A 144,179-nucleotide genomic window follows, 5' to 3' on the forward strand; every position below is an offset into this window, starting at 1 on the left:
TTATTTGTAATTCTGAATTTTCTTATATGTCATGTATGCCATTCTCTATCTTGTTTCTTCTGAACTAAACAAACAAGAGTGTAAGTAGAATCCACTGAAATTTCAATGCTCTACTTGAAGTTTGCTTTAGTTTCTTGATGTTTTCAGCTGTTTGGGGAGGATCCATGGTTTCTATTGTGCAATTCAACACATCACCTGTCTATTCATTCCATATCATTCAATTTTAAGTGCCAAAAACAATTACCTACCTTGCCCCATTGAGATCTCTGGAGGACTGAGCCTCAATCTTGACACCCAAAATCTACCTTTCCATCTGAGCCAACAAAACATTATTTTATTCAATCAAATTCTCTTGCACATATACCTTGTCTAAAATCAGTATTTGTATCAGTAATATCAAGCCCTCATCGATCATAATTTGCTGAGATTGACCCGGGGAGAGCCCTCTTCTGACCTAGTAGGGCTAGCTACTAGGCTGAGCACGGTTTTATGTTGGCCTTGGATCCTACCTTTTCATCCTGAGGTAAATCTAGGCAATAACACATCTTAAACACTTGATTTCTAAGTTCATGTTGTATGCAATAATCTTTATATGTTTCCAAAAATACTATTTTCATATCAGCCCATTTCCTTATAGAATTTGTTCCTAAATTCATGAACTAATTAAGAGCTCTATCCTTGAATGTTTCCTGAAACAAATTAAATTTTTGAATGTGTAATGAGCAGCCATAATAACTGCAAATTATTTAAAATTCAAAACGAAAGGTTTCCGGATCTTCGAATCTCATACCTTTGAAGTTAGGAAGTACAAATGGAGGGATGTTCTTCATATGGTAATTGACATCAGTTTCTTGAATGGGAAATCCAAAAGGATCTTCCTCATTGTCATCATCTCCATCAATTTCTTCAAACTCTTTTGTCACCTCTTCTTCTACCTGCAAAAATAAGAATTCATGATGTCGATGTGTGGCTCTTAGTGCACCACGTGATATAGTGGGGGTGGTAGGTGATTGAAGTTTTTTTTTATTATTAAATAAATCTATCTCTAGGATGTACTAAAATGAGATTAGTCTTACGCAACTAAATGGATGAAACTAAGAATGAGATTAAACTGAAAGCTAGCACATATGTATACCTCCCTAGCAACAATGCCAAAATGTTGGGTAATTTAATTGATTGTTGAATTACTTTCATTTTTATGTCAATCTGGGTACATGAGCTTGTGAAGTACACTACACCATATGTGCTAGGAGATTAACTTTCAATAGTTATGCATAACGGAAATAAACTAGAAACTTCAAAAGGAAATTAGATTCTTTAATATAAATTATGAAAGTATTAAGTTTTGGGAAAAGAAAATAATGTTAAACTAGAAAAGAAAACATAAATATTATTGATCTAAGAAACCAGGCAATTTACCCTATGAAAGCATGGATTTTTTTTCTAAAACTTACAAACATTAATCTATGGAATCATGAATATTTTAATCTAAGAAAGCATAACATTTAATTTATATAAATCATCAATTTTTAATCTATGATAAGAATAAAAAAATAATCTACGTAAAACAAACCATTCATGAGAACATGTAAGAAATGGAAAGCATCTATACTATTCTCACAGATCTTTAAGGCAACTTCTTGAGGACTGGAAGGTGTTAAAAATTAGATCAAGAGAAGAGATTAAAATCACTAATTTGATGCAGAGTTGCACCATATTAAAAAAATTACATTCAATGAAAAGGAAATAGAGTTATTCTCCTTCAATAAGAAGAAAAAAATTACAAATTAAGATCATCCTTGACATCTATGATCATAGAGAATGCAATTTATAGAATTTTGAGATAGTTAACGAAATCAGAATTTTATTGCTTGATTTTTGGTCATGAGATCAAATAAAATAAAATTTCAGGGATTTTTCGATCAAATATTAGCCTAGATCTGATAAACTGTATCTCTATGCCACGAATTTGCTAAATAAGAGCTCGTTGAGGCCTTTTGGTTGATTGTCCATTAAATGAAAAAAAATGAAAAATTGTATATCCATGTAATCTAAAAAATAAGGCTCCAAAGAACTTCGAAAATATCTCAAATGGTAACGAATTTGAGAAAATACTCATTGACAACCTAATTGGGCCTGTCCAGAACAAAAACCATGTTTTTGTTTTCTAAAATTTTCTTTCTGTTTGGATGGGGTCCCTTGGGTTAGTTTTGGGCTAAGATAACCCATGTTTGATACATTTTTGTAATTAATTTAAAGTCTCTATGATTTGTGGATGCAGAGCGCGTAGAAGATTAGGAGTCAAAGGTGGTTAGCCCCTTTTTTATGTCAAGTATGAGTCACCTTTGAGATCCACACATGGTTTGTGGACTAGGGAATTGTATGTAAAAGGCTATAAATAGGTGTGTCTCAAAGATTATAAGGCAAAGATGTTTTTGAGATAGATTAAGGTAATGGGTCGATAATGAAGAGAAGTGGTTCAGATAGGGGAAGAAAGGCTCTGCAGCTAAGTGTGCACAGTATTTTTGAGTTTATATATTTGAATTGAAGATCAGTAAAGACAGTTTCCAAAGAATTATTATGTATTTTTGTTTATTGTTGTTAATATTATATGTTGTCAATGAAGGATGTGTTTTATGAAATATTGGTTGAATGTTCTGTCATTATACTGAATAAGTGTTTAATGATGTACGCAATGCATGTTTATTTTTTTTCTTTAAGACTCTGATACATTCTCTGAACCCTAATTTAGGATTTCTTTCTGATGCACATAACTAGATAGATTGAGTAATAAAGGTCTACAAAGACTAATCGTAGACCTTCGCGAAGGTCTAAAGTCCATCTAGATAGAGTTTCAATAGGTAGCCCTAAGAGTGTATAGATCTACGTGAAGGCAGATCTAAGGTGCTAAAAGACATCACACTAGTCTTTGAATGCAGAAGCTTGGTTCTAGTATCCCCCCATACTGCTTTCGGTGAGACGACAACCTACGCTACGTGGGTCATTTCTGAATGGGCTAGTAGTATAGGGATTTGTTGGTTGGCGCAACTAACTCTGAACCTGGGTCAGGACCCCTAAGCCAACAAAATGTTCTATTGCTAGGACCGAGATCTGCTTGAAAGTGATGTGTGATGTCGCATCACTAGAATCCAACCAAGAAAGAAATTGAGACGTGGTTGGATCAGAAGATTCACAAGTTCATGACACGAGAAAATAGGAATCGTGCCTATCGAAGGAAGAGTGGTTGAATAGGTATCTATATACAGAGATACACGAGATCTTCTTCTACACTTTTCCCATTGAACTGTACGAGTGGTTAGCTAAATTGACAGACAACCAAGGAAGGTGGAAGCTTGATAATCCTATAGTGTGGACTCCTGACTTACTGCGATGATTAGAAGCCTCTGAAAACTAGATTGTGAGGGCTATTGATCATTGGCTCGATCAGACTCTGGGAGGATTTGTTACAGATTTCACAGTTGATACCTCAGTCAGCTACAGTGAAGCGAAGCGATGCTTTTTCAAAGGACTATGAGGTAAGTATTTAAGATCTCTGAATACCTGGATTAAAATTTTGTTATGTGAAAAAATGGGTTATGCCATTACCTTGATATTTGGAGCTACACGAAGTGGAAAAATCTTTAGATATCGAGAGAGATCAGGTCTAGAATATAGCTCGTTGATCGGACCTCCTTCGAGTGATGACGAGGGAGTAGTACAGGCCTCACCACAGATTGTTGTCCAGTTGATAACAAAATGTTTTCTGCAAACACATCATCTGGCCACTCCGCCTCCACCTCCACCACATACACCTTCACCCACACCTCCACCTCCACCACCTCCATTCAACATCATGGCAAATATGATGAAGTTGTCAATTTTCAAAAGTATAGGGAGTGAAGATAGATAGTAGTTTTAGTTTGTTGTGAATGTTGTGTGGATAGTGCAACAAATTACTGACGACAATATAAAGAAGGCACAATTGGTTACCGCTCTGCAGGATTGCATGCTGACTTGGTATATTAAGTTTTTTTCTGATAATCCTCTTGCATCACTAGCAGAAGGTAAGGTGACTTTAAACAAGGAATATAGTAGGCCTAAGTCTGACACACAGTCAGTAGTTGGATTTAAATAAATCATCATGAGGGTAAATGAGACGCTGTGGGAATTAGATCAAAGGTTGAAGTGTCAAATTTGAGAAGCTAACATGCAGCTCTCAGATATTCAGCATTGGGAATGCTTTATAGCTACGCTTCTACCCCACCTGTTAGTCCTTACAATCTCCTAGGCTGAAAAGGAAATCGATAAGGGTAACCTCAAACACTTCAGCTTAGTAGCTATCCCTACTGAGCATGAGAGGGATCTCTCTACGTCTCTTATCAATGATATGACTTTAAAGAAAATGAATCATATGCTAGATATATATATTTGTTTGTGAAAAATGGTCTTTCAAAGGGTTTGTTGAACATAGGGTTTGGAGCCACAAGTAGGTCTAGGCTGTAGGAATACAGGAGAAAGCATAAAAATGAGATGATGTCAAAATCCATGGTGTAATTGGAGTATTCTGTCATTGCAGTATTGAGGATATAGAAAGGAAGAAACTAATGAGCATTAAAAGATGATTTCATTAGCTTAGGAAGATAAAACATGTAACCATGAAACCTAGATAACAGAGCTTGATAATACAAGAATTTTGAGTATTCTATCATAAGGTATTCATAAAGAGAATAAATATAATGTATGAAAATATGTTTTAGACCATGATAAAACAAAATAGTGGAGCACAAACACCATGAACTCACTGTGCTAGAGTTCCTTGAAAATAGTTGCAACCTGTATCTGTATTAGCTAAAAGATGATTACAATGCAAGCCTTCCTTTACAAAAAGTTCAACCCTCTTCTCCTAAGGTGAAATAGTATTTATAGACTCTCCTGACATCTTTCCCAACTTTAGGAGTCGAGCTCCTTGGTGGAGGAACTGACTCCAATATTCTCTCAACTAACAGGTGAGTGTCAGAAGGTGTAACTCAAACACCTCATGAAGAGTTTGATTAGCAGTTCTCTTCTTTTATGGAGTATAATGAACATAAAAAAAAAACCTATGATATGCATTTATTCATTCCTACATCACCTAGCCTTGTAACGTGTGCCAATACAAAGAGAATCTTGACTTTGACCAAGTTTGACTAGAAATTCAAAAATTTACATAGTGAAATTTTACAAATAAAAACACAGAAAATGCAGAAGCGCAGTTCCAACTTTGAGCTGATTTGTAGGTACCTTCCAAGGGTCAAAATGAAAATTTGAGAGAATGGTCAACTATCCCTTCAAGTCTAGTTTCCATAACAGTTTGAATTTTTTAATTTGGAGCACAAGAAGACTTTCAAAAGTCCATTCTCCAAGGTCACTCCAGAAGCGCAACGCCTATCAAAAACTGGTCCAAAATGCTAGCTTTTTCCACTATTTTGCTTTTTTCTCCCAAACTAAGCCACCTCTGTGAAATCTGGGCGAATGGGTTTTTAGAGGATACCAAGAGCTTTCCAAAAATATAAACTTTTCTTCAAATGGATGCCTGAGGAAAAAGTGCAGTGCCTTGTGGACAGGCCAATTTTCTGAATTTAGACCAAAAATTCTCAAAAAACACGAAATGCTCAGAATTGGCTCAGAATTTGAGGGAAGGTGTAAAAATGATTTTTTTAAAGCTTAATGGATGATAAAGCAAGCATCTCCAAGTTTCCATCATCCTTTTTCTCTTTTCTGGTCTCCTTGAGCTTGTTTCTGAGCTGTTTCACTTTGGCATTGGTGAACACGTGTTGAGATTGATAATGACATGCCATGTGTCTGAGCATTTGATTATCTCCATTTGCCTTCTCCAGGAGCTTTTCCAAATTTTCATTCACCCTGTTGAGCCAATATTCTTTATCTTGATTTACTTCAAGGGAAATCATCTCTTCTATGTCAAGGTCTTCGTTTAGCAATATTTGCTTTTGTTCCTCTTGTAGAGATTCTTTGATACCTCTGGTTCTTGGTCTTTTCCTCTTTCCTATACCCTTTGATCCTTTAGGCTCGCTTTATTCTATGATCTCTTTACCTTTTCCAATCTGCTACAATAACTTGGCTTTTTCCTTTTCCAAAATAAACTCTTTTTCCTTGAGTTGATTGTTTTCTTGTTCTAGGAATAATATAATGAAATTATCTCTTTCCATGTTTATTTCCAGCTCATTGATTTGGCATTCCTTGTCCCTGATGGTCTGTTTCATGATTGAAATCTCATCTTGCTCTTCTAGATCAATGATACCAAATTCCTGCTCAACTGTCTCTTACCCTTTGTTGCTGATCCCTGATTTTTTGATGAAGAAGGCTTGGACCCTTTCTCTTTGTGAGAATAAAACACAAGCCTATTCCCTTTCTTATACACTTTTTTCACCTCAGGTTTGGATACTTGATTCTTCTCCATTGATTTTCTAGAGGACCCCACCTCCATTTGAATGAAAAATAAATTGTGAGGTATGAATGAAAATGAAGTGATGTGAACGTGGATTTTGACAAAATGGTAGAGGAGGTTTGAAAAAGGTGGATATGAACTTTGGAAGCTGATGAAAATGAGTGAATAAATAGTGGAAGAGTGATCTACTTGCAGGTGGAAACAAGAGGGTTTATGATGAAATTTTCCAAAAAACCTCTAGGAATGAGCTAGGGTTTTGCTTTTTGAGTGTTTAAACTTTGTAATGAGGTGAATTGAATGGTTAAAATGGTTTATTAAACATGTATGAAGGTGTAGGAAACCATTTTACATGTTTTAGAAACCAAAAATAAAGATGACCATTTTCACTCTATCATTTCCCATGCAAATTTCACTACAAACCCTAACTTGAAGAATCATTGACATGAGATGAATTTGGAAAAGCAGAAGAGGGATAATGATGGTTTACTTACTTATCCCATGGATTATAAGTCAATAAAATAAACCTTGCAAGTGAAAAATTGAGATTTGGGAGAGTTTTGAAGGATTTCTGGGCACTTTGTCCTGTGCATAGCGCAGTGTTCCTACGCGCAGCGCAGTTCACAGAAGTGCAGTGCCATCTTCCAAACCACGTTTGAAGGCCTTAAACTACACCAAATTGAGAGATTGATAGCTCGTTGGAAATCTCTTGAAGTCTATATATGATGGTCACCTCAAGCATGTAATTTGGACACTCCATGAGGGAGAAAAATTTATTTTCCCAAGGTCACTCCAAAACCTCAGGGTTTCCCTGACATAAGAGAAGCTCCAACTCCATAGCACTTTTGGATGCCTTTCACTAATCCAAATCATGATATGAAGGTACCATTGGAAAGCTTAGTATGTTTACTACACAATTGAGTCCTCGAGAACTGCCAACACCTACTCCAATCCCTTTCAAAACTATCTTAAAGTCAAGCTCTCTAGAAGTGCAACAACTCTCCTGTAGCAAGTGTATTTTGGGCATTTCTTTCGAATCATAATAGTTGTGCATAAAATGAAGGAGGTTTTGTTCCTTGGACTATAATGGAGAAAACTGTATTTCACTTTTTTAAAATTATTCTCCATTTGGTCATAAACATATTTTGGATCAAACATGTCCCTATGAGGAATGATGAGGCAACGTAGTGTACTGCAACATTGTCTTATTTGAAATAAAACATTACTGTTACCTTTATTTTTCTTTCCCTAATTTTCTACTCCCTTTACCCACTTAATCACATGATGGACATACTTTTGGCAACATATGGTATCATGATGACACTTGAAGTGAAACCCTAGAGCATGACCTAAAATGAATAATTTAACCATTTCATGACACAAGACATTTAAATGAAGATATGATACCTCGAAGAATACAATGACCATGATGAGTGATGAAGACCATGAGTAAGTGAAGGGAGAAGTAGTGACCTAGACACAACAACCAATGACGAAATTTTTATTTGAAGATTCACTGAAATGACAAAAATTTGACTTGACACCCTAACAACACCTTGTAAGAGCATATGTGATCACTGGTGACAGGCTGAACTAACTGACACTAACATTGGCTCAAACTGGGGATGGCAGCTCCTTGGAGGTGTCAAGAAAACTGTAGACCAAGTAGCCTTATCCATTGGGCAATGGAGTCAAAATGCAAATACTAAACTCAAACTGAAAACTGACTGACTTGACTATAGAAAAACATATTGACTGAACTTACTTATGGCAGCAAACCATCGGGATCTTAGGGCCTTCACCTTAGGCTTCAAATCCTGATGATAACCACCCTCCTACTGAAGATGTATATACAATCATGTGTAATGATCCCTCCAGTGTAACCAATCCAGCAAATGGCTACTTACTTGAATTTTTTTGTACTTTCCTTGTGTAGGTAGAACAAACAAAAGCAAGGGAACTCCGAGTGTCCACTGAATATGTGCTCATGATTCATTAATACAATAAAATTCATCTTTCCAGATGGCTGTAACAAATTGGAAATAGGGTCTATAATAATATGGAACATTAGCATATCTTGAAAGTCAGAAGAAATACAAGCACACTCTTCGTTTTCTGAATCTAGAGGAAGATCATCATGTGCAAGTGGCTCTACAACAACCTCTTCTTTATCACTGCTCTCCTCTTCATAATTTGCTTGTAATGTTTGATGATTATTCTCTGCCATAATTTCATTGTCCAAAACCTTCACACATGCCAATTTAAAATTATGATTTGCATGAACATGCCCTTGAAATAGTGCTTCAGAAAATGGATGAGCTAGAGAGACATATGAATGGTGAGTGTCTAGAGATCCTCGTTCATACATTTCATCTAAAACCCCATCTTGGTCTTCACAAACCTGAACTTGAAATAAAACCTCAGATAAGGAACAATGTGAAAGAACAAGTGAACGCCTATCTTCATACCTCTCACCCAAAAGATAGGGTTTTGGATGCTCATGGAAAACTTTAAATGTAGCAACCACTTCAAGTATATTTGATTCCTCATGTGCTTCAATAGGAAGAATATCAATTTGACTACCACAAGAATCAAGGGAAACAACTTCTTGTTCACCATTTCCTTGCAAAAGTAGATGATCATTTTCATTAGATGGTTCACTGCTTAAGTTTTATGTACATGAAATTTCAGAATTCTCACTTGGACCAATTTCTTCTTGACTGTAAGGATGCAAATCTATTTCATATTCAAGCAAATAAGGAGTTGATGTGTGTTTTGAATGATATTTTGTATCAAAGCAGCTAACCTATGTTACTTTTTGTTGGGAAGAATATTCATAAAAGGCCTCTATGATCTCATCATCTAGGCATTCTTCATCACCAAAATTTTCTTCAAGGTATTGAATGAAGTTTTCACATGATTCAAAACAATATTCGAACAACAAGAATGAATGATGATATTTTCTATAAAACTCAAATAATGTTGTGTGGAATTCTTTAAGAGTTACATGGCTTCAATCCTTCATACCATGATCTTACGTTTCCTTCTAGGGTAGCCATAAACATTTTCATCAAACAATCCTCATGAAACTTAATCCTGAGCTTATGTATATGCCAATGAAATTTGATTAGATGGAGAATAGCCTCATCCTTATTTCCATCTATGAATTTGGGAAAATTAGTTTTCCAGTCTATGCAAGGAATTCAATTCAGAAAACCAGGAATATGAGCTCGATTCATAGGAGCATACCTTCGAGAAGTTGAATCCATCTTGAAAACAATTAAGACACCAAGAAGTTCTTCAAACTACCAGTTTTTTAATAGTGGAGTCGCCATGAAAATTTTAAACCTTTGGATTCTTCAACACTAGTGTCACCAAGTTAAAGTTGCACAACCCTTCTTGTGTTTGATCACTGTTCACCATCAACAATCAAATCTGATCCTTGTTGTTCTTTCCCAGGGAAGATATGATCTTTCATTCCCTGGCAATGGCGCCAAAAATGTTAGTCCTTACAATCTCCTAGGCTGAAAAGGAAATCGACAAGGGTAACCTCAAACCACTTCAGCTCAATAGCTAGCCCTATTAAGCATGAGAGGGATCTTTCTAAGTCTCTTATCAATGATATGACTTTAAATCAAGTGAATCTTAGGCTAGATATATATATATTTGTTTGTGGAAAATTGGTTTTTTAAACAATTTGTTGAACTTAGGGTTTGGAGCCACAAGTAGGTCTAGGTTGTGGGAATACAGGATCAAGCATAAAAAGGAGCTAGATGTCAGAAGCCATGGTGTAATTGGAGTATTCTATCTGTGTAGTATTGAGGATATAGAAAGGAAGAAACTAATGAGCATTAAAATATGATTTCATTAGCTTAAGAGGATAAAACATATAACCATGAAACATAGATAACAGAGCTTGATAATACAAGAATTATGAGTATTTTATCACAAGGTATTTATAAAGAGAAGAAACATAATGTATGAAAACATGTTTTAGACCATGATAAAACAAAAAAGTGGAGCACAAACACCATGAAACTTATTGTGCTAGAGTTCCTTCAAAATAGTTGCAACCTATATCTGTATTAGCTGAAATATGATTACAATGCAAGCCTTCCTTTACAAAAAGTTCAACCCTCTTCTCCTGAGGTGAAATAGTATTTATAGACTCTCCTGATCTCTTTCCAACCTTCAGGAGTCAAACTCCTTGGTGGAGGAACTGACTCCAATATTCTCTCAACTAACAGGTGAGATTGAGAAGGTGTAACTCAAACACCTCATGAAGAATTTGATTAAGAGTTTTCTTCTTTTATGAGGCCTAATGAACATAAAAAAGAACCTATGATATGCATTTATTCATGCCTACATAACCTAGCCTCGTAACTTGTGCCATCATAAAGAGAATATTGACTTTGACCAAGTTTGACTAGAAACTAGAAAATTTACATAGTGAAATTTTACAAATAAAAACACGGAAAATGCAGAAGGGTAATGACAAATTTGAGCTGATTTACAGGTGCCTTCTAGGGGTCAAAATGAGAATCTGAGAGAACAGTCAACTAGCTCCTCAAGTCTAGCTTCTAGAACAGTTTGAATTTTTGAATTTGGAGCAAGGGAAGACCTTCAAATATCCATTCTCCCAAGGTTACTCCAGAAGCGCAACGCTTGTCAAAAAATGGTCCAGAATGATAGTTTTTTGCCACTATTTTGCCTTTTTCTCCCAAACTAAGCCACCTCTGCAAAATCTTGGCAAATGGGTTTTTATAGGATGCCAAGACTTTTCCAAAAATATAAACTTTTCTTCAAATGGATGCCTGAGGGAAAAGCGCAGCGCCACAGGTCAATTTTATGAATTTAGACCAAAAAATCTCAAAAAACATGAAATGCTTAGAATTGGCTCAAAATTGGAGGGAAGGCATAAAAATGAGCTTTTTAAAGCTTCATGGATGCATCAACAAGAATCTCCAAGTTTCCCGCATCCTTTTGCTCTTTTTTGGTCTCGTTGAGATTGTTTTTGAGCTGTTTCACTTTGACATTGGCAATCATGTGTTGAGCTTGATAATGATGTGCCATGTGTCTGAGCATTTGATTATCTCTATTTTCCTTCTCCAAGAGATTTTCCAAATGTTCATTCACCCTGTTGAGCCAATATTATTTATGTTGATGTACTTCAAGGGAAATTCTCTCTTCTAGGTCAAGGTCTTCATTTAGCAATATTTATTTTTGCTCCTCTTGCAAAGCTTCTTTGAGACCTCTAGCTCTTGGTATTTTCCTCTTTCCTATACCCTTTGATCCTTCAGGCTCACTTGATTCTATGATCTCTTTACCTTTTCCAATCTGCTCCAATAATTTAGCTTTTTCCTTTTCCGATATCAACTCTTTTGCCTTGAGTTGACTGTTTTCTTGTCCTAGGAATGATATAATGAAATTAGCTCTTTCCATGTTTATTTCCCACTCATTGATTTGGTAGTCCTTGTCCCTGATAGTCTATTTCATGATTGAAATCTCATCTTCCTCTTCTAGATCAATGATCTCAAATTCCTGCTCAACTGTCTTCTTACCCTTTGCTGCTGACACCTGTTTTTCCGATGATGAAGGCTTGGCCCCTTTCTCTTTGTGAGAAGCAAACATAAGCCTATGCCCTTTCTTATACACTTTGGTAACCTGAGGTTTAGATAGCTGATTATTCTCCATTAATTTTCTAGAGGACCCCACCTCCATTTTAGTGAAAAATAAACTATGAGGTATGAATGAAAATGAAGTGATGTGAATGTGGATTCTGACAAAATGGTAGAGGATGTTTGAAAATGGTGGATATGAAATTTGGAAGCTGTTGAAAATGAGTGAATAAATAGTGGAAGAGTGATCTGCTTGTAGGTGGAAACAATAGGGTTTAAGATGAAATTTGTCAAAACCTTTAGGAATGAGTGAGGGTTTTGCTTTTTGAGTGTTTAAACTTTGTTTTTAGGTGAATTGAATGGTTAAAATGGTTTATTAAACATATATTCAGGTGTAGGAAACCATTTTACATGTTTTTGAAACCAAAAATAAAGATGGCCATTTTCACCCTATCATTTCCCATGAAAATTTCACTACAAACCCTAACTTGGAGAATCATTGACATGAGATGAATTTGGAAAATCAAAAGAGGGATTATGATGGTGTACTTACTTGTACGTTTGCTTAGAAGTCAATAAAAGCAAGATTGCAAGTGAAAAATTGAGATTTGGGAGAGTTTTGAAGGAATTCTCGGCACTCTATCCTTCCAGCAACATCTTCCAAACCACTTTTGGAGGCCTTAAGAAGCTCCAAATTGAGATATTGATAGATATTTGGAAATATTTTGACGTCTAATATATGATGGAAACCTCAATCATGTAATTTCGACATTCCATGAGGGAGAAAAATTGATTTTCCCAAGGTCACTCCAAAACCTCAGGGTTACTCTGACAAAAGGGAAGCTCCAACTTGCAGAGCACTTTTGCATGCCTTTCGTTAATCCAAATCATGATATGAAGGTACCATTGGAAATATTAGGATGTCTACTACATAATAGAAGCCTTGAGAACTACAAATACCTACTCCAAACCCCTGCAATACTGTCTTAAAGTCAAGCTGTCTAGAAGTGCAACAACTCTCCCATAGCAAGTGTATTTTGGGCATTTGTTTAAAATCATAATATCTGTGCATAAAATGAAGGAGGGTTTTGTTACTTGGACTATAATGGACAAAAACCCATTTCAATTTTGTAAAATTATTCTCCATTTGGTCGGAAACATATTTTGAATCAAACATGTCCCTATGAGGAATGATGAGGCGAGCTAATGTACTGCAACATTGTCTTATTTGAAATAAAACATTACCGTTACCTTTATTTTTCTTTCCTCAATCTGCTAATCCCTTTACCCACTTAATCACCTGATGGAATTACTTTTGGAAACATATGGTATCGTGATGACACATGAAATGAAAACCTAGAGCATGACCTAAAATGAGGAATTTAACCATTTCATGATCCAATACATTTAAATGAACATATGATACCTTGAAGAAGACAATGACCATGATGAGTGATGAAGACCATGAGTAAGTGAAGGGAGAAGGGGTGACCTAGACACAAAAACCAATGACCAAATTTTTATTTGAAGATTCACCGAAATGATAAAAATTTGACTGGACACCCTAACAACACCTTGTAAGAGCATATTTGATCACTGGTGACAGGCTGAATTGACTCACACTAACACCACCTAAGAATTGCTCTGTTGCAATAGAAGATAGGAACTCAGGAAGAAGAATCACGATGAGGTTATGTGCAATTCCTATTAAGAATGCGACTTAGGCGTTCATTAGATCCACTCTCAGTTACAGAGCCTATTCTTAGAATTGCAGAGCTTGAAGAAAGAAAAGGAGACTAAACCATAGGTGCACACAGAAGTCTAGTGTCTGAATTGCAAGAGTTAGGGGCACGATAAAGACCACTATCATGTATACTCAAATTATATTACAGGATGGGGACCAATTCCCTCGAATCTGGAAGCCCCAGTAGGGCCGAGAATGGGGGCTACGTTATGGTGCTATTTGCTAGGTTGTTGGACAACATGCAATGGACAATTATCATTTAATTCAAAAGTTTGTCTAGACACCCCAAAAATTGTTCTATAACTTCTACAAATCTTTGGACCATGATGAGCGCCACTATCGAAGATATGAGTTGATGATGGAAATAACACCTACATACTGGATGCAAGTAGAAACTCAACCTCCAAAGCGGGGCACTAGAGGAGCACGTGGAGGATATCAGGGACGAGGATGAGGTCGGGGTGTGGGAGGGCCTGGTAGAGGTCGAGGTCAGGTTATCTGTTACAATTGCGGAACACCATAGCATTATACACGAGAGTGACAAAATTAGACACGCTTGTCATGTCAATATTGCAACCATTTTGACCATACCATAGAAGAATGCCTCGTGCTAATAGCTAAAATTCAAGAGAATAAAGAACATACTAACTAGCCTACACAAAACGTACAAATGATGAGAGTTGAGCCTTGTGAGGAAGATCAAAGTGTGAATATAGTGCTAAAAAGTGGAAACATGATTGACAATGATAAAGGTAAACAACATGAAGAGGATGGATGTGTCTAGAAGGCCCCAGAAAAGCAAGTGGTTTTTTATTTAAATCACATGAATGAAACATTTATGGAGGCCAAGAAAAGCTTTATTGAGGCGTACACCTCAGGAAGTTAGGAAAAGGTGCAAGAAACCAGCACCCCTACAAAGGTTTATCCCTATATGCTTACTATGTTTTTGGAGACCTACATAAAACTGCTATGCGATACCAAATCTATGCAAGGCTAGTAGGAGTTAATAAATAAATGTACCACCAAGGAGAAGGTCCCTAATGGACATCGAGTGGTCAGAAAAATTTGCAAGCATAAGGCATGAATACGGCGTGAGATGAGGCTCACTCCGCATATAGGTGATTATGAGATGGATCAGGTCATCTTGGATCTGGGATCTGATGTGAACATTTTACTGAAACGAACATGGGAAATGATGGGGATACCTGCACTTCAATGGTGAACAATCTAGCTTAGAATGGCGAACCAGCAGAAAATCATCCCCATGGGATGATTATATGGAGTAATAGTTGATATAGAAGGTGCGAACATGATGGCCAACTTTGAGGTGATAGAGATCGTTGATGACAGTAATCCATACCCCACGCTCCTAGGGATTGACTAGGTGATTGACTTGAATAGGGTCATCAATATCGAAAAGAGAACAATTTCATTTAAAAGGAAATGGCTTCGAGTTGTAGTAATGTTGGACCCTGCAGAAGGGGCACGCTACACTGAACCAGTTTGTGATTATGAAGAAAGTGAGGATGAACTAGATCAAATCTACAAAATAACAGAGTGGGACTAGGACTAGATCAATCTGACGATAGATGGTTGGATTGCATGGGAATCAGAGAGTTCCTGCACTTCTAATTCAAATGAAGAGTTGGAGCATTGGCAGAATCACTTGCATGAAGTATGAACGTTGTGATGTAATATGATGACAAATTCGCTACACTGTGTTTCATCAAAAGTAAGGAAACTGACCTATTATGATGGATTGACTGACGTAGATAAGTTTTTGGATGCATTTGGGCATGAAGTCCTATAGGATCACCACTTCCAAGCCTTAGATTTGGCACTACATGCTACACCGACACTATGGTGGGGTAAGCATAAATATAGTTTTGAGGGGTGGCAAGATTACAAAAGAATGATGAGGTTACAATTTGGGTGTCCTAACACTATATTGATTAATAAACATAGCGGGAAGGATGATCCACATGATCACTTAGAAAAATTGATCAAAGCATGGCAGATAGAACCACAACAGAGTGGGTGCACATATTTTTCCATACTTTGGATACAATTCCCGTGAACTGGTATCTAGAAATGGAGCTCCGCCATGGCACCACTGAGTGGAAGATATTGAGTGAAGGGTTTTTATTGACCTTCATATTTGAATATGGCTTTTCCAACATCGAGGAAGCTTTAGAAGAGATTAAGGTAGCTATCTTCAGAACATTTCAAGAACCTATCGAATGGATCCAACCAGACTTGAGCACCCAGCTGTGCCATGCACTGGAATGCTATAATGTGACCACCGAGGAAGAGGATGAAGATCCACGAAACAATAATATTCCAGAGGTAGAAAGGCATCGTGAAGTCGAGGGTCCACAAATATACAACCTAGACATCACCGTGCCATTGAAGAAAAAGTAAGCAAACATTGGTACTCAAGCAGAACCAAATTTGTAAAGATTGGATATTATTGGGATACTGTGGATAAAGTTGCTGAGTTACTCCATGAATACCAGGATCTATTGCCTACCAAGTTTTCGGATTTGAAAGGGATAGTGGGAGATTTAGGCATTTTGAAGATTACTCTAAAATTGGATTCAAAGCCTATTAAACAGAGGTCATATCGACTTAATCCTAAATAGAAGGAAAAAGTTCGCCTAGAGTTGGATAAGATGTTGGAAGCAAAAATAATAGAACTAGTCGAAGAATCTCATTGGGTGAGCCCAATGGTGGTTCATGAGAAGAAAAAAAGGGTGAGATATGAATTTGCGTAGACCTACGGAAGCTTAATGATGCGTTTGTCCATGGCCCATTCCCAATTCCATTTATTGTTGAAGTAGTAGATAGCGTTGGAGGGTAGGAGGCATATTCATTCACTGACGGGTTCTCGAAGTATATTCAAATTAATATTGCGCCAGAGGATAGGAGCAAAACGACCTTCGTGATGGAGTGGGGTTGTTTTCAATACACTGTGATGTTGTTTGGACTCAAGAATGCACTTGCGATATTTTCTCACATAATCATCATAGCGTTCAAGGAGTTCATTCATAAATTCCTAGAAGTATACTTTCATGAGTGGACATTATTCATATTGGTAAAGAGTTGTGTAGCAAGACTGTGCATGACGCTGGATACGTGTCACAGATACCAGATCACACTAAATTTGAAGAAATGCATCTTCTATGTTCCCTTTTGAATCTTGCTAGGTCACGTGGTGTGCAAGCAAGTGTTGATGGTGGACCCTGCAAAGATTCCAGAAATTGTGAATTTGGAGGCCCCAAGGAACGTTAAGTAGCTACGAGCGGTGCTGGGAAATATAGGATATTATAGAAAATTTATCAAAGCATATAGTCAAATTACAGTGCTCATGGACAAACTGTTGAAGAAGGACACACCACTCTATTGGGACGAAGAATGTTAGTTCATCTTAGATGTATTGAAACAAAATATGGTCACTGCGCTGGTCTTGGTATTCCCTCATTGGAAGAAGGAATTTCACGTACATGTGGATGCCTCTTGCATTGCGTTGGGTGCAGTGTTAACGCGGGACGGTGAAGGAGAAATGGACCATCCTATAGCCTTTGCGAGTAGCAAATTATCGAAGGCTAAGAAGAATTATTCAACAACTACGTGCGAAGGATTTCTCATGGTGTACGCGCTACAGAAATTGAGGCACTATCTATTAGGAGGACATTTCAAAATGTACACAAATCATTCTACCTTAAAATTCCTGGTCAATAAGCCTGTGCTGGGGGGTAAGATCTGCAGATGGCTACTACTATTTCAAGAGTATGATTTTGAAGTCATTGTGAAACCATGGAGGTTAAATGCAGGACCTGATCATCTGTCACGGATCGAAACAGGAGACGGGCCCAATAATCTGGAGGAAGGGTGTTATAGACATATTTGGGCACTGCAACCGTTATCACATATGTCCATAAACTAAGGGCTTCTAAGTCCCTAAAAGTGTTGTTTCATACCCTAAAGGAGAAAGGTCACCTAATTACATCATCTCCCAGAAGTTCTCCATGAAAAGCTACTCAGAACTGGTCAAAGTAGGACCATACAGACTGCCCAATGCTAAAGGTGCGATGCATCTCAACTACCACATGAAAAAGGTGCGATGCATACTGGAAAGCCCTTCTATAGGGTGCGATGAGTGGGAGCAGACAAATGGCACAAGTAGTTTGCTAGGTGGAAACCCAAAGAATCTTCTAGAAACTGCTCATCTGACACTTGCCTCTCTGAGTTCACCCAGGGATGAGTAAGAGATCTAAATATCCATGTGGAACTAAGAACTATCAGAGAAATGACACTAATCAAAATCCTAGAAGTTGACTCACCCCCTGCAAATATCTATAAATGGATCCCTCATCCGAGAGATCCAAAGGTTGGAATTGGGTAATTTGCAAAGAGGTGCTGCTGGTTTCTCTTTGAAGACATTGTTGGGTGATCTTTCTTTGTGTGAGGTGAAGAGGGCTTTCAAGCTGGGAGGATGGCGCTGGGTCAGACCAAGTGGTTGTAATCCACTTCACCTCATTAAGTGGTTGTAATCCACTTCACCTCATTAAGTGGTTCTAACACAGCATTAGGGAAGATTGACTGCCGTATCGTAAAAAGTATTCTACATTTTTGTGATTGGTTTGTTAATCCCTCTGTCTAGATTTCCAGAGCAGTCCCTTTTGTTCCTTTTCAGACTCCTTAAAGGAAAAGGTCCATCTGAGCACTTGTCACTTCAGGCTCATTAAAAATCAAAGGCGACTAGAGTCATCTTTAGCTTTTTCTCGACTCTTAAAAATTGAAAAAGCAAGTTGTGTCAAAGCGTCTAAAATTTATTTTAATCGAAATAACGTCACTATTCCCTCATTGGTCTTAGGATGAGAAAATGGAGTCCACCAACCAACGATTTCTCCTTGGGGGAAGTCCTAGTCCTTTCCCCAATTGGGGAGATGTTGGTGCAACTCATATGGCCACATTGTCCCTTCAATGGCTGACAATTGGCCTGCCGATATGGCTTTTCTCGACCTCTGTCGTTCAAAACACCGTGATTCCTGAACAATTGAATTAGCAACTAGATGATACCATAGTTCCCCCCCAACCTTCTACTTCGTTTGTCTCTCCCTCTCCTTCTTCCTCTTTTCTTGGTAAAGATAGTAAAACTAAAAACCAAGTAACTGAGAAGAAGAAGAATGGGAAGGAGAAAAAGAAGAAGGAGCCAATGGAAAAAAGGGGCAACCGTACATCGTCTAGTGAAAATCCACACACTACACCGTCCAAACCTAAATCTCCATGTGTCATCTACAAAGGTGACCAATATCACCGAGATTGTCCTTGCATCCCATGGATCCTAAGGGACTGGTCTCCCCGCTTGCAAAATCCAATGTCGTCAACCTCTGACGATCATGTTGACAGTACATCGTCAACTAATGAAGCGAAGTCACCAGACAGAAAGGGAAATATAAATTTCCCTGTAGACTGTGTGAAGGTGATCATGCCCTCCACCATTGTCCCTTCCTGGATGAAGCTAAAAGAGTTTTGGATAATCGTCCTATATCACCACAGCGACTCCCTCCTAGGTACAAGAAACTCTTGCCGAATCCATTGCTAGTTGAAAATCCGACTGACCCACCTTTGGAGTCATTCGAAGCACTTATCATTGAAGATAAACCCTCTGAGTCCACATCGGACCAAAGTCAACAGGTCAAGATGGCAGTTGACCCCATCTTGACTTCAGAAGATTTACCTTCAGATGATATAGTCACCGAAGAGAATGAGAACGACACCGTTAAAATTATTTTCGTAAACACAGACTCTGAGGAACATGGGGGAAATCTACCCATTCCTTTACTGCAGGAAGGAAATTCTTCAGAGTTGTATCCGGCTGTTTATTCGGTCCTGTTATCACTCAAGTTGTCCCTTGGCTCCTTAAGGGATACGGCCGAGGTAACCACAAACCAATCTTTGGACTGCAGGTCCTAGCCTACTAGTAGTCAGAGAGGGCTCTCTCTTTAGGATTTATCTTTGTTTAGGGGGTTATTTTAGGCTAGATATGGGTGCATGAGTTTGATTTACGTTTGGTGGGATCGTTGATGTTTCAGATAGAGTTGGCCTGCAAAGGATGAGAAGTTCAGACCATTGGGCATGGAGTCAATGAATGTGAATTGAAGGGTGTGTTTTCTTTGGCAGAAAGAGGGGAATACAGAGCAGGATAGCTACACATGGCACAATGTTAAATGCTGGAACAAGGATGAAATGGAGGTTAGGGAATGAGAGGCAATTAAGGATCTCTCATCCAACTGAAGAGGGAAAGTGGATGAAGGCTAAATAGGAGCAATGAAGGGTTCCTAAATAGCATTTAGAAATGAGATAACTAGCTTAAACATGATCAATAAAGTATTCATATCCATTGCTAATTCAGATGAAAAAATAAAGAAATGACAAGAATTGAGTATAGAGTGCTGATAAGGAAATTCTAAGCTATTCTTCTTTCCTGCTATTTAGATGGTGAAACCAGGGTGGCATAAACACATATAAATTGAAAACAGAGACAAGAAGGACTTATTGAGTCATGTAGAAACACTAGAAATCTGTAGCATACTCTTTAAGCCATCAAATCCACAACCAGCAGTTTAGAAACAAGCATTCCAGCATCTTTAATTATAGAAACTTTCAGGCTAACAGCGCAAGTCTAGAATGAGAAAAACAAACAACCAACCAACCCTTTCTACATTAGTGAGGGCGGTATATATAGAGAAAATATCTACAAACAATAGATCTAAGACAGATCTCATGAAATAAGTGTCTTAACCTAACCTATCTGCTGAAACAAATGCTAAAAATATCTATATGAGCTGCGATGGAGACAGCAGCACCAAAACTGAGTTAATATGGGTCCTTTGAGCCATGAGCTGGCCATCCTGCCATAACTGCGCCTTGGGACTTACAACACCACTCCTATCTGTCTTTGTACACTGTCTCTGCAAAATCTGGGCCTTAAATCTCCTATCTGCTCCCTTTAGGCGGTTCTGCTACTATTAAGTGGCATTGGAGCGCATTAATTATGATCTGAGAGCCTTAAATGGCTTCACCGCTTTCTTTGACTTTGCTTTGGGAGATCTTTATTGTTCATCCGCTTCGGGCTGCTGATATTTTGATCTGATACTCTTTGTCGCTTCACTGATACACTTTGACACTAAATCGGGCCACCTTCTCTTCCCTGATAAACTTTAAACTGTCAAATCGCCCCTTTTCTGCCCTTTCAAGGCAAAAAATAACTGTTGCAATGATTTTCGTGGCCTCTGGAATGATATCGGCACTGGATGATCAAAGATAGTACTAAAAATGATGATAAACAACCAAACTGATGGAAGACTGCATAATAGAAGAGGTCTGCGCAAATGGAGACTGTGCCGAGGGCCTTAAACCTGCTGTCTGGAGCCCCCATGGGCCGAGGCGATCAAGAAGGAATGAAGAAATCATGCTGGTTGTTTTTCCTTTGAAGCATGCGGGCGCAATGCATGAAAACATAAGGAAAAACCCTTTTTCCCTTTATAAGGCAAAAAATCCTTTTAAACGTAAAAAACCATCAAAATTTGGGCATAGGCGGAACACTGTTCATAAGATCAGATCCTGGCTATTGGATCCGGCGCGGGCCGATCCAACAGCCAAGATTAAATTGACATATCACTGTCGGGAGGACCATCGGGCGTAGGCGTAACATATATGTGCGGAGCGAAATGGTAAGGCACGACATGATCAGGGCCGTTGATCCGAGGGCTCGATCCGACGGTGGAGATCTAGTCGGCATGTCACTTATCGGCAGGGCGGAGCACCACATACATATGAGATTGCGATGGTCCGATTGCCGATATCACATTGGTGATCGGCCATCGGGAGGAGCAGTGGCTTTGAACATATGCGACGGGCGATATTAGAATGGTAGCGATGGATTGTGGACCGTCGATGTAGTTGCGTGATCGGACGGTCACGATTAACTCGACGTATCGGCGATCGGGGGGCGATATATATAATCGATATGATATTTATATGTGATGCGATATCGCATCGGCTAGGGGCCAAAAACATGGACTATGGGCATAAAATATTTGCGATAGCCGACCGCCGAAATCGCATCGGCGACATCACAATCGGGGCATGCATAAAACAAAGGGCAACTCTTTTCGCTGCGACCTCCTACAGTGATATCACGTCGGAGGGAGGGGTATGTGGATCGGGGCATGTTTTCAATGTTTTTGAGGGATTTTTAATGATTTTGAAGGGTTTCTAATGCTTTAGAAGGGGTCTGAAAGCATGAAAAGAAGGAATTATGCCTTGGAAAATGTAAAACAAGGCAAAAAGATGGATTTTATACGTTTGGAGGGGGATTTTATGCCTTAGGAAGGGGTCTAAAAGCATTTCGAAGGTGTTTTGAGAGGCGAATGAGGGTTCTTGCTAAGTTTTAGGCAAACTTAGCAATTCCCAAACATACTTATGGTTATCTTTCAACCAGAGGGAGGGGATAGGTACATAGGGGAGCTATTTAGCATATTTTTAGTAGGGGAAGGGGAAATAGATAGGGATTTACATAATAATGTTAGGAATTAACATGAAATGTGAAGAAAGCGCTAAGTATGGAGATCTTAGGTTATAAAGGGGAAATAGAACCGTAGAGGATTTATGAACACTCCTTAAGTAAAGCAGATCTTTACTAAGGCAAATGATATGAAAACGATGGAATTAAGAGATATCAAGCAGATCTTGAATTCTTTTTAGGGGAATTAGTGAGTGATTGGGAAAGAGAAAGAAGGGGAAGTTAGACATGCCTCGCTTGAGCTGCTCCAAGGGAAAATTGCCTCATACTTGTGATCTAAATGGATATAACACTTGAAAACATGAAATGGATCACAATTCTTTATTGTGAAATCATTCAAAAATGGAACTTTTGCAGCATGGAAAAGATGAAAATTTTTGGCACTTCCACTGTCAATCATGAAATATGAACACCTATTGCAATAGGAGGCTAATAGTGGCTCCACTTGGGGATGTCTTTTCCTTGTGAAAAGTCAAGAACAGTAGGTCAGATTGCCTTAATCTTCAATTGTTGCTGTATTCTGAAAACTTCCCTTTGCTCGCTGCTTTATTTATATATATGACAGCAGACTTGAAGAGCTTAGGGCCTTCACTTCGGGCTTCAACTGCAACAAGCTGCTATCCAAATAGAAAACTGAAATCCTACCTACCTACTCTAATCAGTACTTACTTTGCTGGTTAGGTGAAATGAAACAGCCAATGTAGCCACTTAAGTATTAAAAACATCAATGAGCTTTGCTGCTTGTGCTTGCTGGTGCTTGAAATGGAGATCTTGCTATCTGATATAGCTTTGTTAACCTTTGAGAAGAAAAGGGAATTGCTGATCTCCTTTGCTGAATCTAAACACTGTACAAAAGGGTTCTGCAACATATATACATTATTGCTGAGCTGAAATAAACAATTGTACAAAAGTTTAGGATCGCTATCATGTCTTGGAATCTGGAAATCACAAGCATATTGATTTTGAGCCTTACAACCTACTAATGGAGAAGAGCACTGAGTTATTTCAACACTCAGCCTACCATCTAATGGATTGCACAAAACTTGGAATGATGCCAGTAATTCATTATAAAGAGGCTCAGATGGCGCTTGACAGATTTGGACAAGCTGCTCCTCCCCTTCTTTAAATATTTCAACTGATTCCAGATAGAGCGGCAGGGAAATAGGTGGGACTTCTTGATCACATGCTACTGCTTCCAAGACTCCTTCTGAAATCTAAAATTTAGTGGCATTTTGGGGCTGCAAGACTAGAGGTAATGCATCATAAGCAGGGATTTGACTCTCCTCTAGATGGTCAGTATCAAAGCACGTTGACACTTGATTATTAACTGCATGATAATTATTCTTAATAAAATGAAAAGACTCAAGACAAAATGGCAAAGCTCCTTCACTGGCTTCAAATTTTTCTGCATTTTCCTCCTCCTCTTCATAGCTGAAATGAGCAAGCTGATCACTGGGTTCAGGCTGTTGAACCTGAACTTTGATTTCTGCCAAAATAGCTTATGATTCCTCTATAAGGCTGATTTGGCTTTGAGGCTCATAATCTTCATCATATTGATGATATTTGGGAAGACAACTGAATGAAGAAAAGCAATTATATTCATACCATAGATTGGGAGTTTCATCCATATATTGCTCAGAAACTGAAGTTTCATGTTTGCAAGTAGTTCTTCTCTCAGCTCTTGCTCTGTGTCGCTTGGCAATCAGATTTTCCTCCACACTAACAGCTACATCCTGCATGTCTGCTAAGGTTTGAGGGGCTCTCTCCCTCAATTGATATGCCATGTCGGCATCAAAACCATCTGGGAATTTATACAAAGCAATATCAGGTGGAGGCCTGAGGTTCTATGGGATTGCATTATAAACATTGTTAAATCTTGCACAATAGTCTAAGATAGCCTCTTGAGGGCCTCTTTTGATAGTATCATATTCTGATAATATGTGCAGGGGATCCTTCTTTTTCTCCCATCTGTTAAGGAATGTTTGGTAAAGAGCCTATGGATCAGCTATGGAATTTGTAGGAAGAGCTCTAAACCAGGGCCTTACATCTCCATTTAAACTTTGGACAAAAAATTTCATTCTTATAGCATCATCATCTATTTCATAAATCTCAAAATAGTCCTGCATTTTTTTGGTATGTTGCAGGGCTGTGCAAGAACTAGTACCATCAAAATATGTGATTTTGGTTTGATAATCCTAAGGCATAGCCCCTAGATTTGCAGGTAACTATAAAGGTGCATAACGATTCGCCATATTTACCGCGATAAATGGAACAGTAGGAAGAAACAGAATAGCTGGGATGGAAGAGGAAATAATAGGAGTTGGAATATGGCTTTGCTAAACTGTTTCAGAGGAAACTTAAAGATTTTCTCTATCAGTTTCATTCCTCCAGTGGAGTCTTGATTGAAAATGATGTGGAGTGGCCAGGTGGATGACTTAACTTTGAAGTGCCCGATCTTTGTCCACCATCAAAGATCAGAACTAGACATGAAAAATTTCTGAAGCAAAGGAGAACCTTCTCCAGAAAACGATATTTCCTCTTTGGAGCCAGCTTTTGGCCTGATTTTTGGAATTTTCTGAATATTTCCCCAGTGGAGTCGCCATTGTGTTATCACTCAAGTTTTCCCTTGGCTCCTTAATGGATACGGCCAAGGTAACCACAAACCAATCTTTGGAATGCAGGTCCTAGCCTACCAGCAGTCAGAGAGGGCTCTCTCCTTGGGATTTAGCTTTGTTTAGGGGTGATTTTAGGCTAGATATGGGTGCATGAGTTTGATTTAAGTTTGGTGGGATGGTTGATGCTTCAGACAGAGTTGACCTGCAAAGGATGAGAAGTTCAGACCATTAGGCATGGAGTCAATGAATGTGAATTGAAGGGTGTGTATTCTTTGGCAGAAAGAGGGGAATACAGAGCAGGATAGCTACACATGGCACAATGTTAAATGCTGGAACAAGGATGAAATTGAGGTTAGGGAATGAGAGGCAATTAAGGATCTCTCATCCAACCAAAGAGGGAAAGTGGATGAAGGCTAAATAGGAGCAATGAAGGGTTCCTAAACAACATTTAGAAATGAGAGAACTAGCTTAAACATGATCAATAAAGTATTCATATCTATTACTAATTCAGAGGAAAACATAAAGAAATGATAGGAATTGAGCATAGAGTGCTGATAAGCAAATTCTAAGCTATTATTTTTTCCTGCTATTTATGGTGAAACCAAGGTGGCATAAACACATATAAACTGAAAACAGAGACAAGAAGGACTTATTGAGTCATGTAGACACACCAGAAATCTGTAGCATACTCTTTAAGCAATCAAATCCACAAACAACAGTTTAGAAACAAGCATTCCAACATCTTTGATTATAGAAACTTTCAGGCTTACAGCGCAAGTCTAGAATGAGAAAAACAAACAACCAACCAACCCTTTCTACATCAGTGAGGGCGGTATATATAGAGAAAATATCTACAAACAACAGATCTAAGACAGATCTCATGAAATAAGTGTCTTAACCTAACCTATCTGCTGAAATAAATGCTAAAAATATCTATATGAGCTGCGCTGGAGGCAGCAGCAGCAAAACTGAGTTAATATGGGTCCTTTGAGCCATGCGCTGGCCATCTTTCCATAACTGTGCCTTGGGACTTACAGCACCACTCCTATGTGTCTTTGTACACTGTCTCTGCAAAATTTGGGCCTTAAATCTCCTATCTGCTCCCTTTACGCGGTTCTCCTGCTGTTAAGTGGCATTGGAGTGCATTAACTGTGATGTGAGAGCCTTAAATGGCTTCACCGCTTTCTTTGACTTTGCTTGGGGGCCTCTTTATTGTTCATCTACTTCGGGCTGCTAATATTTTGATTTCATACTCTTTGCCGCTTCACTGATACACTTTGACACTGAATCAGGCCACTTTCTCTTCCCTGATAAACTTTAAACTGTCAAATCAGCCCTTTTCTACCCTTTCAAGGTAAAAAATAACTGCTACAATGATTTCTGTGGCCTCTGGAATGCTATCGGCACTGGCCGATCAAAAATTTTACTAAAAATGATGATAAACAGCCAAACTGGCAAAAGACTGCATAATAGAAGAGGTCTGCGCAAATGGAGACTGTGCCGAGGGCCTTAAACCTGTTGTCTGGAGCCCCCATGGGTTGAGGCGATCAAGAAGGAATGAAGAAATCATGCTGGTTGTTTTTCCTTTGAAGCGCGTGGGCGCGATGCAAGAAAACATAAGGAAAAACCCTTTTTCCCTTTATAAGGCAAAAAATTCTTTTAAATGTAAAAAACCATCAAAATTTGGGTGCAGGTGGAACACTGTTCATAATATTAGATCCTAGCCATTGGATCCAGTGCTGGCCAATCCAACAGCCAAGATTAAATCGACATATCGTTGTCGAGAGGACCATCGGGTGTAGGTGTAACATATATGGGCAGAGCGAAATGGTAAGGCACGACATGATCAGGGTCATTGATCCGAGGGCCCGATCCGACAGCGGAGATCTAGTTGGCATGTCGCTTATCGGCGGGGCGGAGCACCACATACATATGAGATTGCGATGGGCCGATTGCCTATATCGCATCGGCGATCGGCCATCAGGAGGAGTAGTGGCTTTGAACATATGCGACGGGTGATATTAGAATGGGAGCAATGGATTGTGGACCATCGATGCGGTTGCGCGATCAGACGGTCGCGATTAGCTCGGCGCATCGGCGATCGGGGGGCGATATATATAAGCGATATGATATTTATATGTGATGCGATATCGCATTGGCCGGGGGCCAAAAACATGGACTATGGGCATAAATATTTGCGACAGCCGACCGCCGAAATCACATCAGCGACATCACAATCGGGACATGCATAAAACAAAGGGCAACTCTTTTCGCTGCGACCTCCGATAGCGATATCGTGTCGGAGGGAGGGGTATGTGTATCAGAGGCATGTTTCCAATGTTTTTGAGGGATTTTTAATGATTTTGAAGGGTTTCTAATGCTTCGGAAGGGGTCCGAAAGCATGAAAAGAAGGACTTATGCCTTGGAAAAGGTAAAACAAGGCAAAAAGATGGATTTTATACATTTGGAGGGGGATTTTATGCCTTAGGAAGGGGTCCAAAAGCATTTCTAAGGTGGTTTGAGAGGCAAATGAGGGTTGTTGCTATGTTTCAGGCGAACTTAGCAATTCCCAAGTATACTAATGGTTATCTTTCAACCAGAGGGAGGGGATAGGTACATAGGGGAGCTATTTATCATATTTTTAGTATGGGGAGGGGAAATAGATAGGGATTTACATAATAATGTTAGGAATTAACATGAAATGTGAAGAAAGTGCTAAGTATGGAGATCTTAGGCTATGAACGGGAAATAGAACTTCGTAGAGGAAATATGAACACTCCTTAAGTAAAGCAGATCCTTACTAAGGCAAATGATATGAAAATGATGAAATTAAGAGATATCAAGTAGATCTTGATCTCTTTTTAGGGGAATTAGTGAGTGATTGGGAAAGAGAAAGAAGGGGAAGTTAGACATGCCTCGCTTGAGCTACTCCAAGGGAAAATTGCCTCATACTTGTGATCTAAATGGATATAATACTTGAAAACATGAAATGGATCACAATTCTTTATTGTGAAATCCTTCAAAAATGGAACTTTTGCAGCATGGAAAAGATGAACATTTTTGGCACTTCCAATGTCAATCATGAAATATGAACACCTATTGCAATAGGAGGCTAACATCCAACGACCAAGATTAAATCGGCATATCACTGTCAAGAGGACCATCGGGCGTAGTGTTGACGAGAAAAGTGTCTACTCAGAATGCCCCTATCCCACTAAGGTGTGACAGTACCTTAGCAACAAACAAGGAAAACTATTTTCGTATTCTTCTTTATGAACTGTAAACGAAGAGGAATAGGATGAACTAACCTGTGTCTTGCACTAGTCCTTTGATCCAATCTCTCTCCTCTTTGACAGCTTCCAGCTACCTGCTCCCTTACTTGCCCAGCTTCACCAAGTTCCTGCAAGATCACAGAAGAAGAAAACTACACAAAGACATGGATTTACATTCATAAATAGCTTAGGATCAGATTTAAGCTAAACATGCAAATATAACAAAACATCATTGATACACAAGCATGTAGGAGAAACTCAAATAGTTTTATTGATATAACAAGAAGGTCCAGGAGGAGTTACAACCGATGATTCCTGATCCAGCATCAACCCCCCAGCAAAGGAATCCCCTCTTCACCTCCAACAAAGCATAAATCACCCAATGCACTGATCTCTATCTCAAAACCAACAACAATTCTCTACAAAGTACAAAATTCCAGCCTCTGGATCTCTGGGATGAGGGATCCATATATAGATGTATGCAAAGAGGATGAGTCATCTTATGATTTGACTATTGGCCTCTCTCTATCAGTTCTTGCTTCCACTTGGAGACTTAGAGCCTCTTACTCATCCTTGGTCGAACTTAGTGAGGCAAGTGTCATTGAGGAAGATTCTGGAAGCTTCCATTGTCTATCCACCTCGCGGAATGACACTGCCATTTGTCATTTCCCGCTCAGCGCACCCTGGTAGTGCATTTAGGTGCGTTGCAACACACCTAGCTAGTATACTATGGTGCTATGCAACGCAGTTAGCTAGTGGAGCAGCTGAAATGATCCTGATTTGACTGTTTCTGAGCAGTTTCTGGTGGAGAACTTCTGGGAGAAGCTGTAGTTTGTTGACCTTGTTCCTTTAGGGGCAGGAACAACACTTTTAGGGAATTAGGATCCCTTGGTTTATGGACATTTCATGCTTAGAGCTGTAAGGCACAAAAATGTCTATAACATTTGCCCCCTAAAGTATGAGGCCATTTATCGGGTGAAATGCTTTATTAGGAGGATCCGAAGTTCTTTCAATGCTGGGAGGAGACCTGTAATATGATACAATACAATACATTATCTTCATACTACTTTCATGATCTAGCTGAGGTAGGAATTCCCATGCTCAGCTTTATAAATTCATTTTTGTGTACACAGGACAGACAATCGTCTGATGGTAGACTGATGATTTTGATGAAGTCATCATCCTTTTGGTAGGATGATTATCTATGCTGCAATGCTGTACATGTCAATGTTTTTATTTTTCCTGAATACATATCGCAACCTGGATGGATGAAACTAGATCCGGGGTCTTCAATCTCGTCTGATCTTCACTCGAAGTACAAGTCGATCCATGTGAGAAATGTTTTGAAGTCGAACATGGAAATACATCGCTTGATTACCAGTCAATGATGTAAACTGTTAACAAGCGCGAGAGGAATCACCGAAAATGATGATGACCCTCAAGGCACTGCAGTACAATTCACGTGGTGTGAATAAAGGACTTGGCATCGAACACCACGCAAAATCTTTCAGTCGAAGGTCATTGATGTATACCTGTCGCCGGAAGTGAGAAACTTGCCATTGAGGCATGCAAGCTTTAAAGTACTGAATGGGGTGTTCCTAGATCAACTTCTTGGATAATGAGCTGATGTCGACAAGAAGTGATCCGTCAAAGGAGGGCCTTGATGAATACCACATCAATGACACGGAACGGAGCAAATGATTTTGATGGAGGTGAAAACGATTTGATGATATATGGTTCAGGATGGCGGTCATGAAGGAATGAAGAATAATGTATGGTAGTGGATGGGACACGGATGACTTCTCTGGATGAATTCTCTTGAACATGTCGGCGACACTTATGTGATGGATTGGCAGCATTTACCCCAAATGTGGATGGTATGGCGTGACCATGGTGATGTGACCAGTGAATGAAACAACCCAACCCGACTTAGGCATGGAGTGGAAGTGTCATGTTCAAGAGCGACTTGCTACCAATAAAGATTCTTTGAGTTTCTTCCCAATTTTTCCGCATTCATTGCTAACCAGTACCTCTTTATTTTTGTCAAGCTTGAGGAGGATAACATATGCTTGTTCTATAATTTTCCCTTCGGGCAAACCCATCGCTATGTTTTAACGAGCCTAGCGATAGTGAAACTCGTTCTCGTCTAAATACAATTTTGTCGCTATTAATCTTTTTAACGACAAAGATAACTCAGTCCTTTTCTTTTTTTAGAGAGTCTGAAAAGGTACGTAAAGGTAACTACAAAATTCCTTTTTCGTCATCTAATCCCTTAAGTCCGAAAAAGTATAAAACAATACAGAAGGGATGAATTTTTGATAGTTTTAACGAGCCGAACAAAACAAGCGCTCGATCTTTTTGTGCAATAATCCCTCAGGTCCAAAAAGATTAAAATCTAGAGGAGGGATAGCACTTCCGATCGCTTTAACGAGCTGGAAGGCCAGAACTCGGCAATATTTTCATATTTTATGAGTCAGTTGAAAAGAGCTTAAAGAAGACTCGTCTTTTGAGGAACGAGTGATAAAAAGGGTAGCAACTGATGACAGGTAAGGGTTGGAATTTTCCAATCACGGCAGTGTCACAAGGATGGCTAGTGAAATCACTCTTCGCAGCTGTTCCTCAAAATGGGTAAACAATCAAATGGAGGTGAATGATCGGCCAATGGAAAAGTGGAGGTGACGGTGCAAACACGACCAAGGCTTTAATGGCTGAAATGCTTCATTCACGGTGGTTATTTACCGGGGAATAGTTCATTTTTTAACGAGCTTAAACGCAGGTGGAAACACTTGCTCATGTCTTATGTTTATTTTTTAACGAGCTTGAACTATGTGCTAAAACTGCTCAATTAATCCAGTCATATGATAAGAATGTCTCATATAAAACGACAACTTTTAGATTTTTGCCCCACATCCTTTCTTTATGCAAGTTAGGAAACGATTAATCCAAAAAACAGATAAATAATCGCTCTTTGCTTGCACTCCAAAAGGTTTGCATGCCCCCAGGTATAAAATATGGTTTCAAGGCTACCCCTTAATTTGCAGACAAAACATTTGTTCTATCGGGAAAGACCTACCTCTTACAGGTTACCCAAAGATTGTTCTATTCGCGATGCAAACAAAACACTTCTTCGGCGGTGTCTACCGAGATAAACAAAGGTGAGTGACTCAGTTCTGTCAACTCACATAACTTTGACAAGAGAATCTTATTCTAAAATAACCCCTCTTCCACCGACGGATGGGGTATAGACTAGTCATATTCTCCCGCGGAAACCTACCCTATACCCGAAGTTTTCCTGCCGAAGCAGACCAGGATGCATGCCCCCTGGGCTTCAGTTATATCCCTCCGAATTACTCGCGCTCATCGGGAGGACGGACTGGAGATTGAGACATTTCTTGCGTGAAGAGACCATTTAGGGATGGTATATGACTATTTGCTATGCGTGATCCAGGAAATGAAAGCTGGTCCATGAGCTTGACCACTCTTCCTTCGTGCGGAAAACAAATTACTCTAAAGAGTGAGGAGACGATGGCTCCCATGCAATAAATATAGTCTCGTCCAAGGAGTAGGTTATAATCCAAGGGTCCTTGAACTACCATTACATTCATTTGAACTGTCTTCCCTCTCAATGTTATGGGTACATTGGGAAGGATCCCTAAAGGTCGACTGGTTCCTTTATCAAAGCCTGTCAGATTTCTCATCTCAGGCAACAGCGATGGCGAACCAAGCACTTTCCAAGCAATAGAGGAAAGGATACTCACAGAAGCCCCCTCATCTATGATGGTACTAGCCATGACCATTATATATATTTGAACGATAATTCAGAATGGTATGCTTGCTAGTAAACGGGGTCTGCCTAGTTGATTCCAGTCGAAGGAGACAACTAGGTTGCTTGGAGGTGGGACCGAGTAGACGGCCGGGTATGGCTCTGTCGAACTTCCCTCCTGCGGTAAGGGAATGGGTAGATTTCCCCCATGTTAGTCGGAGTCTGTGTTGATGAAGAGAATTTGGACAGTGTCATCTTTGTTCTCTTCAGTGACTGTATCATCCGAAGATAAAACCTCTGAAGGCAAGAACGGGTCAACCGCCGCCTCGACCTTTTGACTTTCATCTTGTATGGATTCAGATGGTTTATCTTTGATGATAGGTGCTTCAGCCAACCACTTGAGCGGGCCAGCTAGATTCTCAACCAGCGACGGACTCGGCAAGAGTTCTTTATATCCAGGAGGAAGTCGTAACGGTGAAACCGGACGATCATCCAAAACTCTTTTCGTTTCGTCTAAGAAGGGACAACGGTGGATGGCATGATTGCCTTCGCACAGTTTACAGGGAAATCTAGCTTTCCCTTTTTGTCCTGGGGCTTCACTTTCGCTAGTTGACGATGTGCTTTCAACATGATCATCAGAGGTTGATGACACCGGATTGTGCAAACGAGGAGACCAGTCCCTTAGTATCCAAGGGATGCAAGGACAATCTCTGTGAAAGTGGTCTCCTCTGCAAATGACACATGGCGATTTAGGCCTGGTCGGTGCAGTGTGTGGATTTTCGTTAGACGACACTCGTTTTCCCCCATTCTCCTTTGGCTCCTTCTTCTTATTCTCTTTCTTCTTCTTCTCCTTCTTCTCTTTAGGAACTTGACTTTTGGCTTTGCCAGCCCCATCAAGCAAAGAGGAAGGGGGAGAGGAAGAATTAGAGGAAGTGGAAGGTTGGTGGGCAACTCTAGACTCGTCTAATTGTTGATTCGATTGTTCAGGAATAGTGGTGTTCTGAACGACATTGGTTGAGAAGAGCCAGACTGGCAAGCCAATTGTCAGTCCTGGAAGCGACAACGTGGCCATATGGGGTGCACCAACATCTCCCCAAGAGGAGAAGGGACTAGGATTTCCACCAAGGGGAATTCCTTGGTTGGTAGACTCCATTTTCTCAACCTAATATCAACGTAGGAAAAGGGTATGAATATTCCGTTTAAAATAAATTTTAAGACGCTTTGACACAACTTCTTTTTTCAATTTTAAAGAGTCGAGAAAAAACAAAAGATGACTCTAGTCTCCTTCAATTTTTAATGAGCCTGAAGTGACAAGTGCTCAGATGGACCTTTTCCGTTAAGGAGTCTGAAAAGGAATGAAAGGGACTGCTCTAGAGATCTAGGTAGAGGGAGTACCAAACCAATCGCAAAACTGCAGAATACTTTTTACGGTACGGCAGTCAATCTTCCCGAATGCTCTATTCGGTGCATTGCGATCAGTAGGGCGGCCGACACGACTTCCTATGGATAAAAGGTTTTAAGCCTATAGGGGTCTCCCAATATATACTCGACGGTATGTGGGAGCACAAGTCCGTACTGGCACTTATTGTCTCACAGTGGAGGAATCACCCAACCATCAGTGAGGACAACAGTTACCAGGCTTTACGACGCCATAATACATCTCCAGCCAAGACCTCTAAATGTTGTGCGTTAAGTTCCAAAGCATTGTTAGATTCATTTAATTTATTTTAAGTTGATCTTTCTTAGAAGTTTGCCTTTTGGGATCACCATGAGATGTAGATGTAATTCCTAAAATGCAATCTAAAGATGATAAGAAAGCTTTTATCTCTTTTCAGCAATGAAAATCCTAGCTACAAGGGGAAAAGAAAGACACAATCTTTTCTCAAAGAGCAAAGAGCACACTGTAGATGCACTTTTCCTAAATCAAGCCAAACAAACTATCAATATGCAAATGCACATATGCATGTATTTGTTTTCACTTTCTTAATATTGATGCCTAAAAAGAAAGTTTATGTACAAATCTGAATTTGCTTTCAAGTGACAAACACAAACAAGCTTCTTTTCAAAATCAAAAAGGTAGAGAAGATTATGACACTTTATGATTTTGAAATAAACACTCGTTTCGACACTAGAAAGTGACAAATTCAAACCAAAGGTAAAAGTGAAAGCATAATCGACTGTCAACAGCAAATAAACTTTCTCCTAAGATCAAAATCGACACTTACGACAGATCTAAATCCAAGGACGACAGTATGACTATTCTACTTTTTCAATGGAAAATTGTAAATGATGTAACAAACACACAAAGAACATCTACAGTCTTTTTGTACAAAGGAGGAAAAATTAAGGCAAAGAAAAGGGGTTTTTAAACAGACACACACTGACCATAGGCTGCAAAATCAGAGACAAAAGTAAAAAAATGAAGTAAAGAACCTCAGTTGCACAGGGCTAGGCTGATCAGCGCACCTGTTACACAGAGAAACTGGATTGCAGCGCAGGTAGCCCTCTCGGGAACTGCGTTGAAATGCAGAATCTCTTCACAGTGCCTGCGTTGGGGCAGAAATGAGACTTCTATCCGGGTTCTGGGTCACGGTTTGCAGTTTAATCTATGGAGTTTGGCCGAGTAAAAGAAATCAGTAATGCACAATCAGAGGGTGTATTTAAAGGAGGTCTAAGAGCTATCACAAAGGGTAATCAGATCGCTTGTGAATTAGCTTCTCAAATCATAAACAAATCCAGTGAATGGATTGAAGTAGCAGGTGTCTACTTTGCATTTGATAATGGCAAATGCAGTTCGATTGCTACTTCTGTGTTTATGAAACAAACAACAAGAGAAACACAAACAAACTAACTAGACACGATTCCCCAGCGGAGTCGCCATTTTGTTGATGGGAAAAGTGTCTACTCAGAACGCCCCTATCCCACTAAGGTGTGACAGTACCTTAGCATCAAAAAAGGAAAACTATTTTCGTATTCTTCTTTATGAACTGTAAACGAAGAGGAATAGGATGAACCAACCTGTGTCTTGCGCTACTCCTTTGATCCAATCTCTCTCCTCTTTGACAGCTTCCAGCTACCTGCTCCCTTACTTGCCCAGCTTCACCAAGTTCCTGCAAGATCACAGAAGAAGAAAACTACACAAAGACATGGATTTACATTCATAAATAGCTTAGGATCAGATTTAAGCTAAACATGCAAATATAACAAAACATCATTGATACACAAGCATGTAGGAGAAACTCAAATAGTTTTATTGATATAACAAGAAGGTCCAGGAGGAGTTACAACTGATGATTCATGATCCAGCATCAACCCCCCAGAAAAGGAATCACCTCTTCACCTCCAACAAAGCATAAATCACCCAATGCACTGATCTCTATTTGAAAACCAATAGCAATTCTCTGCAAAGTACAAAATTCCAGCCTCTGGATCTCTGGGATGAGGGATCCATATATAGATGTATGCAAAGAGGATGAGTCAGCTTATGATTTGACTAGTGGCGTCTCTCTGTCTGTTCTTGCTTCCACTTGGAGACTGAGAGCCTCTTACTCATCCTTGGTCGAACTTAGTGAGACAAGTGTCATTGAGGAAGATTCTGGAAGATTCCATTGTCTGTCCACCTCGCGGAATGACACTGCCATTTGTCATTTCCCGCTCAGCGCACCCTCGTAGTGCATTTAGGTGCGTTGCAATGCACCTAGCTAGTGTACTGTGGTGCTATGCAACGCAGTTAGCTAGTGGAGCAGCTGAAATGATCCTGATTTGACTGTTTCTGAGCAGTTTCTGGTGGAGAACTTCTGGGAGAAGCTGTAGTTTGTTGACCTTGTTCCTTTAGGGGCAGGAACAAAACTTTTAGGGACTTAGGATCCCTTGGTTTATGGACATTTCATGCTTAGAGCTGTAAGACACAAAAATGTGTATAACACGTAGGCGTAATATATATGGGTGGAGCGAAATGGTAAGGCGCAACATGATCAGGGCCGTTGATCCGAGGGCCTGATCGGACGGCGGAGATCTAGTCGGCATGTCGCTTATCGGCAGGGCGGAGCACCACATAGATATGAGATTGTGATGGGTTAATTGCCGATATTGCATCGGCGATCGACCATCGGGAGGAGCAGTGGCTTTGAACATATGCGACGGGCGATATTAGAATGGGAGCGATGGATTGTGGACCGTCGATGCGGTTGCACGATCGGACGGCCACGATTGAATCGGTGCATCGATGATCAGGGGGTGATATATATAAGCGATATGATATTTATATGCGATGCGATATCGCATCAGCCGGGGGCCAAAAACATGGACTATGGGCATAAAATATTTGCGATAGCCGACCGCCAAAATCGCATCGGCGACATCGCAATCGGGGCATGCATAAAACAAAGGGAAACTCTTTTCGCTGCAACCTCCAACAATGATATCGTGTCGGAGGGAGGGTTATGTGGATCATAGGCATGTTTTCAATGTTTTTGAGGGATTTTTAGTGATTTTGAAGGGTTTCTAATGCTTCGGAAGGGGTCCGAAAGCATGAAAAGGACTTATGCCTTGGAAAAGGTAAAACAAGGCAAAAAGATGGATTTTATACATTTGGAGGGGGATTTTATGCCTTAGGAAGGGGTCCAAAAGCATTTTGAAGGTGGTTTGAGAGGCGAATGAGGGTTCTTGCTTAGTTTCAGGCAAACTTAGCAATTTCCAAGCATACTTATGGTTATCTTTCAACCAAAGTGAGGGGATAGGTACATAGGGGAGCTATTTAGCATATTTTTAGTAGGGGAAGGGGAAATAGATAGGGATTTACATAATAATGTTAGGAATTAACATGAAATGTGAAGAAAGTGCTAAGTATGGAGATCTTAGGCTATAAAGGGGAAATAGAACTTCGTAGAGGAAATATGAACACTCCTTAAGTAAAGCAGATCTTTACTAAGGCAAATGATATGAAAATGATGAAATTAAGAGATATCAAGTAGATCTTGATCTCTTTTTAGGGGAATTAGTGAGTTATTGGGAAAGAGGAAGAAGGGGAAGTTAGGCATGCCTCACTTGAGCTGCTCCAAGGGAAAATTGCCTCATACTTATGATCTAAATGGATATAACACTTGAAAACATGAAATGGATCACAATTCTGTATTGTGAAATCCTTTAAAAATGGAACTTTTGCAGCATGGAAAAGATGAACATTTTTGGCACTTCCATTGTCAATCATGAAATATGAACACCTATTGCAATAGGAGGCTAACAGGTCCCACCTCCAAGCAACCTAGTTGTTTCCTTCGATTGGAATCTACTAGGCAGACCCTGTTTACCATCTATTGTACCATTTCGAATCATAGTGCAAACTTACAAAATGGTCATGGTTGGTACCATCATAGATGAAGGGGATTTTGTGAGTATCCTTTCCTCAATTGCTTGGAAAGTTCTTTGTTTGCCATCGCTTTTCCCTGAGATGCGATATCTGACAGGTTTCGATAAAGGAACTAGTCGGTCGTTAGGGATCCTTCCATGTTTTCCTATAACTTTGAGAACGAAAACCGTTTATCTGAACGTGATGGTAGTCCTATGACCTTTAGATTACAATCTGCTCCTTGGGCGTGACTACATTTAGAGCATGGGAGCCATCGTCTCCTCACTCTTTCGAGTAATGTGTTTTCTAAATGAAGGTAGAGTGGTCCAACTCGTAGACCAGATTTCATTCCCCGGCTCACACATAGCTAAAAATCAAATGCCATCCCTAACGCATCTTTTTGCACAAGGAATGTCTCATCAATCTCCAGTTCGTCGACCTGATGAGTGCGAGTGATTCGGTGGTTGTGACTGAAACCCAAGGGGCATGCACCCTGGTCTGCTTAGGCAGAGAAACTTCAGGTATAGGGTAGGTTTTCGTAGAGGATATGTGACTGGTCTGACACACCTATCCGTTTAGGAAAATGGGATTGGACCAGAATAAGGTACCACTGTAGAAGGTAGGCCTTTCCTAATAGAACAAATTTTTTGTCTGCAAATTGAAGGGTAACCTAGAAAGGTAGGCCTTTCCCGATAAAACGAGCATTTTATCTGCAAATTGAGGGGTAACCTGGGAAACTCTACTTCGCTATACTTGGGGGCATGCAAACTTTTTGCATGAAAGTGAAAAGTGACCATTTATTTTCTTAGTTTGTAGGTTCTTAATCCTTTAAACTTGTAGGATTGGTCATTCCTAGCTTACATAATGAAAGGAGTCGAAGCATAATTTCGAATGGTGCAAGCTCCCTAAAAAATGAACCTATCGATGAGACATCCTTATTATACGACTGGCACGAGCAGTGTTACGCGAAGTTCAAGCTTGTTAAAAATTAAACCTGGCAATGAGCATATGTTCCACCAGAGTTTAAGCTCATTAAGAAATGAAACCACTTCCAGTAAATAACCATCGTGAATGCCTTATCATCAACTTTTGAGCCTTGGTCGTGTTCTTACCATCACCTTCACTCTATTGTTGCCAATCATTCACCTCCATTTGATTGTTTACCCCTTTTGAAGAATAGCTATGACGAGTGATCCTATTAGCCACCCTTTTACACTGTCATGATTAGAAAGTTCCAAACCTTACTTGGAACCAGCTGCGATCTGAAAACATCACTCATTCCTCAAAAAACAAGTCTCCTTTAAGCTCTTTCCATCTGAATCGTAAAATATGAAAAGATTGCCGAGCGATTGGCCTCTCTAGCTCGTTAAAATGATTGGAAGTGCTATCCATCCTCTAGATTTTAATCTTTTTGGACCTGAGGGATTATTACACAAAAAGATCGAGTGTTTGTCTTGTTTGGCTCGTTAAAAATATTGAAAAGTCATCCCTTTCGCATTGTTTTATAGTTTTTTGGACTTAAGGGATTATGTTACGAAAAAGGAATATTGGAGTTTTCTTTCCGTCTCTTTTGAGACTCTCTTAAATTGAAAAGGACTGAGTTATCCTTGTCGTTAAACTCATTAAGACAATGGCAATAAACTTCTCCATTCAGAAAAGGGTGAGTTTCAATATTGATAGGCTCGTTAAAACATAGCGATGGGTTTTCCCGAAGGGAAAATTATAGAACAAGCATATGTTATCTTCCTCAAGCTTGAAAAAAATAAAGAGGTACTGGTCAGAAATGACTGGGGAAAATTGGGAAGAAAACTTGAAGAAACTTTATTGGTAGTAGGTCACTCTTGAACATGACACTTTCACTCCATCACCATGATTGAGTCGGGTTGGGTTATTCCATTCACTATTCATATCACCATTGGTCCACCATACCATCCACTTTTGGGGTTGACGCTACCAATCCATTTCAGTGTCGCCGATATGTTCAAGAGAAGTTGCTTAGAGAATTCACCTACCTAGCTTGTGTCTCATCTGCTACAATACCTTCACGCTTCATTCTTTCATGATTGCCACCATGAACCTTGTATCACCAGATTGCTTTCATCTCCACAAAATCATTTGCTCCGTTCTGTGTCATAGATGTGGGATCCATTTATGCCTTCCTATGATGGGTCACTTCTCGTTGACATCAGCTCATTATCCAAGAAGTCGACCTAGGGAAAACCCTTCTAGTACATTGAAGCTTGCATGCCTCAATGGCAAGTTTCTCACTTCTGGCGACAGGTTTACACTAATGGCCTTCAACCAAAAGACTTTGTGTGGTGTTCGACATCAACTCATGTACTCACACCACGTGAATTTTACTACAGTGCCTTGAGGGTCATCATCATCATCGGTGATTTCTCTTGCACCTGTTAACAGTTTACATCTGACTGGTAATCAAGTGATGTCTTTCCATGTTCGGCTTCAGAGAACCTTTTCACATGGATCGACTTGTACTTTGGGCAAATATTGAATGAGTTTTGAAGACCCCGGATCTAGTTTCATCCATCCAGGCTATGATATAATCAGGAAAATAACGACATCAAATGTACATCATTGCTACACAGATAATCATCCAAACTAAGGCATGAGGGCTCTACCAAAGTCATCAGTCTGCACACAGACGATTGTCTGTCCTATGTACATGAAAATGAATTTATCAAACTGAGCATGGGAATTCCCGCCTCAGCTAGATCATGAAAATATTATGAAGATAATGTATTTTATTGTATCTTATTACAGGTCACCTTCCAGTGCAAAAAACCTCGGATCCTCATTATAAAGCATTTCACCCGACATCAAAAGATTTACAACCTCATGCTTTAGGGGGCAACTGTTATAGACATATTTGGGCACTACAACCCCTATCACATATGTCCATAAACCAAGGGCTTCTAAGTCCCTAAAACTATTGTTTCATACCCTAAAGGAGCAAGGTCAGCTGATTACATCATCTCCCAAAAGTTGTTCATGAAAGGCTACTTAGAACTGGTCAAAGCAGGACCATACAGACTTCCCAGTGCTAAAGGTACGATGCATCTCACTTGGCACATGCAAAAAGTGTGATGCATATTGGAAAGCCCTTCTATAGGGTGCGATGAGCGAGAGCAAACAAATGGCACAAGTAGTTTGCTAGGTAGAAACCCAGAGAATATTCTAGAAACTGCTCATTTGACACTTGCCTCTCTGAGTTTTCCTAGGGATGAGTAAGAGATCTAAAATCTCCATGTGGAACTAAGAACTATTAGAGAGATGACACTAATCAAAATCCTAGAAGATGACTCATCCCCTGCAAATATCTATAAATGGATCCCTCATCCGAGAGATCCAAAGGTTGGAATTGGGTAATTGGCAAAGAGGTGCTACTGGTTTCTATTTGAAGACATTGTTGGGTGATCTTGCTTTGTGTGAGGTGAAGAGGGCTTTCAAGCTGGGAGGATGGCACTGGGTCAGACCAAGTGGTTGTAATCCTCTCTTCTATGACTTTTACTAATAAAGCTATTTGAGTTTTCCTCCATATTCTTGTGTATCTCTAGATATTGTGTTTCTATATGCATTTATATGGTCAATATATATCTGATCCTATATTGTTTACAGTGAAAGATCTCTATGCTTTGATGGTATTATGCTGTTGTGAATCTATAGGTGCTCTTTGAAGCTGGACAAGCAAGGAAGAAGTGGCGAGATTCTGTCAAAGGGGAAAGGAAACAAGCAAGGAGCCAAGCGGAAGACTAAGGTTGGTACTCTCTACTTCTTTCCCACTCTCTCTCGTAAAGGAAAAACATGTAACTTTAATCTGTTTGTTTCTAAGATAGCTACCCGTCTTAGTGGGACTAGTAGCTCTGCATAGACAATAGATTTCTCGGTAACAAAGGGTTGCCAAATGTGCAGCTCTTTGTGATGCGTGTAAAGGATAATCATTTTGTAGATATTATTCACTTCTTGACTACAAGGATGGCATCAAAAGGGTATACGAGTCAGAAAAATAAGGAATTAGTAGTCTGCACAATAGATTTTTCAGTTATTGCAAGACATTTGTATAAGATGGTTGTTGATTAAATATTGCGAAGGTATGTGCCGGATTTTGAGAGGAATAGTATTCTCGCCGAAGCTCATGGAGGAGCTAGAGGAGGTCATCATGCAGGAAAGACGATTGCGTAGAAGATTTTGCATGCAAGTCTATGGTGGCCAACGCTGCAAAAGGATTCCAAGGCTTATTTCAAGGCATGTGATGCATGTTAGAGAATGGGTATACCATCGTGAAGGGATGGATTTCCATTACAACCACAAGTATCTTTACAACCCTTTGAGAAATGGGCGATTGATTTCATTGAGCCAATTCAACTCCTAGGAAATAAAATTGGTGTGCATTATATCATCATTGTGATATAATATCTCACCAGATGGGAGGAAGCACAACCAGTTAAGGATTGTATAAGGGCTAAGATAACAAAGTTTTTGTTTGAATATGTCATAACAAGGTTCGGCTATCTAAAAGTGTTGATGAGTGATAGGGGTACACACTTTCTGAACGAGATGATTAGCACCCTAACTGACGAATTCCAGGTATACCATTAGAAGAGTACATTGTATCACCCATAGGCAAATGGAACTATTGAAGCCTTCAACAAGATTTTGGAGAACGCATTGATGAAGATCTGCAAGATGTAGTGAAATTACTGGGATGTGTGCATACCTACAGTTCTATGGGCTTATAGGACTACTTGCAAGAGGCTGACAGGGAAAATGTCATTCAGATTGGTATATGGTGTAGAAGTTGTAATGCCGATGGAGTATATTGTGCATTGCTTGTGCATAGCCTCTCTCATAGGTATGGAAGATCATGAAACCTTTGAGGAACAGCTCGTGAAACTAATGAAGCTTGAAGAGGATTAGTTTTTGGTAGGATTTCATCAACAAGTACAGAAGGAACGAGAAAAATCATGGCAAGATTGCCACATCAAGCTTCACACGTTCAAGGTAAACAATCTTGTCTTGTTATATGACAGTAAATTCACCAAATTTCTAGGTAAATTCCAGATGCATTGGCTAGGCCCAAACATTATCAAAGAAATTATAGATGGAGGCACAGTTCAGCTTGCAAAGCTTAATGGGGAACCTTTTTCGAGAAGAGTAAATGGGAGTAGATTGAAATTGTATACAGCGGATCTTGTGCAATGACAATATGGTGGCAGGATACTCTTAGTGCTCGAGGAAGTTGCAAGGGAGTGTGGGACTCAAAACTACATTACCTAATTCGAAGGAAAACGCAGTGAGCAGGCTACGTGGAAAGTGATGAAGTTGCAACCTATGAAGCTACGCGTAGGAAGCTAAGCCATGGAGTGAAGTACCGCGCTACACAGCAGGAAAGTAACCGTTGGAGTCATTGTTCATGACTTGACAACCAAAAGATGGTTAAGGGGAGCGGGAAGGGGACATTTAAGGAAAAAAATATTTGAAGATCTACCAACCAAAAAAAAATATTATAATAAATTAGGGGGAACGATCAGATTTGAATTCAAAAATCCCTCTAAATTAAGTGTGTCGGTCCAACAGAGAACACTTTGCACTCTCATAGCTTCTAGTGAGATTTGTTGTTTGTCGCCTATGAACAATCGTATTTGGAGGATTTAGTTGCGAGCCTTACGTTTTCTAAGTTGTCTAAGCTAAATCCAATTTTCATTCTAGATAAAATACTTGGAACAAGCCCTGCAAAAACCGTGAGTACTAGTGGCGATGTGGCCTTTTAAGGAGCTACCCCAGAAGTTGTAAGTATGGGAGCTCTGGCTCCTATGTCTATGATGCTGATTCGAAGCCTATGCCTACGCCTACCAGAGAAACCCAAAAAACCAAACCAAATAAAGTCAGAAGAAAAATCTAGTACCGGTGCATGAATCACCAAGTAAGCATTGTGCAACACAAGCAAAACAAAAGAAAGACAAGCAGCTGGAGAAAGTCATGGACCTGGAGGCCGAAGAAGGCTAGCGAACAGAAGATATTGACGCTGAAAGAGCCGAACCTATAACAAAGCTACCCGAGTATATCCCTCCGCAAAAGGGAAAGTCAAAGGTCTCCAAGGATCCAGATTCTAAGAAGTTCACCATTTCCATGCCCTTGCTACTAGAAAATGTCCCTTTCGAAGGTCTGCAGCTCTTGCGGATCTCACTATTGAAAATGGAGGATTCAGACCTTGCAGCGCATGCTAGGTTTCCACACTTAGTGAAAAATAAGTACACGAGGCATGTAAACTATGAGAATTTAGGTGTGGCAACATTAGAGATGGAGCAATGGGTCAACATGTCAAGAACTCATGGTCACTTAATCTGCTGTGGGTGACCCATCATCACCACACCCCCATTAACACAATTTGTGTGTGCCAGCTACTCACATTGGTGTGCAATGGGTGTCTATGGCTAGGAGGGCCTATACTCATTAGACATGATTATCCACATAATCACACACTTACCGTACGAAGGCCTGAACCTGGCCAAGGAGTTTAGTGGCAAGATGGGGGAAAAGGACGTCGCAAAAAGAGTGAAGAGATATCACACACTCGTGAAGAAGTCGTGAGGGTATTCAATCTTCTCTATCATAGATCTGGCAGTTCAATTGGCCATTGAGATATTAGAAGGGAAGGTGATGAGGAAATGTTGCATGGATGAAGTTCTGGCGCCTATAATTTCTCTGCCTACCCAATTCATGAAGGGCGTACAATTCAATTGGTCCAAATACCTCTGTCAAGAGTTCCTCGCGAACTGACGAGAGGCCTAAGACGAAACCAAGTCATTTCACTACACATGGTTATTGTTGTCCATTGTGCTTGTCACATGGGAATATCTGGAGGACAACCAATTTCCATCGCTTGAGGAAGGATTACCATAGGTAGCATAATTTGCTTCCTTATGGGCTACAAAGGACCCTACATGGATCATAGAGATGAAAATATTTTTGGTTCTTATGGAAGCGAGTCTCCGCATGGATGTTAACTAGCGTCTGAGGTTATCCCCAACCTTGTACACACAGATGTCAGCCTACTCAACCTTCAAGGCTGACTTCCACAGACTGTACATTAAAGCAAGGAAGGATCTAGTGTAGAAGTGGCATGACTTGTCATATTTGGTAACAGAAATGAATGTATAGGAGGTGGTAGCAAGATAGCCTACAAAGTGGCGTGCCCCATCAGATCTAGCTATTGGACCAAGCACGGGCATGGAGATTTCCACCGCACAGAAAGCGAAGGAGGAAGCTAACTAGGCCGTGCATAACTTCACCACACAGAAAAAGAAGGAAGCCATAGAGAAGGCTCAAGTGGAGCAAGAGCATGTTGCCAAGGAGTAGCATAATAGGAGTTGCGTGATTTAGAAGAAGGTTACAAGTCACCTTCACCGGCAATAGAGGAGAAGGAATTTTCAGAGCAAGGCAGTAGAGGGGATGAGGGGAAGAGCACCCCATTCATTCTGAAGAAACGTGACAAGGAGAAATAGGAAGGTAAAAGGAAGGAGTATAAATCAGACAAGTTGCACGAAGATCCCATGGTCTTGACGAAGGGCAATCTCGATGAAATCAGGGATAAAATCTAGGATGCCACCACCACACTGTTTCAGTAGTTGGAGCAACAATATATGCAGATGTTGGGGAGTGTCCAAAAGGATTTTCATGAGTTGCAGATCCAGGAAAGCAAAATACAATTGGGAACTGTACAAGCAAGCATGGAACAAGGGAGCCTGGCACCTCAGACAAGCCAAGAAACCGAGTTCATAAGGACCCTAGACCTTAAGACTATTGCATTGCCAAATGGGTCCCTTCATGTGGAGTCAGCCAATGATCACATTATCCTGAGAACAATCAAGAACATCAGGCTGAATATAGCGGTGCTCTCCAATGAGACCCTCCATGTGCTGCATGTAGGGATGGGAGATGAGTTAAGAGCCCGGGAGAAGCATTCCCTCAACCTAATCAGTGAATATAGAGTGAAAAATGAGCAGATGTTTTTTAAAAAGACATAGGTTTTGAAGTAGAAGGAGACGCTAGAGGTCCAGAGTTCATGATTGGAGTCAAAAGTAGCGGAGGCATGCAAGTTGGTGCTTGAACTTCACATCCTGGAGGATGCACAGCTAGAAACAAAGATCAGAAAACTAGCCGCTAGGGAATGCAAAGATAAAGAAGAGGTTGGATGAGTTTAGTTTTAAATCAACATGAAGTTCACAAAGCTGCAGTTAAAATTGCCGCCCACAACTCTGCCTGAGGTCTGGGAGAAACGCAGAGCCACGATAAAAGAAGGAATGGCCACCCTAGATGCCATAGTCATTGATTGTACAACATTTTTCAAGCAAGCAATGGAGTTAGTGATGAATCTGCAGGAGGATCTGAACCTGCAGACATTGAACACTGAGGCCAGGGAGCTGCAGTGACAATACGATGAAGTCAGAGCAACTGCATGCTCCATAACACTAATGCAGTGCTTTTATAAACTATAGGACAGAAAGAAACTCCTAGTACCGATGGAGGAAGCATAGAGAAAGGAGGCCTTACTGAAGGCCAGGCTGCATCCATGGTTGGAAGAGGCTTATCAAGTCATGACAACCATCCAGGATAAGCTTAAATGGTTGCAGCAGACACAACAAATGATGAGGCTGGCCGCAGAAGGACCAACTACAGATAAATTAGTTGAGGAAGTCAAGGAGGCAATAACTTAGAGTGTTGCTGAAGTTGCAGTGATCTAGGTGGAGCTGAGGGATCTTCATCGTAAGATTGCATTGCTAGTTGATTGACTCGAGGGTGAGTCACGATCTTTATGTTGGGGCCCTGTTGGGATGGGGTCCCCTGGGTCAGTTTTGGGGTTAAGATAAACCAAGTTTGATACATTTTTGTAATTAATGTAAATTATCCATGATTTTTTGATGCGGAACATGTAGAGTATTAGGAGTCAAAGGGATTTAGCCCGTTGTTTTATGTAAAGTATGAGTCAGCTTTCAGATCCACCCATGGCCTATAGATGATGGCATTGTATGTAAAAGGCTATAGAGATTTTTTGAGATAGATTGAAGTAATTGGCTGATAGTGAAGAGAAGTGGGTCAGATTGGGGAAGAATGACTCTTTAGCTGAGTGCGTAGAGGCCTATGTAGAGTTTGTAGCTAAGTGTGTGGAACCCTGCAGCTGAGTGCGTAGGGTAATTTTGAGTCTGTATATGTGAATTGAAGAACAATAAAGATAGTTTCCAAAGAATTATTGCGTATTTCTGTTTATTGTTGTTAATATTATGGGCTGTCAATGAAGGGTGTGTTTTATGAAATATTGGTTGAATGTTGCACGATTATATTGAATAAGTGTTAATGATGTTTGCAATGCATGTTTATGTGTTTTCGCGAAGACTCTGATGCATTCTCTTATGTTAACGAATAACTTCAATAAATATGCGCAAACCCTAATTTAGGATTCCTTTCTGATGCGCGTAATGGATATATTGATTAGTAAAGGTCTGCAAGACCAATCGTAGAGCTTCATGAAGGTCTAAAGACCATCTGGATAGAGTTGCAGTAGTGAGCCTTAAGAGTGTACAGATCTGCGTGAAGGCAGATCTGAGGTGCTAAAAGAAATCACACTAGTCTTTGGATGCAAAAGCTTGGTTCTAGCATCCCCCCATACTACTTCAAGTGAGATTGCATCCTGTGATACACAGGTTGTTTCCGAAAGGGCTATTAGTGTAGGGATTTTTTGGTTAGCACAACTAACTCTGAACCTGGGTCGAGACCCCCTAAGCCAACACTTTCGCGTTCTCAAAAAAAGTGTTTGAAGTTGACTAGTCAAAACTAATGTTCTTTTCACTTGATTTGATGTTGCGTGTCCAAACGTGTGAGCTGGGTGGAATTTTACCAATACAAATCCATATTGGAGCTTCTACAAACCAAGTCCAATTGTCATATTTCCTTCTAGAGTGATGCTACTACATCAACCATGGAGATAGCTACAAAAACGTGACAAACCTGCAACAACTTGAAGTTGCTAAACTGTCATTAGTAAGACCGTGCAAAATTCTTCTTAGTTCATTAAAAATAATGGAAATTATAATAACAAACGATGTAAACATGTATGCGGGAATTTAGTGCATTTATGAATAAATTTGGTTAAAAATGATGACAATGAGTGAATGGAATGATGCGAAAATTGATGGTTTCATCAAGAAAATCATGACAAGTTGGAGGCCCAACATTCCCCTACACAAGAGATTTTACATGTCCTCATGCAAAAAAAGAATTGAAAAGTTTCATAATCCTGCCGGTTCCTTGTGTTCCTTTATTCTGTCATTTCAAGTAAAAACTTGACCAAAGCTCCAAGAGAGCAATATTGACCCTCTATCTCAATAACATGCACTTTTCTCTCTCTATTTTTCAATATTACTAATCTCGTAGCCTAACATTTTGTTTATGAACTTACGTGTTATGTCATTAGAGTAAGAAAGAAGAGTTACCCATCCTCCTTTGAAAGTCAAACAACTTGAAGCCTTCACATACTAGGCTTCTCATGGATGCTATAAATGTAGAAGTGATGCATGTTGATTTGTTATTATCTAATAAGACAAACATACCTGCATTACTTATTAGCCCCTTGCACATTCTCATATACAACTTGTGTGAAGGGCTAGGGTGCTCAGTAGCACATCCAAGTACTTTTTCGTTGTCGTCAAAGCCTTTGAAAATTTATGATGTTTTTTTAAATATAGCTCTTTCAATAACTTGGAAACTATTTATGAGGTTCTTGTCACTACTTAATTATGCACAATTTGTTCAATCCTTGGTAGAAATCCATATTGTGAAGAAAACATCAATACTTTTACTCCATCTATATAATGTGTTTTCCATCCTTATGAAGTTCAACCCATTAGTATGGCTAAAAATGGTCATAGATTGCAGTCCAAAATGATTTTCTTCTTGTCATCCAAGCATAGAAACCAAACTTATTTTAAAAATATCATCAAATAGTCTCTTCAAGAATCCACAAACTAATCAATGAAGAAGACTTTCCAATGAGAAGCTTTGAGAAGATGAGTCGCACATAACACAAAGACTAAAATATGCTTCCAAGTGATTTCAATAGTGTGTGAACAAAGCCATGTTGCAATCCTTTTCTTCTTGTGGCTTTGTTCTCATCATTTCATGGCTTACATTAAAAATTTGAAGATGAACAATATGACACATAATTTAAGTGCTCCATGTACCTTTTTATCATGTGCTACAAGAATGTACCATGAAGCCAAGTTTTTCTATTTGTAAAATAATTATTTTTCTCAAGAACATCATGTTGATGGACCATTAAGGAAAGAATGGATTAACAAGAAGAGAAAGTTTAAACAGGAGAGTGGTGAAAACATATAAGCACACATTATGACCATGGAAAACAATGACATGATTGCATATATGGCAAGACTTTGTTGCTAAGAATCAATCATAGCTTGTGGGATTGGTTGTTAAAGGGTATGACAAAACATATTGGGAGATAAATTGGAACTACATGTTTATAATAGCGTTTCATCAAAATTTATAGAATTTTTAACAAATTAAAAAGTTTAAGGATTGTTTTACCTCAACTTTGTCCTTTGGAATTGGATAAGAGAACATAATATAATAGCTGATTTGGTGTTGACTTGGCTTAGGTACTCTGTTCCATGATGCGTTGACCACCATTTTGACCTTGCTTCACAAAATGTATCTTTTTCATGTAGAAAACTTGTTTTTCCAATTTATCTCAAATCGTAAATCAGATTCTCCTGAAATTTTCTAAGGTTGTTACTACTAACATTATGCATATTTCCACAAAATATCTTGGGCAATGGGTGAACGGATCTTGCGAAAACTGAGAAATTGTTGTAGGTGAAAGCATCAAATTTATTGAAACATACATACTAGAATTTCTTGAAATTTTGTGTATTAATTTACCCTACCTCAATGTATTTACCATAAAAATTTCAGGACTAACAGACACACAATTCGCAAGATATGGTCAAATCGATTTCTTCCTTGTTTCACCTTTCATGCTGCCTAATGTTGTAACAAAAACATATGCCACGAACTCATTATAAGGTCAAATTGAGTGTTTCAAAAGGGAAACATTATATTTTTAACATTTTTACTGCTACATGCCTTCAGAATCCACTTTTGATGATGGAAAGGAGTTGTTGCGTAAAAATACCAAATTTTGTCCTAATTTGTGCACAATGATAAAAATTGAAAATTTTCCTTTAAAACATGCACAAACGTCCTAGAAAATTGCATTTTTTTTTTAATTTTTCATACGTCTTACTCAATTTACCATAATCTAAGAAAACCCAAAAACTCGAAATATTTTATTTCTGCTCCAATATCATAGTATTTGTGCCAAAACTGCCTCTACAACAAGATACTATATTAAAACAAAAGGTTGTTACAACAATAGCTGCAAAAACTACAACTTTTCATAGTTGTTGCAAAAAATGTCAATTTTGGTAGAAAGTTGTTTTCTCCAAGTTTGAACTGTTAATTTGGATTGTGTACTGCATGCTGAAGTAGAAGCCATGAAACATAATGCATATGGACTTAAATAAACCCATTTTTTTTGTTTTTCTTGAAAATGAAATGAATGAAAAAGAGTTGTAGTGGTTCCATCATGTTGTTGTTGAATGAAAACAAGATGAACATGTTGCTACAAGAAACCAATAAAATATACTGCTCCAATTTATTGTTGATTCCATAAAACCATATAGTCTTCATCAAAACCAAAATTCATTGTACAATTCTTACCATGCGAATGAATGTGCTGACGTCGAGCATGGAAATAAATAATTGGATTACTAATCAATGACGAAAATCATTAACCAAAATGATACAACTCACCGATAATGTAAATGAGTGCCAAGGTACATGAGTTCATTTTGATAGGGACGAATGAATCTGTTGAAGTTAAGTCACCTACAAGATCTGACAATTAAGAGACATTGTTGTATTTTGATTGTTTTCAATCAGAAGGTTTGCCATTTATGTATGCAAGTTCCAAGGCACTCTAAATAATCTCTGATCTTGATCCAAAATAAGGTGTTGAGGTCGATGGGACAAGATCTATTGGAAGGTTTGCCTTAACGAATCCCACGTCCTCCAACTAAAGCATAGAACCAAAAATGATTTGAAGAACCATCATAAAATTTTGGAACTTACTGTGAACTTTTCTCGCTAGTTGCTTGTTTTTCAAGCAAAGCTCATGTCCAATTTCCCCAACAAGTTGGTTTTCACAATAGGACTTATTTTCCTCTTTACTTTTTTATTTTTTATTTTTTCTCTACTTGAAAACAAAATCACATTCAAGTATATGAATACTTTCAATGGAACAATGTGTGTAACAATATGATAGATAAACTCATATTCAGGTTGAAATATAATCTTTGATATATACCAACATATGAGAGACAAACTAACTTGATCGAGATGATGTTCGAAGATACTGAAGAATGGAGTACTAGGATCCAATCATTGTCTTGAACCAAGATTCATTGTAATATTTTCTTCCTTGACTTCCTACTATCATGCCATGCAAGTCTTCAAAGATGTGATCTCCATTCATAGAATATGGTGATAGGCATGCATGAAGCATTTCAATCTCAGGTTCCAACAAATGCTCTTTATTGACAGACATCCATGATTCTTAGACCTTATATGAATCTTCTTCTTATGGTTTTTTTTCTTATACGACAACTAGAGAATCATTTTGCAATACCTCAAAATTGTAAGTGGATTGAGGTTTTTTATTGTTGGGGATTCAAAATGGTTGTGCACGTAAAGGAGTGGGAATGGATCTTTGGGGTGTTTGTGTGGTTGGTAATGAGAAAGGCTAGATTGAGGTCAACTGACGGTGAAACTGGTGTTGTGGTGGAGGTGAATGGTATGGATAAAATTGATAAAGGTATTGAGGATAGTGAGGGAAAGATTGAGGATACGGTGGATTTCCTCTGTAAGGTCCTTACCAAACTTGTTGCCAAAATTGGTTTTGAGATTTGGATTAAGATGGAAAAGGTTGCCAATGCAAGGTTTTTTTCCAATTACTTTGTGATTGTTTTGCATAATGTGAATTAAGATCTTTCATTATACCAGATTTATGAGTCTACCATGGTCTTCTTGGAGCTACATAATAGGATTTTTCTAGTGTTTCATTTGCTCCTTGGTAAACTTCCTTTAACCCTGGTAATGATAGACAATCTTTAGTAGTATGTGATCCAGCACATATTTCACAAATTTTAATGTTATCAAGTAGGAATTCATGCAAAGCATGTTTCCTTCTACATTTAGAGAAAAATATAAATGAAGCAACATTCTCAACTATTTTCTTGTTTTGCATTCTTAGCATATCAATTTGTTCATTTAAATTGCAAAGAATGTCTAGCAAATTGTTAACTTCAGTTTGACCTACCAATCCTGATGTTCATTTACTTACTCTTGCCATAAATGGATCTTGAGGGGATCTTACATACTTTGCTTTTCCTCCTAATATGTTCTTCCACAATTGACAAATATCTTGAAATGAAAAATGAGAGACATCTCCTTTTCCCACCAGGTTAATAAGATCATGTCATTCATCCTTTATAGCATTTAGTGTGAGATATTATAATCTGCCTTTTCCTAAATTATGCAATATAGATCCTTTGAAATTATAAGTAAATCTCTTCACTAAACATTCTAGGTTTTCATCCTCTTTTTGTTTCATCTTAAACACTTGATTTCTAAGGTCATGGTGTACGCAATAATCTTTATATTTTTCAAAAAATACTCTTTTCATATTAGCCCATGTCCTTATAGAATTTTTTCCTAAAGTTATCAACCATTTAAGATTTGTATCCTTCAATGTTTCTGGAAACAAATTCATTTTTTGAATGTGTAATGAGTAGACATAAGATCTACAAATTATTTAAAATTCAAAAAGATAGGTTTCCGGGTCTACTGATCTCATACCTTTGAAGTTAGGAAGTACATATGGAGTGATGTTCTTCATATGAGCATTGACATTAGTTTCTTGAATGGGAAATCCAAAAGGATCTTCCTCATAGTAATCATATCCATCCATTTCTTCAACCTCTTTTGTCACCTGTTCTTCTACCTGCAAAAATAAGAATTGATGATGTGGATTTGTGGCTCTTACTGTACCACATGATATAGTGGGGGTGGTAGGTGATTGAAGATTTATTTAGTTATTATTAAATGAATCTACCTTTAGGATGTACTAAAATGAGATTAGTCTAATGCAACTAAGTGGATGCAACTAAGAATGTGATGAAGTTTAAATCTAACACATATTTATACTTCATCGACAATGAAGGTAAAATGTTGGTCAATTTAATTGACTATTAAATTACTTGCATTTATATGTCAATATGGGTTTGTCAGCTTTCGAAGTACACTATATCGTATGTCCTAGGAGATTAGATTTCAATATTTATGCATAATTGAAATGAATTTGAAACTTCAAAAGGAAATTAGATTCTTTATTATAAATTATGAAAGTACTAATATTTTGGTAAGGAAATTAACGTTAAACTAGAAAAGAAAACATACAGTTATTGATCTAATAAAACATGAGATTTTACCCTATGAAAGCATGGAGATTTGTTCTAAAAATTACAAACTTTAATCTATGGAATCATGAACATTTTAATCTAAGAAAGCACAAACAATTAATCTATGTAAAACAAACCATTCATGAGAATATGAAAGAAATGGAAAGCATCTATACTATTCTCATAGATCCTATTCTCATAGATCTCTAGGGCGGTCTCTTGAGGACTAGAAGGTGTTGAAAACTCAGATCAAGAGAAGTGATTTAAATCATTAATTTCATTAAGAGCTGCACCATATTAAAAAAATTACATTCAGTGAAAAAAATAGAGTTATTCTCCTTCAATAAGAAGCAACAATTACAAATTAACATCATCCTTGACATGTTTGATCATCCTTGACATCTCTGATCATAAAGACTACAATTTATAGAATTTTTATACAATTAACAAACTCATAATTTTCTTACTTGAGTTTTGGTCATGAGATCAAATCAAATAAAATTTCATGGATTTTTGGATCAAAGATCAACCCAGATCTGATCAAACTTATCTCTATGCCATGAATTTTCTAAAGAACAACTCGTTCAAGCCTTTTTGTTGACTATGCATTAAATGAAAAATTGGAAAATCATATATCCACGTAATCTACAAAATATCGTTCTAAAGAACTTCGAAACTCTCTCAAATGGTAACTAATTTGAGAATAATTCCCATTGATAACCTAATTGGGCCCGTGCTGAACAAAATCCATGTTTTGTTCTTCCAAAATTTGCTTTCATTTGTTCAGAAAACGTGTTTCAAGTTGACTGACCAAAACTGTTGCACTTTTCCCTTGATTTGATGTTGGAGGTCCACACATGTGAGATGGGTGGAATTTGAACAATAAAAATGCATATTGGAGCTTCCATAAACCTAGTCCAATTGTTGGATTTCCTTCTAGAGTGGTGCTACTACCTCAACCATTGACATAGCTATGAAAAATTCCAAAATTGCAGCAACTTGAACTTTCTAAACTGTCATTACTAAAACCATGCAAAATTCTACTTAATTCATTATAAATAATGAAAATTATAGTAATAAAACATGTAAACATGTATGCGGGAATTTGATGTGTTTATGAATAAATGTGGTTAAAAATGATGTCAATGGGTGAATGGAATGATACGAAAATGGATGGTTTCATCAAAAAAATCATGACAAGTTGGAGGCTCAACATCATGTTTGCAAATATCCTATAATAGGAATCAATTTCTTCCTCATCCAAAGTGACCTCGAGGTCCAAATCAACATTAACCTCATATATTTCCTCTCCTTCTTCCTCCTCTGACAAGGTGGAATAGTAGTTTTCTTGAAACCTCAAAGATTCTTTTAAATTTTTCTCTGATTAATCTTCAATATAAAAGGTATGTTTCACTTGATCCTACTGGTTCTTTTTCTACCTCTGCAAAATTTTCAGAGGACATCTCCTAAATTGAGGATTGAAATTTATTTTTGGTGCTTGCTTAATATGTCTGGGTGAGTTCTTGTTCTCCAACTCCAATTTTACCAATTTATTTCATAAATTTCTTATGACCTTAGTCACCTCATCCAATTTTTTCTCCTGTGTATCTTTCTGTTGTGATGAAGATACAACCTCCTCCTTTCCTTTCCTCCTATAAACATGGTGAGTTTTATATTTAAATTTTATAGTTGTTGATAAAGTAGCCTTTATCTCCAGAGCATATGTTTGAATATGATACAAAGTGGGGATCCTCTTTCTCTCAAAGTAAAACAAGAGTTGGATTCAAAGGCCCCTACGAAAACCACCCTAGTAGTTGTGGGTTGGGGTTTAATATCTACTAGAAAGCTACTATACAATTTATTAAATCTCTTTATGAACTCTGGAGCTCATATAATTACCTTTATTTTAATATTACTAAATTCAATCATAAATATGCATGGCCCTTCTTTTCTCCCCATATCTATATGAAATTATCTTCTAACTCTTCTCGTGTGTTAATTGAATTAGCAAGGAGGGTCTTGAACCATTTTCTGGCTTCTCCATCTAGAGACTACATAAATTGTCTCATAATAACATCCAAATATTCCACATTAAAACTCTCTGCAAAAGGAAAAAATGTATCCACATATTTCTCTGATGTTATTCCATCTTCCCCTGTAAATCGAGGTAATAATTTTAAATAATCCAATGGCATAGTATTCATAGGTTGAGGCATATTTAAAGGAGAAATTCTATAGAGTAGAAACCCTAGAATCACTATGTTTTGATTTGGAGGTGGAGGGAGATTCATTATTTGAGATGCAGATGAGGCTGGAGGAAGTACATAAATTGGAAGGGGTTTTGAAATTGTCATAATAGCCTTAGATGTGGTTGGAGTATCAACATTATTTATTTCTTTAACTTCAGACAAGATAGGGAAAGAAAAGGAAAATAACTCAAAATATTTTCATTCAAGAGTAGGTTATGGAAAAGGAAATTAGGGCGAGGAAATTCCCCTTCTGAAAAATCCAATTTTTAAAAAGTATTTCAGAGATATTAGCTTCGGTATTCTAATAAAAGGAACTCAAAGCCCTAGATAAAGACAAGGTAGGACTTGGGGTTTCTTCGAGATTTTTTTTCTCCAAAGTCTTCTTGAAATGAGCTTTCTTGGATCAGAAAGGATTGGGGTTTTTGTTGGGAGGTATCAGATCAAGTATGTGGTATTTTTGGAGCTAGGATTGCTGATAATAACTTGCTCTTATTGAGTGAATTCACTCAAAACACATTCTTTTCTCACAAGACAATGAGATGTTTTTGTTCAAAACATAGGGAAAAATCACTTCATTCTTCATTCCATGCCAACAAAACAAAAATATGTTGTAACCCTAGGGACAACCTCTAGCTGAAAGGATACCAATGCCTAGGAAATCTATTCAAAACAAGTAAAAATATTTTATTTTGTAACTGTAAACACTATTTCCTAGAGAGACTTCTTTAAAATGTAATTCAATTTCTACTCTTGGAGAAATGACAAAACCCTTCAATATGGAAAAGATGTCTATGAGTATAACTTACTGAAGTTTTAGTATGGGAGGAAAGAATGCTGAGAAAAAAATTCAATGCAGAGGGATGAAAATAGAATCCTTTATACAGAACCTTAGTTGAAATTACGAAATGTAAGAAAATAAAGTGATGAAAAAAGTGGAGTGCAGTTTAAGGTTACTTTTAATGAAATCTATATGTACTTTTTATTATTCTCAGAGAATTAGTAAATTTGTTAATAAAAAATAACCAAAAACTTCATTACACATTTATCCATGGAAGAAAAACATATAAATGACTTACAAAGTTAGAATAACGTATTATAATCAAAACATATGGAATCATCTAGAATATTTTATTTCTTCTCCAAGTAAATTTCCACATTACGCAACAAAATTTTGTCTCCAGGCCAAAAATCAGAACCCCAAAACTAGTCCCTTGGTCGTCTTTTAAAGAAAATTTTATATTGAGGGGAATTTATGAAAATGATTAACTACCATAACTAACTTTTAAACTATTTGGTTCTAGTAAAATATTTAAAAGACTAAACTATTTCTGAATTTTTATAAATTGAAAAATACAACATTATTCAAACTTCCTAAAATAAACTATTTTGATATTTGGGACTCTTACGCTCTTGATACTTTAGAATCACTTGATGAAGCTCCAGGTTGATTAGATTCTGGAATTTCTTCTAGAGTGCTAAATCTAGGACTAGGAACTGAAGCATTCTACTTTATGCTATCCTCGCATTTTTCAACTTGGTGTAGTTGGGTTTATCAGTGAATAAAGTCTTGAATAACCATAGTAGCTAAAATTCCTCTACAAGTAGTTGAAAATTGTTGACCATTTTAATATTGTTGTTTTCTCATGCAAGTAGTTGATTTCACTCTTTTCTTCAACCAACAATGTTTCATATTGTTCCCAGGACAAAAGGTTCCCTTGTTTATCCCAAAATGTTGGCATCCATTCTCTAATTCGTTTGTCAATATTAGAATTGAAATATGTCACAAAATATTTGACTTCGTCTAATTTGATTTCTTCCTGATTTCCATATATGTCTCTCTTAGTCATTTTATCTATTTCTAAGACCATTGATGTCTTGTTTTCAATGTCTACTGCTTTGAGTCCCTTTAGGACTTAGCATTTAAGTATTTTCTAATTATTTTTTCCAGTTATGCTCCTTCTTGTACTTAACCCTTATTTGTATGAATAATCACTTTAGAGGCTTTCATCACAATTTTTTCTTCAGCTATGACAATCATATGATCCTAGACAACTCTAATTTGCTAAATTATATCTCCACATATAATTCATCTTGCTTGAATTAATGACATTTTTCCTTTATTTTTTCTTTCAATTCATTGATATCATCATATGTTGACTGGTACTTGGCATTATTATGATTTACAGACTCCTTTTCTATGTTCAACTATCTGTATTTGTATTTCAGCTGCTCCATAGAGTCATCCAATTTTTTTTTCAATTTCTTCAATTCACTTTCAAATATTTTTAGCTCTGTCATGACCCTCGTGACCTTATCAATTGGGTCCTCTAAATTAGGCTGCACCACAATTGTAAACACATGTTTTCCTATCTTCTGCAACAACTCTGCATTTTTCTCCTTAAGAGTTGCAACTTCCTCATTTCTTTCCAACAATTCATTTATCAGGATCTCTTTTTTTTTTTCTACATGAGATAGCTTTGGTGTTTTTATATGTTCTGATGTAGCTAATTTCAAATCGATCCTTAAATATTGGATCTTATATTATGCACCCTGAATTAAAGCTTGAACAATTGCTTTGTGTTATGGATTCACCCCAAGTTTAGTAATTAAATTCTTATACCCTTCATTTTGAGTATGAAGAGCTCTGGGATTTTCCTTTCTGGATTCAACTAATTTATTGATTTTCCCAGAAGTGCTTCTACCTTATTTTATACTAAACAATTTTTGTTGAGGTCACTATAAATTAGCTCCATTTTTTCCCATGCAATTTTATTTTATCTGAAAATGGAATTTTCTTTGGTATTGATAGTTCTGAAATCCATAGCAAAAGGAATATACTGGGAGACTAGATGAGTGAAATATAATTTAAACTAGTTCCTCTCAAGATCCATGGCTGATCGGAGCCTAGTTTGATAGTCCGAAATTGACTTAGGTTCCAATTATGTCATGACATTAGTCCTCACCTTAACATTATTCTCTTCAATTTTTTAAAACTCCTCATTCAAAACATTCAAGGAAGACTAATCCTCTTCATTATCAATTAGATATGAAGGTGCACTCTTCATTCCTCCTAATTGTAGTTGGAATCCAACCTCATTTGATGGTTTCTCTGTCAGTTTTGAAATTTATTTTTTATCCTTCTTTAGTTTTTTCTTATTTTTTTTTTGCTTTAAGATATTTTCCCATCAAGGTTTGTGATTTATGAAATATTTCGCTTCAATCCCTTCTCTATAGGTAGAGGGGTTTCCATATCCACACCTTTTTGTGTCTCCTCCATATCATAATTTGATAATCCCGCAATTTGTAGTCTTGATCCATGAATATAAGGAGCGAATGATATTTCTAACCTCCTTTTAGAAATATATTGGTGTGGATCATAGTGCCATTTCTCTCCCTATTGAAAGTTCATTGCCTGCAACATTTTCTCAATCTCTTCCATGACTTGCTTCTTGTTAATAATGAAGGGCAGTATAGTTCTTGGAAATTTAAATAAAAACCCCTTTTTGGTTGGGATAAAGTGGATTTGATCCACATTCAATATTTTCCTAGTGAACTCTAATGCAAAAATCCTTAGAGCCACAAAAATGGGAAGCTTGTATGGTGGGACCTATGCACCATACAACCTTATCTCTAAATTTTCTTCAAAAAAATACCAGTCACCAACCTTCAAGTCTTTTCTCAATTGTAATAGAGATTGAGCCTCTAGTAGAATTCTAGGAGAAGCTGGGTTGATTATAATTATGTAGATTATTGACATAAAAGAAACATTCAAGTAAGAGAAACCTTTGTTATGTTCTTTGCACTTGACCATGTCAATCCAATTCAACCCTATTTGTTTTTTCCTATTTGTCTCAACAATGCTTAGCCCTAGATCCATAGACTGGTCTACATGTGCATCTAGACAAAGGTAATTCTTCAATGAAGGGAACCTAAAAAATCCAAAAATGCTGAAATTAAGGAATTGAGAGTTAGTAAACTACTCCCAATAAGTAGGAATGTCCAACACAACACTAGGTTGCATCATCAAATGGAAAAACCCTAAGGTTTTTTAATCAATAGTTGAGGTATCATTCCTTCCCAAAACATCCATAATCAAAGACATTATTGATTGGACATTCTCCAAAAAATGAGAAATAGGTTACTCTATATATTCCGGTGATAGCACAAACACTAGTAGAAAATGATTAAATTAGTCACTAGGTGACTAAAAACGTTAGTCACTGTAGTTTTTCCATGTGAAATACTACCAAAAATTAGCAATATTATGTGATGCAACTAAAAATGACTAACATAAAAAACCAATTTAGTCCAAAATATATGACTAGATAACTTAGTAATACAACTAAAAGTGACTAATGTGAATGACTAATTTAGTTTAGGAACAAAAATATGACTATATAAAAAGTACTACAATAACATGAATTAGCTGTTTATGTTATTCATTTTAATTGTCTCACTTCAACAATCTAAACTTGCAAGTGATACATGATTCAAAGGTTGTTATGGATTGCTTGAAAGGTTATAATTCCTTAAACACTTCCTTATCATATCAATCGATGATTAGAGTTATGGAGTTGATTAGAATCTTCAAGGTTATATCCTTCAATCACATTCATATGGAATTAAATTTAAAGGCTAGCATATTATCCAAAATGGGAGTGGGCTTACAACTGGGTCAAGGAAATTATTAAGAATACCAGCAAGGAGAAGTGTTGATTAAATATTAATTTTTTTAAAATAAAATCATTATATTCTTAGTGAAAATGTACCAAATATTTTATAACCTAATATTTATATATTAATTTAATATTAATTATTTTCAATTTTATTTGACTTTCTCCAACATTTACTTTTGGAACATGTTGCATCTCAATTATTTAAACTCATTGATAAACCTGATTTTCATATTTTTCCTGAGGATGAACCACAATAGTTGGTTCAAAACAATGACAAAATACATTGATGTGTAATTAATCCAGAAATACTATCAAAAAATAAAAATGTATCATAAAAAATTAAAATCATAAATGAGTATATGTCAAATGACGTGAATTACAATTATCTCTCACATCTAAAAGACCTTTTGTCTCCTTTACTCATTTATGTTTGTTCATCAATTTAGTGCTAAAATTATTGTTTTTGAATTTATATTCATTTTATTCAAATTACAATAATCTCTCTCATCTCGGATACCTTTCATATCCTTTTCTCCTTTATGTCTGTTCATCAATCTAGTGCTAAAAATATTATTTTTGAAATGATATTCATTTTCTTCAAATTTAAGTGTTCATAATTTTAGAACTAACTAATATTTTAGTGGCACCCAAAATTATAAACCTATAATTGTTGGCTTGTGGTGGCCTGACCCAAGTTCAACGTTAGTTAGATAAACAAATCCCTACACTACTGGCCCTTTTAGCATCAACCCATGGAGCACAGACCGAAGTCTCACCCGAAGCAGTATCGGGGGATGCTGGAACCAAGTTTCTGCACCCTGAGATGGTTGTGATGTCAGTTTATTCATTCTATTCTTTCCTTCACGTAGGTCGCTTACTTCTAGGGCTTGCCATATTAGCCCTTTATTTGGACCTTCAATACCTCCGTGAAAGGGCAAAATTGACCTTCGTGCAGCCCTAACCTGCATCTCAGGTACTTTTGTGCTACTATGACATCATACCGTGCAGATTCCAAAACTAGTCTAAGTGTCTTCCTTATTGTACTAAACAATCATAGTTAGCACTGTGCAAATAAATGTTCTTACTTGCGTTCACTTAACTAACGTAATTGCATACATTTGGACATCATATAAGCATTATAAATGAAATTCATACATAATATGTAAAGATGCATTAAAAGGAACAATGACATAAAATTTGCAAAATACTTCTCATTATTGACATCTTTCAAGTGATTACAAACTCTATCTACCTTGCACACACAGCTGCAGGGCCCATGCACTTAACTACGGAATTCCATGCTAGGCCTCTGCACACTCAGTTGTAGAGCCTCTACTTATGCTACAACCCAAAACTTAGACCTCTTACTTTAGAGCTATAACTCTCTTCTTGATGACATGGCTCTAAAACTACTTAGAGCTTAGCTCTTTTTATACAATCCCATGGTCCACGGACCATGGGTAGATCTTTTATAGCTGAATTTACTTTACAAAACTAAGGGCAGACAATGCTTTATGACACATGACACCTTCGTGCTCCGTGACCACAAAATGTGGAGTCTTTACAAGTTTATTACAAAATTTGACCCAAAACAGGGGCTTTTAGCCCCAAAACTATCCTTAGGGGATCACGTTTACAAAAGGCCCCCAACATAAAGATCGTGAATCGCCCTCGATTCACTAGATAGGCATGGAGATCTTAGTGCAAATCCTTTCCAGCTTGACCCATAAGACTGCAACCTCTACTATGCGTTGTGCAGCCGCCTCCTTCACCTCTTCCACCATCTGCTCGATCACTGCTCCTGAACTATAGGCTTGGAGATTTTGTGAGCCTTTTGCAAAGTCACAAGCTTTCCTTCAATAGGTCCTATCACTACGTAAGCCTCATATATCCAGGGCTTCAGTCTTTCCTTCAACACTGCTTCCTTGTGCAGCGCTGCATCCACATGTTCCTTCAGCTACTTGGCCTCCTGCAGCTTGGCTAGTCTTTCTGTCAGTGCAACAGTTCATGCTGTGCCCTTAACCTCATCATATTGCTACTATAGCTCATGCGCTTCTGTCTCTAGTCATTGGACATTGGGATCCTCCTGCAAGCTTGTCAGGACCTCAAATGACTGCTCAAAAATTTGCATGTAGTCTACTACTGCAGTATCCACTGCCACTACTTCTTTTGTGACAGCAGTCGCCCACTGCTCCTTCAGTTCTGGCGGAGTTGAAGGTTGAGCCTTCAACTGTAATTCTATGATTTGCAGGTTCAACTCCAACTGAACCTGTGCCATCTCAGTATGAGTGTCACACACCCATGTGTCTAGCTTGTGAATGTGGACCTCGACTGGCTCCTCCTCCGGAATGGCCAATTTTGGGACCATTCAGCATGCCTCCTCGATTACCTGCATAATGCACTTTCTCTGATTGGTTGCCTACATCTCAACAGTGCTGGAAGAATATTGTTGTAATGCCATCTTCTCGTTGTTGATCCATTGTTCACTAATCACCTGGAGGGCACGATGCTCGCGAGCCCTCAGTTCCGCAAGCACTCCATCCTACAAGAGGTGGAGCGCTTCACATAGGAGCACTACCAGGTTCAGCCCTACTCCCTTTAGGAAGCTGATAGTGGGCTTGTTAGCATCATTCTCTGTGGTGAGTGCTCTATCAGGTAGCACTATCGCACTAGAGGTCTTTCTGTGCAACATCTCGGCAGCTTCTGAAGTTCTGATAGCCAGTCTGGTAGACACCGTGCCAGCCTGTGATGCATTTGTCTACAACTCCTGCAACCCTATCTAGATAGCCCCCAAGATGATCTATTGTTTCTACTCAAATTGTTGCAGGACCTCCGCGGTGACATCTCTCACTGTGTGACCGATATCATGCAAGTCGACCTCCGTTAGCTTGATAGGGTCCAGTGATGTCTTGTTAGCCTTTGATTTCTTTCTGGACCCTCCCTTCTCCATCTCCCTTGGGTGCTTGATGCAGGCAGATGTCTCCTGTGGGTCTATGTCGTGTTGCTCGTCTGTCTATTCCTCTGTCTCAGGTTAAGGTGATCTAGCGCTTTTGTCAAAGCCTCACTCTATCCCACCTATCTATTGCATGGCCTCGCACTCTACCTGGGCCCTATCAATGACCTCATTTTTTCTCTTTTTGGCCAGCTGCATCATCTTAAGCTTGGCCTCCTTCTTTTTCTAGATGGTAGACTTGCACCCTCCCACCGCAAGTCTATTATAGATCGCCACTCTACCGGCCATTAATAAAGTACTGCATCAATGGCATCATCTGTTGCCAGATAAGGCAAGTCGTACCATTTATGCGCAGGGTCCTTCCATGCCCTGATGGATACATGATGAAAGTCACTTTAAATTCTACGTAGCCCTGCAGGTTGGCATACATTGTAGGTGACAATCACGGTTTGAAATTGATAACCCTGTGAATGTTCATCTCCATCAAGATCTAGAAATTCTTTTTGTCCTTAACTCGTTCCATATCCTTGGTTGCCCATAGCAAAGCATACTTCACTACTTCTGGGAGGTCTGGCGTGACCGAAGGGAATTGGCTATCCTCTGGCAGCTTCCACACTACCAACACAATTGACAGCAAGATCCACATGTAGTGTAACTTCTTGCTAAGCTCTTTTTCTTCGTGGCAGTTCATGAGGAACTCTCTTTGAAGGTAGTCCAACCAGTTGAACTGGACTCCTTCAGCGCACTAGGCTGCTAGCACGATGATAGGTGCCAACACCTCATCGACACAACACTTCCTCATCACCTTCCCTACTAATATCTATGTGGCTACCTTCATAGTAGGGTCATAGATGCTATCATCCGGTAGTAGAGGGGTTTTCAATGGGGTCTTTCTTTCATCGATGTCTTTCGGCACCTTGGTCTTAGGCTTGCACGGAGGGACATACTCAGGAAATTGAGTAATAAGGTCTGCACCCTGGGCTTCAACCTCCTCCACTTCAACTCCCACATCCTCATCGTCCATAGGCATGTCTTCAATGTATTCCTCCTCCAGCTCCAAATTTATGGCCTTGCCTTTCTCCTGTGTGGTGGGTTTTGGTGGGTTTCTCCTTGGTGATGTGCGCGCCGGTATGGCAGGCTGCTTTCCATTTTTATCCTTGGTGGTCTCCTTGGTTGGGGTCAGTTTTGGTCTCAGTGTCCTCGGTGATTTTGGGACTTCAGTTAGTACTTCGACAACATCTGGAGTAGCTAATTTTGCCTCCATCTCTGTTTCTAGCACTAACTCTTCTACTTTGGTATCTCTAGCTTCTGTGGGTGCTGACATAACACTTTCTAACAGTGCTCGCGACATCTCTAGAAAGTTTGCAAATGCTGGAGTCTCTTTCAAAGCCTTAAATAATTGTCGATTCATGGGTGCCTGAGAGCTCAACAACTTAATTCTCAAAATTCCAAGTGCTTTTCATTAGACATCCACTTGTAATTTATAGCGCATTTTGAATTCAAATCCGACCGTTCCCCCAAAATTCGGTTCATTAATGTTGGATTGGCGGAAAATTTTCAAGGATCCGAGCCATAAATTTCATCTTAAATGTCAACCACCCACTCCATTTGGCTGTAATTTTACCGCCACATCATGAACAATGACTTTAATGGTCACTTTCCGGCTGACTTGCGCGATTTCTCCATGGGTAGTGCAGATCCCTTCACACTGTTGTGAGCCCTATAACACTTCCTTACTTCGTGCAATCATCCAATCACGCAGCTCCCCAAACTGGGAAGTGTAGTTTATATTCCCATGCTTCCTTTCAGCTACCTAGAGCACAGAGACTGTGTTGTCTACATCTAGTCACATGGCAGGACCACCAGTGTATGGCTTCAACTGAATGCCATTAACCTTTCCTGGGAAGGGATCTCCATTCAATTTGACCAATTGTACCGTTCCTCCATCGGTAATTTCCTTAATGAAATAGGGCCCTAACCAGTGCATTCTGAATTTCCTTGGAAATTTATCAAACTTACTATCATCTAATAAAACCAGGTCATTTACCTTAAAAGTTTGCAGCTTAATGTGTTGATCATGCCATGCTTTTTTGCGCTGCTTTTGGAACTATTGTTGAAATCCAGCTAGAAATCTCTCTTCCTCAATCTCATCTAGTTGTGAGAGCCTTTCCTCCAGGGCTCTGTGATTCGTCATACCTGTGAGTGCCACTATGCGTAGAATAGGCACAATATATTCCATAGGCATTACTGCTTCAACACCATAGACAAGCCTAAAGGGGGTTTGTTGAATCAGCTTCTTGCATTTCATTAGATAAGCCCATAGTACTGCAGGTATGCATAGGTCCCAATCACTTTGTTGAGTATTGAAAACCTTGGTCAATGCATTCTCCAACACTTTATTGAATGCTTCCACCATCCTATTAGCTTTCGGGTGATAAGGTGTGCTCTTCTAGTGATATACTAGAAATTCCTCTGTTAGCGCGCTCATTGTCTCATTCAAAAAGTGCGTATCATGATCACTCATCAAGATCTTTGGCCAACCAAATTGCATTAGTACATGCTCAAAGAGGAACTTTGTAGTAGTTGTGCCTATGTAATCCTTCACAGGGTGTGCTTTGCCCAACGAGTCAAATAATCTTTCGTGGTGATAATGTACCTCACTCCCGTCTTTCCTTGGGGCTGAATAGGTCCCACAAAATCTATCACCCACTTCTCGAAGGGTTGTAATGTCATCTGTGGATTCAGATAGATCTCATCCCTACGCGATGGCCTACCAGTCCTTTGATATACATCACACGCCTTGAAGTATGCTTTTGAATCCTGATGGAGGGTTGGCCACCACAACCCTATGCATAGAATATTTTTTGCAGTCACTCTCCCTGCATAATGTCCTCCTGCAGTGCCCCCATGAGCATCTGTGAGGATTCTTCTTCTTTCAAACTAGGGTACATATCATCACACTATCTCATCAGATCCCATTTTGTACAGATGCTTAGTAATGACAGAAAGTCTATTGCGCGCACCACTAACTCCTTCTTCTGCTGGACAGTGTATCTTTCTGGGGCAGTTCTTGTCATCAAGAAGTGTATTATATCCTCAAAATGACCATCTGCAATGCACACTAGAAACAGTTGTGTGTCAGGCAATCCTTCTTCCAAATCAGTGGGCTCTTCACCTGTTTTGATGCATGACAGATGGTCTGGTTCATCGTTCAGTCGTCCAAGCTTCACAATCACTTCAAAATCATAATCTTGGAACAATAAAAGCCACTTGCAGATTCTCCCCCCCAATACAGGCTTATTGACCAGGTACTTCAGTGTGGAATGATCTGTATACATCTTAAAATGGCCTCCCAACAAGTAGTGTCTAAACTTCTAGAGTGCGTATACCATGGCTAACTCTTCGCGCTCGGTTGTGGAATAGTTCTTTTCTACCTCAGATAACATTTTTCTTGCAAATGCTATAGGATGGTCCAAGTCTTCTCCACTAGCCTATGTAAGTACTACTCCCAGCACTATAGATGATGCACCAACGTGTACATGAAACTCCTACTTCTAATTCGGGAAGACTAAAATCACTGCGGTGACCATATTTACTTTTAATACATCTACGTTCTTCTTATAGTCCTCATTCTAGCAAAACGTGACATCTTTCTTTAACAACTTTTCCATAGGTGTAGTGATCTAGGCATAGCCTTTGATAAAATTTTTGTAATATCCTATATGTCCTAGGGTAGCACGTAGTTGTTTCACACTCCTTAGCACTTCCAAGTTCAGTATCACCGCGATATTCATGGGATCTACCATCAATCCTTGTCTACAAACCACATGACACAGTAGGGTCCCAAAAGGAACACAGAACAGGCATTTCTTCAGATTGAGCACAATCTGGTATCCTTGACAGGTATCTAGCATTCGGCACAAACTTTCTACATGGAATTTCACCATCCCAAACATAGTCCAATCATCAAAGTATACTTCCATGAACTTATGAATAAACTCCTTGAATGCAGCAACGACTACGCGCGAGAAAATCGTAGGCACATTCTTCAACCTAAACAGCATTACAGTATACTAGAAACAACACCACTCAGTTGCGAAGGTTGTCTTGCTCCTATCCTCCAATGCAATTTTGATCTAGTGGTACCCCGAGAACCCATCAGTAAAGGAATATGCTTCTTGGCCACCTACATTGTGCAACACTTCATCAGTGAATAGAGTTGGGAAAGGATCATGTACACAAGTGTCATTCAACTTTCTGAGATCCACGCATATCCTTATTTCATCCTTCTGCTTCTTCTCCTGTACCACCATTGGGCTTACATAGTCAAATTCTTCCATGGGCTCAATGATGCTTACCGGGAGCATCTTGTCTAGCTCTAAGCGGACCTTCTCCTTATACTTTAGATTGAGACGATAAGTTCTTTTCTTAACCGGCTTTGCGTCAGGATTCAATGTGATCTTCGTAACACCCAGGTCCCCAATTATTCCCTTCGGATCCATAAACTTGTTAGGGAATAAATCCTATTATTTGTGGAGAAATTTAATGACCTTATCCACCATCACATCATTCCAGTAATCTCCAATATTCGTGAATTTGGGTTCTGCCTCTGTACCAATGTTTACTTGTTTCATTTTCAATGGCACGGTTATATCTGCGGTCCTTCAACCTTGTGGTGGCCTTCTATTTTAGGGATGTTAACCCTTTATGGAACCTCATCCTCCTATAGCATTCCAGCACACGACTCAAGCTGAATCAAGTCAAAAGATCTGAAAGATTACTGCTTTCACTTCTTGTAGCACCTCATCAATACAGTCAAACCTGTATTCAAAACTGAATGTCATTATGAATCCTTCGCATAAACTATCCCATTCACCTGTACCATGGCGAAGCTCTATTTCTACGTACCAATTCATCGGGACAATGTCCAGGGCGTTATAGAACAAGTGCACCCATTTAGGTTGGGGCTTCTCTCCATAAGCCTGAGCCCATCTAGCCAAGTGTGTGCGCAGATCATCCTACCCATCATACTTGTCTATCATTCACAACTTCGGATTCCCAAAGCATGTTCTCATCATTCTCCTACATTCGCGTCAATCATCAAAGCTTCCCTTGTGCATACTCCACCACCTTGCAGGCGTAGCGCAGTGCTCAGTCCAATTCCTGGAAGCGCTGCTTTTATGGTACCTCCCTTTCAAATGCATCCAAAAAGATATCTACATCATCCAGGCCATCATAAGTGGGAATATTCCTTACCTCCAATGACACATAGGTCAGTGACCGGGTCATCATGTTACAGCTCAGTGTAGTTACTTCATGTAACCAATTCTGCCAACACTCTAAATCTTCATCAGAGTCCAAGGTACATGAACTCTCGTGATCCATGTAATTCGTCCATCCAAAGTTGGATTCACCCAATCTTGGCATCACGTTTTTATCTTATAGATATAGTCCAAATCGTCATCACTTTCATAATCGCGGACTGGTTCAGTATAATGCGATCCTTCAGCAAGATCTAGGGGTACTATTATGTGGAGCGATTTCTTCTCAAAGACAATCTTTCGCTTCTTTAGGTTGATTACCACATTCATATTAGTAGCCCAATCAATTCCAAGGAGTGTAGGATAGGGGTTGTTGTCATCCACAATTTCTATTACCTCAAAGTCAGCCAGTGTGTTCACACCTTCAATATCTATAGTCACCCCCTGTAGCGGCCCCACGGGGATGATCTTTTGCTAGTTCGCCATGCTTAGCTTAATCAGAGACCATTGTAGCATAGGTATCCCCATCTATTCCCAAGTCTGCTTCAATAGGACATTCCCATTTGACCCCAAGTCCAAAATAAACTGATCCATTTCATGTTCTCCTATCTATGCGGTCAGTCTCATCTCCCGTCCCATCCTTGTTTTATGCTTTCCAATCCTTTGTACTATGCGCAGCTCAGTCGGAGTGTTTCCGACGCATCTGTTCATAAGCTCTTGTGGCCCCTTCACATCCTAATTATCATGTAGTAACTTCATGCAGGTCTCCAGGAAGGTTGTAAGAATAGTGGGGTCCATCTCTTGATCAGGTTTATCCTTGCTCCCTGAGGTGGAGGCCTCAACGAAGCTCTTCTCGCCTCCATGAATGTTTCAAATGTGCACTCCAAATCGAACTCCATCTCCTTCGTTGGAGCTTTCCAAACCCATTTGTTGTCCTCAGGCTATTTCTGCTTAACATCTCCTGTTGTAATTCTACTTCGGAGCACTATATTTATGTTCAAATCCTCTTTGCACAGCTTAGACCTCATCATTTGTCAGTTCTAAGTCAGCTGAGGGAGTAGTGCCCCTTTGTCACGTATCCTTGCTATCAGCATAGGACAGTCTTCCATTTCATGATCAAATAGAGTGCAATACTTGCACGACGGATGCATAGGGTTAGTGCAATCGTAGGCATAGTGTCCTGGTCCTTCGCAATTGTAGCAGATCAATTGTCCCCGACCTCTTCTAGGTCCTCTCCCTCCTCGACCTCATTTGCATCCTTGAAAACCTGTTCGCACCATCCACATTCTCTGGTTAGGGGGCTGCATTTATACCTAAAACCTATAGGAACGAGTTCTATCCATCATCAATTCATAGCTTCTATAATTACGCTCATCATGTCCTACCTATCTACAAAAGTTGTAGATATACAAACTTCTGCAGCAAATGACAGTTATCTGTGGCATGTTCTCCTGCAACCTGACATATAGCGCACCAAAATGCAGGCTCCACACTCAGTCCTTCTTGAGATTTTGGCCTCAAACGAATCAGTCCTCCTCCTACAATATAGTTCGCAAAGACCAGGAAATGGTCTTTGTCATGGCCCTAACCCTTGCATTTCAAGCACCATACCTCTTCGCACACCTCTAGTCAAACTTTTTTGTCCTGCTTCAAACTTTACATCTCAAGGCAAAGATTTTTCAACTACACATGGATCTACTAAACCCCAAGATTTGTATCTTGCATCGGCAATTCATGCAGTCGCATTTCATTCTCCAAGGCCTCTGCTTGAGTCGTTATTTTTTGTTGTGACAACGCAACCCTTAAGTGTGGTAGGAGAGAAGACACAAACCACTCGCGATGCTGTTAGTTTATTAAATTCATATTAGCTTCACGGATATTACACTTCAACCTCTAATTGAATTCCCAAGGTGTCTCGCCTAGTTGCATCATGATTTCCTTGAACCCCATAAAAAAATTTGCTTCAGATTTAGGCCTACTAAATTCTTTGTTCACCGCGGTCTGGATGTATGCCACTCCAGCATTTGGATTATCACTAGAGTACTTGATACACTAGGTTAGTGCATGATCCTGTAGAGCACTATCCAATGTCGCCTTCTTCATTTGATTATCTATAACACCTTGAGCTTCCCATACAACTTTGACAATGAGCCAAAACTAATTCGAGTCCTCATTTCCCAAGACTTTGAACAAAGGAAACTTTACTAAGTTTGCCATACTGAACTACGGTGGAGGTGAAGGTGGTATAGGTGAAGTTGCTGGTGATGGTGGTGAGGTTGGAGGCGGTGTGGGTGGAGGTGCAGTCGCGGGAATCCTTGTCTTATTAACTGAATAACACTTCGTGGAGAAGCCTATGTTACTCCTTCTTCGTCACCTCGCAGAGGTCAAATCAATGGACTATATTCATGACCCTTTTTCTCTTTGTTCCTATAAGTTTTTCCACTTTGTGTGGCCCCGAACATCAAGGTAGCTGCATAACCTGCTTCTCGCACAGTAACATTTTAATCCTGGTATTCAAAGATTTCATGTACTTACCTCGCAGACCATTGAAAAAGAATCGCTCCATCTCACTATAACTGATTGAGGTGTCAATCACGAATTCAATTACCAATCATCCTATGACATGATCGAGCTAATGATCGAGAGCATGGGTGATCTTATCCTTAGATGCTTCGAGTATTGGCACTAGCTCCGGAGCCTAAACAATAGAACCGTCAATTTTCCACCTTCGTTGGCTATATGCTAGCTTCGTGATCCACTCGTATAGCTCAACCGGAAAGGAACAGAAGAAGATGTCCTAGATCTTTGTAGATAGGTACCTCTCTAGCCACTGTTTCTTTTTTAGCCGTGGGTTTCCATTCTCCCGTGCCATGAATTCGTGGATCTTCCTATCCAACCAATCTCTGATCTCTTTCTTAGTTGGATTCCAGTGATACAACATCACACATCTCTTAGGAAAATTCCAGTTCTGGCAATGGAACCATTTGTTGGCTTGTGGAAGCCCGACCCAGGTTCAATGTTAGTTAGCCAAACAAATCCCTACACTACTAGCCCTTTCGACATCAACCCATGAAGCGCGGATTGAAGTGTCACCCAAATCAGTATGGGGGGATGCTGGAGCCAAGTTTCTGCACCCTCAGATGGTTGTGATGTTGGTTTATTCTTTTTATTCTTGCCTTTGTGCAGGTCGCTTAGTTCTAGGGCTTGCTAGATTAGCCCTTTATTTGGACCTTCAATACCTCCGCGAAAGGGTACGATTGACCTTCACGCAGCCCTAAATTGTAGCTCAGGTACTTTTGCATTGCTGTGGCAGCGTACCATGAAGATTCCCAAACTAGTCTAAGTGTCTTATTTATTGTATTAAATAATCATAGTTAGCATCAAGTAGATAGATTTTCTTACTTGCGTTCACTTAACCAACATAATTACATACATTCACGCATCATGTAAGCATTATAACTGAAATTCATACATAACATGTCAAGATGCATTAACAGGAACATCGACACAAAATTTGCAGAATACTTCTCTTTATTGATATCTTTCAAGTGATTATAGACTCTATCTACCCTGCGTACACAGCTGCACGGGTCTGCGCACTTAGTTGCGGACTTCCACCCTAGGCCTTTTCACGCTCAGCTGCAGAGCCTCTACCTACAACAATGTAAACTTTGAAACGAGAACTATAAACACAAAATGGGAACTCTGGCCAAAAAACCTTGAAACATCATGAAAAATAGTGCTAAAAATGAAAAATGTGTATACTGGAACGATGGTTTTTAATTTTAGGGTCAATTTTGAACATGTTTTAAAAATGGTAGTGAAAACAAATTTTTTGTGCAAAAATTTTGCAAAAAACACCCTGAAAATGAAACGTGTCGATACTGGAACGATGGCTTATTTTTGGGCTCAATTTTCAACATTTTAAAAAAATGCTAGTAAAACTGAATTTTTATGTGCAAAAATTGTGCAGAAAACACCCTCAAAATGAAAAGTGTTCACGGTGGAATAACACTTTTTTTTCTAGGGTAAATTCTCAACATGTTTTAAACATAGCAGTGAAAACCAAAATTTTTGTGCAAAATTTGTGCAAAAAACACCCTCAAAATGAAAAATGTTGATGCTGGAATAACATTTTTTTTTGTAGGGTGTAAAAGATTTTATCATGACTCCAAAAAACATTAAAATTTCAAAAGAATAATGAAAACATAAAATAAAAAATTAAAACAATGAAAAAAAACAAAAAAAAAAGTTAATAAGAAAAGCAAAACGTAAATAAAAATATTTATTAAAAAAAATTAAAATTACAAAAAGAGACAAAAAAACAAACATAAATAGAAAATTTAACACAAAAAAATAACAATCATAAAAATGTTAAAAAAAAAAAAAACAAAATTAACCTATAAAAGATAAAATTTAAAAACTAAAAAAATTAATATAAAGAAATAAATAATAAGAAAAACATATTTTAAAAAAAATTACATTTCTTATAAAAAAATTTGGAAAAAAAAACTATAAAAGTAAGTAAAAATAGAAAAAAATTTAAAAGCATATAGAAAAAAAAATAAAAAATTAAAACAAACTAGATTATATAAAAATAGAAAATTAACATAAAAAATTAAAGATAAAAAAGACAAAAAGAAACATTAAAAATGTAAAAAAAAAAAAACAAAATTATCTCGTAAACCATAGAAAAATTTGAAAAAAAAAATATAAAATTAAATAACTAAAAATAGAAAATTTTTAAAAAGCATTAACAAAAAACTAAAAAAATTAAAATTAAATTTAAAAAGAAAGTAGATTAAAAAAGAATAGAAAATTAATAAACAAAACCAATAAAAATCTAAAAAACTATTAAATTAAGATTAAAAACATTAAAAAAAAATCTAGAAAAACAAAAATATAGTCAAATTAAAAAGAAAAAAGAAAAAAAAACCAAAAAACAATTAAAATTTAGAATATATATATATATATATATATATATATATATATATATATATATATATATAGATAGATATATATATACATTGGATTAAAAAAAAACATATATTTTCAATTAAAAAAAAAAAAAAAACATTTAAAATTTTAGAAAACATATGTTTATGATTTGAAAAACATTTAAAAATTTAAAACCTACATTTTTAATAAAAAAAAAAAATTATTTCAAATTAAAAGTAAAACATATATTTTTTCACTCCAAAAGAAAAAAAATATATTCTATGATGACAATCCATTGAAGAATATATATAATTTTAAGGTTCGCATTAAGCCAAACACCAAATTGGTGTATGAGACCCTTTGTTTATTGATGTATGAGATCTCTTGTTTATGAGATAAGAGACCTACTTTTGAGCAACTATTTAACTTCTAAACTTTAAAGAAAAGCATATATACTCTATCACCCAATAAATTTGAACCTATAACCTACTCCTAAACATTAAACCCACTTAACTATTTTATTTATAAATTAATAATATTTTTATATAAATTAATTATATTAACTTATTAAGAAACAAATGCCATTTATTAATATATTTCAATTTCCTATAATTAATTTCAAATTTAAGATAAAATATCTTTTAAATCTTCCAAAATTATAACTTGACATGAGATCCTTTCAAATACATCACCCTCAATAGTTTTATAGTTCGTCGTACTTTCCACAAAATTGATTGTTTACTTTCATATCTGTCACATATTTCATTGTTTATTTTCACAGGTCTCACCGATTTTATTGTTTAATTGTAATCGCAAAAATGAAAACAACAAACCCTTCACATTTAGGTTTACAATTAGGTCTATGGCATTTTTCATGAATGCAAAACATCTTCAAAGATAAGACAACAATGGTAGGCAGACCTAGGGTTCGAAAATGGAAAGGAACAGGGTCAGAGTGGCAGAACTTTTCAGTAGGGGAGAGATCTTGACCCGACAGATGGTAACGAGGGGTCCATAGGGACCCCTACTTACAAACAGATAATCATGCACAAACAAACAGCACAAGAAGGTGTGCAAATTGCAGGGTATGAAAGGTCACAAAACGAGGATGGGACTAGCAAGGGAAGGAGAAGATATGAGGGCAAGGAGGAACACGACACTCAAAAACTGAAAGGAAAGGAGAGTGATGATAGAACAGACAGTAGGAGCAAGGAGAACGTAGCACAGGCACATCCCGCACATGAGAATAAACAAGAGAAGGAGCAAGAAGACGGTGAAAAGGGAGCCCCGGAAAAAGAGAGCGAGGAGAAGGGGAACAAACTAGAAAACCTCAATGGCAAAACGACTCAAGGCCCATGCAAGTCTAAAACAACAAAAGCCCTAAGGGTGGTGATAACGGACCCAGAGATTCAAGCCTACAGGGAACATATGATTGAACATGCAGTGATTTGCAATTTCATGGGACTCTGGCCAACGGAAAGGGTGTTGTGTCAATGGATAAAGCATCAATGGAAACCCAAAGGTGACGTTAGACTACAGTTAGGAGCCAAAGGTTTTTTCACTCTCATTTTTTCGAATCTGGAGGACAAGGATAGAATATTTGATGGTGGACCTTATTTCTTCACTTCAGCGGGCCCATATATGAGACCTTCGAAACCCAACTTCGTGCCAGAAAAAGAAACCTTCAAGCAGGTGCCAGTTTGGATTCACCTCTTCGCACTACCTATAGACTCTTGGGGACATTCAGCTTTGAAACAGATAGGTGACAATTTAGGGACTTTTATCAAAGCTTCAGAAGCCACTCTGCAGATGAAATATAAGTCCTGTGCTCGAATCTGTGTGGAGTTGGATGTATCGGGGGCATTGCATGAAGGACTATGGTTGGAATATAGGGATGAGGACTATTTCCAAGCCATTGACTATGAGAAAATTCCATTTCGCTGCAGGAAGTGTCATGAGCATGGACATTTAATCAGAGAATGTCCATTAAACAAAACAATGGAAGAACTCAGGGGAGATTAGGAAGAAAAGAATAGGGACACCTTCATTCGGCCAAGAGCAAGACAAAGAGCAAACAGGAAATGCCCAATCAGAACAAGCGCAACACAAGGTAATACTAGTAACGCTTTTGAAGTACTGGAGACTGAAACCAAATCAGAGGACCAAAATAAGAAACAAAATACCTCTGAAGCAAACAAAACTACAACAAAGTATGTAACCAAAGCAATGGAGGAAAATATTCAAAACATTACAGCACAGACTCAGGAAGGAACAGAAGGGGCAGATGCAGATTCAGAAATGCTCATAAGACATAGGAAGTGAGGAAATGGAGCTTAATGAGGTATTAGACCATGAAGGAGTTAACCTACCAGACATGGTGGAAGACTGGAAAAAGAAGGGGATGGAAAACATATCAAAAGAGGAAGTTAGGAAAATTAATGAGATATTCATAGCAAAATAGAAAGCAGAGATTAATAGGCAAAACAAGAATCTGGGCGTAGCAAAAGGAATGGGACTCTGAACGAAAAGCCTACTTCAAACATCCACTAGCTCCAAACAAAATAAGAAGAGAGGGCGCAGATCTAATAATGAGGCACTGCAAGAACTGGGACAAATGCTTTTAAACTCTGGTAAGATGAAAGCTCTAGAAGTTTTTTCTCTTAGCTTCTAATTTTTTGTGTTATAGTGAAAGTCATCTCTTGGAATGCTAGAGGGCTCAATATCCAAATAAAACAGAGACTCTTAAAGAGGAAGGTACAAAAGGAAAAACCCGACATTATATTTCTGCAAGAAACCAAATGCACAAGTAATACTATTTATAATGCAAGCAAAAATCTAGGTAGACAAATGCAATACCTGGAAACCGCTAGTCATGGATGGGAGGGAGGTTTAGTTACCCTGTGGAATCCGCATCTAGTCAAAATCCTCTCCTCTGAAGCTACCAGGTCCTTTATAGCCATAGAAGTTCAAGTGATAGGCAATTCAGAAACCTATTTGTGCACCAATGTGTACGGGCCTCATAAGTTAGAAGAGAAATACATTTTTCTTAGAACTTTATTGAATCTGAAGCTCAGATATCCCAATGTGAAGGCAATCATAGGAGGGGATTTCAATATGATAACCACACTATTGGAGAAGAAAGGAGGGATCAGGAAACTCAACAAATATTCTGAAGCATTCTTAGATTTCATCAACACAGCTAAATTAGTGGATGTCCACCCTAAGAGTGGGGCTTTCACTTGGAATAACAGAAGGGGAGGTGAAAGACAAATCACCTCTCATCTTGAGAGATTTCTAATATCTGAAAGTATTCTGTTGGAGGGAGTAATAGTAGAATCAGACATCCTACCTAGTGGAGGGTTAGATCATTGGCCCATTTCTCTGATTGCTGCTATCCAGGGTATTCCTAGAAATAAGCCATTTCAATTTGAGAAATTTTGGCTTAATCATCCGGACTTTACTCAACTTGTTGAGAAGTGGTGGCATGAACCGATGGATATCAAAGGCACCAAAATGTACAAAATATAGGGTAAATTGAGATACATCAAAAATAAAATCAAAACATGGAATATAACAGTTTTTGGGAACATATTCAAAGAAAAAGCCAAAATAGAAGAGTAGCTAGAGCAAATTCACAAAGGCTGGATAACTGGAGATAGCAACCTAGAAACTGCAAACAAAGAAAAAATTTTGATGCAACAATGGTAGCTTCGTTGCCAACAGGAAGAGACCCTTTGGAAACAAAAGTCCCAGATTCAGTGGCTCAAGGAAGGGGAACAGAATACCAAATTCTTTCACAAATCAGCACTAGACTATAGAGGTGCCAATAAAATCCTCAGTCTCAAAAGCGAACAGGGGACATTATCCAGAATCATCAAGGAATTTCTACCTTGCTCACTACGCATTTTAGCAGCATAGCTCAGGAGCCAGAGGTAGATAGAACAGAAGCAATTGCTGAACTCATCAAATCCATTTCCAAACAATCACTAATGAGAAAAACCTTGCACTAACTAGAGAAATCTCTTTGGAAGACGTGGAAGAAGCAGTGAAGAATATGCCAAATGACAAAGCGCCTGGGCCTAATGTATTTACCATCAATTTTTACAAGGCTTGCTGGGAAATTGTTAAAACTGAGGTCTGGGAAGTGGTGGAGGACTCTCGGCATTATGCCTCAATTCTCAAATCTCTAAATTCAACTTTCCTGGCCCTGATTCCAAAAGAAGAGGAGGCCAACACCCCAGCAAAATTTTGGCCTATTGCCTTGTGCAATGTCATTTATAAGATTATCTCTAAAGGCATTGCCAACAGATTGAAAGCTATTCTCCCGGGCCTTATCTCAGAATAACAGTTAGGATATGTTGAGGGAAGACAGATTTTGGACAATATTTTACTAGCACAGGAAATGATTCATACACTTCACTCCAGGAAAATCGCAGGCATGATGATGCAACTTGACTTGTCAAAAGCTTATGACAAAGTCAACTGGAATTACCTAGAAGCAATATTAAAAGCTTTCGGTTTTGCCAATCAATGGATAAAGTGGATTTTAGCTCTGATCAAATCTACTAAATTTTATATATTGATAAATGGTGCCTGTTAACACTCAGGTTGTTCCCTTCGACTCCAAAGGGAATACGGCCGAGGTAGCCACTAACCAATCTTTTAGCCACAGGTCCTAGCCTACCTGCAACCAGAGAGGGCTCTCTCTTTCTGATTTAGCTTTGTTTTGGTGTAATTTTAGGCTAGTTATGATGCACAGGATTTTGTTTTGAATTTGTTGGGATGATGATTTTAGTCAGAACTAGTATGTTTTTTCAGAATAATCTAGGCCATTGGGCATGGAGTCGATGATGGTGTACTGCTGGAAATGTTTCTTGAGAAAAAAGGTTATGCTACAGAGCCAGACAGGCATCCATGGAACAATTCTTCAAATCTGTAATATGATGGCATGAAATCAGGGAGTGAAAGGCAGCTAAGGATCTTTCACTATACTGATAGAGGGAAAAAGTGGGAACATTATCTAGGAGCATTTAAGAATTCCTGAATAACATCCATAATGATAGAATGAATACAAACATGAGCAGTTAAGAATTCGTGTTTATGATTAATTATGAAGAAAACACAGTTAACAACAGAGATTGAGCAGAGGGTGCATTCAAACAAGTCCTCAGCTATTCTTTTTCTCTTTTGCTAAGTTAATGAAACATATATTTGAATTAAGCAAACATAGAAAGACAAAACATGGTTTATAATAACTTATTGCTTCATCAAACAACACAGGAATTCTGTAGCAGAACGCAGATCATCACTTTGACATCAAACAGTGCAAAGATCATGAACTTTCCCAGCCATTTGTATTAGATAGTCTGAAAATTTACAAGACAGTGTCAAAGAGAGAAAATCACCAACCCCAAATACGTTCTGTAGGGAGGTATATATACAAAAATAAGATACAAAATATCTAGCTGATGAGTTAATAGCTCATAACTTCTATGCCAACTCTTGAGAATTATAGCTGAAAGAGTAAATGCTGTAGTAAATATTTAATGCATTAGCTGTCCATTTGTCAGAGAGTTTTGACTTTTGTGACCAACTGAGTCAGTTGGGGCTGCGCTGTCTAAAATATGCGTTTTTTCCTTTTTGGGCTTGCTGTCCCAGTGTTTTGCTGAGTCACTATTCTCACCTGCTATGCCTGTTGTCTCCATGTTGTATTCAATCCCGTTGACCTGAGGCTGACCAAAGGAGACAGAACCGAGATTATTTTGGCAAAAATTTCAACATTGCTTGCCACCAGTCTTATTTAGGCAGTTGGTGTGTTTGTATTTTTATTAAAGTCTCATCTGCCTCTGTGTATCTGTAAAAATTGGGTGGGACCTCAAACAAGTGACTAATTTCATGTTCAATGTAAAATAAAATTTCCAGCTTATGATAGAGGCTCTGCCCTGATGGAGGTCTTGCTTCTTCTGAGGTACTTGTGGATGCTATGATCTAATTTGAAATGAAATTCATCATCCTGGTGGCATACTGCTCATGGTTCAGCAGTCTTCCAGTGCTGGTCAATAGGCTGGGCAATCCTTTACCTTGCAATGCTCCCATCCTCAGCTTGTAATCATCTACCTCTGCCTACATTTCCTAACATTTTCTCTCCAAAATTTGCACAAAATTTCTAAGGATCAACACCCTTTTTGATGTTAAAATAGTCTCTGTTCTGTTACTGATGTCTAAGGCTGCCAACTCCTCTTTAGTGTGAGTGTTCAGGAAGTGTATCATCCTGCTAGCCTGCTCAGGCATATTTCCTAGTGCTTCTCTGGCCTTTTGGCTTTTAATTTGGGCTTGGCCTATTAATTCGACCTTCTCATGCACAGTTTGGATTGATTTCCACTGTCTAGTGATAGAGTGGTCAATCCTGGTCCACAAAATCTTCTTTATTTCAGCCATAGTCTTTTCTAAATTCATCTCCTTCTCCAAGGCCTTTATTCTATACTTCAGGGCCTTAATTTCTCTGGTTTGTTCAGCCACTGTCATTTTGGATTTATCATATTTTGCTTCTGACTCAGCTAATTTTTCTTTGGCATGTTTAATCTCTGTTGCCTGAAGCTCTAGCTCCTTGACAGATTTTGTCAATTCACCCATGCTTATGCTAGACTCAGGAGCTTTTGTTGTTGCCGTTGTAGTATCTGTAGTTGTTGTAGTAATAGGAGGGGTCACTGCTGCTTGTGTAGCTGCAGCAGTAGTTGGGGCAGTTTGAGGTGGCTGGGAGGTCGACTCTCCCTGCTTGTCTTGTAGTTCTCTCTCCAATTCTCCCTCCATTTGAACTATTCTCTTGTTCATTTGCATTAGCAGGTCCAATGTATCCTCAGCTTCTTTCTCTTTCACCAGCTCTCTCGTTTGTGGGTGCATAGTTGAGGAGAGCCTCATTTGTTTTTTCAGAGCAGAAATATCATCCTCCTTTTTCTTCATTAGGGCCTTGATAGCTTTGGGATTCTTAGGATCATGACCCAGGTCCACAATAATGTCCTCCAATGTTTTAATTATGTTGTCTTTGGCTATGGAGGACATTCTTTCTAAATCAAGCTAAGTATTTGTGTTTCTCAATGATTCCTTTAACTCATGGGCCAGTGTGGCCTTGTCTACAAGTGTGGCATAGACCATTTCCCCTGTCTGCTTATGTAATTCTATTTGATCCATGGGGTGAATGTCCTTTGCCATAACCTCTAACTTTGTCCTCACATAATCTACAACTGACTGAGGCTGCTGAACCTTGGATTTAAAATGGTTGAGAATCATTTTTTCTATTTTGATGTCATATGCTGCCATCAACCTTTCCTACTTGGTAGGTGTTTCTTTAAGAAATTGGTCATATAACTATACTCTTAACAGTTCATTTTGTGCCTTAATTTCTTTAAAGGTGGCCTTGATGCTAGCTGGCCTCTTGCTTTGCTGTGAGGAGGAGGACACCTCCATGCCATGCTGTCTATCTTGCTCTTGTTGGAAAGAGCTTGTATCTGTTTGTTGAATGTCTTCTCTATCTTTCCTTGGACTTCCAAGGATTTCTTCACTGACTTCCTCCACAATTGGAGAGTCAACCTTCTGCCTCTTGGCTTCGGGCTGCTGAGTGGACCCACTAGCAGGTGTGGAGTCATCTCGGTCTCATTTTCTGCCTCTTTCCTCATAGGTAGGAGTCTGTAAGGCAGGCACTGTTGGTGCTTCTGTTTTTTGTAGAGGAGCGTGTACTTTAGGTTGCTCCATTGAAGAGGCAGGTTGTTCTATAATCACTTCTTTCTCTGCATCCATTATCTCCTTTCCTTTTGTCGTACCTGTTGCTGATGTAGATGGTCCCTGGGCGGCTTGTGTGGCTGCAGCAGCGGATGTGCCTTCTCCAATTTGATGTGGCAATTTGAATGTTACCTACTGCAAAGAATCCAAGTCAAGAGTTTTTTCTAAATCCTTGACATTTTTCTCCATTATTTCCTCTTGAGTCAATTCCTCAACTAATGTGCCTTGCAACCACTCATCTTGGTTGGCATATTGTTCGATTTGTGGATATTTACAATGGTCATAACCTAGCAGCCTGTATTTAACTCTTCTGGCACTAATAAAACTTTCCGGGTCATAAGGGACCCACTAGAAGCTCCTCTTTAACTTATATTTGTCCCTGAGAATTTGATCAGCATCTTGCCAACCTTCTTTCTTATTCATAATGAAGAGGCCTAGATGGTCTTTGAATTTGAGGTGAGCTTTCTTTTTGGCACTATGAAAATGGGTAAGATCAGAACTAATGAGTTGCCTATAGTATTCCAAGGCAAACATTCTCATTGGTACATACCTTGGAAGCCTGTAAGGATAGAGCTCACAGCCATAGATTCTAATGACAATGTGATTTTGATATAGGTACCAATCACCTATTTTAGAACTCTTGGACAGCTGCAAGGTCTTCTGTATCTCAAATGACAATCTGGGAGGAGGGGATCTCATTAGGAGGCAAGAGACTGGGTATACAAATTGGTCAATAAACTCACAGTAAGAAAATGGAGAGTTTTGAACTTCATGGAAAACTGACGACAAAAAAATGACAGACCTCTTTTCACCCCTAGAATCCAATTTCTTGATGGGGCATTGGAAGCTTTTAGACTGGTAATACATGAATAAGTGGTAGATATCTGAGGAATATTTGAATACTCCCTCCCTATCCACTTTCAATAGCTGATCATGTATTTTATTGGCTATGAACTTGGCATAGTTATACTTGTAAGCAGGGGGTTGTCCTGGACTATATGCAGCCAATAACACCAACACTGTTTCATCAATGTGCTCACTTGTTTTAAAACCTAGCACATAAGAGATCATATCAACTAGTAGTTTGCCCACCTCATTGAAATGGACATATAAGAAAGGAGGTGGCCCTGTAGGCTGGCAGTCTGCCCTCATGAATGTCTTGGTAATTTTTTCAATTTCAGAACTAGAGAGTTTGGAGCCTGCATCCAGCAAATAGTTCATGGAAAAGGGAAACAACAGTTGAGTCTGCTTGAAGTTGATCATTTGGTTGATGGAGTTAGGAGTAATGTGGAAAAGTATGCTCCTAGATGGAGACTTAATAGCTCTCTGAGTTGGCTCATAGTTCTCGGCACATAAGCGGACGATCTCAGGAAAAATATTGACAGATGGGAGGAAATAATAAGGCAAATTGGACTCCCATATACCATACATGTCACAGTTGCTTTGATAGTTGTTTCTTAACTGGAAGAAGGTTTGCAAGTGATTTCTGTCACCAACTAGATATTGAATAAGGTAATCTCTATCAGCAAGAGGCATGGCTTCAAGCTCTTCGTTTGGTGGATTCATAGGAGTGACACTAAGAGCTGATGGAGTAGCCATTATATAACTTTTCAGATGTTATCTTTAGAGTGAAGTTTTTGAATATAAACAGACTGAGGATAACTTCTTGTGAGGATTTGTAGAGGGGTGGCAGAATGAGTTCAGCTGAACCAAATGTCTTCAATATTTGTGGCTATGGTGAAAAGAACAAACTTTGCAGAGTTTTATTTAAGCTTTGGTTTCTTTTTAGCAAATTCTCTAAATTTAGAGACTTTGAGGGCCAAATGCAGAGGGGAAAGGGATTACATAGCTCAATGCACTGAGGTTTTGTAGTGAAACGCGGCGAAAGGGAACAATGCCAAGCAGGTATAAAATTATATCGGGAATTCAAGCTCGAAAATGGATTTTGGCACAGTGAAATCGTGAATGGACCATGGTTCTCTTAAATAGGGCATGTATAAGTGAATTTAGTCCAAATATATGAGGGAAAGAACCATTAACTTAGGACGTTAACCCCTAGCGTGTTGTGGGCTGAAAACACCTGCCCACCGTTGGATCTGGCGCAGCAGGGAACGGACGGCTAGCGGGGCGTTTTGGAGTGGCGTGCAGCTATGGAGCGGGTCCCTCCCGTATATTAAATAATATTGCGTTGCAGTCGATTGAAACTTTGGTTTAGGTGGGTTTGTGGGTTGGGTTAGTGCGGGGTAATATAGCTTAATGTTTTAATTTAAAACATTTTAACATTAAACATTGGGATTTGACTGCGAGGGAAAAATTGCAAGGTTTAGATGGGTGGGGGTTTAGGCATAGGTTATTAATCCTAACCAGAGGTTAGATTAATTCTGGGGTTAGGACGCGGAAGGGTTGATAATAGGCCCAAATGGACTAATATCTCCCATAACTATGTTACCTAGCTATAATGCTAGGGGGTGGGATAGTTAATATGTGTTTTGGGAATTTTATATAGTTTTTTGTAGAAAATAGGGGTGGGGATGTAACTAGGGAGCTATATAATAGAGTTAGGAGTTAATATGGGTATGTGAGGTGAATTTTGAGGGAGAGGTTAAGCTTGTGAACTAAAAACTTAGATACAAGTAATGGATGAAATATGAAATGAGGGTTTTACACAAGAAATGTGGCTTCTTTTTATTGAAGAAGGTCAAAACTTGACATGATTTTCTCCGAGGGGAAGTGCAACTGGTTAGGCAGATCCTAAAGTCCTCAAGGGGATATTAGTAAGAAAATTTTTAAGGGGAGTGAGGGGAGTTAGACATGCTTTGATAGTTCTGCCATTTAGACCATTGCTTTGACCCTTCTCTTATTGATGAGATAAGATATGATTTCCAATATATCAGGTGGTCAGACCTTGCTTTTTCAACCTCAAACTACCTACCCAGCCTAATACACCTAGCATTTTTTCTTCTCTTGAATGGGTGCACTTAACCTTGCAAACCCTGATAATCCTCTTTTCTTTTGACTGCCCTCCTATCTAAATCTACCCTTATGTCTTCCAAGGACCCAGATTAAGCAGTTGGGCTCCTTCATTTCTCTATCTAGCTACTCATCTGCCAAGTTTGAACTATTTGGATAGATATTCATTCTCTAGTCTAGAAAAAGCAATTTAAAACATGGCATGGTCCAGTTTGAACTGTTGGGCCATCCAGCAAGCTAGCAGTGGCATTTTGGTTAGCCACTTTACTGGTCTTTCTTTGGGGTTCATTTCAATTATTTTTTCTGACCAATTCATTTTTTTGACTTTTGATCATTCTTTTAAGGCATACCCTCTTTACATTTTTTAACTCTCTTTTCTTTTCACAAAATATGGAACCTTTGTAGCATCAAAGATGAACATTTTTGGCACTTCCACTGTCAATCATGAAAAATGAAACCTATTGGTATAGGAGACTAATAGTGGCTCCACTTGGGGATGGCTTTTCTAGATGAAAAGCCAAGAACATCAGGTTAGATCGCCTTATTTTTCCATTATTGCTGCAGTATGAATTTTCCTTCTGTTAGAGACCATTGATCTGAATCCTTGTAACTTGTATGAAGTACCCTTTGAGCTGATTTGTTGTGAAATTACAGTTCTATTTTTACTGGTTTCTCTGAGTATTCATCACCACCTTCATAGCTCCCAAGTGTTTTCTCTTGCTTTCCAATGATAGAATCAAAACATATATAAAAAAAGGTGCAGTACCCTGATTTTCCTTAAAATCTGCTTCACTTGGTCCCTTATCTAACCATTGTAAATGAAAATGCTGGAAAATATAAATATTTATGTACAATATATAGCTGCGTTGTGTTTCATCAAAGGGGGTCAAAATAATGTTTGAGCATCCTCCCATTGATTGGGCCTTCCTCAGTATTTGAGCCATCCAAACTCTTTAGAAAATAGGTGTTATTACCTTGTACATCATAAATGACATAAGGTCCCTTCCACAAGAAATCGAACTTGCCATGTTTTCCTTTGTCCTCTCTCCTAGAATCCCACCTCAGCACTTTGCTCCCTATGAAGAAGTCTTCAGCTTTGGTTATTTTGTCAAACATTCTTTTGAGCTTCTCTTGCAGTACTTGGGTTCTATGATACACTTCCTCTCTTGTTTGTTGTAAGTGAATTGTTTGATTGATCCTTCTTTGAATATTATTAGGCTCAGCTTGTATTTCCTGCAGCAACTTGATTACAGGGATTCCTAGAGATGAAGGGAATCTTGCCTCGATTCCATAAACTAGTTCATATGGGCTTGTGCCAATGGATCTTTTGGTGGTCAATCTGTCTGCCCATAGTGCATTTACCAATTTTTTATGCCAATTCTTTTTGTTCTCCTCCAAGACCTTTTTGATGATGTTGATGAGGCTTTTGTTGGAAGACTCAGCTAGGCCATTGCCTTGAGGATAATAGGTTGTGGAATGGCCCAAGCTCATGTGGTATTTATGGCAAAAGTTGATCATTTTTTTGGATTTGAAAGCAATAGCATTGTCTGTAATAATTTTACCTGGACAAGATGTTGGTTTCTAAAAATTGCATAATAATGGAGTCATTGGCTTGCCTACAAGGGATGGCTTCTATCCATTTGGTAAAGTAATCTGTAGCAGTCAAAATCCACCTATGCTGGCCAGAGGAAGAAGGGTGGATTTCACCAATGAAGTCTAAACCCCATTGCTGGAATGGTCTCTCACTTGAAACAGGTTTGAGTGGTAAAGGTAACCGCTTTCTCTTGCCTTCGAAAATTTGGCACTTGTGACAAGACATTACAAAATGTTTCACATTAGTAAACAAGGAAGGCCAATAAAATCTGGGCCTTAGGATTTTATCAGCTGTGGATTTCTAGTATAAGTGTCCTCCATAGTCACCTGCATGAAATTCCTTGAGGACATTGTCATTTTCATCCAATGTTAGGAAATTAAGTAAAATTCCTTCATGATTTCTCCAAAACAAAACATTGTCTATGATACAAAACTTTGATGCTTTCATTTTCAAGAACCTTTTCTTAGTTCTGGACAACCCTGGAGGAGCTTGCAGGTTTAACAATACAAAACATATATCAGCATACCAGGGAGATTGCAAAAAGGCTTGATCGATCTGTGGAGTCGCCATCTCCTCTTCGTTGTCCAGTTCATTAATATCAAGGGCTTGGAAATTGGTTTCAGTCATTAGCTTGGCTAGCCCTTGTCCTTTTATCAGTTTGGTAGGCTTGATTTCAATGTCATATTCTAAGATATTGGCAATCCATTTGCCCCTTTTGCCTTCAATTCCTTCTTGGGTTAAAATGTCCTTAACTACTGCATTTGGGACATAAGCAATCACATGAGAGTATAAAATATAGATTTTGAAGTCTTGATGGCCTTTACCAAGGCATAGGCTTGCTTTTCCATAATCTGATATTTTAAGGGAGCATCTCTAAGGGCTTTGCTAAAAAGTGCAATGGGTTTTTCACACCCTTGGTCATCTTTTTGTAATAGGACAACAGTAATTGTATGCTCAGATGCGAAAGAAAAAATGAGGAAATCCTTATCAAACCTAGGATTTGTGAGGACCGTTGTGTTTGTCAATGCTCTTTTGATATCCTTAAAGGCTTGTTTAGCTTCCATGGTCCATTTGACCTTAGAATCCTTCTTCAACATATTGTTTAACAGTCTTATGAGCTCAGCCAAATTAGGAATGAATCTTCTCAAGAAGTTGATCTTTCCTAAGAAGCCTTGTAGTTCTTTGATGTTTCTCGGATGAGGCACTTGAAGGATAGCTTGAATTCTGTCCGGATCAATCCTAATACCATATTTTGAGATTATATGACCTAGGAGCTTACCTTCCTCTAGGCCAAAGAGTGATTTCTTTGGATTCAAAGATATGCCATATTTTCTGCAAATTAGGAAAACCTGCCTCAAATGTTCTAAGTGCTCTTGATCTGATTTTGAAAAGGCAGTAAGATCATCAAGGTAGACTACTAGGAAATCATGGATTTCTTTGGAAAAGGCTATGTCCATTGCTCTTTGGAAAGTGGCCCCTGCATTCTTAAGCCCAAAAGGCATTTTGACATATTTAAAAGTTCCCCAAGGTGTTGTAAAGGCAGTTTTGTCTTGATCATCCGGGTGTACTAAAATCTGATTGAATCCAGAGAATCCATCTAATAATGATATCCTAGAGGCTCCCACTACCCTTTGTAGGATATGATCCATTTTTGGTAAGGGGTAATGGTCTTTGAGAGAGACTTTGTTCAAATTCCTTAAGTCAACACATAGTCTAATCTCTCCCGTCTTCTTCCTAGTAGGCACTAGGTTTGAAATCCACTCCGAGAACCTGATTGGAGCAATGGTTCCTGCTTCATACATACGTTTAACTTCTTTTTCAATGAGGGGAAGGAGGACAGGATTCACTCTCCTAAGATTTTTTTTAAAAGGTTTTTGGTTCTCTTTCAAAGGTATAGTGTGTTGGATGACTGAGGTATCATAGGACTTGAGGTCCTCATAACTCCAGGCAAAGATATCTTGGAACTCTTTGAACAATTCAATGTATTTCAACTTCTGATCAGCTGGTAATGCCTTGGATAATTTTACCATTTTGGGATTTTCTGTGGTTCCAATGTTACAGTCTTAAATTTCAGCATTTAGTGGTTGCATTTTTGGTTTCCTTGAGATATCATTTGAATCAAATAAATCCTCCAAAGGGGTTAAACCTATGGGAAGAAAATTGTCTTTTAGATCAATTACTTCGGCTTCTGTGTCAGTTATTTCCTCAAAATCTGTTTGCTTCAGCTCCTGTACATTTTCATTATTAAAGGTAGTAGGATGCAAAACCAGATTCACTGTTTCAGCTGATACATTCTGCTTAATTGTGTATACCTGTTGTTGATCATCCATAGTGCTAGTATCAATGTTTATTCCAGAAAACTCTTCCTTTAAAGTCAAGAAGTTATTTATCTGTGTGTCACTTTCAAAGACTTGCCAATTTTTTATGTTATCCGGGACTGTAGGTCTATGTTTGATTTCAGCAGTGAAACTGTGGTTGGGTTCAAAAGGTAATCGACAAGTTCTGGCAAAGGTCGCCAAGCTATGAGCATGTAAATTGAGCTTTCTGGAAATTTTAGTTAACTGAGATTCTGAGAAGGTGTCAAGTATTAGAATAGCTGCCCCTTTATAACCCCTTAACCTAAGATCATTTGTGATAAATTTTCCCTTCATCTGTTGTATGATCAGATTTGAATCCCCTAGAATTGAAACTTTGGTTGCACCTAGATTTTTGATGAGTTTGAGACCTAACAAAAGGGCTTCATATTCGGCCATATTGTTTGTGCATCGAAAGTTTAACCTATATGCATGGCCTTCAGCCTGGTCATTCTGCATGTTGTGAATCCAGACCCCTGCCCCAGCTCCCAACTTGTTTACAGAGCCATCAAATTCTAAATACCATAAGGTTTCATGGTCAAGGTTTGCATTGAGACTTTTAGAAAGTTGGACCATGGGCAGATTGGTTTCTTGCAAGTCATTTGATGTATCATTCCCCTTTTTTCAATAAATTATATCAAAAAATTTTTGATCTTGAGAAGCAAATTGTTCGTTCAAACCCCCTGTCTGTGCTGCTACTAGTAGTTTGGGATTAGCTTTGGTACACATGTCAGCATTATACAAAATGAATGAATCCATGTCGGAATGTATTGAATAGATGGGGAAGTTTTGGGGCTTTTCTTCACTACTCACCACATATTTCATTAATGTTTCATGATATAACCTCTTTGGTTGTCCAAAGACTGAAATGGTGGCATAGGACATGTCTAGTTGCAAAGATCCTTGGAGTTTGGCCCCCCAAGATCTGGATAAACGCATACCGTACTTGGGTGGAATGTCGGCTACCACCACATCCATCAAAATTGTTTTGGTTGGGTATTGGACCAGGGAAACACACAAATCTTTAATTAGGCTTAGACACCTGACTTGGCTTGAATCAAATGAGAACAGATCTTTATATGGTCTTGTGATATCTAGGTCTAGTTTTTCCATTACAGATTTGGGCATTAAGTTGTGTGAGGCCCCGGAATCAAACATTGCATTGTGTAACACCTTGTCATGAATGTTTAAACTGACATAGAAGGGTGGAACCCCTTCATTTGTTGTCATTCCGTTAACCTCAGGACCAAACAGTAATTCAGGTTGATCATCTAGAACATTCACAACGTCCCTATTGTCTGATATTTGGAGTGACCTATTAATTTGTTGTCTGTACACTTCATGTTTGGCCAATTCAGAAAGAGGAACAACTATCTTCAGCTTACTTATTTCTGTTTCCAAATTGAAGGGTTTTTCCATTTGAGTCTTAGCATTATGGGCAGCATATTTTTCCTTTTCAGCTGAATTTTCAGTAACCTTTTCTTCATGATTGGTATGATTTTGAATCGAATCAGTCCTAAATTTATTTTCAGGAATACTGTTTAAACTTGCTTTTGAGGGGAGGGATGGGGATGGCTGGTTTCCAAAGGGCTGTACCTCTGATATATCCTCCACAGTGACTTCTCTTGGATGTGGGTCTTTTTTATCAGAGGATTCTGGAAGAACAGTTTTATCTTTTGTCTTTTTGGCTGTTTATCATCCTTTGGTTTGATAAGTTCAGGCACATCTATGGTCCTACTCCTTAGTTTATATTGTTTATGTACCTCATAAACCGCTGCATCATAGCCTTCCCTAAAGTCAAATGAATCTCCTGATTTGGTTTGAAATTGATTGCAATTATCGGCCTATTGATCTTCTTGTGTTTGAAAGACCTGATGTTCGTTGTCCAAACCCATTAAGTTGATGTGAGGGTCCTCAGTCGGTTCAATAGATGTTGAGACCTCAGCATAATTTTCTTGAAAAGGAGGTCTAATCTTCTGGTCGGGATCAGCCCTTCCAACATTTGGATTTTGATTCTTTCTAAAATTTGGGTTTCTAGCAGTACTTGGTTGACCTTCCCGTGATGATTTTCTCTCTATGGTTTCTACCCTGTCCCCAAGTCTGTCCATGCCTTTGATGATTGCGTCTAGATTTTGTTCAAATGCTGAAGGTTCTTCCTTAAAAGTAGTTTTTCTCTCAGCTCTTGCCCTATTTCTTTTAGCAATAAGGTTTGCCTCTACACTAACAGCTATGTTTTGCATGCCTGCCAAGGTTAGAGGGGCTCTTTCCCTCAGTTGATATGCCATGTCAGAATCAAATCCATCAGGGAATTTGATTAAGGCTAAATTAGGTGGAGGTCTAAGGTTTTGAGGGATGGCATTGTAAACATTGTTGAATCTTGCACAATAATCTAGGATAGTTTCTTGTGGGCCTCTTCTTATGCTGTCATACTTAGATAAGATATGCAGTGGGTCTTTTTTCTTTTCCCATTTGTTTAGGAAGGATTGGTAAAGAGCACCCGGATCGGCTATGGAATTTGCAGCAAGTGCTCTGAACCAAGTTCTTACTTCACTTGTTAAACTTTGGAAAAAAAATTTCATTCCACATCATCATCGTCTATTTCATAATTTTCAAAGTAGTCTTGCATTTTCTTGGTATGTTGTAAAGCAGTATATGTGCTGGTACCATCAAAATAAGTGATCTTACTTTGGTAGTCCTAAGGCATAGCCCCAGGATTACCAGGTAGCTATAAAGGGGCATAACGATTTGCCATATTTACAGGGATAAATGGGACAACAGGAAGGAAGGGAACGACTGGAACAACAGGGACAACAACGAAAGTTTGTGCAGTGGATGGAGGTGTGAAGAATATGTTTTGAGAAGTGGATGAGGAAGAAGGAGAAGGAGTTATGTGAGGACAAACTGATGGTTTAGCAGGGGTTGGGATATAACTTTGTTGAACTGCTTCAGGGCTAGAATCAACAAGATCTTCTTGTTCCTCTTGCTTCCTAAGAATCTTCGGTATTAAATTAGGATTGTCAAAAATAGCTGGAGGATCTGGGTCAGGATTTGACCTGGTATACCTAGTTTTCTTCTTAGGAGCCCGCTTCCGAATTTATTTTTGGTATTTTTGGGAATGTTTTTAGAATTAACAAGGAACTGCTCAAATTTTTGGAACAACTATCTACAGTTTAAAACTAGCATGAAGTTTGACTGAAGCAGCTTTTATTTACTCTTGTAAATGCAAAGCAAGAACACTTTCAAAGGCTTTCTAGCTGACATTCAGGCTTCATCTGTAGTTTCAAATAATAGACAGCAATTGAAAAATTCGTTCTAGTCCCCAGTGGAGTCGCCAATTATGTTAACACTCAGGTTGTTCCCTTTGACTCCAAAGGGAATACGGCCGAGGTAACCACTAACCAATCTTTTAGCCACAGGTCATAGCCTACCTGCAACCAGAGAGGGCTCTCTCTTTCTGATTTAGCTTTGTTTTGGTGTAATTTTAGGCTAGTTATGATGCACAGGATTTTGTTTTGAATTTGTTGGGATGATGATTTCAGTCATAACTAGTATGCTTTTTCAGAATAATCTAGGCCATTGGGCATGGAGTCGATGATGGTGTACTGCTGGAAATGTTTCTTGAGAAGAAAGGTTATGCTATAGAGCCAAACAGGCATCCATGGAACAATTCTTCAAATCTGTAATATGATGGCATGAAATCAGGGAGTGAAAGGCAACTAAGGATCTTTCACTATACTGATAGAGGGAAAAAGTGGGAACATTATCTAGGAGCATTTAAGAATTCCTGAATAACATCCATAATGATAGAATGAATACAAACATGAGCAGTTAAGAATTCATGTTTATGATTAATTATGAAGAAAACACAATTAACAATAGAGATTGAGCTGAGGGTGCATTCAAACAAGTCCTCAGCTATTCTTTTTCTCTTTTGCTAAGTTAATGAAACATATATTTGAATTAAGCAAACATAGAAAGACAAAACATGGTTTAGAATAACTTATTGCTCCATCAAACAACACAGGAATTCTGTAGCAGAACGCAGATCATCACTTTGACATCAAACAGTGCAGAGATCATGAACTTTCCTAGCCATTTGTATTAGATAGTCTGAAAATTTACAAGACAGTGTCTCAGAGAGAAAATCACCAACCCCAAATACGTTCTGTGGGGAGGTATATATACAAAAATAAGATACAAAATATCTAGCTGATGAGTTAATAGCTCATAACTTCTATGCCAACACTTGAGGAATTATAGCTGAAAGAGTAAATGTTGTAGTAAATATTTAATGCATTAGCTATCCATTTGTCAGAGAGTTTTGACTTTTGTGACCATCTGAGTCGGCTGGGGCTGCGCTGTCTAAAATCTACGTTTTTTCCTTTTTGGGCTTGCTATCCCAGTATTTTGCTGAGTCACTATTATCACACTCTCTCCCTGTTTTCTCCATGCTGTATTCAATTCCGTTGACCTGAGGCTGACCAAAGGAGACAGAACCGAGATTATTTTGGAAAAATTTGTAGCATTGCTTGCCACCAATCTTCTTTAGGTAGTTGGTGTCTTCATATTTTTATTGAAGTCTCATCTGCCTCTGTGTATCTGTAAAAATTCGGTGGGACCTCAAACAAGTGATTAATTTCATGTTCAATGTAAAGTAAATTTTCCATCTTATCATAGAGGCTCTGCCCTGATGGAGGTCCTACTTCTTCTGAGGTACTTGTGGATGTTGTGATCTGATTTGAAATGAAATTAGTCATCCTGGTGGCATACTGCTCACGCGTCAGCAGTCTTCCAGTGCCGGTCAATAGGCTGGGCAATCCTTTACCTTACAATGCTCCCATCCTCAGCTTGTAATCATCTACCTCTGCCTGCATTTCCTGACATTTTCTCTCCAAACTTTGCACAAAATTTCCAAGGGTCAGCACCTTTTTTGCTGTTAAAACAGTCTATGTTCTGTTACTGATGTCTAAGGCTGCCAACTCCTCTTTAGTGTGAGTGCTCAGGAAGTGTATCATCCTGCTAGCCTGCTCAGGCATATTCCCTAGTGCTGCTCTGGCATTTTGGCTTTCAATTTGTGCTTGGCCTATTAATTCGATCTGCTCATGCACAATTCAGATTGATTTCCACTGTCTAGTGATAGAGTGGTCAATCCTGGTCCACAAAATCTTCTTTATTTCAGCCAAAGTCTTTTCTAAATTCAGCTCCTTCTCCAAGGCCTTTATTCTGTCCTTCAGGGCCTTAGTTTCTCTGGTCTGTTTAGCCACTGTCATTTTGGATTTATTATATTTTGCTTCTAGCTCAGCCAATTTTTCTTTTGCCTGTTTAATCTATGTTCCCTAAAGCTCTAGCTCCTTGACAGATTTTGTCAATTCATCCATACTTATGCTAGACTCAGGAGCTTTTGTTGTTGCCGCTGCAGCATCTGTAGCTGTTGTAGTTGCTGTAGTAATAGGAGGGGTCACTGCTGCTTGTGTAGCTGCAACAGTAGTTGGGGTAGTTTGAGGTAGCTGGGAGGTTGACTCTCCCTGCTTTTCTTGCAGTGCTCTCTCCAATTCTCCCTCCATTTGAACTATTCTCTGGTTCATTTTCATTAGCAGGTCCAATGTATCCTCAGCTTCTTTCTCTTTCACCAGCTCTCCCGTTTGTGGGTGCATAGTCGAGGAGAGCCTCATTTGTTTTTTCAGACCAGCAATATCATCCTCCTTTTTATTCATTAGGGCCTTGATAGCTTTGGGATTCTTAGGATCATGCCCCAGGTCCACAATAATGTCCTCCAATGTTTTAATTATGTTTTCTTTGGCTGTGGAGAACATTCTTTCTAAATCAAGCTGAGTATTTGTGTTTCTTAAAGATTCCTTTAACTCATGGGCCAGTGTGGCCTTGTCTACAAGTGTGGCATAGACCATTTCCCCTATTTTCTTATGTAATTCTATTTGATCCATGGGGTGAATGTCCTTTGCCATAACCTCTAACTTTGTCCTGACATAATCTGCAGCTGACTAAGGCTGCTGAACCTTGGGTTTAAAATGGCTGAGAATCATTTTTTTTACTTTGATGTCATATGCTGCCATCAACCTTTCTTGCTTGGCAGGTGTTGCTTTAAGAAATTGGTCATATAACTGTACTCTTAACAGTTCATTTTGTGCCTTAATTTCTTTAAAGGTGGCCTTGATGCTAGCTGGCCTCTTGCTTTGCTGTGTGGAGGAGGACACCTCCATGCCATGCTGTCTATCTTGCTCTTATTGGAAAGATCTTGTAGCTGTTTGTTGACTGTCCTCTCTATCTTTCCTTGGACTTCCAAGGATTTCTTCACTGACTTCCTCCACAATTGGAGAATCAACCTTCTGCCTCTTGGCTTCGGGCTACTGAGTGGACCCACTAGCAGGTGTGGAGTCATCTCGGTCTCATTTTCTGCCCCTTTCCTCATGGGCAAGAGTTTGTAAGGGTGGCACTGTTGGTGCTTCTGTTTGTTGTAGAGGAGCCTGTACTTGAGGTTGCTCCATTGAAGAGGTAGGTTGTTCTCTAATCACTTCTTTCTCTGCATTCATTATCTCCTTTCATTTTACCATACCTGTTGCTGATGTAGATGGTCCTGGGCGGCTTGTGTGGCTGCAGCAGCGGATGTGCCTTCTCCAATTTTATGTGGCAAATTGAATGTTACCTGCTGCAAAGAATCCAAGTCAAGAGTTTTTTCTAAATCCTTGACATTTTTCTCCATTATTTCCTCTTGAGTCAATTCCTCAACTAATGTGCCTTGCAACCACTCATCTTGGTTGGGATATTGTTCGATTTGTGGATATTTACAATGGTCATAACCTAGCAGCTTATATTTAACTCTTCTGGCACTGATAAAAGCTTCCGGGTCATAAGGGACCCACCAGAAGCTCCTCTTTAACTTATATTTTCCCTGAGGATTTGATCAGCATCTTGCCAACCTTCTTTCTTGTTCATAATGAAGGGGCCTAGATGGTCTTTGAGTTTGAGGTGAGCTTTCCTTTTGGCACTATGAAAATGGGTAAGATCAGAACTAATGAGTTGCCTATAGTATTCCAAGGCAAACAGTCTCATTGGTACATACCTTGGAAACCTGTAAGGACAGAGCTCACAGCCATAGATTCTAATGACAGTGTGATTTTGATATAGGTACCAACAACCTATTTTATAACTCTTGGACAGCTGCAAGGTCTTCTGTATCTCAAATGACAATCTGGGAGGAGGGGATCTCATTAGGAGGCAAGAGACTGGGTATACAAATTCGTCAATAAATTGACAGTAAGAAAATGGAGAGTTTTGAACTTCATGGAAAACTGAAGACCAAAAGATGACAGACCTCTTTTCACCCCTAGAATCCAATTTCTTGATGGGGCATTGGAAGCTTTTAGACTGGTAATACATGAATAAGTGGTAGATATATGATGAATATTTGAATACTCCCTCCCTATCCACTTTCAATAGCTGATCATGTATTTTATTGGCTATGAACTTCGCATAGTTATACTTGTAAGCAGGGGGTTATCCTGGACTATATGTAGCTAATAACACCAACACGGTTTCATCAATGTGCTCACTTGTTTTAAAACCCAGCACATAAGAGATCATATCATCTAGTAGTTTGCCCACCTCATTGAAATGGACATATAAGAAAGGAGATGGCCCTGTAGGCTGGTGGTCTGCCCTCATGAATGTCTTGGTAATTTTTTCAATTTCAGAACTGGAGAGTTTGGAGCGTGCATCCAGCAAATAGTTCATGGAAAAGGGAAACAATAGTTGATTCTGGTTGAAGTTGAGCATTTGGGTGATGGAGTCAGGAGTAATGTGGAAAGGTATTCTCCCAGATGGAGACTTAACAGCTCTCTGAGTTGGCTCATAGTTCTCGGCACATAAGCGGATGATCTCAGGAAAAATATTGACAGATGGGAGGAAATAATAAGGAAAATTGGACTCCCATATACCATACATGTCACAGTTGCTTTGGTAGCTGTTTCTTAACTGGCAGAAGGTTTGCAAGTGATTTCTGTCACCAACTAGATCTTGAATAAGGTAATCTCTATCAGCAAGAGGCATGGCTTCAAGCTCTTTGTTTGGTGGATTCATAGGAGTGACACTAAGAGCTGATGAAGTAGCCATTATAGAACTTTTCAGATGTTATCTTTAGAGTGAAGTTTTTGAATATAAATAGACTAAGGATAACTGCTTGTGAGGATTTGTAGAGGGGTGGCAGAATGAGTTCAGCTGAACCAAAAGTCTTCAATATTTGTGGCTGTGGTGAAAAGAACAAAATTTGCAGAGTTTGATTTAAGCTTCGGTTTCTTTTTAGCAAATTCTCTGAATTTAGAGACTGTGAGGCCCAAATGCAGAGGGGAAAGGGATTACACAGCTCAATGCACTGAGTTTTTGTAGTGAAATGCGGCAAAAGGGAACAATACCGAGCAGGTATAAAATTATATCAGGAATTCAAGCTCGAAAATGGATTTTGGCATGGTGAAATCGTGAATGGACCGTGGTTCTCTTAAACAGGGGGTGTATCAGTGAATTTAGGCCAAATTTATGAGGGACAGAACCATTAAATTAGGAGATTGCAGGCAATTGAGTGAAAAATTGGAGAAAACAGGAAGAACAGGGGCGAACAGGTGGAATTCGGCAAATACCTGGTTTAGCTAGCGCCGAGGGTGGTTGAGCTCATTGAATGGCGAGTACTAATGTCGAATTTGCAGGTGGCAGCGTTCGAATTGTTCAAATTTGAAATCTGGAGGTAATATGGCGTGAACAACAAAATGGTGCTCTCCAAACTTTTCAATGAAAATGACCGAAAACGGTCACTTTGCGCATTTTTAATAAAAAATTTGGCACATATGCGCTTTTGGTGCTTTCCCGCGATGACGTCATCGGTGGCTCCCGGGTACGGCTGGGTGACGTGGACACTGACTCGGATGACGACGTGGCGGGAAATAGTGGCACAACATGGACTCGGGCGGACAAAGTGGCGAGTGACGTTGGGCAGCGGCGGAGACAAGGTGGTGACATCATGGCTAACATAATTGCTGACGTGATGGGACAGATGGTGGTATCTAGTTTCCCCGCACCACCTTTGAGCAGAGGCGGTTTTGGGGGAGGGGCCTTCGAACACACCAGGCGGTCGACACGTGGCGGGGGTACGGCAGGGAAACTGCCCATCCCTCGGATCTTAACCCCCGGCATGTTGTGGGCTGAAAACACCCGCCCACCGTTGGATCTGGTGCATCGGGGAACAGATGGCTGGCGGGGCGTTTTGGAGCGGCGTGCAGCTTTGGAGCGGGTCCCTCTCGTATATTAAATAATATTGCGCTGCGTTGGGTTGAAACTTTGGTTTAGGTGGGTTCGTGGGTTGGGTTAGTGTGGGGTAATATAGCTTAATGTTTTAATTTAAAACATTTTAACATTAAACGTTGGGATTTGACTGCAGGGGCAAAATTGCAAGGTTTAGATGGGTGGGGGTTTAGGCATAGGTTATTAATCCTAACCAGAGGTTAGATTAAATCCGGGGTTAGGACGCGGAAGGGTTGATAATAGCCCCAAATGGACTAATATCTCCGATAACTATGTTACCTAGCTATAATGCTAGGGTGTGGGATAGTTAATATGTTTTTTGGGAATTTTATATAGTTTTTTGTATAAAATAGGAGTGGGGATGTAACTAGGGAGCTATATAATAGAGTTAGGAGTTAATATGGGTATGTGAGGTGAAGTGTGAGGGAGAGGTTAAGCTTGTGAACTGAAAACTTAGATACAATAAATGGATGAAATATGAAATGAGGGTTTTACACGAGAAATGTGGCTTCTTTTTATTGAAAAAGGTCAAAACTTGACATGATTTTCTCCGGGGGGAAGTGCAAGTGGGACTGGTTAGGCAGATCTAAAGTCCTCAAGGGGATATTAGTAAGAAACTTTTTAAGGGGAGTGAGGGGAGTTAGACATTCTTTGATAGTTCTGCCATTTAGACCATTGCTTTGACCCTTCTCTTATTGATGAGATAAGATATGATTTTCAATATATCAGGTGGTCAGACCTTGCTTCTGCAACCTCAAACTACCTACCCAGCCTAATACACCTAACATTTTTTCTTCTCTTGAATGGGTGCACTTAACCTTGCAAACCCTGATAATCCTCTTTTCTTTTGACTACCCTCCTATCTAAATCTACCCTTATGTCTTCCAAGGGCCCAGATTAAGCAGTTGGGCTCCTTCATTTCTTTATCTAGCTACTCATCTGCCAAGCTTGAACTGTTTGGACAGATATTCATTCTCTAGTCTAGAACAAGCAATTTAAAACATGGCATGGTCTAGTTTGAACTGTTGGGCCATCCAGCAAGATAGTAGTGGAATTTTGGTTAGCCACTTTCCTGGTCTTTCTTTGGGGTTCATTTCAATTATTTTTTCTAACCAATTCATTTTTTTGCCTTTTGATCATTCTTTTAAGGCATACCCTCTTTACATTTTTTAACTCTCTTTTCTTTTCACAAAATATGGAACCTTTGTAGCATCAAAGATGAACATTTTTGGCACTTCCATTGTCAATAATGAAAAATGAAACCTATTGGTATAGGAGACTAACAGTGCCCCTGCCGACCAATTCTCCCCTTCACGAGGACTCAGACAAGGAGACCCATTATCACCTTTTCTTTTTGTTATCCTGATGGAAGGTTTAAGCAGACTCATTCGTAGCGCCAAAGTGGAAGGAAGGATCAGAGGATTTCAGCCCTTGCCTTCCATTCCAATGACCACTCACCAACAATTTGTTGATGATACAATGTTACATGGTTCTCCTACAGTCAAAGAAGCCCTGGGCTTTAAAAGGATCCTGAATCATTTCAACGAAGCCTCAGGTATGGAAATTAATCTATCTAAATCCACCATCTTCTTTTTCAATACGCATTTAGCTGTGCAAAAAAGTCTCTCTATCATTCTAGGCTTCTGTAGAGGCAGTATACCCTCAAGGTACCTAGGAGCACCTCTAACGGATAAACCTTGGCAAAAAATTCATTGGGAGAAGATCCTAGCCAGTTTGGGAAAATATGTCATCACTGGACCCATAGGGCCCTCAATTTAGCAGGGAGGCTAGTTTTAACCAAAGCTGCACTGCAAGCTATTCCTCAATATATGCTCTCCATAATCTCGGCTCCCAAAGGAGTCCTGCAGCAAATGAGAGTGATTCAGAGAACTTTCTTATGGACAGGAAATGCAGAGAAGAAAAAGTGGGCACTAGTCGCATGGAATAAATTGTGCAAACCCAAACATTTGGGAGGGTTAAACCTGCTAGACCCCTTCACCATCAATAGGGCTTGTGGGGCCAAGCTTTGGTGGAAATGGCTGAGGGAACCCAATCTTCCTTGGGCTAGACATTGGAAGGAGAAATACGCTCCAATGCACAGCACTCAAAACTTGATCAGAATGCAAGAGAATCCAAAGGGCTCACCTATCTGGAACCTAGCAAGGAGAAATCAAGGAATTATACAAGAGAATAGCTTTTGGGAAATTCGCAATGGGAAAATGGCCCTCTTCTAGGAGGATGCCTGGCAACAACTCCCTAAGTTAGAGAGGCCAGAGTTCGCAGATCTGCAAAGAAATTATCAAGGGCTTGGGAGAACAACGGTAAATCACTATTGGACTCCTAACAACAGGGACTTGGAATGGAGAAATTGGGCAATCAATGAAACAGAGAACATAACTGAAGCAAACAACCACGTCAGGGACCTACAAACTCTATTAAACAAAAGAAGAATTAGGAAGGCGGAGGACAGCGACCAACTAAGATGGGGAAAGCAAGGAGGGGGCAATTCATGCTCAAAGAAGCCAGAAATTGTATCGAAGATTCAAAGAAAATTGAACAGGTACAATGGAGTAGCAAGGTTTGGGATTCTCAGTTCTGGCCAAAAATTAAAATCTTCCTGTTACACAGTAATTTGTCACCGTTTGTCACCGTCCCTATTACCCTTCTCTCGCACGCTAGAGGATTCATTCCAGGACCTGTGAGAAGTGGCATGACCTAAAACCACTTGCATTATATTCCTCTAAGTATGAGCTTCATATGCCCTGAAGACATCTCCTGCAGAATACCCACAAAAAGACCTCTTTTGCATTGGCGCGGTTCCACAGTGTACTACTCGCGCCAATGGGGAAAATACTCTAAAGAGGGTGCGCCAGTTGGTGCTCTGTCTCAGAGTCGCACTCGCGCCAACCCAGTTGGGTAAAGTTTTTAACGAGCAAACTTCCGAAGGTTCTCCCTAACCCATTCATCAACTGAATCTATGTTGAGCTAGGATGGTTTTGCTTCGAATCTCCATAGAAGGGAAGTGGTTTGCCACCTTTCATGGAAGCTTCTTAGTGATAAAGCTGGTGGGCTCCAGTATTGTAGCAATAATGCTACAAGTCCTGGAGCTTCCTTCTCTAATTTTATCAACCCGGTAGTTCGTAACAAACTTGGAAGCGACGGTGCTGTATGCACAAGTACTAGCTCTTGTCGCAGCTATCACTTGGTCAGCTGGCACAAGTCCGCTAGGGCTCAAGCCAACTTCTATATGTTCTCAGAAGAAGCTTTTTAAGTGATGAACGAAAGCTATCTCAAAGGAAATTAACCTACTTTGCAAGAATGAACTAAAAGCCAAGAAAACATGGAAACCCTAGTAAACCCTAATTCTACCAGCTTAATCCTTACGATGCAATGGTGGGAATGAAACTTCTAAAAGTGATGCCATTACTTCTATTGAGATGAGATGCATGTGTCTAAACTACTTTCATCTGAAGAGAACATGTTTTTGTATTTTTTCTCAAGTTGTTGGAGTTATTATGACTTTGCTTCTTACTGGGTCTTGTCTGTGCAGGGGTAGATCAAGGGGAGGAAGGCTTGGAAAAGGTCAGGAGGACTCTGAGAGGGTCCAAGGGATCCCTAACATCATTCCACAAAAGTTCACAAAGTTCATATTCCTGGCAACCGTGTTTGCAAGCTTCTACAGGATGTTTGCAGGGGGTTCTGCAGGAAGTTCAGGATTTCTACAGGAAGTCCCGTAATTTCTACAGGATGTTCTGCAATCGGAGTTTTGGGTGATGGATGAGTGAATGAGTTGTATGGGTTGATAAGGAGGTAGGAGGGGAGCTTGTGATGGCTTATGGACAGAGAGATGAGATGGAGAGGGGGTGTGTAAAGCTGGTTGGTCTAGAGGAGGGTAGAGGCAATGGAAGGCTGAAAAGATAAAACAACGTGGATAATAGAAGAGTTGGGAGGCAAATGATCTAACTAGGAGATAAATAGATGGCCTAGGCACGGCTTAGAAGGATAAGGAAACGATGGAGTGGTGCTACGCAGTGTAAATGAAACAAATCACCCCTGTCTTGCGTATAACCGAAATGTCATCAACCTATTCTAACTGTTTTATTAGAAACCAAAGAACAACAATGTCGTTTTTAAGGGAAAATCGTGCATGGTGCTGAAACAAAGAGTTATTTCTCAAGATCTAAATGTATGGACAATTCTACAAACAGAAATATTACGTTAAAGCTTGCATGAACATGTAAAGTTGTGCTTTTGGTAGTTGGCACGGTCTGCACTCCCAGTCCCCAAACAGAGGTGAAAGTGAGTGTGCATTCAACCCTTTTTGGAACTCAGATTAACTTCAATTTCCCTACTCTAATCTAAACTACTAAAGCAACTTTGTTCATAACACTAACCTATGTAACCACACCAAGAAATTCGAATCAGCAAACTGTGTTTCCAAGTGCATGTAAAGGAAAACAAATATAATGCTGAAAGAAAGAAAGGTAACAATACAAAGGAAGGAAGCCTTAGGCTCTCAGGTTGGGCCCAACCCTGAGAGCTTAAGCTCCTTTAAGAACTCAGAGCTGCCTCAAATCTGCCTGCTTATTCATTAAAAGATAATAGTCAAAAGTCTGATAGCATGCCAACAATGGCTTACAAGGAGCAAAACAGGGCTATAACTCGTAATTCAAAATCTGCAACAAAGTTTCAAAAGTCTTTTTTCGAAGGCTACAGCCTCAACATTTATACATTATGAGGGCCAAGTTGTCCTCCTAAATTAGTGGGGCTTGGCTGACCAACTAAAAGTAAACTGATGTTCCCTTAGAATCCGTTGGTTGCCCTCTAGCTCGGTGGTGATAGCTGTTGGAGCTCGGAGTTGTGGGTGGAGATCACGAGGAAGGCCATTCAATGCCGTGGACAACCTTCCTACAAAACCTCAATGCCACCTTGGCTGTCTCCTAGCCTTCATCTACGTGGTTTTTCTCCATTTAATGTCAAAAAACCTGAAATAAACATGTATTAGCCACCTAGGAATAGTGACTGCCCTTCATTCGTACAAATAACATAAATATACTAAAAAGTGATGCATAAGTCATGAAAAATGAAGGGTTGAGCAAGGGTAGTGAGGCCAAATGAGCCCAAAATGTTACCAAATTTGCGGCTCATCATCACCCCCTAGCTAAAATATTTGCTCATCCTTGAGCAACTAATCCAGCTCCTCATCCTTCATTGCCTTTACTGCCACCCTTACATCCCAAGCCTCTGTAGTAGTGTCCTCCTTGCTGACATGGAACCCAGCCTTTCTGTTCACCTCTTCCCACTGTTCATTATCATCTTTCTCTATGCTGCCTTCCATCAATCCTAGCAGCAGTGGTGAGCTTAGCTTGAGGCAAATCCAGCTGGCCTGGAGGTTTTGCATGGATTTCTTATAGAGGGCCACCCGTACTAGAGCTTCCCTCATCCGAGTTGGGGTATGATACTCTCTGATTTTTAGACTGTGGGCCAATGTATTCCATCGGTGGGTGCAAGCTTGGACAGAGTTGTCTCCTAATAGTCTCTCCATGTCCTCAAAATGCGCTATGGCCTGGGCCTGCTGATCCATATATCTCAATGAAGCTTGAGGGTCGGTGGACAAGTGTTTGTGTGCCGAGATTAGTGCAACTGGATCCCCTAGTTCTGCTCTAATTAGCAATGGCTCATTCAGCTCTCGGTTCATGACCGCTTTGGCTTCTGCTGCTCTTTTGTCCTCATGGTTCAACCATGAGGCAAATGCCATTAATTGCATATCTCCTAAGGCCATATTGGGATCCCATGAAATTACATTAGGCAGGGCCAAATTATGGAGGTAGAACTCCGCTAATTTGGCCTTATCCTCTGATGAGCTAGTACTGCATAATTCAGAGAATTGCTGCGGGTCTTGGAGCTGAGAGATACCCCTTTGCGCCAAGGTATTGATTTGAAATTGCAGCCATTGGTCTTTCAGGTACAGGCCATAGGATTTGGCCGGCTGTCTGCATTGTATAGCATCCATGGCCCAACTGGCCATGCAGGCCAATTGTGCCTCTTTCTGCTGCAGCTGTTGTCTGAGAGCTTGCACCTCAATTTGTGCTTGTTGTTCTGCTTCCTGTAGATGCAAGGTTGGATCCCGAAGACCGGTTTGCAATTCCTTTTTGCCTTGTTGTTCTGCTGTGCTGTCCCCTGAGGGTGTGCATGTTCCTCTCCTCAGCTCTTGTAGCTGTAGTCTAAGTTTTTCGTTTTCTTCCTGTAGGAACACCTGCTGGCAATTTGCCACGTGTTTAGCCATAGCCAATTCCTTTCTAGCCTCCTTGAGTTGTTCCTTCAAGGGGCCTATGTCTGCCACACCTTTTGATTTGGCTATTTTCATCCATGTGTGGGTTCGTACTTGCTCTTCCTCCAATGCAAAGAACAGTGGCACAGTGAATTTCTGAGGTATAATTTTGCCAGCCTCTAAGAAGTTGTAATATGAACTCAGACTTGGCTGAGGGCTAGGCTCTAGAATATGCTCTTTCTCTACTTCTTTTGGTGGCTCTACTTCACCCTCCCTCGGTGGTGATGAGGGTGCTTCTCCTTCCATCCTCTCGGTCTCCTTAAGCCGGGCTAAGGTTTCCTGTAAAGCATCCTCAACATCCTGTAGCTGGGCTTTTGAGGCCAACTGGTCCAACCTATCCTTCCAAGTAGTTTTCTTCGGGCTCCCCCTCTCATAGGTGACTGATATCTTTGAGGGGGACCTCTCCTTAGGCGGAGTAGGGGCATCCTCTATAGTGATTGGGCTGCTGGATGGAGGCTGTGGCTTGCCCGTTTTTATTCTCACACTTCTCCTAGCTTTGAAATATAGAGGGGTCTCCCTCTTTCTCTTCTCCTTTGGCTTAGGAGGTGTACTGAGGGCAGCCAGCACGGCTGCTGCATCCCTTGCAAGCATGTCAGCTTTCTTCTCCTTGGGTTTCGCTTTCTCAGGGCTTCCTGTAGAAGACCCTTTTTCAGTTGATTTCTGGCTTCCTGTAGAAGTCGGTTTTGGTGTTCCTCTAGAAATAGGTGGCACCGCTTTAGTTTGTTTTGCTGAATGTGTTTTACTTTTTGACTTGGTTGCGGCTGCTGTCGAGGTGCCTTTGCTGACGTGGACCTGCTCAGCCTTGTCCACTCTGCTTTGTAATCTTTTCTCTCTGGCCGTCAACATGGGTGTGTCATCCTTCTCTTTGGCACCCTTTTTCTCTTGTTTCTTCTTTTGCTCTTTCTTCTGCTCCGTGGTCGTGGTCTTCTGGCCTTTTTCTTTCTTCCCTGCGGGCACTGACTCCTCCTCACTACTGGATGAACCGAGCTCTTCGGTCAACATCTTTATATCACCATCCTTGGTCAAATTTCTGAAGGCTTCCCATGAGAGAGGAACCTTGTATGTGTGGAGCGCATCCTCCACAAGGAGTTTAATGAGTCCATGGTAGGCTACCTGGTCTGGTGTGCCTTCTTTCAACTTGGTGGCACATTCAATCATAGACTGTAGTATAAAGTAGGGGATACTTAGTTTGTTTTCTACAGGTAGGTCCATCTGATGCTTTAATTCCATGAGTAACCGAAAATGGTACCCATATACAATGCTAAACCGACCTTCACAGGTGATGTACTTCATAATCTGGAGGCTAACTTCACTCCAAAGTGGCAGTAAGCTGGTTCTACGAACCTCGTTTTTATCTTTTGAGAATTCCTCCTCTGGGGGGAAGAATTCCTTCTTAGCCTTCTAGCCCAATTTCCTCTCTTTTTTATCCCATGGTAATCCCATTGGGAGCTCAGTAACTCGGCTGATGAATTGTGGGGTGAGTCTGAGACTCAAACCCCTGAAGTTGACGGTGGCCAATGTTTTGGATTTCGGCTTCAGAGCTTGCAAGAACTCCTCTGCCACCTCATCATCATAGCCCTGTAATTTGTCGCAGAATGACATCCATTGCGCTCGCGTGAACAGCTCCACCACCTCAGGATTCTCTCTTAGCTTTGTTGAGTCGGTTGGTTCCCTTCTGATGAACCCACCCAGCATGGTGAAAAGCTGCTGCGTTAGCTGGAGCTGGCGAGTGCGGAAGAAAATTGGCCTACTGGGACAAAGCGTAGAATTACGCCTCTGCCACACATACAATTCATGAAAACTTATCTCCCGATGAGCCTTAACACGACTTAATTATAACTCACATCCTGTAGGATGACAATTCATGCAAACGGCAGACAATACTTGCAATTTTTTACGACTAGACTATAGAACGTCGACTCTGCCACCCTCGAAACCAATTGCATGGAAGGTTCAGGCTTACCTTTTTAATCCGCCACCTTTTGACGTGAGGAACCCAATTTCCTGTAGAAGCAGCTCTCCTGTAGAAGCAGCGCACGAATTCTGGAGGATACTGTAGTGGGTTTGCACCTTCTGTGCTGCTATCAGATGTTCGAATGGCCGAAGGCTTGGAGTGTCAAGCTTCAGAGGAATGCGGATGCTCACTCGACTTCCAAACGACTGATGATAAATGCGTGGGGTGACGATCTAGCCGATAGATTTAAATCCGGCGGAATTTGTGGCGCGGGGATGAGTTGTCCCTGCCGGACCATTGGATGACGTCGTCTACTCATTCTCCTGCAAATTCCCTGACTGCTGCATCATTCTCCACGGATCCACCGTCGTCATTTATGTTACCACTCGTTTCTCCCCGACTGGATGGTTCTCACGTGTCCACTACCCGTTCTTTTTCCACGGCCACCATTCTACACATCCGACTAGACCAGCTGACTGGTCGACGTGACCAGTTGAATGGCCATGCAACTGCTCAACCCATTCATTTCATGCTTGCAAACATTTCAAAGTAATATTCATGTAATTTGACGAAAGAAAGGGCGAGGCACTTACCTGTGCGGCCGCGACATGCTTTTCCAGGCTTCAGGACGAAGATGACTAGATTTTCTTGCTGTTGTTATTTGCACAGGTCCGGATTTGCTTGCTGCTGCTGCTATTTTCACAGGTCCGGATTTGCTTGCTGCTGCTGATGATGAAGCGTATGACTCCGCTGCATGCGCCCGCTTTGTTGTTGTATGTTGCAGGCGATCGAATGGTGTACACTCTAGTTGGCTAAACTGCTGCGGGATTCCTGTAGGATGTCCTGTAGCAGTTTGTCCTCCTTGGGTGCATGCTGAACGATGAAGATAGTGGCATCACGATCACGCTCGCAGGGCCCTTGGATAGCTGGGTTGAGTATTGCATGGCATCTCAGCATCTTCTTTCATTTCAGAATTGCTTCCTCTTGATAATTCACTGATCTGCTTTGATTGTGCAGGTATCTTCATTGCATGTCGACAGGGGTGGTAGAAGGAGGTGACAGCAGTGTGTGAGGGAGAAAATAGTAGATTGCATGCGTCCATACCAAACCTTGGTCGTTAGATCTCCTCATACAATTAGTTCTGGGCCGTCCAAACTTCTACAGGAAGTTTGCTGTAGAAATACAGAACTTCCTGTAGAAAGTCTGTAACTTCCTATAGAAAGTCTGTAACTTCCTATAGAAGACTAAGCTGTGATGAAATCGTGCCCATACCTTGGAGAAGATGAGTGTTCTCAGAGGAGGTGCTGGTAGGGTCTCCTGGCAGCATGATATGGACCCTTTTCTTTAAGTTGAGGGACCTCTTCTTCCTTCATAAACCTGCAACCTGCATGCATTACCACATTGTGAACTTGCTGTCCCTGTTTTTTTTTTTTCTTTTGAAAGACAGCAGGGGTGCCTCAATGAGGTTTTCACCCTTGCCATCTGCCTCAAGCGCCTTGGAAAGGTTTTCACTCAAGGGTCTTTTTCATACTTTTTTCTTTTTTTTAAAAGACAGCAGGGGCGCCTCAATGAGGTTTTCACCCCTACCATCTGCCTTGGGAGCCTCAGAGAGGTTTTCACCCGAGGATATTTATTTTTTTATCTTTTTTTTCCTTTTTTTTTTAAGATCTTCAGGGTATGCCCAAAACAGAGGCAGAACCCTTCTCTATGACCAGCACTGATTTCTCCACAGTTTTAATGAATTCTTGTCTTGAGAGAGGTTTCCTGTAGATTTTCAGTCGATGCCCATTGACAAGCATGGAGATGGCCTCCTCGTCAATGGTCCGAATGAGGACAGATCCATTGTCATGACATTTCTCTACTGCATATGGTCCCAGCCATCTGGTTCTCAGCTTCCCCTTGAAATCTTTATGCCTGGAATCATACAACAGTGCCCAATCTCCTGGCTGAAATTGCTTGTCATTGAGGTGTTGGTCATGCCACACCTTCCTCTGAAGTTGAACCACTTCTGTGTGAAGAAGGGCTTGCATTCGGTGCTCATCCAATCCATTCAGCTACAATAACCTTTCTTGTTGGGCATGGCTGAGGTCTAGGTCCAGCTGAGCTGCCATCCTCAAAGTGTTGTATTCAAATTCGATAGACAGCAAAGCTTTCTTCCCATAGACCAGCTCATAAGGTGTGAAGCCGGTTGTGGTCTTCCAAGTGGTGTTGTAAGCCCATGTGGCCTCAACCAGGCGATCTGCCCAATCCTTCCTGTTGCTGCTTACCACCTTAGTCAAGATCCCTTCCAATGCTCTATTGGTGACTTCCACTTGCCCATTTTCTTGAGGGTGATAGGGGGTGGAAGTCCTATGCTTGATTTTGTGATGAGCTAGTAGATCTTTAATTAAGTTGGATGTGAACTGGCTTCCTTGATCGGTGACTAGCTCTCTTGGGTAGCCAAATTTGTAGAAGATGTTTTCTCTTAAGAACTCAGCCACCTTTTCTTCTGTTGCTGCTTTGATTGCCTTAGTTTATGCCCACTTTGTCAGGTAGTCAGTGAACACAATGATGTAATACCTTTGCCTCGAAGGAGGGTTGATTGGACCCACAAAGTCCATACCCCACTTCTCAAATGGCTCAAGAGTCACTTGAGGTTGGAGGGGCATCTCATCCCTTTGAGTCGGTTTCCCCATCCTTTGGCATTGGTCACATTGGCTGATATACCTTCTGACATCTTGATGAAGTGTGGGCCAATAATAGCCTGCCTGCAAGATTTTGAAGGTGGTCCTCTTTGCTGCAAAATCTCCTCCACAAGGCCCATCATGACAGGTGAGGAGGATATCAAAGACTTCCTCCTCCCTTACACAATGCCTTAAGATCTGATCAGGGCCAAGCTTGAATAGGTTGCCCCCGATCCAAGTGAATGAGGCACTTTTTCGGATGATTCTGCTCTTCTCTCTTGAGGATAGGTGCGGAGGGAACTGTGCTGAAACAAGGTAGCTTGTTATATCAGCAAACCATGGAGAGAGTACTGAGATAGCAAACAGATGTTCATCGGGCATCTGGTCATCCACTGTTCCATCCTCATCTGCAGATAGATCCAATCTAGATAAAAAGTCAGCAACAACATTTTCTTTACCTGGTTTGTCAACGATAGTCAAATCAAACTGCTGCAACAAAAGTAACCATATAATAATACGAGCATTCACATCTGGTTTATTCATTAAATATCTAATTGCAGCATGATCAGTATGTAAACATTTTTGATAGCCTGTGATATAATGTCGGAACTTGTTCAGTGCATGGACCACAACCAAGAATTCTTTCTCGGTTACAGTGTAATTCAGTTCAGCTTTGGATAAGTTTTTGCTAACAAAGTAAATGGCATATGGAAGTTTTTGTTCAACTTGTCCTAAGTCTGCCCCTATGGCTTTGTTCGAGGCATCAGTGTGGATGTGGAAAGGTAGGGCCCAGTTTGGACCTCTCAAGATTGGGGCAGACACCAACTTGTCCTTTAATTCATTCAGAGCCCTCTGACAATCGTCAGTCCATTTAAACTCCACATCTTTTGCCAAGAGGCCAAACAATGGCGAGGCTAACTTGCTGAAGTCTTTAATGAATCTCCTGTAATACCCTGCTAATCCTAAGAAACTCCGAACATCCCTTACCTTTTGAGGAGGTGGAACCTTCTTGATGAGAGCAATTTTGTTAGGATCCACCTGTAACCCTTGGCAAGAAATGGTATGGCCTAGCACGGTCCCTTCAGTCATCAGGAATTCACATTTTTCAAGACTAAGGGACAGGTTCATCTCAATGCATTTGGTTACGACTTTTCCCAGGTTGGACAATGCTTCCTGGAAGTTGGACCCATAAGGAGTGAACTCATCCATATAGATTTCCACTCCATCATGGACCAGCTCCGAGAAGATGCTCAAGACGGCTCTATGGAAGGTAGCAGGAGCATTTCACAGACCAAAGGGAAGAACTCGGTAGGCAAAGGTACCCCAAGGACAAGTGAAGGTGGTCTTATCTTGGTCTTCCGGGTTGATTTGGATTTGGTTGTACCCGCTAAACCCATCTAGGAAAGAGAAGAACTTCTTTCCTGCCAGTCCATCCAACACTTGATCTATGAAAGGTAGAGGAAAATGGTCGTTCTTGGTAGCTTTGTTCAGTTCTCCGTAGTCCACACAGATTCTCCACTTCCCATTTTTCTTGGGAACCAACACTAGAGGGGACACCCATTCGCTATCTGAGATGGGGTAAATGAATCCGGCATCCAATAGTTTTTGCAATTCTTCCTTGACAATGTCCTTAAGGGCTGGATTCATCCTCCTCTGGGGTTGCCTAACTGGTTTACAATCCTCTTTGATGTAGATGTGATGGGTACAGACCGAAGGATGGACTCCTTTCATCTCCTTATAGCTCCAAGCAAAAGCATCTAGATGATTGTCCAACAGGCTACACAGCTCCTTTTCTTGGGAAGGAGATAGGGAGGAGCTCATCTTTAACGTTCTCTCAGGGCCGAACTCCACATTTTTGGTTCTGGGAGTGACAGGGTTGGTCGCACAGAGGTCCACTAAGGTGCTGGCTTGGGCATCCTCCACCAATTCTTCTAAATTGGTCAGTGCACTGGGAGGTGGATTCTGGATCAAGGTCTCAATCAAATCATCCTCGGTTGAGGGGTCTCTTCTAGTGGTGTCTAGGGTGCACAAAGGTGCTGAGTACACCTCGTCCTCTTCTCCTTCCCCCAACCAAAGTGGTAACTCATGCTCTAAGGAGGGTTGGGCAAGAGGGTATAGGAATAGCTACTTGGAAATATGACCATTTTTGATGGTCATGTTTCTTGCACGACAGCTTATGTAAGCATCTGCAGTGGCTAACCAAGGCCTTCCCAAAATAAGAGGATATCCAGTGAGATTTGCCTTTGGTTGCAGCACCAAGAAATCTGCAGGGTATTCCCAAGAGTCAACAGAGACCAAGACATCCTCCACAATCCCTTCGGGAGTCACGGTGGAGTGATCCGCTAGTTGTAGGACTGTCGAGGTCTTCCTCAAGGAACCCTGAAGGTTGAGTTTGAGCATGGTATCCCTGGTCATCACATTAATGACAGCCCCCAGATCAATCAAGGTGTGAGGTATGATGGTGCCATTGATGTGGACATCTACTACAGGACTCCCAGGATCTAGATACTTTGGGCAGATGACTTGTCCTAACATAAGGTCAGACAATTGTCCTATGACATTGATGGTTGAAGCATCTCTCTTTCACCTGCCTGGGTGTCTGAAACACTTTTCCTTAACCAGTTTGTTGTATATCGGTACATCTTTGATGGCTTGGAGAAGTGAAATTTTCACACACAACTGTTTGAGTTCTCCCAGAAGCTCATCCTCCTCTGGGTTGGGTTGTGTGGTGGTCGTTAGTCTCTTAGGAAAGGGTGGAATAGCCTTTGGTTCACTTTCCTGTTTATCTTCCTCATCCTCTAGGGGAGGAGGTTCGCGATCCGGAAGAGTCTTTCCAGATCGAAGATTGATCTCCCGGATCTCCACAGCATAGGTAGGGCATGATGTTTCCCCAGTATATACCTGTTGGGCCTGTCTGTTGTTGGGGTTCGGGTTCGGTTGAGCAGGCATTTGAGGTTGCCTTGGGGGAGCAGGAGGTAATGGTTGTGGTTGAGCTGGTGCTGGAGGCAAAATGGCGGGAGGAGCGTTGTATTGGGGCCTCCACCCCGATTGAGGTGCATTCCACTGAGGTTGTGGCTGGGCATGTGAGTGATACGAATGAGTAGTGGGTTGAGTATGATACTGAGGTGGGTAAGACCATGGAGGAGGCATAGACCAGGAAGGATGAGCAGGGGGACCCCAGGAAGGCATAGGAGTAGATTGGTTGGGGCTGTAATAAGCTTGGGGTTCCCCTTGCATCCCCTACTTGTAAGGTCTAGGTCCTTGTGGCCTCCTTTGGTTGAGGAAATAGAGAGGTTCGGTGGGGGATTTTGTCCCTTGATACATGGCTTTAAGCCCAGGTAAGGTTGGACATTGGTTTGTGGGGTGGTCCTCCTCACAAACAAAACATACTTCAACCGAATGTAATGGGCATTCGTTCTTAGGGTGTTTCCTTGTGCACCTAGGGCAGAAGATAGCCAAGGCCCTCTCAGCTTCTTCTTTCTTCTGCTGGATCCTGAATGTGTCAAGTTGCATGGCAATGGTCTGTCTCACCTCACTCTTGAGATCTTCTAATTGATTTGCAAACTCATGTTTGGAGAAAGGAATACCAGCTGAGAAGAGGTTTCCTCTACCTCTTTTTCGGGCTGTCCTAGAGTGGTTTCTAAATACGGTCTTTATATCCTCATAAGGCAGTTGGTAAATATCTCCTCCAGCTAACATGTGAAGGGTATCTAAGAGGTCTTCAGGGACTCCTCGGAGCAGGATCAACTTGAGGGATTCAGGGTCAAGTGTGCACCTGGCCCGTTTATAACTAAGTTGGAACCTTTCCTCGTAATCCTCTAAGGACTCATCATTTCCCATGGTCATTTGAAAGATTTCTCCCTTGGTTTCCTTGGACCTACAGTAGTCCTGGTATTTAGTGTTGAAAGCTTGCTGCATCTGAGCCCAAGTGGTGATACTGTTCCCAGGTAAGCCCATGAACCAGCGTAATGTTGCATCCTTAAGGGTTGAAGGGAAGAGTTTCAGCTTCTGCTCATCTTCAGTATAGTCATAGGTTCGACACAGGACAAAAAACTCAAACAGGAAGGTATCAGGATCTTCAGTAGTCAGCCCATGGAAGTGAGGTAAAGAGGAGGGGATAATATTCTTCATTTTCATGCCTCCATTGGTCTCTCGGATGGGGAAGGCACCTTCTATTCTCTCATCTTCTTCCCTATTATCAGCCATAGCTTCAGGTGGAATGGTCTCTAACTCTTCTTCTGCTATAGGATCTTCGTATATCTCAGGAGGTTCACCTATAGGTTCTTCTGGATCACTGTCACCAAAGAAGAGAGAAGGGTGACTCAGTGATGTAGTGGGGGTGTTGGGTAAGAATTTGCGTGTTTTATCTCGATTCCTACGAGGCATGAAATGGAAAGACTTTTGATTGCTTTTGTTTTTTTTTCTCGTACCTGCAAAATAGATTGATCTACAACTAACTATTTTGCTGAAAGGAAAATGTAGAATTGAAATGAAAGCAAGAAAGAACTAGTCTACTTTGCTCAAATGAAATTGCAGAATTGAAATGCTAATCTACGTTTGCAAGAATGAAATTGCGGAATTGAAATGTTAATCTATGAAAGCAGGAAATGTCTATGCTACTTTTGCAGAATGGAAATGAAACAAACTACTTAGCAGAATGAGAGAGTAGGAAAATAGAAGAAAAGCAACAATTACTAATACTCTGACGCTTCCCCGGCAACGGCGCCAAAAAGATGGTGGGTTCTAGTATTGTAGCAATAATGCTACAACTCCTGGAGCTTCCTTCTCTAATTTTATCAACCTGGTAATTCGTAACAAACTTGGAAGCGACGGTGCTGTATACACAAGTACTAGCTCTTGTTGCAGCTGTCACTTGGTCAGCTGGCACAAGTCCGCTAGGGCTCAAGCCAACTTCTATATGTTCTCAGAAGAAGCTTTTTAAGTGATGAACGAAAGCTATCTCAAAGGAAATTAACCTACTTTTCAAGAATGAACTAAAAGCCAACAAAACATGGAAACCCTAGTAAACCCTAATTCTACCAGCTTAATCCTTACGATGCAATGGTGGGAATGCAACTTCTAAAAGTGATGCCATTAATTCTATTGAGATGAGATGCATGTGTCTAAACTACTTTCATCTGAAGAGAACATGTTTTTGTATTTTTGCTCAAGTTGTTGGAGTTATTATGACTGTGCTTATTACTGGGTCTTGTCTGTGCAGGGGTAGATCAAGGGGAGGAAGGCTTGGAAAAGGTCAGGAGGACTCTGAGAGGGTCCAAGGGATCCCTAACATCATTCCACAAAAGTTCACAAAGTTCAGATGCCTGGCAACCGTGTTTGCAAGCTTCTACAGGATGTCTGCAGGGGGTTCTACAGGAAGTTCAAGATTTCTACAGGAAGTCCCGTAATTTCTACAGGATGTTCTGCAATCGGAGTTTTGGGTGATGGATGAGTGAATGAGCTATATGGGTGGATAGGGAGGTAGGAGGGGAGCTTGTGATGGCTTATGGACAGAGAGATGAGATGGAGAGGGGGTGTGTAAAGCTGGTTGGTCTTGAGGAGGGTAGAGGCAATGGAAGGCTGAAAAGATAAAACAACGTGGATAATAGAAGAGTTGGGAGGCAAATGATCTAACTGGGAGATAAATAGATGGCCTAGGCATGGCTTAGAAGGATAAGGAAACGATGGAGTGGTGCTGCGTAGTGTAAATGAAACAAATCACCCCTGTCTTGCTTATAACCGAAATGTCATCAACCTATTCTAACTGTTTTATTAGAAACTAAAGAACAACAATGTCGTTTTTAAGGGAAAATCGTGCATGGTGCTAAAAAAAAGAGTTATTGCTCAAGATCTAAATGTATGGACACTTCTACAAACGGAAATATTACGTTAAAGCTTGCATGAACATGTAAAGCTGTGTTTTTGGTAGTTGGCACGGTCTGCATTCCCAGTCCCCAAACAGAGGTGAAAGTGAGTGTGCATTCAACCCTTTTTGGAATTCAGATTAACTTCAATCTCCCTACTCTAATCTAAACTACTGAAGCAACTTTGTTCATAACACTAACCTATGTAACCACACCAAGAAATTCGAATCAGCAAACTATGTTTCCAAGTTCATGTAAAGGAAAAGAAATATAATGATGAAAGAAAGAAAGGTAACAATACAAAGGAAGGAAGCCTTAGGCTCTCAGGTTGGGCCCAACCCTAAGAGCTTAAGCTCCTTTAAGAACTCAGAGCTGCCTCAAATCTGCCTGCTTATTCATTAAAAGATAATAGTCAAAAGTCTGATAACATGCCAACAATGGCTTACAAGGAGCAAAACAGGGCTATAGCTCGTAATTCAGAATCTGCAACAAAGTTTCAAAAGCCTTTTTTCGAAGGCTACAGCCTCAACATTTATACATTATGAGGGCCAAGCTGGCCTCCTAAATTAGTGGGGCTTGGCTGACCAACTAAAAGTAAACTGTTGTTCCCTTAGAATCCGTTGGCTGCCCTCTAGCTCGGTGGTGATAGTTGTTGGAGCTCGGAGTTGTGGGTGGAGATCACGAGGAAGGCCATTCAATGCCGTGGACAACCTTCCTACAAAACCTCAATGCCACCTTAGCTATCTCCTAGCCTTCATCTGCACGGTTTTGCTCCATTTAATGTCAAAAAACCTAAAATAAACATGTATTAGCCACCTAGGAATAGTGATTGCCCTTCATTCGTACAAATAACATAAATATACTAAAAAATGATGCATAAGTCATGAAAAATGAAGGGTTGAGCAAGGGTAGTGAGGCCAAATGAGCCCAAAATGTTACCAAATTTGGGGCTCATCAAAAGCTAATCCCATGAATATCATGGTTGATCTTATCTCCTTCCCCTCTATCTATAAAAGCTTGTTCTTTTGCCTTAAGCAAGCTAGTTCCAGCAGAGTGCTAGTGATAGTAAAAGTTCCAGGAGTTCAAGAGATTGAAGTTGCAAGAGCCTTCTTTGCATCCATAAGGCCAAATCTAAGTGAGGAGATTCTTGTCACCAAGGAGAGAGAGGCTTGTTTCCCATCCCAAAAAGCTTTGCAAGACTTGTGTAGCTGATCACCCAGCCAAAGGAGGATTTGACGTCAAAACTATGGTTGTATTCTTCTTTGTTATTTATCAATAATAGATGACTATCATTATGGTTCCACTCTCATTGTCCTTTGTAATGATTGATGTTGAGTTATATCTTTTCTGACTGATATATAATTGCATCTATTGGATTTTATGCTTGTATTTGTGTTGTTCTTTGCATGTGCAGGTGTCCAATCATGGAGATCATGGGGATCGTGACCGGCCAAAGCAAAGGAATGAGAGCGACGTCTCTTCTACGAGTAATAGCGTTGGAATCCAAGTAGGTTCTCATCATCCACCTTTAATTTGTAATTAGGAACTTGCGTGATAGCATTGTTTGATTGTTGCTAGACCCGGTCTGGGCTAGTAGGGATCGTCTCTATCCGCAGAGGGGATGTACCTCCACAACACTTCCTCTAGCTCCTAATGCACAGGAAAACCCTAACTTGGGAGAATCTCCACAAGAAAGGGTTTTGTGGCCCTTCTAGGTGTCCCATGTGCAGCAAGGAAGAAGAAACTATGAACCATCTCTTCAACACATGCGAGTCGGCAAACCTAATGTGGAATTGGGCGGAAAATATATTGCAGCAAACGGGCAGAACCAGAGATTCCATCCAAGAGACCATCGAGAATTAGCGAGGTAATTTCTCTAGTAATCAAAGGGCCAACATCATTTGGAAAATAATGCCAGGGTTTATTACATGGACAATCTGGAAAGAACGGAACAAGAGAGTATTCTTAAATGAAACCAGGAATATAAATCACTCAATAGAAATTATCATACAAAATATAAGACAATTGGTTCTTGTCAAAAGCAAAGCAGGTCAAGATTGTAAAGCTTCAAATCGGGACTTACAAATTTTGAAAGCCTTTAATTTGGATAATGGAACTTGCCTGGCTACAGTGAATCGCCAATAGGAGATAAGCACCACATTAAGCATTTGGAAACGACCACCTTTAGGCTTCCTCAAGCTAAATTTTGATGGTGCATCGAGAGGTAATCCAGGAATGGCTGGCATCGGTGGCATTATAAGGAATAGCGAAGGAGAAATTTAGCACATCTATAGCAGAGCCTTAGGGGAAGGAACGAACAATGAGATTGTAGGAATTTACAGGGTAAGTTCCTCAGAAAGAATACCAAGAGGACACCGCTCACAACCAGATCTCAAATCAATACACCAGTATTTTTGACGTGGTTAAAACCCTCAGAGTGCAAGGAGGGAAACAGTCCACGGCCTGTCCCAACGTGGGTACAGACAATTTATTAATCAAAGAATGAAAATTTACATAAGCTTCTCTCATGCACGGATTACCCGAACAATGACCCTCCATGCGCTTTAAATAGAACTCATGGACCAATCGGGTGTCAAGCCACGGATCAAGTGTTGGTAATACCGAGGTGAGAGTGAACCGTCGGATCACTACATATCGTGACCGTCGGATTGTAAGTTACAAAATGTACAACGGTAAAGAAACACACTTTACCTAACTCTAACCTAACTCTATACTAGACCAAGTTGAACTTAACTATATCCTATGTGTCGGAATATCCTAACATCCCCCCTTAAGAACAACTTGGGATAGGATTGAAGGATTTACAAATATGACACAATAGGAGAAGGAAGGAGGCACTAGAGCCTATCCCCCCTTAGTGACAACTTCCTGAACTCCAAGCATATATCGAAGTTTAGTGAACTTCGCCTCTGTGAGAGCCTTTGTGAAGATGTCTGCAACCTGATCATCTGTTGGACAATATTGCACTTCAAGAACATGGTCATGAATGAGCTTTCTGATGAAGTGCATGTGTAGTTCAATGTGTTTGCTGCGCTGATGCTGGACTGGATCTTTGCATAGCTGAATGGCACTTTGATTATCACACCAAAGTGTGGTTGGATGCTGCTGCTCAAAGCCAAACTCTGATAGGATCTGACGAAGCCACAAGGCTTCCTTACTAGCTTCCACGGCACCACGATACTCTGCTTCTGCTGATGAAAGAGAAATGGCAGCCTGTTTCTTACAAGCCCATGTAATAGGTCCTGAACCAAGAGTGAAGACATAACCGGCAGTAGACTTCCGATCATCAAGGTCACCAGCCCAATCAGAATCAGTGAAACCAACTAACAGAGGAGCTGCTTTGGCACTGTAATGAATCCCAAACTGTACTGTACCTCGAACATAACGAAGTATTCTTTTAGCTGCTTTCCAATGACTTTCACGGGGGTTTTGCATAAAACGAGCAACAAGGCCAACAGCAAAGGAAAGATCAGGACGAGTATGGGTTAAATACAAGAGTTTTCCGACAAGTTGACGGTATAAGGTAGCATCAACTTCAGGAGAAGTACAAGAGACTGAAAGTTTGACTCCAGACTGAAAGGGAGAAGGGGCTGGCTTACAGTCTTCCATGTGAAAATGACGAAGAATATCACAAGCATACTTGGACTGGGAAAGGAAAATACCCTCTTGGGATTGCAAGACTTGAAGACCGAGAAAATAGTGTAAGTGTCCTAAGTCTGTCATTTCAAATTTCTTTTTAAGGCTGGACTTCACATGGTTTATAAGGTTGGGATCACTACCAGTAAGAATAAGATCATCAACATAAAGAACAAGGATGATGAGAGAGTTGCCCACTTTCTTGGTGTAGACAGTATTGTCAGAATGACACCTAGAAAAGCCAGATTCTAAAAGAAAGCTATCCATTTTGGCATACCAAGCTCGAGGAGCTTGCTTGAGGCCATAAAGGGATTTCTTAAGTCGACAAACGAGGCTGGAGTCTGTTTGTATGAAGCCAATGGGTTGTTCCATATAGATTTCTTCCTGCAAGTCCCCATGCAAGAAGGCAGATTTAACATCCATTTGATGGACTTCCCATTTTAAAGAGGCAGCAAGGGAAAGAACAAGGCGGATAGAGTTCATTTTGGCAACTGGAGAGAAGGTTTCAGTGTAGTCAATGCCTTCAACCTGTGAAAAGCCCTTAGCAACTAGACGAGCTTTATGTTTATCAACTTTCCCATCTGGTCCATACTTGGTTCTGTAAACCCATTTGCATCTAACAAGTTTGCGTCCCTTTGGTAGAGGAACAAGATCCCATGTATCATTTGTCATCAATGAATGATATTCTTCATTCATAGCTGTTTCCCAATGTGGATGGCCTGAAGCTTCTGCAAAAGTGTCAGGATCATGATTTACTGGAGCTTGAGCCAGTAAAGAAGAGGCTCTTTCAAACTGAGAACGTGTACGTCGCTGATCTGTAGGATCACCGGCAAGATCACCTGCTGCATCCCGAGTAGCACGGACCCATCTTGGAAGTTGAGGATCCTGAGAAGGTGGGGAAGGATTATCATCCTCGCTTTCATCATCAGAAGAAGAAATGTTTTCAAAGATAGAAGAGATAGGAAGAGGTGGCACATCCGCCGGACTAGGCTCGCAGGCCGATTTATTTTCATCAAATTTTACATCTCTTCTAATGATAACATTTTTGGACTTAAATGGAATAAGTCTATAGCCTTTTACATCTTCAGAATATCCAACAAAAGTACATTTCTCACTCTTAGGTTCTAAGGCTTTATGCTTTTCATCTGGAATATGGGCCCATGCTTCACTTCCAAACACACGAAAGTGACTTACATCTGGTTTAATGGAACTCCAGGCTTCTTCTGGAGTGATATTCTCTAGAACCTTAGTAGGAGTGCGATTGATTATATAATTTGCACAATTAATTGCTTCGGCCCAAAAACTAAGACTGAGTCCTTTAGATTGCAGCATACAATTAGCCATTTCCTTTAAGGTGCGATTTTTCCTTTCAGCTACACCATTTTGTTGTGGAGTGTATGGAACAGTATGTTGCATTTGAATTCCATTTTCGGTGCAAAAGTTGATGAATGCATTTTTAACATATTCTCCACCATTATCAGTTCTTAGCTTAAGAATTTGATGTCCAGATTGTTTTTCAACGAATGCTTTGAAGGCCAAAAAGGTGGTAAATACTTCGCTCTTGAGTTTTAAGAAGTATACCCAAGTGCGTCTGGAGAAATCATCAATGAAAGTTAAGAAGTACTTGCAGCCAGAGAATGAAGCAACAGGAAGAGGACCACATAAATCACTGTGCACAAGCTGTAAAGGGGCTGAGGCGTGCCAAGAGGCACGTTTGTCAAAACTGTCCCGATGATGTTTTCCGAGTACACATCCGGAACAAACACCATCTTTGCAAGATACCATAGGAAGACCTGTCACCATGTTTTCTTTACATAGATGCTGAAGGGAGCGATAGTTTAAGTGACCAAACCGCTCATGCCAAAGTTTGCTCACTTCATCATTATGAGCAACAAATACTGAGGGAAGATGGGATGACCCAAAGTTGTGAAACTTATACAACCTTTTGGAATCATCAGCAAGACCAGTAGCTAGAATCTGTTTAGGATCTTTTAGATCCTTGATTACAACATCATGAGGTGAAAATTCAACAATTTTACCTTCACCTGAATGAGTTATCTGATAGACAGATAGAAGGTTGCAGGATAAGTTTGGAACACATAATACATCATTGAACTGACCATTGTCTAGATGAACAGTTCCAGTCCCTACAACATTAAGAGATCTATCATCACCAACATATATATTTTTGGTGTTACAATCATTTAAAGAAGAAAACATGGCTTGGTTTTTGGCCATGTGACAAGAGGCTCCAGAATCAATGAGCCACTCATGAGAATGAGAAGAAGAAGAAGATACATTTAATGCATAACCAGACTGAGATGATTGACGATGACATGCAGAAAATGCCGTTCCGGAAGTTGAAGTTGAAGTAGGCTCCAGATGGATGTTATGTTTCTTCATTGCGGCTTCCAAGGCTTCCATCTTCTTAAAGCATTTAGATTCTAAGTGGCCATCTCGATTACAAAAGTTACAATGTCTGTCAGTCTTCTTCCATTTGTTTTTATTGGTCTTGTCATATTGCTGAAATGATCTTTCATCTTGAGGCTGAGTTGGTTTAGGACCATTCCTTTGAGGATAAGACTTCTTAGGATTCTTTGAATTTGGTTGCTGCTGGGCGGCTAACGCTTTCGAGGAAGAGTTTCCAAGATTAAGAAGACCAAGGTGTAAGAGTTTTTCTTGTTCTCTTATTAAGGAATCACAAAAGGAGTCAAAGGAAGGGGGCTTGTAGTCTTTGCCTTGACAAATGAAAGCTTCCCTGGTAGAATGGAAAGTGGAAACAAATACAGAGTAGGCTGGTCCCAACTTAGTAAGGATGGAATAAATAAGGTTACCATCTTCTTTCTTAACTTTAACACCTTCCAAGAGATATCTAAGGGTCTTGAATTTGGACAAGAAATCTTCAATGCAAGAAAAATTATTAGGATCCAAAGTAAGCAACTCATTCTCAAGTTGATGGGCTCTAATTTCATTTTTAATCCCAAAAACTTTAGCAAATTTTTCTAATGCTTCATGAGGAGTTTCAATTTCTGCAATGTGGAATCTAAGATCAGGAGAAACAGACATTCCTATCAAACCACGTGCTTGATCTTGTCTATTTTCCCATTTTTCGGCCTTGTCTTCATCTTTGGGTTTCTTCTCTTGGTCTGTGGCTATTCTGAAGAGACCTTTACTTCTAAGTAAATCTCCCATGTAGGCTACCCATTGGAAGTAGTTAGTGCTGTCAAGAATGACTTGGCATGGACTTTCCATTTTTTGAAAAACAACTGAAGCTGAAGATGCTGAAAGTAAGTGGTCCAATGGATAGATCTCGAAAAAATAGGCGGTTTTAAAAAAAACGGCTCTGAAAAAGGCTTCCGGATGAAGAAGTTATGGCTTTTTGAAAAAAAATTGTTGACGTTGCCGGCAAAGTGCGCGAATGTGCGGGAATGAAAAAATCCGCCCCCACAAAATGGAGACTTGAACCCAAGACCTCTACTCTCTTAAAAGGTCTTTGAACCAATTGATCTATACAAAATATTTGAGAGAGAGAGAGAGAGAGAGAGAGAGAGAGAGAGAGAGGGGGGGGGGCTCGATTTGCGTGCTTGCCTTGGGAAGACTCTTTTCCCCTACAAAACACAAAACACAAAACCCAACACGAATATCCAAAGAAAAACGAACCTTACGGCTCGAAGTTAGCTTTAGCCAAAAAACTAGAAATTTTAAAAAAAAATCTCAAAGTTAGCTTTTAGCCGAAAAACTAAATATTTTTCTCAATGTTTCTGATTTTCCGAGATCACACTAAGGTGCAGGGAAAAGAGCATACGCATGAGAAAAATCCTTTCTTTCTGTTTCTGATTTGCCCAGATCGCACAGAGTCGCAGGGCAAAGAGCATACGCAGAAATGAAAGGTATAGATCCGGAAAAAAAAAGGCTAAATAAACCGAAACCGAAATAAGCAGAGAGAAAATGACAGTAAACTGCAAAAAAAAACACTGTATACCTCCCGATCTGAAAAATGACGCAGCTAGGGCTACCGGAAACCTTTTCGCGTGAAACGAAAGGGGTTCCTCACTGAAACAGATGCTCTGAACGCAACAGAGCAGTCCTCTCGGCCCGAAAGCAGTCAGAAACAGCAGATCTAGGAAACGACAGCCGCATGCAGTTCTACCGGCTTCAGATTTGGATCACCAACGGACGCGGCCCTCAAATAGCTTTGATACCATGTAGGAATTTACAGGGTAAGTTCCTCAGAAAGAATACCAAGAGGACACCGCTCACAACCAGATCTCAAATCAATACACCAGTATTTTTGACGTGGTTAAAACCCTCAGAGTGCAAGGAGGGAAACAGTCCACGGCCTGTCCCAACGTGGGTACAGACAATTTATTAATCAAAGAATGAAAATTTACATAAGCTTCTCTCATGCACGGATTACCCGAACAATGACCCTCCATGCGCTTTAAATAGAACTCATGGACCAATCGGGTGTCAAGCCACGGATCAAGTGTCGGTAATACCGAGGTGAGAGTGAACCGTCGGATCACTACATATCGTGACCGTCGGATTGTAAGTTACAAAATGTACAACGGTAAAGAAACACACTTTACCTAACTCTAACCTAACTCTATACTAGACCAAGTTGAACTTAACTATATCCTATGTGTCGGAATATCCTAACAGAGATGGAGTTCGTAGCAATGGAACAGGGTCTCAGAATTCTTAGAAATTTGCAGGTAGGCACAACAGTAGTTGAGGGGGATTCCCAGCTCGCAATAACAACAACTAGAAGGATGCATGTGGGAGCTAAAGCTAGCAAGGTAACACAACACTAGCGACTGGCTAAAGTAACAGAAAGTATAGCTGAGCATTTAGGGGGACTGAAAGGTTTAATATTTCAGGCGGTTCGTCGTAAAGCCAATGCAGCTGCGGACCATCTGGCGCATTATGGTATAGAGAACCCCACTAGCATATTGGACAACTGTTGGCAGGATGTTATCTGCCCACAATTAAGAAATAAGTGTACCCTGCTCTCGAGGCAGGACTTGGAGAATGAAAGGTAAGGATGAAGAGTCAGCGATCTATGCAGGATTAACGAAATGATGAGGATAAAGCGTACTGAGGGAAGAATTAAAGGTTGGAAAAAAAGCGAAGGACAGGCAGAATAGGAGCATTCAATGCTCGAGCAGGAGGGCGTCATTCCCATTAGATATATGATAAAAAACAATGAGTGTCGTCGACACCCATATAGAAGATGGGACACTTGGCATGCTTCGGAGGAAGGCAAGAGAGGTGACCGTAAGAGTAGGAAATCGGGTCATTACCGAAAATATAAACCACCAAGCAAGAATAATTATGATAAGACCTGCGGGCAACAAGGGATAGGTTGGAATGTACCCAGCAATTCTCCCAATCTCATCTATTTATTCTCAGCCCCTGGCAATGGCAAAGCCACTGTTTCTTCGAGTTCTAGGCTGAAAATCTTTTCCCTGATCCTTAGAACGCTAAGCTATCAGTCGTGTGTGGTTAGGATAATGGTGGGTGAGGGCAGCCGAAGAGCATTGGCCAATCGAGATCTGAAACGAGCTCGGGAAGCCTATGAAACTCGAACCTCGCAAAAATAAAAACGAAGAATTGAGGAGCTGGAGACCATTGTTACTAAGGAGGAGGAAAATTTGGAAGCAAAGGAGTTGGAGAAGGAAATGGACTGGGTTCAGGACCCTGGAACAGTAACAACGCATACAACTCAGTATGTGCGTATGCAAGCAGAGATGTGGAGGATGAAAACAATGTTGGCTAAGGCCATTAGTATGCAGGGGGACTATACCAACCAAGTTCATCAAGCTCAACAGGCAATTGCAGTCACGTCAAAGGAGCATATGGTGATTCTAGAGAGTCTGGAGTTCAAGATCAGTGGACTGGAGCAACAATTTGACAGTATTTCAAATAAACTCTTAGTCCTGATCAGTCTCTTGCATCATACTATAAGTCAAGATGCCAGGAATGTTGGGGAAAAGATGGAGGGGCACACAGGTGATAATCAGAGTACACTTCCAGCGCCATCTCAGGCGGGCAAAGCTAAGGCGTCGACTGGTCCAGATACCTCCAAGAATTATATTGTTCTTGAAATGTAATGAGTCTCTGCTCTTTGATCTTGCTGAAATCCTGAGGGATGGGTCAGTTTATGTGTCTCTCAACCTTGGTTTTTTCTTTGTTGTGTCAAATTTTGCTTTGGGCTTAGCTATGGATGTCCTCGACTCTATGTGAATCGTTGTTTAGTTATTTTTGTTTTTGTCAACCCCCAACTTTCTCTGCCACCCTGCATGGTGTGCCCCGGGGTCTTGTGGATGCTCCTTTTGATCATGACAAGGTGCTGGCTTAGTAGGATGGCAGTCCACTGTCTGCTTGAGAAGACCTTTTGTAAAATATGTATTTTGATACTAATATAATATGTTGATTTACACAAAAAAAAAACCCTTCACATTTCAAAAGAGGACGATAGATACAACTGTGTGATCTACCATCAACATCACGAAGATATCAACTTTACATAAACACGATTTTTTTTTAAAAACATACGTTACATCGTCTAACAAATATTTTGAGATGAAAAATGTCTATTGACCCATGGACAATGTTTACAGTCATTCCATTCTGTCATATAATTATGACAATAAATAATTGCTTTCAAACAAGAGTGAATTCATGAAACCCAACGAAAATTGTAGCATCTCTGAAATTTAGAAGACGTCATCCAAATTTCAAGCTGGATTCCAGTGGTTGTTAAGGTAATCAACTACGTTGTGAGCTGTGGAGAAGGCAATTCCGGGAATCGCACAACCACCACGGCCGCACCCCCATGGGTGGTCGAGTGGTGACTGTGCGATTCCTGGAATCGCCTTCTCCACAGCTCACAATGTTTTGAAATTTTTTTTGTATATTTTTTTAAAATGTTATTATTACTTGTTTTAAAAAGTTTAAGTTTAACAAAATATAAGTTTTCATCTTTATTTTTATTAACATGTTAAATGTGTTTTAAAAAAATAAAAATTTAAATGTCTTATATATATATATATATATAAATTTTAAATGTATTTTATTTTTAGTCTTTAAGATTTTAAAATATTTTAATTTTCTTTTTTAAAATAAAAAGTATACTTTGTTTTTTTTTTAATTTTAATTTTTTTTATTTATTCGAAATATAGGTTTTAAATTTTTAAATGTTTTTTTTTCTAAAATCATAAATATATGATTTTTTTTTTTTTAAATCAAATATATATATATATATATATATATATATATATATATATATATTTTTACCTTTTAATTTATTTTTTTAATTTGATCATATTTTAAATTTATATATATATATATATAAAATTTTTTAATTTGATCATATTTTAAATTTTTTTATATATATATATATATATATATATATATATATTAAATCTAAAATTTAAATATTTTTTAAAATTTATTTATTTATTTATTTTTTAATTTGATTATATTTTGGTTTTTTTGGTTTTTTTTTAATCTTAGTTTTAATAGTTTTTTAGATTTTTAAATGTATTTTTCTATTTTTTTTTTTAATCTAGTTTGTTTTAATTTTTTTTACCCTTTTTTTTAGTTTTTTGTTAATGTTGTTTTAAACTTTTCTATTTTTAGTTAATTTTATAGCTTTTTAAAAAAAAATTGTTCCTTTTTTTTTCCAAATATTTTTTTAGTTTACAAGATAATTTTTTTTTACATTTTTTTTGTCTTTTTTTTTATATATATTTTTATATTTGCTTTTTTATGTCAAAAAAAGTTGACATAAAAAATTTTAAAGTGAAAAAATATAACATTTAGAAAAAATATCCACACTAAATACATTAAAAAATTTAAAGTGACAAAAATTGTTAAATTTAGAAAATAATTATTTACTTTTCATACATTAGAAAATTTAAAGTCAAAAAAAGGTCTTTTAAAAAAGCACATGATTCAGAATCACCACTTTTTAAAATCAACATGCAAATCACTAACATTCTAAAATGTAATGTATATAAAAAAGTTTAAGGTGTCAAAAAATATGCTCCAAAAAAAAGATGTGTGTTCTACATCGCCCCGTTTCGAAATCAGGTCACTTTTTTGCTATCTCTACAAAACGGGTAACAATATAAGTTCTCTTTTCAAATTTTACATTGTTCTACTTTACAACCCAAAGCTTAGACTTCTTACTTCAGAGCTATAACTATCTTATTCATGACCTGACTCTAAAACTACTAAGAGCTTAGCTCTTTTTATACAATCTCATGGTCCGTGGACCATGGGTAGATCTTTTACAACTAACTTTACTTTACGAAACTATGGGCAGACAACCCTTTATGATACATGACACCTTCGTGCTCCGCGACCATAAAATGCTGAGTCTTTACAAGTTCATTACCAAATTTGACCCAAAACATGGGCTTTTAGCCCTAAAATTAGCAACAGAACCATTTGTATGGCTGGTTGCTTGCGCTTTTTATCCTTCACAGTCTCTTTAGTTGGGGTCATCTTTGGTCTCGACGTTCTCAGTGATTTAGGGACTTCGGCTAGCACCTCGGTGACCCCTACAGCAACTAAAAATCCATACACTGTTGGCCCTTTCAACATCAGCCCGTGAAGTGCGGTCCAAAGTCTCACCCGAAGCAATATGGGGGGATGTTGGAACCAAGTTTCTGCACCCTGAGATGGTCGTAATGTCAGTACATTCCTTCTATTCCTGCTTTCACATAGGTCACTAAGTTCTATGGCTCTATCTTCTGAACCCCTTATTCCTCCCTTCGATACCTCCGCAAAAGGGTATGGCTGGCCTTCACGGGGCCCTAACCTACAACTGAAGTACTTTCGCACTACTATGGCAACGTATCGTGTAGATTTCCAAACTAGTCTAAGTGTCTTACTTATTGTATTAAACAATCATAGCTAGCACTGCGTAAACAAATGTTCTTACTTGTGTTCACTTAACCAACGTAATTACATACATTCGCACATCAGATAAGCATTATAAATGAAATTTATACATAACATGTCAAGATGCATTAACAGGAACAATGACACAGAATTTGCAGAATACTTCTCTTTATTGATATCTTTCAAGTGATTATAGAGTCTATCTACCCTGCAGACATAGTTTCAGGGGTCTACACACTCAGTTGCGGACTTCCACCCTAGGCCTCCGTGCACTCTGTTGCAGAGCCTCTACCTACGCTACAACCTGAAACTTAGACCACTTACTTTAGAGCTATAACTATCTTCTTCATGACATGACTCTAAAACTACTTAGAGCTTAGCTCGTTTTATACAATCCCATGGTTTGCAGACCATGGGTAGATCTTTTACAGCCGACTTTACTTTACAAAACTAAGGGTGGACAACCCTTTTCTGACACATGACACCTTCGCACTCCATGACCACAAAATGCGGAGTAATTACAAGTTTATTACAAAATTTGACCCAAAACAGGGGCTTTTAGCCCTAAAACTGTCCTTAGGGGATCATGTTCCCAACAATAATTCATAAGCTTTGTTGGAACTGAATTCGAAAGGAAAAATGTATTACAAAGTTATAGGGCTTCAACAATTATCGAGTGGATCAAACCCTTGATTGGGCCTCTTCACACATTTCCATTTGCATGGACATTTTTTTGGGTTTTCTCCATGTCTACCTCAACATTGTGCCTGTGTCTCCTATTATTTTCCTATTTGACCTCTGCATTTTCTAGACTTGGCCTAGCTTGTGCCCCATTTCAATTCTATGTTTTCTATTGGTCATCAAGATTTTTCCATCCCAGGCATTATATTGACCTATTGTAAATTTGTAGTAGATTGTATGAGCCATTGTAAATTTGGAGTAGAAGATCACGATCTCATACCTTTTTGGAGATTTAATTTTTGGTCACAGGATGAATATTACATCATATGGGAGCATGGCCCTCTTCAAGAAATTTTCCTTCAAAAAAACCCAAATGGGATACTTTAAATTTTAGAGTGACTCTATGGTATGCATCAAACATTCCTTGCTAACTTTTTTTATTTTTGCATTTTTTTAGGGGAATGTTTTTTCTCATTGACCCAATTTTTGATAACCCAAACCAATAATTTGGACTATCTATAAATATTTATTGATGACCTAAACGATATATTTCTATTTTATTTTTCACTGAATTTTTTAAATTTGTTTTTAACTAAACTTTTCTGTTTTATTTTTAAGATGATTTGTTGTCTAAGGAGATTGAATTTGTGGCATGAATTATACAATGTTCAATTCTTATTTCACAATATATGTTTTGGAGGATTGTTACCCAATTAAGAGACCAATTCCTTGAAGCCTCATTTATGGTGTTCAACTTCAGAGAGGGTGAGAGGAAGAGTGAATTGATAGACATTTTGACTTAGTACAACATGATGACTTTCCTAGAATACCCCAGGTAGTTCGAGGTCTACCCTTCTCTTCCTATGGAGATGGTCTATTATTTTTTATGGTTGGGTGAGAGTTTGCTGACATTGAAAGGGAAACCAAATGAATTTTTGATTCACTATCAGAGGGGAGGATGGGCTATTCTTTCCTTCATGCTAAGTGCCCATCTCATTTACTGGAAGAAGAATACATGCGGGTAGAAAACTTTGGAAATGATTCACAGGAAGGCCCCTAAGGAGATTATGCATCTATTATCTCCTCTATGTATAATCTCATCTAAAATACAATATATTTAGAATATATCTAGGAGAACAATTGGGCTTGAGTGGCCTTTTCCACAAAGGGATTTGACCCTTTATTTTGTTATTCTTAGAACTATTCCCAACTTCAATGGAGAAGGGTGATGCAGACCATTTTTCTATATATTTTTGCAATATCCATTCTATACTCAGGATAGGACACCGAAGATGCTCTTTTCTATGCTAATGAAAATATAGAATGTTATACATTACAAACAGGTTAAAATTTTCAACAAATTTATTGTTTTTTCCAATTGCATTGACCAAATGGATTTTATAGTTAGCATTTTCATATTAATGAATTTCTCAAACGTTCCAACACTTACCATTAATGTGCCTAATAGAATATGTTCCAAAAATTTCATTTGACTTCTATATCTTCCCATTGTAGGCAGATTGTGATGTTGCTAAAATTGATATCATGTATAGCATTGAAGGTGATCTAGTGCTTAAGTTCATCAACGTTCATTTAGATCTGGCCTAATAAGTGATGATTTTTAGGATAATGTTCAATATGTCATTTGTATGATCCAATATTTTGATGTTAAACTAACATGACATTGATATTCTCTCAACTGCCAAAGACCATTTTCCAAATGATTTCAGAATAGAATTCTCTCTGAATACCCTCTTTTCCATGGGGTTTATTTGAATGCCATATTTTCTTTTCAAACTCATAATTATATCAAGAAGGTCAAGTGGATAGTGCTTGAACTGCTAGTATTACCAGTTTTATATTTTAATATAGGATATATGTTAGCTTCCCTTCTTTTGAGTTTTTTAGTGGCCAATAGTTGCAATAGAGATTTGTTATATATTTCATCTTATTCAGATTTTATAATGTCATAAGAAAGACACTACAAAAGTAGACATTGTTTGAATTAGTTATAATTTTATTTTATTTTTGAAGAAATATTCACTTTGTTCTTGAAATATTCTATATGTCGAATTGAACAAATGCCTTTCTCTAACATGGATGTGTCATATTCTCCTCTACTTAATGTTGCAACACTTGGCGGAGAGGAAAGGGAAGGATTTCCATTTGAATAATTTGAAAAGGTTCAAGAGATATTCAACAATGTCAATCGGGGGGATGAAGGTAAAATCCATCTCATTCAGACTATTAGAAAATCAAATGATCTACAAGAGAACCCAAATATAGTCATATCAGACACTCCAAATAGCTAGTCTCCTTTTCCTACTGAATGTGAGTTGTTCGTACTTTCAACTAATGAAGAAGACAAATATTATGCAAAGAAACCTCTATCCCCAAGAATACCTTCTCAACTGAATTCGCCTTCAGTAATGATGTTGAAACCTTCATTTCCAACTACTCCTCTAACTATATAATAATCAAGATTCCATAGTGCACCTAGGGCTCTTGGAATAGCTACTACATCAGAAGAAACTATAGAATACAAATATAGACATCATATTGCAATAATAGTCCCTATATTTTCTCCACTAAACCCACAATCTAATGAGTCTTTTGCATTGGAACATCCTTCAACATGTTATTTTGTATCATCCCCACAACCTAATCATGCTCAAGCTCCACTTTCCCCAATACCAACATTACCTCCATGGAGACAAGGTGTGCCTCAACCACCTCCCCCTCTTCACCATCCCCCCCTTACTCTTCCTCTTAGTGGTATGGGAGTTCCCCATTCCCATCCTCCTCCTCCTCCAAGTAAGGGAGCACCACCCTCACCTCCTCCTCCTCCTCCAGCAATATTTTGGGTTCATGGAAATCCACCCCCTCCTCCTCCTAGGGGTACAGGGGATCCACCTCCACCTCCACCTCCCCAACCTCTTGTTTGGGCTAAAGGGGCCCCACCTTAATCTCCCACTATTGGGGTTAATGTGGCCCCACCTCCACATCCTCCTCCTCTTGGGGGTAAGAGGGATTCACCTCCACCTTCTCCAAGTCTTCAAGGAGCTCCACCACCTCTAGTTAGATAGGTAACCCCCCCTCCTCCACCTTCGTTGGGGTTCATGGAGGCCAACATGAAAAACCATCATTTCCAAGTGGTAAATCACTATATAATGATTCAACACCTCCTACACTCAATATCCAAGGGAAGGGAACCACCACAACCTCTAGTCTAGAGGTAAAGAGTGTAGGATCTGCAACTAGAGTTGGATCAACACCTGCCACAACACCAAGAAGAGAAGTTGTGAAGCCATTGCATTGGGTGAAAGTGATAAGGGAAATGTTAGGAAGATTATGGGAGAATTCTCAAAAGTATGATGAAGTAAATAGTTGTTTTCACTCAAATTATGATTCTACCATCTTGCAACAATTTTTTGCACCCAGAATTGTTGATCCATTTCAAACCATTAGAAATATATGTAATTTGAATATTTCTTCTATGTATTATCAGGGCACCTGAGTTTGACATGTCAAAACATGAGTGTCATTTTTCTACTACATTTCTGACTTCATATCATAGTGGTTCAGGGGACAAAGCAAGAGGGAACCAAGCTTTGCTTAAATTGAAAGTGGAGAGAGTACATTTGGTAATGGATTTTTTCATTTACTAGGAAGAGAGTAGCCTGCTAGACCATCTGTCAGGGTTCATTTCCTTTGGAAACATAAATAATCAATTGGGGCGAGGTGCAAATCTTGGGAAATTTTGATGGAAGGGTACTCCCATGTTGTAGCAGCTTATTTAAACAAAACTTTTAGTGACTACACATTTTTCCCTTCAATAACTACCCTTATTAATAGAGATGGGTTGTTCATGGTGCCTATTATATTCTATGTTGGAAGCCTTGACAATAATGATATGCAAAAAAAACTTATATTCATTGAAAAAGGCAAAAAGAACATGTATGTAATCACATTCTTTATGCATATCATGGTCTTGTTGAAGGTGATGGACCCACCAATATTCAACAGATCTCCCCGGTATGAAGTCCCAACTAGACCTCACACCATTTGGTGTAGGCGTCCCATCTGGTAAGATGGCTCGATTTCCATTGTCTTGAAGGTTTTCCTTAGCTCTTTATTGTCAGCACATGAGAGTGGTTTGTTTTGTCTTCAAATAGTGAGGTTCACATGCCAGGTGAGTGCTTAGTGTTACTTGTGTCAAGGTTCTTTCACCATAGAGGGAGATGGTGGAAGTGAGACTCAAGTCGAAAGGAAATAGTCCCAATTCTATCAAAGACACACAACACTGTAGGACACGCACAGCTTTCGGTGGAGTAGTACACATGAATGTGATCGTCAAAAACACACATTGAATGGATTGCATGTACAACACCTAGTGGAATAGTCCACATGAGTATGATGGTCATTATAACAAGTTTACGAGAATTCTTTTGTCGAGTGTCTAGAGGAATAATCCACATGGGTGAGACATCGTTAAAAACTTATACAACACATTTTTGAAAGCATATGCATTAGAAAAGCTAAAATACTTCAATGTATTAATAGACGTTAAAGCAACATGCATTACAAATGTGCAAAGAATAGTCTCAAAAACAAATACAATACATGTGTGAAAACGTGTCGGCTTGTTATCAAGCTTCTAAATTAAGTGAAAGTTCCAAGACACATTGATACAAAATTACATCACTAACCCCAATAGTGGGGTGTTGGAGCCACTGCTCAGTCCTCAAAGAAAAAACTATAGAATTTCAAGGCTTTGTGGGAGGAACCAGGGTGAAAATTGCTTTGCATGTACAAATGAGGGGTATATATAACCAATGGTGAAACTGAACCTTGTGATTGTTCAACTTCTCTCATGATTGTTTGACCTACATGACTCTTCAACTTTACATGTGGGTCTCTTGGAATTCTACGCTACATTACATTGATTACAATAGTATGGTCCACAATATTGATGTGGTCAAGATGACTCATGAAATGACTCGACACGACAGAGATGGCATGTTTATGCTAGTGTCGGTGTTCATGTCAATTTCAGTGCTACTAAGTGATGGATGTGCTTTTGGTATATCATAGCTTCACCTTCATATGGAAATGTGTGTGGGGTCTTCCATGGTCTTGGTATTTGCTTGATTTTTCACATGCATGTCCCCCCTTCTCTTATACTTGGCATGCTCCATGTGTTCATCCATTTGCGAACAAGTCTCGCAGCATGTGCTCCTTATTCATCCTATTCGTCATCGTGCCATTTCTCATCCATGTACCTGTATCTGAAATCACTCATGACAAGAAGACATAAAATCGAAAAATATCCTAATCTACCATGATGCATTCTCTTTCACTTTCAGGTCCAGGTGACCAGGAGAGAGGACACGCTCTAAAACTATGTAGAGCACATTTCAGGCTAGGATGTGGGCTACGGCACTGTCATTGAAATTGTGTAGAGGGCACTGGGAGGCTGAGATGGGTAGTCCAGATCAGCAGTGACTATTTACAGGATCTAGATCCGCTGAAGGGAAGATATGCACAATTTTTCCAGGGAGACAATACAGGTAGGAGGGGGCCACTAGAAATGAAAATTGCGCAGATTCTCCGAGGACGCTGGCAGTGGGCAGTGGGAGCTTGCTGGAAAAAAATATGTAGAGCTGGTAGGTTGTCCTATATGACATCCCTACACATATTATAGGCTCAAGGGGATGTTGGGAATCTAGGAAAAATTCCATGGAAACTATACAGTTTTGAGGAGGAGCAGTAGCCCGGCTAACAGGGTGACTGGCTGACAGAACTACACAATTTTTTAAGACAATGTAGTGATAGGAAATGGGTGTCTATCTGGCATGTTTGTGTAATTTCTTTAGTCAATGGAAGGCATGCTTGATATCTTCTGCATAATTTTTTGAAGGAGTGAGGCCCGGGGTCACTGCCTGATCAAACTCTCCTATTGACCAGCTAGAGGTTTCATGGCTTTGCTTGCAGGAAACGCAGATTGAGATGGCTTGCTCAAAAAATTCTGCATTGTTCTGGATGACAATCAGTTGGGTCAACTCCAGGATTGCGTAGTTCAAACTAACTAGGAGGCAACCTCTAGCTCTGCATAATTCTGGGTAACATTACATGATCACTGAGAGTTGAGACTACGCAGTGCAGCTCAGCGAAGGTCTGGCTATTGGAGGGTGGTCTGGTCGATAAGGTTTCAGCACAATTACTAAATGTGTGAACGAGTGACTTCATACATGCATGACCTTGTGAACGCACACTCAACATGACTTGTTGACAAGGCACCTTGAACCATCAAGACAACATATAATCAATGTGACTGGCCGATGGGTGCGAACGACAAGTGTGACACTTGCGATATATCGTTGAATGACTGCGATGACACTTGCATGACATTTCATACAACTTTGTGTGTGAGTGTGACAGATTCTTACATAGCGAATACATCTTGTACACATGAAGACGAACTTTGTGCATAGCTAGAACATGGTTACAAGCATGACATTGTGACCAACATGCTAAAAGATGTCTGGGGAATAGTCAAGCAAGAAGGGTGCAAAGATTCAACATGAGCTCATGAGATGAGCCTGATTGTTTGAAAACATCAAGGAAAAACCCAAGGAAAGCTTTGAAATTGGATGGAGGCCAAAATTTTGGATTTTTTATGCAGCCACTGCAACACTTCGGGACACACTGTTGAAGTCCAGCTTCTCTCTTTTGGTCCACTAACAACATGGGACCTTTCTCTTTCAGAGAGTATTAAAACTCTATGAGGATTACTTCATCTTCCCCACTTACCCCATGGAGAAACATGGTTCACCTCTTTCCAACTAAGTCAAACACAACAACAATTTTCAACTTGATCACAGTGTTTCAAAATTGGGAAGGGTAGGTTGACTCATGAGTTAAAAATTTTAAGAGTATAATTTTTCATCTCTGGTGTTTTTCTGCTGCTAGCAGGCTTGGATAGTACCCTAGCAGAGTCATTTAGGAAAACACACATTTCTCCATTGCAAGATAGCCTAGTCAGTACCTCGGTGGATATTCATGCTTCACCTCTCAATGCAAAAGGGATTTCTTTTCATTTTCCTTCGTATTTTTTTTAAGAGGATTGTGCATAAGCACTCATTTATTTTGGGGTGGAAGAAGGATCCTGACTTATTGAGAGTAGAAGAGGTTTTTCCTTCTGAGAAGCATGTAAGACCTTTGACATAGGTTTTCTGATTTAGATTTTCCCCTTCTCCTTTTCTACTAGTTATATGAGCTTGAACATATAGAGCAAAAGGTTGAGTATAGGTATGGGGTTTCCCAGTGTGGACACAATTTCATGGTTGGACAAAAGCTTCCCTTGCATACGCCTCATATTTTTCGTCAAGACTTCATCAGTCAAAGGTTATAACCAAGCACAGAGAGGATAGATGTAGGACTTGCCAAGTGTTGCAGTGTCACAAGACTCTTTAGATCTCAGCTATATACGCATTCAAAAGCAAGAACTCAGTAGAGAGCAGCACTTATTTACAAAGCCAAAAATAGCATGATACTAAGAAAAAAACAAAGTGAAAAAAAAATAGTAAGCAAAGTGCAAAGACAATAAGGAGTAAACAGGCTATGTACATGGCATGGGGTGCGGCCCCAGCTTACTGAAAATAGTGTTTGAAATATTGGTCGTTGATAGGAAGTTTTCCAATCCTCCTGTCAAGTGGTTGCAAATGGAACGTGTGTTGTCCAAGCTTCTCATGGATAGTGTACGAAGCGATCCACAAGGTCTGGATCTTTGTATGTTTTTCGTTGTCTTCATGTGGTTTGTCCCATTTCTAGAGTAAGTCACCAACATCAAAGTTAGTGTTCCCTGTATTCTTCTTGTCAAACCATCTCTTGATATAGTTCTGGTGGAGTGTGAATTTTTCTTTTTCTTCCATCCTTTCTTCCCACAACTTGTGAAGTGTATCTGTTGTGTGTTGAACTAGTAGACAAGGCATGCCTTTGGATTCTTGAGACAATTGAAGTGCAGGCAAGTAGAGTTTTGGCAGTAGGATGTCTTCTTTACCATAAACTAGGAAGTATGGCGAAGTGTTCAGAGAGGGTTTTGGTGTTACGTAGTCTGTTAACACTCAGGTTGTTCCCTTTGACTCCCAAGGGAATATGGCCGAGGTAACCACTAACCAATCTTTGGGCCACAGGTTCTAGCCTACCTATGACCAGATAGGGCTCTCTCTTTATGTTTTAACTTTGTTTATGTAATATTTTAGGCTAGCTATGATGCTCAAGGTTTTTTTTTGGACTTTGTTGGATCATGATTTCAGTCAAGATATATATGTGCTCAGTAGAATGATTTAGGCCATTGGGCATGGGGTCAGTGGTCCTTTAGTTGTTTGGTGTGCTGTGTTGATACAGTAGTGATGCTGCAAAGCTAGATAAGTGTCTTTTTTTTTTATCTATTAGACTAACCTAAGTACCCACGGGGGATTTGAATCGGTGACCTATCGCAAGGAGTGCCTTAACAAGGCACCCATTCACCATCAATCCAAAGCCCCGTGGGCTCAGAGCTAGATAAGTGTCTGAGAAACAACGCTTTGAAATTGTGATTAAGGGTGATGTGTCCAGTTTATGAAAGGCAATTAAGAATCTTCCAATAAACTAATATGCAAAAAAAGTGAGAATATTATTTAGAAGCAGTGAAGAATTTCTAGATAACATTCATATTTATAGAATTAATGAAAAAACATGAGCAATTAAGAATTCATGTTCATAGTTAATTCTGAAGAAAACATTTACAGCAATAAAAGATTGAGCACAAGGTGTAACCAAACATATCCTGCACTATCCCTTTTCTCTATTGCTAGATCAGTGAAACATGAGCATGATTTAATAACATAAGAAGACATAACAGAGATTGAGAAAAACTTATTATTCCATCAGACAGCACAAGAATTCTGTAGCATCACGCATGTCATCAGCAAGACATCAAATTTTCAGGAAATCACTGAGCTGGTCTAGCCCTTTGCATTAGATAATCTGAAAGTATACAATACATTTGCCTCAGAGTGAAAATCACCAACCCCTAATGCATTGCTGAGGGGGGTATATATACAAAATTTACATGAGAAAAATATGAAGGAAATGAGTTAATGGCTCATTAATGTTATGCCAACTCCTGGAGCTTTGTAGCTGAGAAAGTTAATGCTGTAATAACTCTTGAGTGCTTTAACTGTCCAAAATAGTTAGAAACTTTTGACTTGGTGGCTGTTGGAGTCGGCTGAGGGTACGCTGTCCAAAATTTGCGTATTTTCTTATCCTTTGGGCTAGCTGTCGTTGTCCATGTGCTGAGTCACCTTTCAGCTGCCTTAAATGCTAACTTTATTTTGCTGTTTTTCTTCTAGTGAGTTGGAGCTGGCAATGCCCGAGCAACTGAGGCTATCGTGGCAGAATTTGAAGCATTGCCTGCCACCAATCCTCCCTGGGCAACTGATGTCTTCGAATTTTTACTAAAGTTTCATCGGCCTCTGTATATCTGTAAAAATTTGGAGGAATTTCAAAAAGGTGCTTTACCTCATTCTCAATAAAAAATAGGCCTTCAAGTTTATTGTATAGGCTCTGTCCTGTTGGAGGCCCTGTTTCCTCAGAAGTACTGCCAGATGCAGTGATTTGATTTTCAATATAAGTTGCCATTCTGTTGGTATATTGCTCTCTGGAGATCAGTCTTCCTGCACCGCTTAGTAGGCTGGGCAGTCCTTTTGCTTGCAGTGCTGCCATTTTGAGTTGGTACTCATCCACCTTAGCCTGTATTTCATAGCACTTCCTCTCCACAGTTTGTACATAATTCCTGAGAGTGAGTACCTTCTTAGCTGTGAGGACAGCCTCTGTTCTGTTGACTATGCCAACGGCTGCTAGTTCCTCCTTTTCTTGTCTGTTCAAAAAGTCTATCATTCTATTGGCCTGGTCAGGCCTGTTTCCCAGCGCTGTCTTGGCCCTCTGAATCTCTGTCTGTGCTTGGCCAATTAAATCCATTTGCTCATGTATAGTTTTAATTGACTTCCATTGTTTAGTGATGGATTGGTCAATTTTGGCCCATAGAATTCTTTTTATTTCAGCCATGGTGCTTTCCAAGTTCAGCTCCTTCTCCAAGGCCTCTATCTTTTCTTTTAGGGCCTTTATTTCTCTGCCTTGTTCTGCCACAGTTATTTTTGATTTATCATATTTGGCATCTAATTCTGCCAATTTTTCCTTGGCCTGTTTTATTTCATTTGCCTGGAGCTCCATTTCTTTAATGGCCTTAGTCAATTCTTCCACGCTTGTGCTGGAATCTGGAGCTGTTGTTGTTGCTGCTGCTTCTGTTGTGGGAGCCACTGCTGCCTCTGTAGTTGTTGCAGTGGTTGAAGTAGTTGGAGGAGCTTGGGATGTGGATTCCCCCTGCTTATCTTGTAATGCTCCTTCAAGCTCCTTCTCTAAATCAATGACTTTCTGGTTGAGCTGCATTATAAGGTCCAGCTGCTCATCGGCCTGTTTTGCCTGCTGTAATTCTGCTGTTTGAGGGTGCTCTGTGGGCAGCAGTCTCAACCTCTTCTTCAATGCATTGAGGTCATCCTCCTTTTTCTTCATAAGGGCCCTTACACCCTTTGGATCCTTAGGATCATGTCCTAGGTCGATAATGATGTCCTCAAGTGATTTTATTCTGTTGTCTTTGGCTAGGGAGGACATTCTTTCAAAATCCAACTGAATGTTGGTATTTTTCAGTGACTCTTTTAATTCATGGGCCATGGTTGCCCTGTCCACCAAGGTTGCATAGACCATCTCTCCAATTTGTTTGTGGAGTTCAATTTGGTCCATGGGATGGATGTCTTTGGCCATGACCTCCAACCTTGTCTTCACATAATCTGCCGCTGATTTTGGATGGGGCACTGTAGGTTTGAAATGACTGAGGATCATTTTCTCCTCTTGAATGTCATATACAGACATTAGCCTTTCTTTTTGGGCTGGTGTTGCATTTAGAAATTGTTTATAGACTTCCACCCTCAGCAAGTCATTCTGTGCCTTTATTTGCTTGAAAGAAGCCTTAGTGCTTTTGGGCTTCTTGCTCTGCTGAGAGGAGGAGGACACCTCCAAACCAAGTTGTAATCCTTGCTCCTGCTGAAAGGAGCTTGTACCTGTATGTTGGCTGCCCTCCCTGTCTTTCCTTGAACTGTCAAGGACTTCTTCAGTGATGTCTTCTACCTATGGGGAGTCAGCCCTTTGCCTTTTGGTCTGGGGTTGTTGGGAGGATCCACTAGCAGGAGTGGACTCTTCTCTGTCTCTTTTCGTACCCCTCTCCTCCTGTGCTGGGGTCTGCAAAATTGGAGCTGTTGGTGGCCCAGTTTGTGGAGGGGGAGTCTGCTCTTGTTGCTGCTCTGGTTGATGCCCTTGTTGCTGCCCTTATTGCTGCCCTTGTTGCTGCTCACTTGAAGGGGCAGGCTTTTCTTTCACGGTTTCTTCTTCAGCACCCATTATTCCTTTCCCTTTGTCTGTACCTGGTGCTGCTGTAGAAGGTGCCTGTGTGGCTGGTGCAGTTCTTGTGGCCGAGGTCCCTTCTCCTGCTGAGTGCGGTCGTTTGAAGGGTACCTGCTGCACAGAATCTAGGTCAAGAGTCTTTTCCAATTCCTTGACATTCTTTTGCATTATCTCTTCTTCAGTTAACTTTTCAATTAAAGTATCCTGCTGCCATTCTTGCTGGTTGGCATATTTTTCAATGTGTGGATATTTGCAATGCTTATAACCTAGTAGCCTGTACTTGACTCTTCTAGCAGTAATGAAGCCTTCAGGGTCGTAAGGGACCCACCGGAAACTGTGAGATAGCTTGTATTTATCTTTGAGGATTAGGTCAGCATCTTCCCATCCTTCTTTTTTATTCATGATGAAGGGGCCCAAGTGGTGCTTGAACTTGAGATGGGCTTTCTTTTTGGAGCTGTGAAAGTGAGTGAGGTCAGAGTGAATTAACTGCCTATAATACTCCAAGGCAAATATCCTCATAGGCACATATTTTGGGAGCCTGTATGGACAGAGCTCATAGCCATAGACTCTGATGACTGTATGATCCTCATATAGGTACCATTCACCTATTTTGTAATTCTTGGAGAGCTGCAGGACCTTCTGTATTTCAAATGATATTCTGGGAGGAGGGGACCTCATCAATAAGCAAGAGACAGGGTATACAAATTGATCAATAAATTCACAATAGGAATAAGGTGAATTTTGGACTTCGTGGAAGACAGATGTCCAGAAGATAACAGATCTTCTTTCCCCTTTAGAGTCCAGCTTTTTGATGTAGCATGGAAAAACCTCGGACTGATAGTACATGAAAAGGTGATAGATATAAGATGAATACTTGAAGACGCCCTGTCTGTCCACTTTGCACAACTGATCATGAATCTTGTTAGCTATGAACTTGGCAAAATTATATTTGCGGGCAGGGGATTGGCCTGGGCTGTAAGCAGCTAAAAGTACGAGCATTGTTTCATCCACATGCTCACTGGTTCTGTACCCCAGCACATAAGCAATCATGTCCAACAAAAGTCTGCCTACCTCAGTAAAATAGACATCCAAGTAGGGAGGTGGCCCTGTGGGCTGGCATTTAGGTCTCATAAATGTCTTGGTGATTTTCTGAATATCCTCACTGGTCATCTTGGCACCAGTGTCCAGCAGATAATTCATGGAAAAAGGGAACAGCAGCTCAGTTTGATCAAAGTTGAGCATCTTATTGATGGATTCAGGATTAATGTGAAAGAGGATGCTCCCAGATGGAGACTTAATAGCTCTGTGCTGCACATCATAATTTTCAGCACATAGGCGAATAATCTCAGGAAAAACATTGACAGAGGGGAGACAGTAGTGTGGCAGATTTGAATCCCATATCCCATATGTATCCTGGCCATTCAGGTAGTCATCTCTTAATTGCCTGAAGGTCTGCAAAAAGTCCTTGTTACCCACAAAGTCTTGGATGAGGTAGTCCCTGTCAGCAAGAGGCAAGGACTCCAGGTCTTTATTTGGTGCATTTATAGGAGCAACACTGAGGGCTGTGGGTGCAGGAGCAGCCATTATGTAATCTGAATTTGAACAAGGTGAGTGCAATAGTTTGCAAGGTTCCTCAAAGCTTGAGTGACAGGCTTACTGTAGATAATGCTTGAAATTTTGTTCAAAGTGGAATAAGCAGGCTTGGCAGACTTGTCTCTGCTGTTTTTTGGTAAATTCACAGGGATTGTGAATTGATGAGGATGATTACAGAGGGTGTGCGGGCTTCAATTTGGTGACATGCAGACTTGGGCCTCCACCCGGCAAAAGGGAACAATGCCGGGCAACTCGGGGCTAAATTTGTAATTTTCAAGCCGTGAATTATCGTTTGAATATCAAATTCATGGAGCTGGGGCAATGTGGGTTGATTTAATTGCAAATTAAGTAGTAGACAGTGTGCAATTTAGGATTTGACCGATGCTTATTGGAGAATTCGCATAGAGACGGCATGCATAGGGGCGAAACAAGGAACTTGCAGTGAATACCTGGAAAAATAGCACGGAACGCCTTCGGGCCGAGCAGGGGGAGCTCAATGCAGCTGAATTGACAAGTTGTGGCAGTCGCAACTTCGAATTTGATGCCTCGGAGGCGGTTTCGCGGTGAACAGGTTAACAATGGCTGCGTTCTTTTCGCGTGAAAATGACAACAAACGGCTAGTTCGGGCGTTTTTAACGACAAATTTTGACAAAAAGGGTCATTGGCGCTTTTTCCGCCAGCGACGTCAGCATGACGTCATGGCGGGCCCGAGGTACGGAGGGTGACATGGACGCTGAGCTGGAGGCCAGCGTGGCTGGACACGGTGGCGGGCGGTGGCGGTGGCAGGGCTACGTGGAGGGCCACGGAGCGCGGGGGCGCGGGGAGTGGCATTACGTCATGGTGACGTGGGGGCCGACACGACAGTGGGGGGGCGGTATCGGGGAGGGGGGCTCCGAACAACCCCGCCGATCGCCACGTGTCCTGGGTACAACCCCCAATACCGCCATCTCCCCGGAGGTTAAAGGGCGACGGGTCGGGATCTGAGATTGACCGCCCACCGTTGGATCGGGGGCGGCGGACGATCAACGGTTGGCGGGCACTGTTGATCAAAGGCGCAGTTTCGGGTTGGGTCCCGCCCAACTATTAAAATATTCAATTTAATATTTGTGGCGCGGGACTATAGGTTTTGGGGTTTTTGTGGGTTTTTTCGGGGTATGAGTTAATCTGTGGGGGGAAAAGGATTAAAAGTGGGTTTCAGCAGAGGGAAAGAGGTTTTTTGATGAAATTTTTTAAGAAAAGAGGGGAGATGATGGATTAGGGGGAGGTTATTACTCTAACTGGAGGTTAGAGTAATCCCAAGGCCGGGTTGACCATAGTCCCTGGTGGACTAATGTCTCCCTTAACAAATTTATTTAGCTATAGTGCTAACAAGGGGGGGATATTTATACATGTTTAGGGGTTTATACACCATGGTGTTATAATAGTAGGGGGAAGGGAAACATAAGGGATTTAGTGTAGATACAGTCAGTAGTTAGTACTGGGGGGAATGAGAATGGGAAATGGTGTTTACTAAGCTTTTTGGGAATCAAACTTAGTCAGGGAGTAGATCAAAATGAAAAGAATTTTTACACAAGAAATGTGGCTTCTTTTCAAAGAAAGAAGTCATTTATGACATCAAATTTGTATAAATGAAGAGTATAAGGAGGACTGATCAGGCAGATCCTGCAGTGCTCATGGGAGGTTAGTAGGAAACTTTGAGGGGAATGAGGGAAGTTAGTGATGATTTAGCACTTTGCCACTTAGGCCACTGCTCTTGCCCTTTCTGCTGATGGCCACTTTGATTTACTCCAAGTGATGTCCTTGGATTTAGCTTTCTGCAACCTTCCACTGCCTACCCTGCCTATTTCCTAGCATTTTTTGTTACTTCAAGGAGGGTGCACTTGGACTTGCAAACCCTTAGGTGCCTTTTCTTTTCCTTTGGCTTTTCTTTTGATTTTCTATCTAAGGCTATCCTTATTGCTTCCAAGGCCCCAGATTAAACAGTTGGGAACCTTCTTTCTCTACCTAACTACTTTGTCTGCCAAGATTGAACTGTTTGGACAAACTTCTTTCTCTAATCTATAACAAAAATTGAAACATGGCCTGACCCAGCTTAGGCTGTTGGATCACCCATAGGGAAATAGGGTAGCATCAACCAAATGTAAATGTGTGTCTTCCATCAGAATATGAGATCTTTGCATCCCCAAAGTAGATCATATTGGCACTTCCCATGCCAATCATGAAAAATGAAACCTATTGGTATAGGTAGCTAACAGTGGCTCCACTTGGGGATGGTTTTTCTTCTTGAAAGACCAAGAACAGCAGGTCAGAATGCCTTGGCCTTTGATCTGTTCTTACCAAAATTTGAAAATTCTCTCTTTGTACTTCAAAACTGGAGGCTATTACCTCTGTGGAATTTCTGGCATATAAAGCCCCTTTCTGCTTATTTGTAGTAGCTTCTCAAACTGAACTATTTATGTGCTGAAAGAAAATATATACAGCTGATTATGTACAGAAGGGGAAACTCTGTTATATACATGGAAAGCAGTCGAAATAGTGCTTCAACATCCTGCCGTTTACAGGACCTTCACCTAAGTCAGTGCCATCCAAATTTTCCAAAAAATAAGTGTTATTTCCCTGTAGTGCTTGTATGACAAAAGGCCCTCTCCAAAGGGAGTCAAATTTGCCATGCTTACCCTTGTCTTCTCTTCTTGAATCCCACTTAAGCACTTTGTCCCCTATGAAGAAATCTTCAGCCTTAGTTCTTCTGTCAAAGGCTTTCTTCAACTTTTCTTGTAGGATTTGAACTCTGCTATACACTTGATCTCTGGTTTGCTGCAGACATATTATCTGATTGATCCTTCTCTGCATGTCATTTGGCTCAGCTTGACTTTCTTGGAGTAACTTCATGACAGGTACCCCTAGTGATGATGGAAATTTGGCTTCTAATCCATAAACTAACTCATATGGGCTGACCCCAATGGACCTCTTGGTTGTTAGTCTATCTGCCCATAAGGCATTCACAAGCTTCTTATGCCAATTCCTCTTATTTTCTTCCAACACCTTCTTTATGATGTTCACAAGGCTTTTATTTGATGATTCAGCTAGGCCATTCCCTTGAGGGTAGTATGCAGTGGAATGGCCCAAAGTAATATGAAATTTGTGGCAGAAGTTCACCATCTTCTTGGATCTAAAAGCAGTAGCATTGTCTGTTATTATCTTGTTGGGGCAGCCAAATCTAGACAATATGTTATTCTCCAAAAACTGAATGATTGTTGAATCATTTGCCTGTCTACATGGGATGGCTTCAATCCATTTGGTGAAGTAGTCTGTGGTTGTGAGGATCCATCTATGTTGGCCTGAAGATGAGGGATGAATTTCCCCAATGAAATCCAAGCCCCATTGCTGAAACGCTCTCTCTGTTGCAATAGGCCTTAAAGGGAGTGGCAGTAACTTTCTCTTTCCCTCAAATATTTGACATTTGTGGCATGAGGTAGAAAACTTTTTAACATCAGAAAACAAGGTGGGCCAATAGTAACCAGCCCTCAGTATTTTATCCACAGTGGACTTCCAATACAAGTGTCCACCACAATCACCTGCATGAAATTCTTCCATGATTTTGTTAGTCTCATTCTCAATTAAGCAGTTTAACAATATACCCTCATGGTTTTTCCAAAGCAAATTGCCACCCATGACACAAAATTTTGAAGCTTTCATTTTTAGGAACCTACATTTAGTTCTGGACAATCCTGGGGGAGCACACAGGTTTTGTAACACATAACATATATCAGAATACCAAGGGGATTGTTCAAAGGCTACGTTGATCTTTGGAGTCGCCAGCTCCGGTTCACTGTCCAGTTGGTTAATGTCTAAGGCTTGAAAGTTTGCTTCTGTCATTAGTTTGGCCAAACCTTGCCCTTTTATCAGTTTTGTAGGTTTTATTTCAATATCAAATTCCAAGATGTT

This window comes from Pinus tabuliformis, chromosome 6 (genome assembly GCF_031772625.1).
Source record: "Pinus tabuliformis cultivar Carrire ecotype Pingquan chromosome 6, CPIR1, whole genome shotgun sequence".
NCBI lineage: Eukaryota > Viridiplantae > Streptophyta > Pinopsida > Pinales > Pinaceae > Pinus > Pinus tabuliformis.